Source organism: Phyllostomus discolor, chromosome 8 (assembly GCF_004126475.2).
Source record: "Phyllostomus discolor isolate MPI-MPIP mPhyDis1 chromosome 8, mPhyDis1.pri.v3, whole genome shotgun sequence".
Classification (NCBI taxonomy): domain Eukaryota; kingdom Metazoa; phylum Chordata; class Mammalia; order Chiroptera; family Phyllostomidae; genus Phyllostomus; species Phyllostomus discolor.
In genome coordinates, this window is record NC_040910.2 from 96,052,969 (window position 1) to 96,194,285 (window position 141,317).

Sequence of the window (141,317 nt, forward strand, 5' to 3'; positions counted from 1 at the left end):
TGGCCTTCTTCCTTGGCTGTAAAATAAGGATGATAGTTCCAACCTAGTAAAGTTTTTGAGGATCTAATTCATCTAAAGTGCTTAGCACAGAGCCTAGTACACAAAAAGGAGCCACAGATGCAATGTACCCCACCTCCACCTGGTCCTCCTATTTCCTATATGGTTAAGGACAGAGTCATTTGGCCTGGAGGCACCAACCCCATTCTCTTAAAGAGCTGCAAAGGAACTGAATGCCTTCCTGCATGGCTTCCCCACCTCAGACTGAGATTTTGAAGATGGGTATCCTGCATGGGAACCAGAACCTTATCCCAGGAATGAGAGTTAGATGGAAGACATCTCAAAAGCAGCTGGCCAGAGATGTGGCAGGAAGGGTTCGGATTAGATCCAGGGAAGAATCGCCAGGCTGGGAGACCTGGAAAAGGTGTCCTGATAATGCGCCTATCTGGGAATGGTGCACCCTGCTTCAGGCAAGTCGTTCCAACCAGCTTCATTCCCCTGCCATGCGCTATATCCAGAGAAGGCGCCTGCACTGCTTCACTCTGCAATCACACCATCCTGTCCGAAAGCTTGTTCTTAGAGCTAGCTGCAAGAATGGCACAGGCCTCACCTCCTGCCTTTCCAAGAACACAGGGAGTGCCACCACCTACCCAGGTCGAATGGGGAGGAGAAGCCTGACATCTTTCTCAGACCTGCTTGCTCTGCAGTCAGCTCTCATCAGCTCCACCTGCTCTCCCTACAGCGCCGTGGACTCCAGCGCCTGAGAGAGGGGCCCGGCAGAGCGCTCGGCAAAAGTGGGTTGTGCTAGGGCTGGATCGGTCAACATCTTGTGGTACCCTAGCATCACTACTACCAACCCTAGCATCCGAGGCCCTCCGCGCTTTAGCCTAATCTATTGTACTTTGCAGGCCTCCTCTCTGCAATTTTCCCCAGGAAAGTCTAGAGTCGGAGTTGGGCTGGCGGGGAGAGCAAGCACACCAACAACATCGGGCGGGTCGGCCCCGCCCCGCTAGAGCATTGCCGAGCCGTGATTGGTTGATATCTCCTGAGTTCTGATTGGTCGGGTAGCATTCTGCTGAAGTTTCCACCTCCAGTGTGGCTTCCCTTTCTAGTCTCTGAACAATATTTTTACGCATTCTATGTAAATAGAGAAAATTCAGTTCTGTGGTTTCCACAGCTGACGTGCCCCCGAATACAGTGTTGCCTTTCTAAAGGAAGGGGGCGAATCTGTCCGCTTATTGTGTCCTATATACAAATCACCAATGTGTGAGTGAATGGGGAGAGGCTTGTGGGAAGCTGTTGGGGGCCGTGATTTGCATCCCCGGGGGAGGCCACAGTTTATCCTCGGTTGCCTTTTAGAAGACCCACTTTTGCTAGAACCAGTCCTTTCTATCATCTACACTTATATTTCACATTTCCTGTCTTTGGTTGTACTCTTCCACATGCTAGGAATGCTTTATTTTATTTTGTTTTTTTCAATGTGGTTAAATACTCCTGCTCTGGACATTCTCTGAAGAAAAAGCTGACTGCAAGGTCTGAGCAGGAAAAAACACGAAGTGAGCCCGGAATATTTTTGGAAAACTTTTTATTTGGAAATAATTGTAAGCTCACAAAAAGTTGCAAAAATGAAAATCATACAAGAAACACCTATATACTCTTTACCCAAATTCATCTATTGTGTTCTTAAATCACAGGCCAGTTTTTAACTTTATGCATTTACATTTGTATGATATTAATACTTTTATTTAATCTACCATGCATATTCCAATCTTGTGAATTAATCTAATTATGTCCTTGATAGCATTTTCTCCCCTCTAGCACATGGTCTAGTATTGCATTTAGTTGATGAGTCTCTTTAATCTCCTGAAACATTCACATAGCTGGCTTTTTAAAAATTAAAATTACAGACCCCTGTCTTTAAAAAAAATAAAACATTTCTCATTTTGTGTTTGATGTTGCTCCATGATTAAATTGAGATTATGCATTCTCAGCTGGCAAACTGCTGAGGCATGTGTTTGTGGAGTATCACAGTTGGAGGCACACGATCTCCCCTTACCCCTCATAAATGCTAATTTAGATCACCCAGTCTAGGTGTCGCCCAGTTTCCCTACTGTATAATTATTCCACCCCCATTCCCCTTGCAACTAATAAGAAGTCTGTGGGGAAACACTTTAAGACTATTTGAATATCCTACTCCTCATCAAAATTTCCCTGTAGATTTAGCATCCATTGGTGGTCTGATGCAATCTTTACTGTGATGGTGAAAAGGTCTCTTTGTACAAGAAATTAAGGGTGGGGATGTATCAAAGAAGATGAGAGTGTATCAAAAGAACACAGGAGCTAGCAAGTGGCCAAATCTGGAACAATCTAAGCATCAAAAGAAATCACGGTAATGAGAAATTATAAGCTATCGAAGGAATGTAATAATCCATAAATACATAAATAAATGAATTACTGTGTTTTCCTGCTCCGTTAAATCTCAGTTCAGCCTTCCAGTGAACCAGCCCTGCAGTGGTAGCCAGCCCCTCTGTGTTATGATACTGGCTGTGCTGCAACTCCGACCAGCCACTGTCACGTGACACTTCCCTGACTAGGGAGCGGGCTAAACTGAGAGCCTTGACCACACCTCCACCTAGCCCCAAATGCAGGCTCAAGTGTGAGACCTGGGGCTGAAGGTCTGGACCCTGGGAACCTAGTCTTGTCATAGCCTCAGCATCCTCTTGTCCTTCTTGTCTCCCAGTCCTGCCTCAGGGATAGGTTTCTGTTTCCTCTATTATAAAGACACACCCAGAATGTGAAATCTCCCTCAGAGACATCACTCAATCCTCTAGGGTCCTCTGCCCACCACTCCCACCCTGGAACTGGCTATGGTGCAATCCCAGGGATGTTCTTCTGCCAAAGAATAAGACATTTTTGCCATTTCCAATAGTGCCCTGAGCCCTGCTCAGGGGCTAGACCAGTGAGGTCCTGCCAGCTTCCTCTCCTTCCTTCCCTCCAAGCAGGAAGGAACCCACCCAGTACCCCCAAGCCCACAGGCTCCTCTACCTGGGCCCTTGCTCCCCAAGTCCCACTCAGGAATATCCACCCTGCCCCATCCCCAACCCCCTCTATGGATCTTCATTCCTGAGAAGAAACAGATCTGAACATCTGGACTATATTAATTGCAGGTAGGCCTCCTTGGAATTATACAAATGACAATAAGTAAAAGAGGCATTGTTTATTGAGTGTATTAGAGTGAGGAGGAGCAGGCAATGCTGCCAAACCCCCTGAGTTCCTATCCCGGCTCTGTGAAGAAACTTGGGCAAGTTACTTAATCTCTCTGCGCCTCAGTTTCCTAATCTGTAGGCAGGGCCTGTGGTGATACCTACTACAGGGCCGGTGAGGAGTAAAGGAGTTTACTATGTAAATGTTAACTGGCATATGGTAAGCACTGTGTATGTGATTTTGTAACTACTTAATTGTGATCTCCAGGGGCGTAGTGAAGTGGTGGGCTCTAATATCACGCACTGGGTTGGCATCTTGTTTCTGCCACTTACTGTGGGAACTTGGGCAAGATTTTTTACCTGTGTCTCAGTTTCCACATCTGCAAAACAGAAATGGTAATAATGCTTGCCCCTTAAGGCTTTTCTGAAAATGACATGAAATAACATGTGCAAAAGTACTTAAAACAGGGAGAGATACATTGTAAGTGTTGAAGAAACTATCACTTACTATTAGTTTTTTATCTAATTAGGAGAAAGGTAATATTCTTATCATCATTTTAGAGATGAGGAAATGGAAACTCAGAGAGGTTCAGTAACACACCCAAAGTCACCCAGCTTGAAACTGGGTATAGCAGGGATTTAGCTGTCCCCTGGTCTGACCGGCACTTAGTCACTACACTACACTATACTTAGGCTGAGAGGGTGTTTAGGAGGAACTAAACTCTGCTGATCCAAGCTGGGATTTGAATCTTTAAGCCTCTGTGAATTATTTGTAGCAAATGCTTAACTCCATCCAGCCTGGCTTTTCCCAGGAGCTGGTCAGGTGCAGGAGTGGAAGACCTTACTGCCTCAACTCTTGGTGTTGTCAGGAAAGTCAAAGTCAATGTTAATATTCTGTTTGGAAATTCAGGCCGGAGCCTGTAACACACTCCTTCTATATAGATTCCTTAGTTTGGTGTTGCAGGCCATTCATTCACTGTCACAGCCCCCTCAACTCTCCAGCCTCATCTCCCTATCTGACACCTCCCACCCTCACTGTTGCCATCCCCCCCCCATACCCTGGCCACCGTGGACGTTCACCCACATCCCAATATGCCTTAGCTGATGCCATGGCCCAGAAGAATGCCCTTAACCCCAGTTAGAAGGGTTCAACTCTCAAGGCCCAGCTCAAAAGCCAGCTGTTCAAAGATGCCCTCTCTGGCCCCTTCCCCATGAGAATTAACCACACCTTCCTGGGCGGCTCCGGAGCCCTCTGCTCACACCTTCATTTCAGCGAGTGTCACACTCTGCCTTGTGTTACTTGCTGGCAGCTCTGCATCTCCCTTCCCCTTAGACTTGGGGGACGGAGAGGGGTACATATTGTTCATCTTGGGGGATGGTCACAGAACTGGATTAAAATAGCCTAAGTTATGCATCATTATGGAGGAAAGTTAGTTATGTTTAACTTTCTTCCTTCCAATCATACTGATCTTGAAGGCTAAATATAGGTGCTCATGCGCGTGTGCACACACACACACACACATATACATATAAAGGAATGTATGTTCAATGGAAGAAATTTGGGAAATCTGGAGAAAATATTAATAACAAAGTAAAGGTTACCTATAAAACTCTCATCTAACAATTGTTAACATGTTGGCATATTTTCTTCTGTGTTTATAACTAAATAAAAATAAATTGGCTCATACTGCCTATACTGGTTTGTAGCCTCCCTTTCCTGTAATATGTCATAACCATTTTATAGGCATTAAATATTCTTTAAAAGCAATTTTTATGGTTACATGGAATTCCATTTATTTATGCTTCCTTTCCACCTCACCGCCTTGCACAGGACGAGCTGGCAGCCTCTGCACCGCAGGCAGGGCCCCTGGAGCCTCCCTAACTATTACCAGGGAAGGGAAGACACGTGGTTTTGGGGAGGGCAAACCAGGCAGATCTTGCCCACCTGTCAGAAGTCAGCCCTTTGGCAAATATTTACTCACTCCCGGGCCTGCCAGACCTCTGGCTGGGACGTTCAGCCACTGAGACAGAAGGCAGCCCCTACCCTCCTGGAACGCACGCAGCGCCCAGCTACAATACCACGTGCTGTAGTTAGGCTGGCAGAATGGACAAAGGGACTGGGAGGGAGCAGTTCGTTATGCAAGAGAAGAAAGGTCCAAAGAGAGTGCCACAGGCATGACATTGGTGCTGGCATGCTGGAGGAGGCGGAGGGCCTCAGAAAGCCCTCTCTAAGCTGGGGTTGAGATTGGCAGTCCCACAGGCATCCCTCTGCTTGTTCTCCCAGAAGGGGGTTGTTTGCTCACTTCTGGGGGCATCACTGCCTCCACCTTTCACCCATGTTTTCATTTAAAACCCCCAAGGGATAGCACCAGTTCTTTCAAACTTTCCTTTGAGTTTCTTAGTCAAATGGTGAAGATGGAGGAAGGATTACCCAAAATATCTGGATGTTTCCACCACTTTCTTTTCCGCCTTGGGTCTTGTTGCTGCCTATTGTGATTGTAGGAGGGGAGAGGGTCCCCCAGAGGCTGGGACAATGTGGTTTGTTCCTAAGCTGCTGGTGCATGCTCTTGTGCACTGCGTGTACCCCTGCTTTCGTCTTGGACTGGGGAAGTCCCAGAAAGGAAATGTCCTCTTTTCCCTGTGAGCCAGCTGGGACCCGCTCTTTCCAAGCCTGAGTCCCTCAGCTCCCTATCAGCCTCATTTTCACGGTGAGGGGAGACATGGGGGGAGACATGGCAGACGCGCTTCCAGCTATCTGTGCTTAATGTGCCCAGAGACTTAGCAAGAAGCTTTCCTCGGCTTCCCATGTATTGAGTGGGAACAACAAGTGGCCTTAGCTGTTCTAGTCTGGGGGTGGTCAGGTGGGGCCAGCACAGGAAAGGAGAGGGGCTGGGGCGTAGGTTAAGGGCGGGCTGAGAAGAGCCTCTCCAAACTGTTTAAATTTCATTCTCCAAGCAGTGGAGAGTCATCCATCTTTTCAACAGGAGGGTGACATGCATCTCCAGTCTACGCTTTAGAAAAAGCTGCTGGCGTTGAGGAGGATGGATTGAAAGGCAGGGGCCTGGTGGCCTGAACCAGGAATGAATGGAGATGGGGCGGTGGAGTCCAGAGAAATTCAGGCGGTAGAAAGCCCTGAGTTTACTTAGGGGTTTGAATGTGGGAAAGAAGGGTGGCGACATGTGAAATTGGTAGCATGGGTGAGTGGGAGGTGGACTTCTCCCGGACAGAGATTTCTGGCAAAGGAGGATGTGGAGATGATGGATTCCAGGCTTGTCATGCTGACGGTGAGGTGACTGTAGGACAGCCTGTCCAATGGCAGCCACATATTCCAGTCTGGAGCCAGGGAAGGGAACACGTGCAGGAATCTGCCCTCAAAACAATCCACCTGACAGCAGAGGCGGTAATGGTATCAGTAGCAATACTAGCGCTTACTGAACATGTGCCAGGCACTGTTCTGGGCACTTTATGTGTGTAGGTTTGTTTAGTTCTCACTACAGTCTTTTTGGGTGGGCACTGTTGTGAGCCCCAAATACAGGAGAGGAAAGTGAGGCACAGAAAGAGTTAGGTAACCGGCCCAAAGTTATGCTGCAGGCAAGTGGAGCACGCAGGGGTTGGTACCTGCTCCCCTCTCTCCCCTCTGTGAGAACATCCTGAGAATTGTGAGATTTGTGAAAAAGGTAAGAGGATTGCTGTTGGAGGCCGTCCAACAACTGACCCTTGACATAGTCGGGATGGATGAGACGCATCTGCACAGCAGAAGTGGCTGTGGCCAGGTCTCCTGTCTATCTCTTCCCGTATGCTTGTCCCTATTAGCATCAGGTGGTGAGATTTTTGGACACCTGTGCTTTATAACAAAAAACTCTGCACGATGCCTCTGATTCTGCGTGAAATGACTTGTTGATCATAGAATAGAGACCCCTAGCAACCCTAATGTTGCCTGTTTCCCTCATCTGGGAAGTTAAGGACAAAATTAAACTATGGGCAGACCAACTGCCAGAAGGCTGAAGGAGGCCGTTGCTAGGAATGTTTCAGGAGTCACCATTCAAAAGCTCAAGATTTATTAGAACCACTGCCTTTCCCATGCCCTGGGCAGGAGCAGTTATTGATGGGACCAGGTAAATAGAGAAGGAAGGAGTTTTAATTTAAATATAATAATCTTAGTACATGGAAACATAATATGCCCCCCCAGATATGTAGTTAATAGATATAGGTAAAAAATCATTTATCTAATTTAGACAATCTAATTTCTGTAAACAATAATTAATTTTTAAGTCACTCCTTGTACCCCTTTGATTTAGACCAATGTATAGAAATTTAGTAGATATTTAATTATAATCAGCATTTGAAAATTTGTGCTCATATAGCTTCGTTGGCTATCTGATTAATGACCCTCTTGGTCAAAGTAACCTTTGTTTAATATGGTTGATCTGTGGGACTTCCTGTACTTTTCGGTTATTTCTTTGTTTAACATGATTGATCTGTAAAATCTTCTGTACTTTTCGAAGGTATTTCTATGGTAACCGTTTCTGTTTTAATAATCATATTATGCATTGAATGTTGTATAACCCACCCTATAAAAATAAAGATTGATTTTTCTCGGTGAGTCAGTCAGGTCTAGAGAGCCTGGCTGTCCTCCCGCACCTCACCTGGTGTCTTGTTTCGCCTGAGCTGTTCCTCCTTCGGGGACCTGGAGACCCGCCGAGGCTGGGCCCTGGCAGATTGCACCCTGGAGAAGCCCCTTGGGCAGGCAGAGCTGAAGCAATGGAGTTGGGAACCAAGAGGGTTGGAAATCAAGCTGTGGGGGTGGGAGTCATTTCAAGGAGGTGTTACCTTCATCCAGGGCTGCAAGGGTTCCGAGGAGTAGAGGAGGGAGGGGGCCCACAGGTTGAAAAGATTGAGTGCCACTGGAATGACAGGGAAGAAAGCCAGATTGTAGAAGATTGAGGAGTAAGTGGAAACTGAAGAAGCAGAGAGAGTATGTGTGGTTTCTTAGAGGAAGTAGATGAATGGGCAGGAGAGAACTAGGGCAGCGGCCTGAGGGCGGGGCAGAGTTGGGGTAGAGTTTCTTAGAAGGGGGCATCCTGTGGTGTTTGTAGGTTATAAGCAGAGAAGGGTGGCGGAAGAACTGACAGTCTCCAGAAGCAGTCAGGAGGGTTGGGCTTGAAAGCAAAGGGGACATTTCATTCTCGGAGGTGAGCAGAGACACTTCGGGGTGGGGGTGGGGTGCTGAACCAGGGCAGAAGCTGGAGGAATAAGGGAGTGAAGGGAAGGAGGAACAAATAGAACCTGATAACCAACAGAATTTGGGGGAAGGCACATGAAGACTGATTTCCAACTGCTAAACCAGAGGATGAGGAGGAAGCTTGTGGAAAAAAGGACTCTGAGTTCGAGTTTGCTTTTAGCCTCTGTGTGGTGAGGTGTCTGAGGGGCCCGCAGGTGGAGAGCCTCTGTGGGCAGCTGTGCATGACGGGCTGGAGTGCAGGAGGGAGGTCGGGCCTGGGACCTGGAGAACTCTCAGCTCAGAGGCAGCGGTGGGTGTTAGGGAGATTCCCTGGGTGTGGGAAAGGCAGGAAAGGGCTCTGAGGAAAGCTTCCGGGAGGACAGCTCTGAAAGGAATTCTTCAAGGAACAGCGTCCATTACAGTGACTAATTTCACTTGATAACTATATTAATAATATATTAAATGCTTTAATGAGCACTCAAAGTGGAGTACAAACAAGGACAGCTCCATGTTCGCAGATGCTTTCTTCTGGCCCCCCAAATCCCAAGGTGACAGGGAAGGTCTTGCAAGTCAGCAGAAAAGTGGTCATTGAACTGCCCTGTGGGCAAGCGTGAGGTAACACACGTGAAAACGTGACCTAGATGACCAGCAAGGAGAATGAAGCCCGAGCTCTCAGTCACAATTTTGGGAGGGGAGCCAGGAGTCACCATGGGTCAGTCTCCAGATTAAGTATATTTACTCTGGGGTCCATGGGATCACCTCCTGGGGGCGTCAATCCCCGCTCCCCACAATCAACTGTGCCAAGTGAAGGAGCAGGAGAGAGGGGATGGGAGAGGGGAGATGTCCCGAGGGGTCTGGGACTCACTCAACATGCTAACCTAATGTGGGGCCTCCCCAAGGAGGGTGTGGTTCTGAGGTTTCTCCCCATCCCAGGTTCCCAGTCTGCTGAAGGAACTTAGTCTTGACATGTCAGTGATGGAAACACATGGTGTCTGGGTGCTTTGGTTTGTGGTTTTCACCATCAGATGTGTCTGTGGCTGAGCACATTGATTTGTCTCAGCAGAGCTAGGGGACTGCGAGTCCTCAGAAGCAGAGGGGAGAGGGGCTCCTCCTTGAGGTCTGGGCCCAGGTGAGCAAGTGGGTCCCTGAGGCAGGCTTATCCAGGAGACCCCTTTGCAAGGGGTCTGGGGGCAGAGCTGGAACTGCATTCTGGCCTTCACCCTCCTCAGATCCCCTATGTAGCTCCTCTTCCAGGTAGGTCCTTGGCAATCGCCCCCTGCCCCATCCTACCCTCCCCCAAAGTGGCGTTTTAAACCAAACCACATGGAAAAAGAATAGTCAAAGTTGATTTTCCATTTATTGAACAAGTTTTGTGGAAAATCTTCTCAGGTCTCAGAAGTCCCTGAAGCGGCCAGGGGTGTTGGGGAGGCGACGGGGAGGTGGCAGGTGGTAGCTGATGGTGCGAACGGGTAATCTTTGACGCCCTGACCTCCTGCCTACCTCTGGCCCTGGCATTTTACTGTTTCCTTTCCTGAGTCCTAACTCCCTGGGGGCTGCCTCTCCCCTACCCTTCAGCTGTCCCAGGCCCCATATGTGGGTCCACATTCCCAACCTTCTCGGGGCAGCCCTGCTTTTCGGTTCCCCTCGGAGTCCAGGCCTTCCTGCTCCGCTCTCTCCCGGGTGCGCCGTCCCAGCGCCGCTCCGCGAGCCTGTAGGGCAGGACGCGAGGCAGCCGGCTCTGCCAGGGATACCGAGGCTTCTCGCTCACGCCCTCCTGCTCGCCGGCCGGGGAGGGACGACGCGGCTGGGATTTTCATACCTTCACCCGGCGACCCCCAGCCCCCGCCACCGCGTTGCTTTCCTGCCCGAAAGGGGTCCCGCGTCCGAGAGGGTCTGGGGGCGCCGCCGCCGGGCCCCCGCCCCGCCCGCAGCCCCGCTCCTCCCCGCGCGGCCCCACTTGTGGCCGCGCCGGCAGGCGCGCGAGGACAGCTGCATTTCCAGCCGCCCGCCGCTAGGAAGCTGGCCTCGCCTCGCTTTCTCCGCCTCCCGCGCCCCAGCCGCGCCGCTGCGCCGGGCCCGCTGCCGCCGCCGCGGGATCGCCGCCCCTCCCCCAGCCCGCCGGCCCCACCGGCCCGCGGGGCGCGGACGCGCGTGGCGGCTGCTCGGTAAGAACTCCCTTTCGTCCCCGGCCGCAGCCAGCCGCCCGGCGCGCCATCCCGGCCCCGGCCCGGCGGCCCCACCTTCTCGGTACCGATCGCCGAGGCACCGCCGGGAGGGCCGGGCCGGCACGAGTTTGATTCCCGGTGCTGCCGCCGCGGCTTCCCGGGAGCCCAGCCGCGTGCGGCGGGTCCCGGGCTCGCTTCCCTCCCGAGACCCCACCTCATTCCCGGCCGTGGGCGCGCGGGACGTGCGGGCTTCTGGGGGCTGGGAGCCGGGCGCGGGATTAAAGGGTGGGCGCGGGCGGGCGGCGCCAGGCAGGGTAGCGAGGCCTCCCCCAGCGGGCGCCGCCCGGAGTCCCTTAAGCAGCCGCTCCCCCTTTTGTGTCGGCGCCCCTCCCCGCTTTGCCCCGGCCTGGGGGCTGTAGCTGGTTGGCAGCGGCTGGGGGGGCGCTTGCTGGGCAGAGCTCCTTTTAGGAGGATGGGAGGTTCGCTTCCTGCCCCCACCGAAGTCACAGGTCTCCTCAACCTGTCCTGTTCCCACCCAGTCCCCTGGGAGCTGCATCTCCTGGCGTCTAGGCTAGGGAAAGTTCAGAAAGCGCTGTCCCCGCCCCTGCTCCCCCGCCCCTCCCGCTGTCTGTGGCCCGGGCTCTAAGCTCTGGGGGGTAGGGGTTTGCGTTAATTCGTTCTTTCCTCCTCATTTTCTCCTTGCATTGTTGCCTTACACCTAGGAATGGCTTGCCCATTTCTTCCCCCCTTATAAGAAGTTTTAGCTCCAAGACATTTATACTAAAATTAAATTCTGGGAGAGGAGTTTATTTTAGGGGGAGAGAGGTTTCTGATTTTTCTTCTTTTCTTTCTTTCTTCTCTCCCCCCACCTCGCCCCCGGAGTGGAGGGTGAGGGGAAGGACTAGGAGTTTCGAAATAAGTTGTACTAGAGGTGATGCAGACTATAGACAGACCACGTCACTCCTCACCTGACCCTTAGGCAGGAGCATCACCAAAGATTGCGGGTAATGGGACATGGGGAACAAGCCTTCCTGTTGGTTATCCTGCCGCACTCTGAACCACCTAGCCCAAGAGAAAGGACTCAGGAAGATTTTCTGGCCTTTCATCACTCTTCTATGGCAAGCATACTCATCTTTACAGCCTGGGCGGAGTCACCTATAGCTGGTGTGGCGGAAGGAGGTCAGGGACGCCAGGAGTTCTCTCCTGGAGGAAGTCATCTCACCCGGAGATTTGGCCCCTGTGGGATTGAGTGTGAAATCCTGCCCGATATGCTGGGGGCGGTGGATGCTGTTGAGACCTCAGTTTGAATGGAGGGTGGCTTCTCTGGAATGGAGAGAGAAACCTGGGTCAGGTCACCCGGAAGCTGGAGGCTGTGTGGGGGAGGGTTGGGTTTGAAAGCCCCTGTCCACTTTCTGCTGCTGGAAGGAGCAGGGGGCAAGGTAACGGTAGTGGTGTCTCAGGCCCCGGTGCATCCTTGAATAGGAGAGAGACCTTGGAGAGCTAGGGAGGTCCTAGAGATCATAAGGTGAATTGGGGGGAACTTGGGGTCAAGGGGTTGGGATCATGCACCCTTTTGAGAATCAGATGAAAACTCTAACTCCTCCCCACTCCCCAAACATGCACACAATGCAGGGACACGTTCTGTATGCAATATCAGAGGGTTACTGTACTCTTTGGAACTGGGACCCTAGAAAGACCCCTGACCTAGAGTCTGTGGTCCAGCCTAAGCCATTCAGAACAGTCCCCTCCTTTGTGTCTGGTCTGTGAGTAACCCCAGAGTGTGAACACTAGACCTCTCAGGAAATCTTTTCTCATGACCTTCTGATGCCACTTTGGGCTTGTGGCCATAGAGACCTATGCGGTCATAGAGACCTCTAGCGGGGCTAGATTCCCTGCTCCTGCAGTTAGCCAGAGGATGGGACAGATGGGGAACACTTCTCCAGGGGCTGTTCTGCTATCTTTGTGGTAGGAAGGCTCAGGTCCAGCACTGGGCTGGAGCCACAGGGCTATTGAATTAGAGGTAAATACGGGATAAGGTCAGGTGTTTCAGCTGAGTATAGGATCCAGGTGCTTGAAGAGCTTCAGCTCATTCTTGGGGAAGAAAGGAGAAGGTACTTCGGTGGAAAGCTTAAATGCAAAAGACGCACCTCCTCTTGAGTAGGTCTTGGGGTAGAGCTGTCCCAGACCAAGGTCTATGTATTGTAGGTTCCTTCAATCCCTCTGGACTTTAAAAGGCCAGAGAAGATGGCTGTCATCATCCCCAGTACATCCGAGGAGGCCTGGCCTGCCTTCTGTTTCTCAGCCAAAGCTCACTGTGCCCTGGCTGCCACTCAGGTGTTTGTGACATCTACCCTTGCTGGGGATCTGGAAGAGCCTTTGGTAGAGTCTGCCATCTGCAACTTCTTTGCCTTGGTAATGAGAAGCCCTTCTTAGGCTCCAGGGCCTCCAGACCGAGGGAGCTCATGGGGATTTTCCTTGTTTAAATAGCAAGCACAGTATTTGATGTATAGGAGCACTCACGTTTTTTCTTTCTTCAGAGCTTCCTATGTTTACTCTTCCTTATTCCCACCATAGCAGTAAACAACACAGGTAGGAGCATTCTGGAGCCGTGGAGGCAGGAAGCTGGGAGTCAGATAGAGATCACCTCTGACTATTCGCATGGCCTGGAGGAAGTGATGCCTCTGTTTTGTTGGCTCTTAACACTTATGGGAAGAAAGAGCCATAAAGGGCCATGGAGATGCTGTGATCCAGCGATCCTTGCCTTGTGGAAGTTGTCTGAGTGGGGTGGCAGGGTCCCGTGGCAGTGACTCACAATTCACATTCCTCAGTGGCCAGGACTTGTCTGTCTGCTGCTGCCCTGGCTGCCACAGGTTGGTGAGGTTAGGATGCTGGTTTGTGTCTGCTTTCTCAGCGCTTCTCTGACCCCCTCTGCTTCCAGCCTCCCAGTAAGTACCCCCGATGTGTCAGAGCAATAGGTGGCCCCTGAGAATGCACCATCACTCTTATCTTTAACACAGGTTGTACTGATAAATTCGGCAACAATGCCTATAAATGTAAACTCCCTCTTCGTAAAATGTGACCCTTCCATTTTCATTATGGTGGCACCGAGAGTCTTTGAGGAATTATCGGTGGGATACAAAAGTTCCAGTTCCATTGATTGAACTCCACCCCCGGAGGCAAACCTGCCACTCTGTGCCCATTGCGACAAAGCTTTGTGGCGTAGAGTATAGGCTCTGAGGTTGCACATCCCCGCTTAGAACCCTGCCTCCCACCTTACTCTGTGACTTCATGCCTCACTTTCTCAGCTCTAGGAAGAGTTGAAGGAGACCTAGTATGTATGCCACACAAAGAGTAAGTATTCCTTTTTTAAAAGTGTATTTATTTTTCAGTTGCAGTTGACATACAATATTACATTAATTTTAGGTACAACATAGTATTAGACATCTGTGTTACTCGCAGAGCGATCCCCCCGATAAATCCTGCACCCACCTGGCACCATACAACCTGGCACCATACATAGTCATCAGAATATTACTGACTGTATTCCCTTTGCTGCACTTCACATCCCTGCGACTAGTTTATAACTGCCAATCTGTACTTTTTAATAGTCCTTTCACCTTTTCCACCCAGCCCCCCCCTCCAAGTCCCCTCCTATCTGGCAACCACCAGTAAACACTTTTGGAGCAGACACCGTTATTTTTCTTTCTGCACATGGTGCGAAGGTTCTGAGGCTCCTTGTTGTTAAGGAAAACCTTTGGTAAAAACTGTAGAGGCTGAGCCTGGCCTTTGGAGGGGTGGGTAGGGGTGGGTTGGGCTGGGGTGAGGTGGCTGGGGTGAGGCTTGCTCTTAAGTTATGAGCAGAGGGGACCGCGCAGTGGGAAGCTGGGGAGCCTGAAACGTCAAGGGTGATGGATAGAGAGGCACAGTGGGGGCAGAATGACTCAGCGTTTATGGCCCTGCTGTGGAACCAGCTCTTCTCCCTTCTCTATGGAGAATGTGCCTTATAAGCTGGTAGAGGTGGGCTGGGGAGAAGATGAGGAAGGGTGAATGGCTTTTTATGTTGCTGCTGCCATTGGTGCTGGAGGAACAGGGCAAAGGGTCCTGGAGGTGGGGGAGGGGTGTGGCACTATGTGGACAAGAGTGGAAGCTGCGGGTGGTGGGTGGTGAGTTCCGTAAAGTAATAGGCCTGGGAAATAATAACTCCAGCTCTCACTGAGCACATGCTATGGGTCAGACCCCGTTCCAAATGCTCCTTGTGGGTCAGCTCATTTAATCCTCATGAGACCCTAAGAGATATTACCTCTGTTTTTCAGTGAAGAAACAGAGACATAAAGAGGTGAAATAACTTGCCCGAGATCACATGGCTAGAAAGTGGCAGAGCCAGGATTTGAACCTAAGAGGCCCAGGCTGCAGAGTGTACATTCTCAGAGAAATTCTCTGAGAGACCCCTACTGAGAGCTGGGGGATGGAGGGTAGGGGGTAGTTTGGTGCTCTGCTTGAAGGGCTGTCAGTGTTCAGGCATCATGGGAACTTGTCTGGAGGGATCAGGCTAGCACAGTCTGCTGGGAATCCCTGGCGGAGTGCCAGACACTCTACCAGAACCTGTCCCTGAGAGCAGAGGTCACGAGGACATGGCCCCTGCCTACATGATGCTTGTGGTGTAGTAGTTGCTGTGGCAAGTGCTGCAGTGAGGCAAGTACTGAGGAGAGAATGCTTTGCCATCCAGAAGAGGAGTTGGAGCAGGGAAGGCTTCCTGGAAGAGGGGTACTTGGGCTGAGTGAGGGTCAAAGTGGCTGCTATTTCCAGGGCTTTTGATCTGCCCAGGGGGCAGTGACATTATTCTCCTACTCTGTGAACTCAGAGTGTAACCTAGGGTCACATTTTCTGGATAAGGCAGGAACTGGGAAGTGTGGTTGGCTTCCTTGATGTCTTGGTGGTTTTTAATAGTCACTGCCTGTAATGCCTGTGAATATGCTGAAGAAATAAAAATCTCGTTCGAGTTACTGCTCAGAACAGTGATTCACTCTTGTCTGCGTACTTAGAAGGATAACCAGAGGCAAATGAATGCAAGCTGCAGAGGAAGGACTCCAGTAAGGTTTGAGGACAAGGTTCCACAGAGGATGTGAGAGCAAGTGACTCATAGGAGTGGAGGGGAATGGCCTCCCACAAAGGTTTTTAGAAATGGGAACCAGTTCCATTTGTCTTTGTGGTTTAAAGGTTTCATCAGGAGACAGGAAGATGAAATAAAGGCCCAGAGAGGTCTGTGTCAGCTCAGTGATACGAGGGTGAAAGGAGCTGGAATTTTTGAGCTAGAAGGTTGCTGATATCTGGCTTAACCCTTCATTTTACCATTGAAGTGATTGGAGATTTCCCAGTACCATTGAGAGGCGCACCCATATATTAGTGAGCCAAGATCCAAACCTTATCTGCCCAAGAAGGGGTGGAGGGTCTGCCTGCACTGATCCTGTCAGAGGGGTGATACTTTCTGGGAGTGCCCAGCACCCTGGGGGATGGAGCCCAACCAAGCCTTGTGAAGAGGGCTGTAGAAAACCTATATTGACCATTTGTCTGGCTGTTGAAACTAGAGACAGCATCAGCTCCTAGTCAGATGTTCCCGAGAATGGCGTGCCCAGTTGGGGCTAGCAGGCCAGCTCATTTACCCTCCTGGCCCAACACCTAGAAGAGCTTCAGGCACCTATATGGGGCTCTCAGGAACCTCTGTTGAATGAAGCATAAAATAGCAGACAATCCAAAAGCTACTACTCTTTTACCCGCCACTTGTAGGGCCAGTATGTTTAGCCGTCCCATTCTGTTTTGCTTCAGCCAAAAGCATTATCATTATGTAACTCACTCTCTGCAACAGAGAAGGGTGCCCAAAGTTGTGCTGCGGGCAAGGGTGATCAACAAAACATGGTTTAGGATCTTTCCCAAAATGTAGAATTCTTTGAAGGATTATCATGGGCTGATGTGAATGTTCATTTATGTTGACTTGCTTTATTTGTTTTAGTTTTTTGTTGTTGTTCCTTGCACAGAAGTAAAGGTGGCATTTTTCAAATTGAGGAAAACGTGGTATAGCAATCTGAGCTGCATTCAGCAAAATGGCTATAGAGATCCCCATGAAGAACGGGACTTGCTCTCAGAACAGAATCTTATTAAGAATGTGCCAAATTGGCCCTGGCCAGTGTAGCTCAGTGGATTGAGCACAGGCCTGCGAACCAAAAGGTCGCTGGTTCGATTCCTAGTCAGGGCACATGTCTGTCTCTCTCCTTTCCTTCTCCTGTGTCTAAAAATAAGTAAGTAAATAAATAAATAAATCTAAAAAAAAAAAGAATGTGCCATATATGAACTGTTGGACAATGAGTTTAACATACCGGAAGGTGAACTGCTGTTCCTAGGGAGAATTTAGATCGGCTTGTGCAAATCAAAGAGAAGCCGCAGCAGAAAACACCATGGCACAAACTCTTGCTTCCTCCCCTGACCCTGTCATCTCTGTTCATTAAGGGAGCCTTAGGTTCTAGGGGGCACCCTGCAGAGCTCGGTTTCTTTGGGTGACCAGCGAGCTGGGTTTGGAGCTCTTTTGAGGAAAAGATTCTCTGTGGTCAAGTTGGATGATCAGGCGTAGGAAATGATTTCATTCCGTTCAGATCTGAGATTCGGTTTGGTTTCAGGCTGTACCAGGAGCTGAGAGAGTGAGCTGCGGAGAGCGAGAGGAGGGTGAGCTGGGGGAATGTTTCACCCTTGGCTGTGTCAACTCCTGGCTTGGTGGGTGGGCAGGGAACTCCGGTGCTGGGCAGGGAGAGGAAGAAGATCAATCAGAGATGGACTCGGGAAGGCTGCCCACTGAGCGTGTGTCTGCAGACTGGGCCGGGTGGAGAGGGAGGGAGCGTATAAGGACATCTGTCAGCAGGTGTGCATGGGACAAAGCCTTGTGCAGTTACAGGGCTAGGAGGACAGGGTGATTACCTGGATGAGGTAGGTTTTCCATGGGTGGGTGTAGACCCGAGAGGCAAGCAAAGAGTTAAGTATGCCACAAGAACTACACTCACCCCTACTGTGCAGTATTTTCTTGCATTTGACTTTCCTTAAAGGGGGAAAAAAAGGTCCAATTCAGGTTTGAGAGCTGATGATAGTTGAGAACTTGCAGACCTTTGCACTTAGGTGCATCCTGTAAGAGCCTCAAGCTGTTGTTTTCCAAGAGTGGCCTGGGGCCAGTCTGGTCGTTTCGCAGGGCATCATTATCCTAGAAAAGCAGCCGCTTCCTCTCCGGACTGGATCCAGGTGGGGCGCACACAGACGTTTCACTCCACTTCAGCAGCGCTAGAGCATCCCTGGGCTTTATTTCTCACAGTTGTAAATTCATTTGATTTCTAAAAGGGAGAGTTGTTAAATCTTAAAGCTGGAGAGGATTTCGAAGATCATCCAGATGGCCCCTAGAGGAATTTGGGGTCCTGGGTTGTTAAGCACCTTGAAAAGACCCACGATATGTGGTTAAGAATACCAGGTAGACCACCCTTCTCTACACCCAGCCTCTGCCAGTCACTGCTGTGCTCTTAGGGCCAGTCACTCAGTCTCTCTGAGTCTGAGTTCCCTGACCCACGAAGTGGGAGGGATAATAGTCCCCAGTGGTTGCTGCTGAGGATTCAATGCTTATAAAGCCCTGAGCACAGGTTTGGTGTGTTGTAAGTCCTCAATAAATGCTAAGTGCTGCTGCAGTTATTATTATTGTTGTTGTTGTTATTATCATTTCAGGTAATCACATGGCTAGTTAGTGGGAGAGCCCGGGCTACAATGCTAGACTCTTTTTATTCCTAGTTCTCTCCAGCATGGCCATGTGGTGATTTCATCACAGCCTTGAAATACATGAAGAGCATTTGCGAAAGGTGCTTGTGTAGAAATCTAATGAAGTTCATAATAGAGCTAGAAGATGAGCTTAATCCATCTGTCAGATGCAATTAAACTTTGGGCATGAGGTCGTGTGTTTACATCATTTATTTCCACAAATATCATTTACAAATGTTTAGGACTTCCAATCTGTTACCTCTGCTGGAAAGGTTGGGGTGATTTGAGATGTTTTTATTGAGGAGTTCTGTTGGAATTGGAAACGTCCACCTCAGTGAGTTGTCGTGGCACTCAGGCTTTTGAATATAATGGAAATATTTCTGTGGCCTGGCTGCTATTTATCAAGGGTGAAGACAGTGCATGTTTTTAAAAAATATGGGCTTGGCAGAAGCCCACATGTCTTAGGCCATGCCTGTATAATGCACTCCCAAATGGTTTGCACTGACCTTTTTTTCAAATCGTTGACAGCCTAGGGAATAGGAGCCTCCCGGGAGAGCCCTTTTAGTCTGAAACATTGTGGAGGCCAGTGTGATTCTCAGCCTGGTGGGGTCTTTTGACACCTTGGGTGGGGTGGCACCCACTCCTGTAAGCAGAGTTGGTATATTTTCTTGGAATCTGAAAACAAATGGAAATTAATTTTGTTTGGCAGATCCTGCAGTATTCTCGAGATACTGCCACTCTCTGGGCATTACAGAATTGAAATCTGTTTTTGATGCCCATCCACCAGACTTCTCGAATTTCCATGCCTGAGGGAGGGAGAGTTCTAAAGTGTGAGATTTGTGTGTGTGCAGTGTGCAGTTCAGGAGCAGAGATCCAAGCCCTGGCTGGGTAGCTCGGTTGGTTAGCGCATCATCCCAATACACCAAAATTGTGGGTTCGATCCCAGGTCAGAGCACATACGAGAATCAGTAAAAGCATAAATAAATGGAACAGCAAGTTTCTGTTTCTCTCTGTCTCCCTTCCTCTCTCTAAAAACCAATCAATAAATTTAAAAACATTTAAAATAAAAGACCAGAGATCCCCCTCAGCTCAGAAATGTCTGGACTGTCATTCTGAACAGATTACTTAACTCCTTTTTATTTTTATTTTTATTTATTTATTTAGAGAGAGGGGAAAGGAGGGAGAAAGAGAGGGAGAGAAACATCAATATGTGGTTGCCTCTCATGTGGCCCCCACTGGGGGCCCGGCCTGCAACACAGGCATGTGCCACGACTAGGAATCGAACCAGCGACCTTCTGGTTTACAGCCCAAGCTCAATCCACAGAGCTACACCAGCGAGGACAACTTCTTAATTTGTACTTTTCTTGAGCTTAATCTATTATTATATGCACAATAAGAAGTGGCTATTGAACATATCAGTAAACAGAGCTGGTAATAATCACCCCCTGCACATAGGATTGTTGTGAACGTTAAATAATAATAACCAGCACTTATTACATGCGTACTGCATGCTAGGAACCTTTCTAAGGATTTTAAGAGTATTAATTACTCAAACCTACAAAGATAGTATCAACACTTTACATATGAGGAGACCAAGATGCAAAGGGTTAAGTCAAGGTGCCCAAGGCCACACAGCCATGAATGGTGGAGCTGTGACTGGAGCTCAGACAGCCAGGCTGCTGAGCCTGGACAGGGTGCTGACGGGAGGTCTTTCCAACTTGCAGATTGTGCTTCTTACTTACTCTGTGACTGCTCCTCCTCTTACTTGAGCTGAGGGAGGAGAAGCTGAGCCTGGAGGTAGATTAAGTGTACAGATCACAGTGTTGGAAAGAATGAGGAGATGGAGCATATGAGAGCTTTTTTTGGAGTTATAGGGAAACAGCTGTTTCTAAGTTTGGGACGACTGAAGAGAGCCAGCGGGGACAGAGAAGGACGTTTTCTTGGGAGGGTTTTTACTATCTGCCGTGAGGGATTGCTCTGTCTGCGGATTTGAGGGCCACGTGTCTCTTTCCTCTCCTATCACATTTTATTTGGCAGCCCGTCTTTAAAGCCCAACGCAACCCTCCGCTGTGACAGCTTTAGAAACTTAGAAAACCGCCAAGTGCAGTGAATTTGTGGGACATGAAAAGAGAGGTGAAGGGTGGGCTTTTTAGTGGAATTTCTGCTGTTGCATTTCTATGAAGCACACATGGGGATGAGCCATGCAAAGGCTTGTGTTCAACAGAGAGAGGACTGGGAACTTGGGTGACTTCCCTTTTTCTCATGAGTTCGACTTAATAAGAGAATGAATCACCCTATTAGCTTTCATGCTGGAAGAGAAAAAAGAAAGGAGACAGTGAGCTAGCGAGATGGCATTTGACCGAAACCAGAAGCCTCCGGTGTCAGCCTCCCGGGGCAGAGTCCAGGCCGACACACAGGCCCTTGGTGATTGGAGCCAAGGGTGAGGTCCCTCCAGGGCCTTTGGGAAGGAGTCCCAGCTTCCTGTCACTGCCACCCTCAGCCTTCTCCATCCTTGTGAGGTTTGGGGCATGAACCTTTAGGGGAAATGGATAGCAGTGTGTCATTTTCTACTAACAAACCCCTGGGGAAATTCACACACAGCAGTGATAATTTTGAAGACACTAATGCAAAAATGTATTACATAAAAATAGACAATTCAAAAGTAGCCTTTGACCTTCGGAGATGTGAATGGCTGGCTACTCATGCTCTGACCAGTGAAGTTGGCAGGGGCCCTCCCTGTGCCTGGTGCTTGACCCCTGGGACATTTTGGGGACGTCTGGCTCTCTTCTGGGACTCCAGAAAGGAGACTTCCAGGAGCAAGGGCTTCCTGCCCACCAAGCCCCACCCACCAGCTACTCTGTTCTCCGAGTTTGCTGGGAAGCTGGGGAGCACATCCTTTTCTTAGCTATTCTTTCTGACCTTTCTGTGGACCTTAATTTGGATTCTGACCTGAGGCTGGGGTCCCCTCGGGAGCATAAAGATGGCCTCAGAGGAAGGGGTGGCGAGAAAACTCCCTCCATCTCACCAGCCCCCTGGAAACCCGACGTAGGCGTGTTAATAGGGTGGTTGTGTTTTCAGATTCCCGCTGGCTTCTTGGCACACATTTCTCAGGGCGTTTGCTTTTCTCAGCAATGCCCCTGTGCCCCTCTTCTGCCTCAATTTCCTTCCTGCCCCGAGTCATCAGCAGCAGCTACTGTCAACAGCTCCCGTTTGTAAGAGGATGTACTCTGTGTCAAGCATTTCACTTAATTTAATTGAGTCTTTATACCAATACTGTGAGCCTAGAATTATGGTCATTTGAGATATGGGAGGTGAGGCCGAGAGCTAAGGGGTAAAGTATAGTCAGTCTTAGCATAATGTACTGTAACATCATCCACAGGTTCTTGGAACTGTGGCAGAATAACAGATAACTAGACCAATTGATATAAACAAGAGGTAAGTTTCTCCAGCATCTCATCAACCTTGTAACGAAATGATCTTGAACAAAATGACCATGTTATTGGAGAATCACCTATAACTTGTCCAAATGACACAGCCACTTCCTGGGTGAGATACTTTTTTCGTTTTTTAGTTTTAACCTTTTGTTGTGAAATTTTCAACTATACACAAAAGTAGAGAGACTAGCATAGTCAATTCCCATTCACCCACCCCCGAACTTCACTCCTTATGGAAGAGCCCCAGCTCCAGTGCTTGTATGGCTATGGCATATAGCCCACAGCTTTTGTGTGCTAGAAAGAAGGGACCTCTTCCCCTGGTACATAGCTGGGTAAGCAGAGCACGGGCCGGATTCCAGCCCCACTGACCCCTTCGAGCAGGCATCTAGTGCAGGGAACAGCCCACACCACTGTATATGGATGGCAACCCTGCCTGCTTAACTGGCATCCAGCTTTTGGGGTAAAAGAGAGTGGAGTGAGACAGCAGTTCCTGACAGAGTGGTTTTCTCTGATTGGTCCTTAACTATGTGGGGCAAGGGGAGAAAAGCTCAGTTGTTGGGGTCTTGGGGGCTAAAATAAATTAAGCAGGGGGATGAGTCCCAGAGGAGAGACTTCTGTTGTAGAGAAGGGTGAGGTCAGCTGAGCTGTGCCTTTCACTACTTCTGTTTTCTACCTGCCACCTGCTGTCTTGATGACTCCTGCTTGACGCCCTGTCTCCTCTGTTCTGTGCCCTGGGTGAGGGCAACACTGTGTGTGGCCATGAGGCTGGCAGGAGGTGAGCTGGTAGAGCCCAGGGTGTGAAAGCCTGGTATGAATTCACTCTTGGCTGCCACCCTCCTAGAGTCGCTGGGACAAGCTGTCTTTGTCTCCTGGCAGCTTACCTTTTCTCCAGGCTCAATTTAGCTAGGGGCAGGGTGGGAGGTCCTGCTTTCACGCCTATACAACTGTTCCTTTTAGTCCCAAAGTGGGGCCTGGGTGTCGTCAGATAGGGATCTTACAGGGAAGGATTAGGTCTTTTTTACTCTGTGCTCTTGGGGGTACCCATTACACCATCTGGCATTGGTGCTCTAGAAATATTTGTCCAACGAGTGGATGTTAAACAAACAAATGTAGCATCCTGCAGACCAGAGCAGTGTGCTGAAGGGCCCAGGGTGAGTAATTGGTCCGCTTCAGCCAGGAGAGGCTAGACTGTGCTGTGTTAATAATCAGGCCTGGCCATCCCAGTGGCTTGACACAGTCTAGATTAACTCTGTGCTCATGGGAAGTCTGATGTGGGTTAGGGCCGTCCTCCTCCCCCTGGCACTGCACCTTGAGAAATATGGGGCCTTCAAGGTTACACCACAGGAGGGGACAAGGGAGACCAAGGCAGCCCCTGGCTTTGGACTGCATTGGCAAGGAACTGACACCTCTCTCTTCCATCTCTGTTTCATCGGCCAGACCTAGCCACACCACTCCAACCTAGCTGCCAGGGACACTGGGAAATGTAGAGGGGCAAGGGGCTTGATGGTTTCAAGGAGAGGATTTTGTATTTCTCGTCCCTGGCTTGCATCCTTGGAGTGCCTCTGGCTAATCACTCATCCTCAGTTAGCATGTTTTCACACTTACCGGAAGGGAACACCTGTCACTTCCTGTAATCCGGGGAAGCAGGCATGGGATGGCATTGGAAGAAAGTCACATAGCAGGCAGAGACTGAAGCTCTCCTGTATGACATGTTGGTCAGGTGACACTCATGTAGTCCCTTCACCTCCATGAGCCTCTTTCCTCATCTATAAAAGGAGGATAATAAATCCAGCCCATCTTTTAGTTCCGACTCTACTGACTGCAAGTAACATAAACCAGCCTAAGCCACAGGGGAATGGAAGAACCAAGGCAGGAACTATGACTGACCTTCGAAGGGCCTGGAGCTGCAGGGCACCACCGCTTCTGCAGCTGTGCGCCAGACGTCATGGCGGTCACCCACCGCATCCTGGACAAAACAAAATCTCAGAACCTTGATGCAAATTCCCCGGGAAAGAATTTGATTGGCCCATTTGTGTCAGCTGTCTTTCGTTGGTCCAATCTGCTGCAGCCTGGAGGGTATGGCCTATAGTACCACCAGGGCTTGCGGGGGGCCTTCCCCTGTGAATGGGACCAGAGGCAGTCCTCAAAAAAGTACCCAAGCTCACCTCATATTCATTAGATAATATCTGTAAGAAAACTACATAAATGTGAGCTGGCATGGTGGTGTGGGGTTTCTCCTTAGGAATCTTGGAAGTTGTACTCTCCTATAGGGAGGTGGGACAGGTTATAATGCTCTGTGAGAGAATTGAAAAGTCCAGGTGGAGGCAGGGCAGCTGTTTGTTGGAGGGTGGTGGAGCAAGGGCCTGGGGAGTGGCACTAGCACGGAGCACGGCCAGTGGTCCAGCTAGGTTTACAGGCCGTTAGACCGTTACACGGTAAAAAAGGGAGCACCGGAGTCTGCTCTCACTTGGATAAATATGGAAGCTTCTGTAGTTGAAACTGTGATGTGGAAAGATGTTTGCCCTGATTATGGCACTTGTCCAACCAACTGCCCCAGCTGACTGTGTGACTACGGGCAAGTTACTTCACCTCTCTGGGCTTAGTTCTGCTCTTTGCAGATTCTGTGTGTGCACATCTGCATGTGTCTGTGTAATGTGGGGAGGAAGGCATGGGGTCTGGAATTTGACAGCTGGGCCTGAATTCTTGTTCTTCATCAGCTAGCGGAATGACCTAGGGGGATTTCTTAACTTCCTTGTGTCTCAGTTTACGCACTTGTGAAATGAGGATATTTGTAGTCCTACCTCATATGGTTATTGTGGGGATTATATGACATCTGTGTTCAATTAATAGCAGCTAATTAATAATCAGATTATTAATAAAAGGCCAAGCCGGCCAATTCTGGGGCCCGGCAGCTGTGTGGTAATACTGTGCCCCGGCCCTGTGGGACTTAGAGCAAACCTGAGGGCTGGATAGGGGTTGGGGCGGGGAGGGGGTTGCAGGAGGAAGCCTGAGAGAGGCTAGGAAGCTGGAGGTCAGGGAGACTGCTGACAGGGAGGCCAGCCTAGCAGGCTGCCGCACTGCGAGGTGCAGTGGCCGTGCAGACACAGCCCCGGGTGCCTGCGGCCCCTCTTCCCACCGCCCCATCTGCTTCCCAGCCACCGTGGCTGGGGCCCAGCAATTTGTTGAATTCCAGATGACTGGAGAAACTTAGAAGTTGAGTGTCTCCTTCACCTCAGTCTGGCTCGAAAGCCAGGTCCAGGTTTGGGATTCAAGTGCTTCCTGCTGTGAAACTGCAGAGCCTGGAGAGTTAAAAAATAAATGAAGGAACCCTCCTGACCACAGAGCAATTTGAGGGCTGAATTATTTAGAGGCTCGGCTCCCTCTGGCTCCTCCTGGGGGAAAGGACAAGGGAGGAATGTGGGGCCAGCGAGGGCTGAATTCCCGGGCCCTCAAGACACAGGCCTGGCCCTCTGCCTTGCCCTGCCTCTGCTGCTCAGGTCTCGCTGGGCCTTGCTTGGCTCCTGGGCACAGCGATAATGAATTACATAAATAAGTCATCGCCATTAGCAGCCGCACGGGTTGGGGCAAGGAGGCAGGGCCAAGGGGGAGGCTGGTGTCGCTGGCCAGTCACCTCTCTCAGCCCGGCCCCCAGGTCTCTGCCCTTAGCAGGCAGCAGGCAGGTCAGGTCGCCTGGCCTTTCTCTGGGGAGCCGTGAGGACGGCTCTGGGAGGAGCTTTAATCCTCTTTCATTCCCTTCAGGATTATGTTTTCAGCGGAGCACTTGATGAACATCAGTGTTTCCAACAAGACAGTGTACAGATGAGATGATGTATTATAGAATGGTACACCTGAAACCTTTATCATTTCATTAATGTCAGCCCAGTACATTCCATAAATAAATTTAAAAAATAAAATAAATGAAATGAAATAGGAAAGAAAAAAATCAGCATTTCCAGCAGTTGCAGGGGCTCAGGAGAGGGGTTTGGGGGTACAGTAGCGTCCCCTAGAAGGAGGTCAGGGCTAGTTCCTGGCCTGAGGCCGGCTCCCGGCTTCCAAGGTGGCTGGTGGCCATGGCAACCCTAGCCCTGGGCTGGGGTAAACACAGCTCTCAAAAGGGGCCTTGTTCCTTGTGAGAGCCCTTCAGTGCCAGCCTGCTGGGGCTTTCAACCCTGGGGAGAAAAGGGAGGGCAGCAGGGGGAGGGGGTGGGGGCCTGTTGTGAGGAAATGTCACTCTGGGTTCTCCTCCTCTCCCCTGCTTCGGGCATGTTTCCTGGAGGCCCGTTTCCAAAGCGCCAGGTTCTAGAGAATGAAAAGAAGCGTAAGCATCAGGAATGTGTTCTGTCTCTAGGCAACGGTGTGTGCGTGCTCGGGTAACTGAGGGAGGGAAGGAAGCTTGAAAAAAGTCGCTGTCCCGCTGGGCACCTAGACTGATTCAACAAGCTGGCCAGCCAGGGCCACCTGGAGCAGATCATGAAGGCTGGTTTGTCCTGTTGTCAATGAAGATCAAATGAGTATAATCTCAGAAGAAACTCTACATCATTCATTAAATGTAGTGCAACCAGATTGTCAGTGTGCATTCTTACGTATTAGCCAGAGAATTGTGGTGAGAAAGCTGACGTGAGAGCTTGAACAGCCTTTGCTGTCTTCAAGGGAGCCTGGTCCCCGGACTCCCCTCCCATTGGTTTGTCTTTGCACTGACTCAGGTAGAAACATCAGGGAGGGTGCATGTCTGCTCTCTAAGCACTCAGGTCACTTACAAGGTATTCTCTCCATGTTTGTTACCGAATGAGTGAGTGCTGAATGCATTTCCAGTTCTTAGGGAAGGTAGGGGTTAGTAACCCCATCTTTTCTCTTGACACTGCATTCCTCTTTGTCTTTGAAGAGGTGGCACGTGGGGGCAGCCTCAGGTGTGGGGAGGAGGGGAGGCAGGACATAGACCTGACTCCATCTGTTCACGCTGGCCAGGCCCCTCTCGGTCAACTCTCTAGATCCTTCTGGGCATTCTTAAGGGGGGTGTGGGAAAAGATCCTGGACTTTGGGCTCAGGAAGGAGCGGATTCCGGGTCTGCGTGAAAGTATTCTCACATCACTGTCAACCCGAGGAAACCAGCAGTGTCCAGCTTGGCGGACTAGAGTTTCATCCACAGTTGCTGACCTCCAGCCTCATGCCTTCCCTTCTGGTCAGGAGGTGTGGGGCTCAATGAGCGTGAGTGTACGCAGCTGGCACCCTGGCCACTCGGCAGTTGCCTTGCACCCAAGGGAGATCCTGAAGGGGGCCCTGTTCAGAGGTTGGACACCAGAACCAAAATCATTCTCTTCTGTCACCACCCCCTTGCCCTTTGAAATTTGGAAGTTTGTAAATTCTTCCTTGTCATATGCTGTTGAATTCGGGCTACTTAAAGTGGCTTCTTCATCTGAAGTAGGGGTGAGGGAGGCTCAATAACTTTCTGAAGTTTTCTGATTAGCATAAAATGGGAGGAACCTTGTGGACCACTGCCTAGAACTTTGTGGAGAGAGGACAGAAAGAAGATCTAGTTCCTGCTTCTGGAGAGATTCTGGATGGCCTAGCCAACACCATACAAGAACGTTAAGAACTTCTAAAGTGACAGACATTCCTGTTTACTTGTGGAGTTGGGACCAGAACCAGAATGTGTGTGGGGTGAGGCGCAGGCATTGGGTGAGTTTCATAAGCTTCCCAGGTGTTTCTCAGGTGCAGCTGGGAGATGATTTTGTCCCCCCTGGAGACATCGGTAGTATCTGGAGATCTTTCTGGTTGTCACAGCTGGGGGTGGTGGTGCTACTGGCATTTGTGGATACAGGCCAGGGTTGATGATGCTAAACATTTTCCAGTGGACATGACAACCCCCAGAGAATTACCTGGCACCAAATGTCATTAGTGCCCAAGGTTGAGAAACCCTGCTTTAGTGCCTGGAGATCTGTTTTAATTCTGAGAGAGGGAAGGGCGTGTTTGGGTGGAGAGGAGCAGGATGGGGTCGTTAGGTAGGGAAGTAGCCCATGGCAGAGTTGGGAGCTAGGAGACTGTGATTTGGTTTTTGCAAAGGAGAAAGCTTTGCAGTTTCATGGAAGCCATCTGAGATCTAGAGGAGGTTTTCAGCCTGATGCCCTCTGGAGTTGGGCTGTCATCCTGTGCAGGCATTTCTGATTGGGACATCAAGCCCCTCTGACTAGTTGCTGTGTATGTCAGTGACCCTTGGGCCTTTCTTCCCCTTGTGTAAGTCAAGTGCAAGAGCCCCGTCTAGTGCCACCAACTTCAAATGCCCCGTCCCACCCGCAGGCCGACTTTCCCTGAGCCGGTGGGTATGTGAGTTCACTTTCCTTTTGGCTCCAGGAACAGGTGGTGCCCTTTGCCTTAGTTAAAGCGCTGTGGCCCCTTCTGTCATGGATTCCCCGATTCTTAGGGAAGTGAAGAAGAGGGCCCTGGGCTTCTGAATCCATGCTATATGCCCACTTTCTGATGGTGCCTGGAGTGTGGCAGTTGCTCCATACATGAATGGATGAGGGAACCCCCTGAATGAAAAGGAGATCTGGGGCTTTTACTGATATTTGCCTCTTTAATGAGTCCATAGTCCTTCAGTCCTTGTATTGAGAAGTTGCATTAGGAGAAACTGAGATTGGTAATAAGGAGGAAGGTCTCTACTGCCAAGAATTTCCAGGAAACAGGACAGGTAATCTGAAGGTTATCTGGGGGAAGTAGGGACTGTCCCCTTTTGGAGGTAATCTGTTTGTGGCCCGTTCTGGCTGCAGGAGTGGCAAGCAGGGGCCATTTCTGCCCTCTTGGAGTGACCCACATTGTGCCCCTTCCTCAGAGGTTTCTAGCTCTCAGGTTTCTTGGCACTCACTTCTTTTTTAAGAAGAGTGCTATCCCAACACGTGTGTGTAGTGATCTTCCCGGGGCATCGCTGTCCAAGACCCCGCTGTGGTCTGGCATAGCAGGGTCAAGGTGGAACGGTTTTCGGAGCACCTCTCCTCAGGTACAGTTACAGGTGGATCCCTCTGGATGTTTGCAGATGCTCCTGAGCTACTTTTCTCTGCCTTCTGTCAAGCCCTTAGGACAGACAGTGCTTCTGTTTCTTCAACTCAGGCAGAAAGGGCCCTTGGGCATCCCGCTCTCAGGCCGCAGTGGGAAAAGGTGTGTGGGAAGGGCTGTCTGTGCGCTGAGCCCAGTGGAGTTTCCCACACCGGCCTCACCTGCCCCAGTGCATCTGTCTAATCAGAGCCTTGCTGCTCAAAGTCTGGTCCCAGACCTGTCATACCGGCCTCACCAGACTAGAAATGGAGGTGTCAGGCCCAAGGCAGTCTGCATTCTAACAAGATCCCCAGGTGGTTTGTGTGCACATTCAGGTCCAAGAAGCGCTGTGCCAGAGACCTTTGCACGCCGGGGCCTCGGGTGAGTGCGCTGCATGCCCCTGCCTTTGCAGCATTCTTCGGAACAACGCTTTTCAAACTACCTGAAGTGGAAGACAGGTTGTTGTCTTCATTCATTTGGGCATGCATTCTCGTATGTGGTCCCAATGAGCACAATCTGCACAAGGGTGACAGCGACCGAACTGGTCTACGTGTATAATCTGTCCAAAGAGGAAGTCTATGGTCACGTGCTCAGAGGCTGTAGCAATGTCCAGTTGCTAGAAATGTCTTTAAATCCTTGCTCCCCCCATACTTAAAGGACCCATAACTGGTAGTGTGCGGATGGTCTGTGGTTTCACTCTTAGTGGCCCTGGTCTAGAGCCCCATCTCTTAGGGTCAGGTTGACCTGGGCTTAAATCCTGGCTCTGTCGCTTACTTGCTATGTGTTCTTGGGCAGCTGTTTAACTTCTCTGGGCCTTAATTTTGTCCTCTGGACGTCAGAGATAATAATGGCTGTGCCTCCTAGAGCTGAGGTGAGGATTAAATGAGATAAATGTGGGGAAAGCATGGAGCCTGTGCACAGAATGTGCCTTCAATGATGCTGGCTGTCACGAGTGGGCAGCAGCAGCATTGCTATTGTTTGCTGTCTCGGAGCATCTGAAAATGAGGGCAGTGGTCTCAGTTAAGGGATACTTTTGTTTCGAGACAGACAATAGCCTTAAAACTGTGCAAATTAGTTGGGAATAGAAAATCCCCCCCCCCCACACACTACTTTCTGATGGTTTGGGGCTTCTGGTAATGAATTTTCCTTTATGTAGATCCAAGAAAAATCCAGGATCCAAATTGGGACAATGATGGAAATTGTTTGTAAATTGATGGAAAGAAGTAATAAACACCTTGTAGGAAATCCCTTTTATCCTGCAGGGCCCAGCTGTCACCCTTTCCCTCCCTTCCCCCACAGTGTGTCTCCCGGTGCCCTCTCCCAAGCAGGCTGGGTGAGTTTTTAGTGCCAAGTTGCCAGATTCTGAACTGCCTTTCCTCCCTTTCTGGAGACGTTCGGGCTGCCCTCTTGGCTGTTCTTCAAAGCAAAGAGGCAAAGTGAAACAGTAGAGGACTCAAATCAGAAGTTCTGTGTTCTAGAGTCAACTTGGCAAACCCTGTTGGCCACGGTTCTTAACCTCTTTTTGGATCCCAGACCCCTTGGAAAACCTAAAGAGAACTTTGACATGCCTCTTCCAGCCTGAAAAGTGCATGCGCACACAAACACCTTCAATTGTGCATTTGATCTCAGGGGAGGGAGTGGTCCAGGGGTCTCATCAAAACCTGAAGGACCTTTGGCTAAGAACGTTCTATCAGGTTGTAAGCTCCCTAAGGCTTGCTTCTAGTCTACTAGAATATCTGAGTGACCCTCAGCATGGTAGGGGTTAAATGCACAGGCTTTGGAGTCAGGGTGCCAGGCGACAGAATCAGTCCTCTGCTACTTGCTAGCTTGCTGACCTTGGGTACGCACTTGTCAGATGTAAGCCTCAGTCTCCCTGACTGTAAAGTGGGATAAGAATAGTAAAGTACCTCAAAGGGTAGTTGTGAGATTAAATAACGTAACATTGGTCAGATGCTTATGTTGCATTATTGTGGTTTAGCCTGCTGAATGTCCCATTGCCCTCTGGGAACAGGAGGCTTTTCTTTGGATGGGAGGGGAGTGGACCCCTTGACCATACCTCTGGGAGATTTACAGGGTTGGAGAGCTGCGGGGCAAGGCTCCTAGGAGCCCTCTAATTGCAGCTGCTCCTGCTCAATAATTTCCATGTGCTGCTGTTGGTTTTGGCTCCCGGCATGGAGATCCCTGCCTCCGGAGCCTCCCTGAAACTAGACGCCGACCCAGAGCGTGTGGGGAGGAGGGAAATGAAAAACCGAGAAGCAGACTTTTTTTCTCTCCTTAATTAACTCTGACTCTTTTGCTCCTCCGGCTTTCAGATTCTCTGCAACCCCAGCAATTAGTGGGCGTGTTAACTGGGGTCAGGGCAGTGGCAGGGCTTCAGGGAACTCCTGGGGACAGTGCTGAGGAGGAGGAAGTGCCTCACAAGCCCTGAATGAGGGCTTCGCCTCCTGCTGCCCTGGCTCGCCTGCCCGTGATGCCCCCTTTTAGCTGAGCTGCTCAGAAACCCAGAGTCGCCCGCAGTTACCCCCGCACGCTCTGGCTCAGCTGTTGTGTGAGAAGGAGGAGGAGTTAAAGGATTCCAAACATTGGCCCCCACCGGGCCCTTAATTACATTAGGACACAAAGCAGCAGTGCAGGCCGGCTGCTCGGGTGCAGGGCCCGGTCTGTCCTGGGGAACAATCGCCCTTCTGTTCTCGCAGCCTATTTCCCCCAGCTGCGCCTCCCTTTCATCTGGGCCTCTTTCTCAGGGATGAAGCTCATTCCCAGGAGGGAGGAATCTCGGTTCTGACCTTTTTACTTCTTCCCCGGTTTCATTGGCTTTGTTTACTCCTTTTTTCCCCCTTTCTCCCTGAGCCGTTCCGCTCCCCCTGGTTCCCGGCCCCGTGTGGCCCGTAGCAGCCTCTGAGCCCAGTTTCCTGTGTTCCTGAGGCTGCCCTCTCCGATCCTGTTTTAGAGCAGATCAGTGAATGGTCTGAAAAAAATTAATGTGCTCATTTGATTTCGCTTCTCATTTGCATGTTGTCATGAAAGGGAAGCAAAGTGCTCCCACTTTATAATGACACCCCACTAATCATAATGACACCCCACTAATCATAATGACACCTTCCATTTGTTTAGAGTTGGATAGTTTTTAGAAGGACTATCCCATACATTTTCTCTGCAAACGTCTTTCATGCAGTAGGTAGGATGGATATCACTTGCCCCTCATTCAGGGGAGTGAGGGACTTGCCTGCAACCCCCCAGCTAGGAAACTGCAAACCAGGCACAAGATCCCCCATGACTCCCTGCCTCCTTGGCTTCTTGGTTGTGGGCCTTTTCAGTCCTCCCCAGGGTCTCAGCAGAGATGCCGGCAGCAGGAGAACATCCAAGAGGGGCCCCGTCAGTGATGGTGAACTTGAGCCCCTTGCTGTGAGCCCTGAGTGAGGGACCCCTGAGAACTTTCATTTTTAATGCCTCTTATTTGACTCTGCCCCCTCCCCAGCTTCAAGGGGTGAGGACATCACTCCCCGCTTTTCAATGTTGAACTATTCCAGATGCTTTGGTCTTTAGAATTTCCAGACAAGGAAAATTCTAGTCCAGTGTCCCAGTCTGGCACAGGGCACAGGCCTCATGACCTTATGCTGCAGACTTCTAGGGAGGCTGCTTTGTGGACCTGGGCTTCCCTGTCCAGCCGGGGGCAGCGGCAGGCCTTTAGCCCCAAACGGATTCCCGTGCCAGCCTCTGGGCCAGCCACAGACAGCCACGCACAGGCAGCCAGGTGGCTGCTGGGCCCCCGGGAGCATCTTTGCCTCAGTACCAGGTCTTGTTCAGGCAGAGCAGCCCCTGCAATTAGTTTCCTTTTCGAGACAGCTGGTGCAGTTCCTACTCTTTAAACCCCCGCCCTTACTCATATTTGCACATGGCTTAGGGACCTGCCATTCTCCCTCCCACTGACATTCCCAAGAGGCCCCTGAGCCCCATATGGTGAAGTTTGTCTATTTTATATCCTTGTGCTGGGGTGGAGGGAGGTGTAGTGAGCAGAAATCCTCATCTGCTTGGGGTCTCGGAGGGACATCGGCCCCCATAGTGGCAGCTGTCTTCTGCCTCTCTGCCTGGGGCAGAGCACCTGCCCCAGGCAGAGAGTTGCACTTTGGCATCTTTCCCCCAAATCCTTAAGAGCATTTTAAGGGCCAGTGGGCTTTTTGTTATGTTCCCTGGAGAATTTCAGCCCCTTGGAAAGGGCACCCCATTGGCTTACTTGTCCTAAGGCCTCTGGATCATAGCTGTGTCTGTTCCGTATCATGGCTGTGGGCTGCCTGGTGTGGGTCAGGGTGTGCGCCGTCACAGCAGGTCCTCACCCCACCTGCCCCCCACACAGAGTCTCATCTCCGTGTTCCTCTTGCCCCTGTGTAGTTTACATGTTCATTGCAGAAACAGGAAGATGCTTAACTTCCAACACAAAGTGATTGTTCTGATCATTTAAAAATTGCCACAGGTAACATTTGGTTGTATTTCCTTCTGTCCTTTTTTTATGTGCATAGAGTAAAAAAAAAAATAGCTGTGCGCTTACTGATTATGTCCTTTTTTATATAGCGTTTTCATGTAATGCTACCTAATGAGCATTTTTAATGAAATGGTATGGTTTTAAACCACTTTAAATGGCTGTCTGCTCTTTTGTCCAGTGAGGTATTGGCTCCACCATTGCTTACCTTACCTGGCTGGGCTATAGGTCCAGGGCTCTTGGTGTGGTGTCTTCATTCCTCAGGTACCTAGTCCTGAAAGTGTGGCACTCATTTGGAGTGGCCTTTGATTGCTTCAAGAAACTTCTTGTGGCTTCTGCAGGGGTGAGCCATTGGGATGCTGGTTCAGGTTCGCTCTCAGGGCTCATTGATGCATTGGTTGAATCTCAGTTTCAGCCTTGGGCCTGGCATGCTGACCCAGGTGCCAGGAACGTGCTGCTATGACCCAGTTTGGTCTCCTTCCTTGAGTGTTGGGTTTTTGGAGTTATTCTCTCCCACAGACAGTCTTCCCCCAAAGGCTCCTGGGTAGTCACCCTGGAGTCAGCAGGTGCTATTCACCCTCTCTCAGAAGGACTGGGGACCGCAGCGACCTGGACTGCTAGAAACTGCCTGGGGCCAGCACCTTGTGGAGCCACCCTAAACATCAGGAGCAACACCAAGCTCTTCTCCCAGTGTCTCTTTATTACACTTCTAATGATGATAATGATTAATAATTAGTATAATGATAATAAGCATTTTCCTTTCTTCTTGGAGACCCAAAGCCTTTTTCAGTTCTGTTGATTTCTGTCCTTTTTCCTTTCTTCCCTGTCCTGGTGAGAGGGGAAGTGGAGGGCTGAGAGATGTGAGAGTTTCGAGCAGCATGTAAGGAAGTGGAAAGGATTGGCCGGGTTTGGGTTCCAGTCCTGCCTCTGTTCTCTGTGAGTTCTGTTGTCACTCGAGCGCTGAGCCTCAGTTTTCTCCTCTATCCAATGAAAGCATTGCTGCCTGGGTTACAAAGTTGATGTGAGGATCCCATGAAAGTATTTCTGTAAAATTTCCTGGTACACAGTAGGCACCCAGTCAGTGCTGTTTTGTGATGTTGTGCAGGGTCACAGAATGCACCAATCTCAAAGCCAGAAGGGACTTGCCCGCCAGCCCCTTCCCTGCTCATGTTTCCTGGAGTCCCTTCAACTGTGCGCTTACCCAGCCAGCTCCAGGCAGGAAGCTTTCGTGCTTGGCTGATCACAGGAGTCTGGCTGATGAGAGTTGCTATTGTTTGCAGCTCCTTCTGGCTGGGACATCCTGCCAAGTCAGGCCATGTTCTCCTGCACCCCGCTCATCCAAGTGAAAGTAACTAGGGCCCTTTCCTTCTGGCTTTTCCCTTGGATGGCGTTGAGAAGGCAACTCCATGTGAATGCAGGGTGTGGTGTCATGATTAATTTGCTAGTGAGTCTTTGTAGCTGCACTTGTCTGCAGGCTCTTGCTAGAACGCAAAAAGCCAACAGGAAGCCAAAGAGAGAGTCATCTGAGGACAGGCGTTGGTTCTGGGTCCTTGTGCCCCAGTCTGAGGTCATACCATTGGCTGTCCACTTCCAGGAGGCAGTGGACTCTAGCCTGGCCAGACAGAGCTGGCCTTTGAGACTACCTTTATAAGAATCTTATAAACTTTCCAGCCATCTGCCCTGAGACCTTGAGACCTTTGGGTGCCATTCCTCCTGAGGCCATGGACCAGCTGCATTGGCCTCCTCCCCTGGGGACTAGTTGGAAATGCAGAATCTCGGACCTCACACCAAACCTACTGAGTCAGAACTTGGATTCAGGATCCTTAGGAGACTTGTATGCATGCATGCTAAAGGTCAAGAAGCACTGATTTAAAGATTTTATTTATGTAGTTTTAGAGAGAAGGGAAAAGAGGGAGAAGGAGAGGGAGAGAAACATTGATGTGAGAGAGAAACATTGATTGGTTGCCTCTTCCTCATGCCCCAACTGGGGACTGAACCCACAACCTGGGTATGTGCCCTGACCAGGAATCGAACTGGCAACCTTTTGCTTTGTGGGATGACACCCAGCCAACTAAGCCGCACCTGTCAAGATGGGAAGCATTGATTTAGAACACAGTTCTCAGCCAGAGGCCCCCATTAGAATCACCTAGAGAGCTATTAAAAATATACTTGAAACCACAGCCAAGCAGGGACAGTGTGCAGAAAGCAAAGTGCAGAGCAGAATGCAGCTGCAGGAGCAGGGTCTTTGCTCCATCCCTGACCGTCCCGAGTGCCTGAGCACTGCCCGACACCCAGTGGGCACCTTACCTGTTTGTTTGTGAAGGTAGATGCAGTCTGAAATAAAGTATTTGAAAAACTCAAATCCAGCTGTGTATACAATAGACCTCCATACCCAAACCGTTGTTTATCCAGTAGTATAAAAATTTGTCAACAGGATTTCCTATCTCTATAGGTTAAAAGAACCATAAGCATGTCAATAGAATTAGAAAGATAAAACACTGATATCATGATAAAAATATTATACACTAAGAATTGGTAGGATTTTAAAAGATAAACCACAGCAAGATGGGTGATAGCTAATAGACCGTCCTCCCTCCCTCCCTCCCTCCCTTCCTTCCTTCCTTCCTTCCTTCCTTCCCTTTCATGAAAATATTCTAAAATTGATTGTGGCGATGGTGGCACATATATGTGAATGTACTAAAAACCATTGAGTTATATACTTTAAATGACTGAATTATATGGTATGTGAATTTCATCTCAGTAAAACAGTATCTTAAAAGAAAAAAAGTACTGATCTCCTAGGACTCACCCCAAACCACTGAATCAGAATCCCTGAGGATAAATCTGGGCGTCAGTATCAGACAAAGGAAACACTTTCCTAGGCGATTCTAACGTGCTTGCCCCTAGATTTGGACTCCTGTCTTCGGGAGGATGATCAAGATGGTAACAGTTGCTGTTTGAGCTCCTACTCTGCATGAAGGGCTTTGTTCTTATCTGGAATCTTCTTTCCAAGCCTGACAGGTGGTAGGGCTCTCCCTATTTAACATGTAAGCAATGGGGCTGGACCTGTCTGCCCTGGGGCGTCTTTTGTCATTATTTTGCTGTAACTGAAGCTCATAATGTTTAGAAGGACCTGGCTCTCTTTGCAAAATCTGGCAGGGGACTCCTTTTTTTTTTTTTCAATTTTTTTCAGGGGATTCTTTTCTGGTTCAGTTTCAAGGTTACTTTTAGATTGTGTGGTTTTAGGATCATTCAGCATGATGAAAATCACAGTGGCTTTTAGTCCTTGGGTTCCTCTGTGACCTAGAATGAAGAGACAGAAGGCAAGGTCAGTGACAGACAAGTTGCAAATGAATGACAGAGGAATCTTAAGGAAAGGCCGTATTTCCAAAGGTCATAGAGACCTGATCCAGCCCTATTTATTTTGAAGTAACTATGTGAGTTTGAGCACATCACTTTATATCTCTCCGTACCCACACTCCACATTCCCCAGAGGAGCGAGGGGTAACTCTGGCTGCTCTTTCCAGTTCTGCAAATCTGAGCTGTACGATAAAATCAGGGAAACCTAAGGCATTGGTGAGAAGTGAACCAAATGGTGAACCCCAAGTCTTTTGCACTAAGAGCCGCTGGGAGGCCACGCTGGGGATGGTTGCCTGTGAGTCATAGAAAGCGCAGGAGAGTGTGGCCGCTGTGCCCAAACAGGAAGTCCACAGGACCCCGCAGCAGAACCTCCAGGGAGCTGGGAGCCTGCAGAGAAAGCCAGTGACAAGCGCAGAGAAAATGGGCCAGACAGAGAAATAGCCCTTTCTTCTCCTGTTTTGAACCACGTCCAAACTTAACTTTTAAGTTCGAATAAGGATTTGAAAATCAGACTGAGGCTTGCAGAATCTAAATCCAGGTTGCTCTGTGTATCTTCCTTATAAAGTCATGGACTGTCTGTGTTTAGGGAATGGAATGAGCGAGTGAATGTTTCACTGCTTTTTTTCATCGCTTTTCTCTTTAAGAAAACACTTGGCCCTTGCGTTGCACAGCACCTTGCAGTTCATAAGGGCCTTTACTACATTTCAGTCTGGTCAGGCCCTGTACCAAATCTATGGGGCAGGAAGGGGGTCATACAGTGAAATGCATGGTGACCCCCATTTTACAGCGGAGGAGACACAGGCCCACACATGCTAAGGGAGAACCTTGAGGTCCCGCAGAGCCTGGACTTCAACCTGGGTCTCTGACTCCAGGCACAGTGCTCTTTGTGTTCCATCAGCGCTTCCCCACTGACTTCCTCTCCTGGCCTGGCCTGGCCTCGCAGGGCCCAAAGCAGGGACTCTTCACTGGCCTTGGACAGATGTAGCTCATATCGTACAGTCAATTTCCAGTGACCTGTACTTGTATTTTAAAACATGCTTTCTTTTTTAATTCCACAACCAACAAACAACTACTTTATTTCTATTAAACATTTCAAATAATACAAATAGAAAGCCTCTTTGACTACCTTCTCTCCCAGTCCCATCCCACTTCTCAGAGGGAACCTCTAATGACAGTTTGATGTGGATCTTCCTAGCCCTTTTAACACAATGCTTTTTGTGTGTGTTAGTGATGGATTATCATAATCCCCAACCATCTTGCTAGCTTTAATTGCCAGCTGTGTGTTTGCGAGGAGAAAGCAAACATTCTAATGTTACCTTCGGCAAGATGACACCAGGATGGTAACTCGGCCAGACTGGTGGGTTGGAGTAGTGACTCTCCAGCTTGGAGGTGCACAGAAATCACCCATAAATGAAAATGCAGATTCTGACTCAATAGGTTTGGAATGGATCTTAGGACCCTGTATTTCCTTTAAAAAATTTTTTTAAAAAGATTTTATTTATTTATTTTTAGAGAGGGAAGGGAAAGAGAGACAGACAGACAGACAGACATCAATGTGTGGTTGCTGGGGGTCATGGCCTGCCACCCAGGCATGTGCCCTGACTGGGAATCAAACCTGCGATGCCCGGTTCGCAGCCTGCGCTCAATCCACTGAGCTACGCCAGCCAGGGCCTTTTCAAAAAAATACTAAACAGGAAGAGAGAGATAGCAACTTGTCATTCCACTTATTTATGCATTCATTGGCTGATTCTTGTATGTGCCCTAACCGAGGATCGAACCTGTGACCTTGGTGTATGGGGACAATACTCTAACCAACCAAGCTACCCGGGCAGGTCCATGACCCTGCATTTCTAATAAGGTCCCAGGTGGTGCAGATGCTGCTGGTGGCAGTCCACACTTCAAGTAGGAAGGGATTAGAGCACAGGCTCTGGAATCAAACAGACCCCTGGGCTTTTCGTTGCTAGCTGACTGAGCTGGGCAAGCATGTAAGTTTTCTGTCCTTATAAATTGGGGATAAGAATGACACCATAACCATAGGATTGTTATGAGAACAAATGAGTGGGGGCCTGTGAAGCACTTAGACCTGTGCCTGGCACATAGTGAATGCTCAGTAAATATCAGGTATCAGCATCATCTAGAAAAAAATACCCTGAAGTTGTCCAAACCCAACAGAAGATGCTTGCTGGTTAGCTACTCTTTGGGGCTGTTTATACTGATGTACTTCTTCATTATTCATTATCATCATCATCATCATTAGGATTAAAAAAAATACTTTATTTATTTATTTTTAGAGAGAAGGGAAGGGAGGGAGAAAGAGAGGGAAAGAAACATCAGTGTGTGGTTGCTTCTCATGTGTCCCCAACTGGGGACCTGGCCTGCAACCCAGGCATGTGCCCTGACTGGGAATTGAACTGGTGACCCTTTGCTTCATATGCCCATGCTCAACCCACTGAGCTACACCAGCCAGGGCCATCATCAGGATTTTTAATATGCCTTCTATGGTATTATTCCCATTTACTTGTGGGAAAACTGAGGTTCACAGAGTTTGGTGACAACCAGACCCACACAGCTGAGAAGCAGCAGAAACATACTTACACCCAGGTTCCAGGTCTACTGCTGGTCACGGACACTGTGGCTGCCTTCTCCTGAGAACCTCCTGCGTGCGTGGCCCAGTGGGTCTGTTGGTGGCATGGAAGTTACTGCTTTTGAACATGGCCTCAGGGAAGTGACTTAACAGACTTCAAACTTTTTTTGCTTCCATACCTGTTAAAAGGATTTTGAAAGAAATTTATCCCCTGACACATTTAAAAATTTACGTATAAAATTTTTGATCATAACTTTAAGTAGAGTGCATGGCCAGGCTTATTGCATGTCATATACTTGCTTAGAATATATTTTTGTCATAGCCTTAGCATGGCAAACTCAGCCCACGCAGTTATGGGAGTTGCCCACCATCACCCTCAATCAGCCAAGCTGGACCTCATTGTTAGAGCTGTCAGCCAAATCATGTTTTTGGTCAGAAAAAGTGGAACTCCTTTTTTTGATTCCAGTAAATGTGTTAAACAGGTTTCCCTGTGGCAGCTTCCTTACTTTCTAATTTAATCCTAAAATAAACAGATGGGTAGATAAGATAGGTAAGGCTCTACCCTCCTCCCAGGAGTGCTGCATTCTCCAGCTGTCTCTTTGGTGGCTTTTACACCCCAGGGAAGATCACAAGGGTACATTTGGGATGGCTAGGGGTGGTCCTTTCCTTTGGGAAGGATTTAGGAGAGCCATTATGGAAGAACTGGTAGGCCAGATGGTTCCCATCACCTCAATTTGAAGAAGGATTCCACATGGAAGTGGAGATTTTAGACAGAGTTCCTGAAAGCCAGCTGTGTCAGACACCCCCCAGGAAGTCCCCAGGTTGCCCAAGAGTACCCTGGTGGGAAGACCATTGAACCCGATGCCTCCAGGAAATGACACTCACTTTTGCCATGGCCCACTCCAGAGCTATGGAGCTTTGGGAATCTTTTTCTAGAACTAGGACTGAGCCTATTTCTCCTGTGGGCTCCCTGGTGACACCTTGGACACCTGCCTTATGTTTCTCCCCATCTCCTCTTCTTTCAGTGGGATGATGGGGGCTCGCACTGTAATAATGCCTCCTTGTTACAGAAAAACGGGTTCAGAACAGGAGTGCGACTTCGTGGCCACAGAGTAGTTCACATTCCCACCAAGAAAGCCAGCTGGCCTTCCTAGGGGAGGCATCGCAAGGCAAAAACGCGTTGGGGGGTCAGGAGAGCAGGTCTTCAGAGTCAGGCCCCAGCTTCAGTGCAAGTTGCTTGCATTCTGTCGTCCTCCACATCTCTCCCTGTTAAGTGGGCCCATGTGGCAGGCATGGAGCCTGGTGTCCACAGGCTTTGAAGTTGGGCTGCTGTGTTTGTGTACCAGCTGCCGGACTTTGGGAAAATGACTTACCTCTCCGTGCCTGTCTCCCCCGTCGGTAAGTGGCAATGAGAATCATCTCTCTCTCACGGGGTGGTTGAGAGGATACATGAGACAATGGCCGTTTAGTGTTGGACCCACATGACATGTGCAGTACATAGTGTTGTCCCGCTTGTTTTTTGTCCTCTGTAGGAATTACAGTCAGAAAAAGACCAAATGGAGTGCAGGCCTGGGTAGACTCCCCAAGGGCAGGGCCGTGCGGGTGTGTGGCATCGTTCCCAGGATGACAACATGTGCGAAGAGGCGCTTAATACGTGTCCCCTGTTGAATGGCGAGAACAAGCCGGGAGGCTCCTGTTACAGCTCTTGAGCCCCAGCCGTCTGCTGAGCCTGCTGTTGGCATTTTCCTCAGGCCTTCATCCAGGAGCACTTCCAGCCTCTGGCCTTCTTGATGCCATGGAGGGGTGAGGGCTGCCCCCTGCTGCTCCCCACGCTTGCTCTCACCTAATGGCTTTGAGAGTGCCGTGCTTTGGGGGGCCTGTTGGAAACCTGGGGCTACCCAGCCTCCTCGGCATAGTCTAGGCCCCAGTGCCCTTGGTGTGACTGGACACAGGCACTCAGCTCGGGCCCCCTTCTGTTTTAAAGCCGCCCTGTCTCCGTTTCTTGTGGGCCGCTCCCAACCCATGTCTTATAAACAGATGTCTTGTCCCCACCTCTCCTCCCTCCCCCTTAGGAATTTTGTCATCTTTTCTTACAAACTTCTAACTGGAAGTTACTCGCCTGTCCTCCTCAGTTTCTGAGGAGCAAATAGTGAAACAAAACAAGCATTCCAAGGCACCGAGAAGTTTCGGTGTTTCAAGGAATCCCTTTGACAAGCAAAGAATCCTTTTGTAAGGTGAATAAATCACTCACTTTGGATTTCTCTTTGGGATTTTTTGTTGTTGTTGTTCAGGATCTTTCTCAAGAGTGGGGGCCACCCCGTCTACTAACTGAAAGGACTCCTGGTAAGGCTTCTAGATCTTCTGATTACCTTTAATCTTCCCGCTGTCTTCCTGTCAGGCCTCTGGCCTGCCAACATCCATCACTCTGGCCCGGAAGGTGGTGACAGGCTTGTGTTTCTCCCTCTGTTCCTCTGCTTAGCCAATCACGTCTCCATGGAAACAGGTGCGGCCTTTGTGTTGCCTTTGCTTTGGGCAAATCGATGCCCAGTGAAGGTTATTCTTTACTCTCCAGCCCCCCTCCTCTTTTGGGGATCAAAGGAGGAGGTGCGGGCAGTGCAGGGATTGACGGGAGGCCTTGGAGTGTCCTGGAACACCCTGGGTGGGGAGCTATGGTCAGTCCCAGCCAGGGACCCTGTGGTGTGGCGCCTGGCCTGGCCTGCCCTGTGTGGTCACACCTGGTGTGCCTCATGAGGCCATCGGACAGAGCGAAGTGTGCGGTGGTTTACAGACGCTCTTCGTCCCCCTGGGTTCTCCTCATTAGGGTGACTGCTGGCCACCTGTAGTGGGACGCTGGGTGAGGGAGCTGGGCACCAGCTCTGATTTTTTGGTGGGACCTTGAGGGTGAGGCCTTTAACCTTTCTGGGCCTTGGTTTCTCCTGCGGGGGTTGAGAGGCTTTGAACCTCAGTGATAACGCAACTCCTTTTACCTTAAGGAAACCCCACATCTGGGTAAACTCTGTGAAGCTGTCGGCGTGTGACTGTTTTACGATGCATAATCAGTCCTGTGTCTGATTCAAACCAGCGAAGCCTGGTTTGAAATGAAACATTCAGAACCAGGAACTTCTCTTCTGACTGAGCATCTTGCTCATAATCGAGCCCCCACAGGCTCCCCCACCTTCTGCCTGGGGTGTTCTACATTCCACACCAACCACAACCTATTTGGGGAGCCCTCTGTTCCAGGCCAAAGCACAGTGTTGGCCTGAGCAGCCGGGGGGCAGCCCAGATCTGCTCTGCATCCTCACGGGCCCCCCAGTGTTTCAGTGGCGAGTGGGCGAGGGCACCCCATGCAGGACGGGGTTTCCGGAGCCCAGACCGCAGCTTTCTGCCTGAGCTGTTTGCCTGCCACACTTCCCATAGCTATCTCTGTCCCTGCTGGCTCGAAAACTGCGTCATCCGACAGGGAAACAGTAGACTTTTAGCAACACCGCACTCGGACTAACTTCAACGCAGTCATGTTAACCTCGCAGATTAAATCCACGAACTCCACACTTCATTTTAATATCTGAACTCTTCATTTTAATATCTGAACTCTGTAGGCCCATCTGCTTGTTAAATTTAGCAAAGGATGTGTTTAGCCTCAGAGTTTGCATTGTTTAAAAGCCTCCCTCGAGACTGGAGCCAGAGCCGAAGCTGGGCTGCCCCAGGAGACCTCAGTGTGTGTTAGGTGACGCTCTCGTGGTGGTAAAGGTCAAGGTGTCCGGTCTTCTGCCTGCAGAACAGGCAGGAGATGGAGCTGCCCCTTCCAGGGAATCTATCCCGGGAAGTGAACTCTGTGACGCCTCTTCACAGTCAAGAAGTTTGTTCTGGAATCTAACCTAAATCCCATTTTATTTGGTCTGTCTTTAAGAAAGAGGACAAAGAGCAATTATCTTTAGGGCTTGACTCAGAAACCCTTAACTCTCTCCTCAGCCTTGGCCAAACACTTCCAGTCTTTGAGGTTGCCTCCTCCCTTTCCCTGCTTCCAGCAGAACAGAGCCCAACTTTCCTGTTAGCAAGACGAGGAGAAAAGTAGCTGCCTCACTGGCTGGTGTGAAAATTAAATAAAGACTATGGGGATGTACCTTGCCAAGTGCCTGGCATATGGTTCATTTTCAATTACTCTAGTTGACTCAGAATACATTTTATTTCCCGCCTACTTTTGTGCCACTCGGGGTTCCTACTTTCCTTCACAGCCTCTGCTGGGTAAAGCCCCCTGGGGGAGAGGGACATCCTCCTCACTGGCCTGCTCCTGGGCGCAGAGAGGTCAGGTGGGGGCGGTGCCAGCCACACCCCTCTGCTGCTCCCTAACCAGAGGACCAGGAGACTTGGGCACAGGAGTGAAAGGCCTTTTCAGCCAAGGCCCTGGAGGGCATTACTCTTGTCCCCATTTTTAGATTGGTCTCCGAGAATTCCTGCCCGGGACCACGGATTCCCTGGCTCTCCCAGACGGATGCAGCAATGTCTTTGGTACCTCAGTGAGGGGAGCCTGTGGCAGAGACAACCTGCTCTTGCTCCTGTGGACAGCCCCTTGGGTTGGTGCTTTGTCCCAAGGGTGAAGTATGGAGCCGCTGTGACTCCAAAGCCACAGAGAGCAAGAACTTCAGAGGTAGCTCTTTTTTTTTCCAGACTAAAAAAAAAATCTTTCCCTCTTTGAACCACAGATACCAGAGCGGAGTGGTCGAGCACAAGGGCTGTGGAGCCAAAGTGCCTGGCTCTTGCCTGTCCCTGCCACTGTGGGCACACTTGCCTCCCCGTGTCTCACTCTTCCTGTGGCACTTAGGGCGTGCTTTAAAAAGTGCTTGCTGTGATTTCCCCAGAGTTCTGAAGAAGTGGCCTGGTGGAGCTGTTTGATTTAAAATTTCCTCCTCTCCCTTTTTCCCGATCAGTGTAAATTTACATAGTGCTGACCTGCTCTGTGCTTGCTCTGTGCTGGGCTCCAAGCTAGGTGTTGGGGACAGAGAGCTCAATGGATGAAAAATACAATAAAATAAAAGCCCTGCCCTCCGGGTGGGTTTGGTCTGTTGGGGCCACCAACTGGCACCCTAGTGATTGTGATATCATGTGCTTAGGGCTGCCATGTTGATTGTACAGGAGGAGTAAGAATGTGACAGACTGAGGCTGTATGCCGGTGAGCCAAGGAGTGAATCTGGCAAGACTTCCTGGAGGAGGAGGTCTGAAGACTGAATCCTGAAAGAAAGAGCCTCTGTTGGTCAGAGAGCGGCTGCTGGGGCCAAGGCATTAGGGTGCAGGCCCCAGGGAAACGTGCTGGGGTGGGGGCCACAGAGAGGAGCACTCCAGGATGAAACCGTCCATGCGGACGTCCTTCCCCTCCCCACCTGGTCTCTGGGCACCAGTGGCACTTTACAGCCCCTGTGTCCACTGCCTCGCCCTCCTCCCCTCTCAGATGGTGATTCGCCACCCACAGCCGGGGTAGTGTCTCTTAAATGGGAGTGACCCAGAATACTCATCCCACTTGCTTGGGCCTGGAGGATGGGGATTGTGTGCACCAGGGGATGCTGATTCAGGAGGGGCCCGGGCCTTTGTCTTTCCAAAGCTCCCCAGAGACCCTGCTGTGCCCTCCAGCTGAGGTCCCTGCTCCTGGGAGCCTGTGCACCTCTTGGGCTTCCCCAGCAGGAGTTGACGGGTCTTCCCTACCCGGCTCTTTGCAATTCCTTTCTTTTACTTTTGCAGAGTGGCATTATTGCTCTTAGTTTTTATAATTATTGGCACGAGTGTTCTTTCTTCTCACCTTGCATTCTGTCAAAAGGGATCTCTGTCGTCTTGTTCTTCAGCTTAGACAGTGGAACTGGGACACACAGAAGTAAAAGTTGCCCCGGGTCCCCGAGAAACTGGCTGCAAATGTCCTTCAGAGGCCTAAGTGCTGAGCCCCATGGGTTTGAGGGATAGGGCAGGGGGTCTGCTCCTCACACTCACCGCCTTGTCATGAGGAGGCGGTGTCTTTTGTCTCCCTCCGGGGGGTCCAGGCCTGCACAGCCACAACCACTGTTCCTGCTGCTCTGATTTCTTGCCTGGACATCTGTTCTTCTGACAATATCTGCCCGTAAATCCTGTCCCCGAGTACAGGGTGGCTTCCCTGGGAACAATGAAGTCTGCGACTGGCAGCCAAGCCTTCACCATGGCTACACCAGGGTGTGACCACAACTGAATGTGCTTGCTGGCGGGCACTGGCCCCTGAGCCTCAGCCAAGCTGTGTGTGTGCACACACGCAAGGTGGCAGTCTCTGGGGCTGAAGGAGGGGCCCACCCAGAGCCCCTTCTGCGTGCTTCCGTTGTAATTCACTCTTAGTCTCCGTGAAGAAAAGAGATTTTGATCATGTGCACTCTGGCATACAGTACGTGCTCACTAAGTGGTTTTGACTGACAGTGAGTGAATGAGTGGGTGTCACTGGGATGCCTGTGAAAGAAGCAGATTCGGTTTACCTGGGACATGCAGAATACCGCCTGGGTAACGTGGGGCCCCTGAAATGTGCCTTTGCCTTTAAGGCCTGGTATGATGGAGGGAGACAGAAAGTGATGAAGTGCCACACTGGCCCTCATGAAGGCCACTGTGAGTGCCCTGTCCCCTCTTTCAGACCACCAGGACACTTTAAGTGCTAGAGGTGGTCTGGAAGAGCAGAGAGAGATCAATACTGGCTGAGGTTTCCAGAGACTCCCTCGTGGAAAGGAAGAACTTGAGCCAGGTCTTGCAAGCTGGACAGGGCTTGCCCAGGAGGACAAGAGCGGTACGAATCAGTGTTCTGGTGTGGCCCCTAAACGAGTGGCATCGGCATCACCCGGGAACCTGCTGGATGTGCAAAATTTGGGGCCCCACCCCAGACCTAGGGAACCATTGGGGGCAGAGCCCTGCAATGTGTGTCTGACAAGCCCTGCAGGTCACCCCAATGCTCCTGGAGTGTGGTGACTGCTGATGCAGGAAAACAAAGGGGTCTGACCCTCCTGTGAGAGACGGGGGAGCTGCAAGTGCCCTGGCTTGTTTTAAGTTTCCCTTGGCGGCTCGGATGGAAGACTGGAGGGAGACGGGAAGACAAGCTAGGAGGCATCAAAGGAAGCAGGCCTGGGGTGCTGAGGGGGTCAGCTGGATGGGCGGCGGCGTGGGGACAGGGAGCAAGGCCAGGTGGTCCTGTGAAGGGAGAGTGGACAAGCTTGGTGGCACATTTGACCTCGTGCCACACTTTTAAGAGCACTGTTTAATATGTTTAAAAATGGCCTGTCCCCTATCACACCGTTATATGCCAATTATGGAAAAATTTAAGAAAGAAAAAAGGGGAGCACACAGAATTCCACCGTCAGTACAGCTATTAATAGGTTAGCCTGTCTCCTTCTGGTCCTTTTTCCTCTGCATTTTTTCTTTATGAGGTTGAAAGCACATCATACACATGTGTTTGCATCCTGCATTCTTTGCTTAACAAAATACTTGTTTCCTGATGAGCTTCTAGGCTGTCTCTATTATTGTCACAGGAGCCCCATAAACTGGGCAGGACAGCACTGGTCGCTGGTCGAGAGGAAGTAACTGAGGGTCAGAGAGAAAACGAATCTGGTTCTATGAACTTCAGACAGCTGGGAAGTCAGTAGTCAAATGGCCTGGGTTCTTTAACTCATAAATTATAAGGAAGGAAAAAGGATAAAGGGAGAATCTGTAGATAAAGATCAACTGTTGTGTCCAGGGACATACATTTAAGTGACAAGAAAATGCAAGGGAGTGACGACCAGAAAAATCAGCTGGTGGCACGTGGAGAGGGCTTCGGAGTGGCAGGCAAAGTTTCGTTTCTGGACGTGAGTGGCTACAAAGTTGTTTGCCTTGCTCATCAAATTCATTCATTAAACTGACATTTGTTTTGTGCAGTTTTCTGTATCTGTTTTATTTTTTTTAGTATTATCTCTAAAAAGGTTAAAAGGAAAAAGGAACTGGCTCCCTGTGGCAGAGCAGGACCAGAGCCCAGGTTCCCCGTTTCTCCCCTCCGGTTTCATTTCCCACCGTTCCCACACGTTGTGGGCAGGTGGCTCACTCCCCGCCCCGCCTGCAGCCCTGAATCTGGGGTTTGCCGGAAACACTGCAGATTTATAGCTCATGTTGGGTGACCTTCAGGGCTAAGCTGAGACAACCAAGGGAGGGGAATGGTGATGCCCCTTTGACTCAAATGGGGAAATTCTTTAGGAAATTTGTTAAGAGTGAAGGTGTCTCAGCCATTTCATATCATCATATTGGTGGGTGTTACAGGGGTGCTTGATCAATTTTTCTCTCTCTGGTTGGTTCAGAGATTCTGGTGCAAATACCCAGCCATCATTTGCATTCTCAGAACCCTTTCCACTCATTTCCTTAGACTGACCCGTCAGGTTCCTTGAAATGATGTTTTTTTCTTTAATAAGCACTGCCCACCTGACACCCCTCCCCCACCCCGCCACCTACACACACCCCTGCCTCAGCTGCCCTTTTCCTCTGACGCCTTCCCATCGCTCTGGAGAAGCCCAAGGAGGCAGTGCCAGGGCCACCATGGGGCACACCCTGGAGTGGGGACAGTGGATGATGACCCCTGACAATGCTCAGCACCCCCTTCCTCCTGGCAAAGCACATGGGAGGGCCTCGAGTCCTGCGCAGGTTGCAACCAAACTTGGGCTCCTAACAGGACTTCTGCTTCTTCTGCCTGGGGTGGGGGGGGGTCAAGTTCCATAGGAACCAGGCCAAAGCTTCGGCCTTGGATGAGGAGGACCTAGTGCTCACCCGAGCTCTGCCTGCCCTGGAGAAGGGGTCTTTGTGCTTACCCCCCCTTCCCAGAAGGGTGTAAAAGGGCTCCTCTGTTGGGGATCAGAGTCCACAGCCCTGGGTGTCCTCCAGATGATTGTAGTAAAGCCCTCCAACTGTCATACTGTTAACAGGAGGACTCCCCTTTGGGTTCTGGTTCTGGAACAGCACTGATAGTTTCCTGCGATGTGGGAAAGGGACTGTCGGAGGGGTGGCCGTGAGCCTGGGTGGCTACTGAGCGCTTGAAATGTGGTGATGCAACTGAGGATTGGAGTTATATTTTGATTTACTTTTCATCTGCTAAAATGTCAACATATATCACCACGTGTGACTAGTGGCTGCCTTAGTGGACGGTGCAGTTCCCTGAGTGGGTCCGTGTGAAAGGCCCTAAGTGGATGTCGAGTGGAGACGTTTCCGAGCCACCTGCCTCCTCTGCCAGTGCGCGCGCACACACACACATCCCATGTTCCAGGAAGGCCCTGGATGCGGTGCCCTTTCACAACGAAGTCCTCTGTTTACATAGTCTTATCTCCAGTGAGGCAGAGTTGCTACTGACCACAGATGTGCCCCCCAACCCCCAGCTCCTCTGTCCTTGCGCAACTGGAGATAAGCAGGGTAAGAACTCAGGAAACCACGGATCCGAGAAGTCTGCTTTGGCAGTCCCAGCCTCCAAACCTGGTGTCCCAGCCTGGCATGCCCACGCCCTTCTCTTTGCTTTTCTCCTTTGGGAAGAAAGAATCTGGTGTATCCGTAGATGCCTGGTAACTGGTGGACAGGCCACGCCTGTGTGAATAAGGCCTAGTTACCAGGGAGGCCAGCCCACACTGGCAGTTTTTATCATATTTCCTATTCTGGATGGAAATGCTTGGCCTTAAATAAGAGGGGTTTTCACTTTCTGCGAGAAGGTGGAGGCGGGCACAGCTTTTGGTTTCTCTTTATATGTGTATTTCTTTTTGAGCAAGGTGGGTGGTGGGACTGAAAGTACACTCAGGTATTTATAAGATGAGTGGGTCCTCCTGTTCCTCCCCACCCCCACTTCCCCACTGCCTGGCACCTGGAGTGCCCTGTGATGTTTGTTGAGTGACTGATGAATGAGTGAGATTTCTGCCTGCCAGGGCACCGTCTAGGACGGACCTCTGCTTATTTTCTCTCACTCTCTCCTGACCTTCCCGTCCTGTCCCCCCGAAGTATGAGCAGACCGTCTGTCCCCTCCTGTCCAAGGCTCTCCAGTGCGGGCTTCAGGTTCTAGCACTAACCTTTTCTAATGTATCATAGCCCAGCAATTCTGAATGTCTCGGAAAGAATCCCTGCACCGCCACCTCCTGCCAGCCTTGTGGCCCGTGTGACTCTGCAGACCGTGTGAACAGTCCTCATCAACAGGGGTGCCACTGTCCCCTGGCCCACTCCGTGCAGATGGGGACAGAGCTGCTCTGTGTGGGCAGGATTTCCTGTGTGCCCCTTCTGCCCAGGGACTCACAGTCTCTCCTGCAGCCCAGGGCCTCGTCCTGCCCGACACCTCTGCATTGATTTTTATTGTGATAAAATAGGTATAATGCAAAATTGACCGTTTGAACCATTTTTAAGTGGCAGGTCAGTGGCGCTGTTATACTTAGTGTCGTACAGTCGTCACCACTGTTTATTTCTAGAACTCGTCCGTCTTCCCAAACCGACAGCCTGTGCCCATTATACAAAGCTCTCCGTGCCTCCAGCCCCTCAGCCCCCGCCTACCTCTCTTCCAGTGTCTGCCTCTGTGAATTGGCCTATTGTGGGGGCTTCATAAAAGTGGAATCATACAGTATCTGTCCTTTTGTGTCTGGCTCATATCAGTTAGCACGTTTTCAAGGTTCTTCCATGTCGTAGTGTACACCAGAATTGCAGTCCCTTTTTATGGCTGAATAATATCCTATCACAGGTATACACCGCCCTTTGTTTATCCGCCCACCTGTCGACTGACGCTTGGGCTGTGTTGAGTAATGCTGCTACGAACGTGCGTGCACAGATGTCTGTTTGAAGCTGGTGTTCAGTTCTTCTGAGTACAGATCTGGGAGTGGAATTGCTGGATCATGGGGTAATTCTAGGCTTAACGTTTTGAGGAACCACCCAACTTTTCCACAGCAGCTGTACCATATTACATCCCCACGAGCAGTGTAACTTTTTTTTTAATTCTTAATTTTAAGGTACAGAAACATAATGCATGTTTGTTGTAAAAAACTTCAAAGGATGCAACAGGCAGTAAACAGCACGCAACCCTACTCCTTAGATAACTGCCACTTCGTGTTTGGGGTGTCTCCACTCAAATGTCCTCACTTCCTGTGCGTATCCAAATGCACAAGGACACTTGAACAAAATTGTGTGCATGTGACCGTGCAACTTGGTTTTGCATGTCATTCCAGGTTGGCACTGCACGCCAAGGTCTTAGCTGCATGCCATTCTTTCCATTTCGTGGACGTGCACTGTGTTATTTATTGGTTACTGGCTATTGAGGGACAAGAAGGAATGTTCCTATTTTTTTTTTTTTGCTGCCACAAAGCAATGTACATTCACGACTTTGCACGTGTGGGCCACCGTTTCCCCAGCTTGCAGCCGCTTTGGGGAATGTGAGCCGAGCTTGGCACTGGGGAGGCCGGGCCGCTCAGCAGCACCTTCCCTACCAGTCTCAACTTTTCCCAGGTTGCTCTCCACTCCCAGGGCAGCTAAACTGAGCTGAGCTGTGAGCTTCTTTGTCAAGGTGGGCCACCCACCTGGCCTGAGCTAGCTGGCAGCTTGGCCAGGCACACCCTCCCCTCTGGGGGTCTCCTCGGAAGTAAGGAAGTAATTCAGAGCTGAGTAGAGAGGTGAGCAGGGGCTGGAGAGAGAGAGTTGTAGGTACTAGCAGGCTGGGGTCTGGTTACGGGGGTTCCTCTTTTTCTCTTTGAGGCTCTGAGAAGGTATGTAAGCATGGAGCCATGGAGACCTGCAGGCCCCTCCCATATGCTGGGAGAGACCCAGCTTGGCCCTGTCAAAAGACCACGTTTCAAGCCAAAGACCAGCCTGTCTTCCGCCAGCACCTTTTTCCCCGGAGTCCCAGGCAGCTGGTGGGAGAGTATACAGAGGCCTGGAAAATCCACAAACTGCATAATCAGCCCCTGCATCTTGGCCACCTGACTCTGTTTATTGCTTCCTGTCCCTGAAAGCCCTTTACAGAGAGGCTTTGAGGGGGGTGCGTGGGACCTGGTGGGTGGCCTGCCCCTGCCAGGCAGAGGTCCCACAACACGGACAGAAAGGGCAGCAGCTTCCCTAAACAGGCTGCCTCCCACAGGGGAGCCTAGGGGAGGTGGGAAGGAGGGGTCTGAGACTGTGAGAAGACCCCCCTCCCCAAAGAGGGCAGTCCCCCAGAGAGCTGTTTACTTTGTAATTGACAAACGACAAGAGTCCCATTTCTCCCAATTTCCTCAAGGGCCCGGAGGTTAAGCTCTAATGAGGAGCAGGAGGGAGCAGAGTGAAACCTTAGCCTGGGACTGACCCCTGCGAGGCTGGGAGGGGAGCAGGGACCATTCCCCGGGATGCTTCCCAGGGCCTGTGGGGCGTGTTAAAAGCCTGTTTGATTCTTGCTGTTTGTAGTACATTTTTAAAAACAGATTTTTCCCTTGATGACCGACTTGTCTCCCTCAAATGCATTGCCCTGGACAGTGTTTCTGGGCCGCAGGGGGTGCCCGTGAGTGCTGTTTGCTGTTCTTGCCCGCACCTGGGAGACACCGGGGACCCATGGCACCTATGCGATTGGAAGAGGGACGCTGTGTTTCGAGAAGGGGCCCGTGCAGAAAGGCAGTCTTCACAGATCTGGGGTTGCCCCTCCCAGCCAGATGTCACTCATCTCTGGGACCTGGGGCTCCCACCATGGGTGTGGTGCGGGGCCTGAGCTGCCCCCACTCCTCCTCTGGTGCCTTTCTGCTTCCTTCCCTCGCCTGGTTTCCCTGCCCTGGCTGGAAGGCCTCTCTGACTTGAGAAGCAGTGGAGCGAGCTTGGCCGGCATTCTCTCTGCGTGGACCCCGGGGCGTGAGGGCCGAGGCTTTGCGGATGTTTTCCCTCAGGGGCCCTTTAAGCTGATTTCCATGATTTCCAAGTGGGACCTGCGTGTGTCTGAGCCTGTGCCTTTGGTTGTGCAATTCTGAACCGCCCCACCCTCCCAGCCCCTTCCTGAAAGTGAAATACTCCAGTCCTTGCTCAAGAACAAAGGCCCAAACTCAGCCGGGCATGTTAATGATTTTCAAGTGTGGCCACTTCCTCCTGCCAGACCTTGACTCACTCAGGCTGCTGCCGGTGTGGTTGGGATGGAAACACAACTTGACCAGAGCCCAGACTGGGACAGGGGGGCCCTGCTGGGGTGAGGTTGGGGGAGCCCAGAGCGGTCCCCTCCCTGCCTGGGACGGCTGTGGTGCTGAGGAGGCTTGTGGTGGGACTGGCCTGCCCAGCTTTCAGCTGGGTGCACCCGAATTTTTTCCATCTCCCTGCTGCTGGGCCTACTCCACACAGCTGCTTCTCTCCTGCTCTAGGCTGCCTGGAGGTGGGACCGTTGCCAGGCTGCCCCTGTGTTCCCTGCCCCTCTGGAGCCTCAGTTTCTCTCTCAGCTCCATGCAGAGCTGCAGAGGCTTACTGCTGTAAACAGGGTGACAGTGCGGTGAGTGGCTGGGAGTGTGGGCTTTGGGGTGGAATCCCGGCTCCACCACTTCCTGGCTGAGACTTTGGGCAAGTTATTTAATTCCTCTGTGCCTCAATTTCCTCATTGCGAAAGAACACTTCCTTCCTCGCAGTTCTGTTGTGAGGGTTCCGCGTAGTGATGATCCTCACACGGCGCCAGAGTGAGTGCCCTGCTGAATGGGGCGTGTGCCAGGCTGGAGCCCGGCTGAATGAATGGAAAGGGCTCATGGACAGTTCCCCAGCATTGTAAACTGTGAAGTGCTATATACACGTAAGACACAGGTACTTGGGGCAGTCGGCATGCTCAGGGTGAGAGGATGATCTATTGCGGGATTCTTAAATAACTGGGATCAGCAGACCCTGGGTACAACTCACAGGTGTTTCCCAATGTCTGACCTCCCCTTTGGTTGTTTTGTGCATGGGCTCAAGCACGCACAGGCTGACCACACACAAAGGTAGCACAGATCAGAATTCACCCCATGTCCATGGACTATGGGTTATCAGACCCAAGGATTTGTAGAGCTTAAAGGACGAACGGGTCATATATTTGCCTCTATCAAGCAATGCTTGAGCCCTAGCTAAACACGTGTTTTGAAATTTATTTATTCATTAGAGAGAGGGCAGGGGAAGGGAAGGAGAAAGAGAGGAAGAGAAACATCAATGAGTGAGAGATATATCAATTATTTGCCTCTCATGTGCCCTCACTGGGAACCTGGCCTGCAACCCAGGCATGTGCCCTGACTGGGAACTGAACTGCCAACCTTTTGGTTCACAGGTCTGCATTCAATCCACTGAGCCACACCAGCTGGGGCTGAACACGTGTTTTACTGGTGCTATTAAGGAGCCAAGGAAATGAAGGGTGTCTAGCTGCTTTTGGAAGGTCGTGTTTACTGCTGGATACTTCCCATGCCGTCACCTCATACCCCAAAAGTCTGGATAACCTTGTAACCCATTTGTAGGCTGGAGCCGTTTTGGCTACACCCTCTTTCTGACCTGCCCCTTACTCCCATTCTGTGGCAGGTGGAAGGGACAGGGTCCATTTGTCCTAGGCTGTTGCTTCCCCGGGGCAGAGCTGGATGAGTTTGGGCTTGTAGGGTGACTTGGCAGTGCCTTTGTTTGATGGCTGTTGACTAAGCTCAGGTGTGGGACCCAATGTTTACAGAATTCGGCTGGCGCAGTCTGGAATGGAGAAAATAGATATTCGTGGGGGCAGGGAGTTGTCATGGGTAATCCAAAAGGCATTTGTTTAGGGCTTGAAGCCAGAGGCAGGTATTTTTGCAGATCTTCCTAAATCAAACAGTTAGGAACTCTTTTTCTTTTCTTTTTCTTTTTTTTTTAAAAGATTTATTTATTTATTTATTTTAGAGAGGGAAGGGAGGGAGAAAGGGAGAGAGAGAGAAACATGAATGTGCGGTTGCTGGGGGCTGTGGCCTGCAACCCTGGCATGTGCCCTGGCTGGGAATCGAACCTGGGATACTTTGGTTCACAGCCCGTGCTCAATCCACTGAGCTACGCCAGCCAGGGCCAAGAACTCTTTTTCAATGTGTGCCTACAGTGTGCATTGGCTGCGACTGGGACTGAGCAGTCCATGAATCTCAGTTCATACACCTACGGACCATCTGAAGACTCCGGCCAGACCCAGAGGATGCCAGGGGTGAATGGGGTCTTGGAGATTGTACCGTGCTCCCTGCCCATTTTTCAGATGGGCACCTGAAGGTCCAGCAGGAAAAAGGAGTTGCCTAAGGCCACTTGGCTGGTTTGTGATAGAGCTAAAACCAGAACCCAGGGCTCTGAACTGCACCACCCTGTAAGGTAATGGTCCTCACACTTGACTGGGTGTCAGACAAACCTTGGGAGCTTGGTAACATGCAGATTCCCAGGCCACACCCCCAGAGATTCTGACTTAACAGTGGGCTGGAGAATATGTGTTCTTAGCAAACACTCCAGGGGAGTCTGATGAAGTCTCACCGCCCTCCAAGATGCAACATTGCAGCGCAAAGAGCAGTTGCTTCTGAGACTGCTAGTGAAGTACACTTCCGTCTCCTGAAGAGCAGTGTGGTAGCAGTGGGGAGACGAGAGCATCCAGGGCTAAACCCAGGCTTTACCACACTTGCAAGTACCTGCTGCGTCAGGAGACTTGACAGGTGCCCTGCTCTCTGCCCTGCACAGCCATGCACTTTGGATGTAGCACAATCCTGGACAGCCTCCAGGTCACACAAAACTCAGTGTCCCTACCTGTGAAATGGCTCTGATAAAGACAGAAGACAGTGATTGACAGCACTGGGTTATCATGAGCATTAGCTGACGTCATGCACCGGGAACACTGACTGGCACTTAGTAAACGGCAGGCTCTCTGATTACACATAATTGCTGGAGGAAGGGGGTGAGGGCAGGCTTCTGCCGAGGGTTTCATTTCAGGAAAGGGGTCTGGTTCTGTAGCTAAACAAAGGGCACGGGGCCTTCTGGCTGTGGGGGACTGGGATGCAGCTACCTCCTTCTGCAGAGGCATCATCATGGTTTGTACCTAGTGCAGTGGTGCCTTTCTCTGACCCTAATCCGTCCTCCCACCCCCACCCATGTCCCTGCATCCCTGGGAGAGAGGTTTCAGTGATGGGAAAGGTCAGACTGAGTAGGGACTGTATCTCTCCATTTTCTAGAGGTGGAGACTGAGGCCCCCTGGAGACAAAGAAGGCAGGTTATGGGACCCCCAAGAGCTCCTGCCTCCTCCCCCAGACTGTCAGACTGGAGGGCTAGGCCCACCAGCCCCAGTCCTGCTGGCCGGAGGTCCTTCCCTGCGCTCCCTTCCAGGAGTGTGCCACTCTCCAGTTCTGGCCAGTTTTGCTGCAAGTCAGGTCAGCTCAACCTCACTGTGGCTGTACCAGATGCTGTGAAAACCATTCTGGGCAAAGGTGGGGAATAGACAGGGATCCGGGGCCACATGTGGCCCTGCTGTCCGCAGAGAGAAGGGAGTGGCTTGCAGGGTGGGCTGTGGGAAGGATGAGGGTGCTTTTGGGCACAATAATGTGGGTTTCAGAGACTGGCTGTAATTTTAAAAACACAGCTTCAGAGTTGGGTGGAGAGAGAAGTGAAGTGAGTGCCTGGGCTGGTTGGGAGAATTCAGGAAAAATCTCAAGCAGGTGCCTGTGTCCTGTGGCTGAGGGCCTGAGACCAGCATGTGGCACTGTGTATGTGCAAATGGGTTTGAGTGAGCTGGTTTGGAGCGTGCAGGTGTGTGAGTCCACGCGGGGAGAGAGCACTGGCCCAGGAGTCTCTAGAACGGGGTTCAAATCCCAGCTCTGTGTCTAGTGAGTTCTGTGACCTCTGGCAACACACACCACCTGGAAGTGAGAACATGCGGTTTCTTCCTGCCTCCCTAACCACGGCCTCTCCAGAGGGCATGTGTGGGCGCGTGGGTAAGCAGAGGCGAGGCCATGTGGATGGGGAGGGCTTCAGGTGGGTAGAGGAGGCCTGGCAGCTGGCCTCCAGGCACTTCGTGGCAGCTGCAGAAGGGGAGCTTTGCTGCTACACAGGTGGAGAAGGGGCAGAACGGGCAGAGGCGAGCAGGAGGGAGCAGTCTGTGGTTGGAGGAAGAAGCCGGCCTGGTAAGCGGCTCTAAACAACCTCATCAGCTGTCTGGGCTGGGCCCTCTGGGCCCTTCCTTCTCCCTGGGGTGGAATTTCTGATGGTGTCCTGGCCACCTGTGTCGGGGGTGATGGCCCTCCCAGCCACAGCTGGCTCTTGCTCTTTTTTCTTTTTAATTTTTTTAAGTTTGTTTAAAGACTTTATTTATTTTTAGAGAGGGGGGAAGGGAAGGAGGGAAACGTTAACTGGTTTCCTCTCCTATGACTGGGACCGGGAACTGAACCTGCAACCTTTCGCTCTGCAGGATGATGCCCAACCAACTGCGCCACACTGGTCCGGCCACCTCCTGCTCTTTTGAAGTTCAGGGCCGGCCACCCCCTCCCCAAGCCCCTGCTCCCAGCCGTGGCCTTGCATTCCTCAGCTGCCCCAGGCAGCACTTCTGAGAAGGTCACTCTGCCTGTGTGCCTTGTACCTGTACCCCTGCTGCCCAGGGCACGGGGAGCCTGTCCCCAAGTGGTCACGCCCTGTCAGACCACCCTCTATCCTCCAGCCCCAGCAGGAGTGGGAGGCCTGGGCAACCCAGGGCCTGTGGAATATTCCAGTCACTTCACTTCTCTTTCCCTGGGACGCTTCTCTAGGGGCAGAGTGGAGGCAGGAATGGGGCTGTTGGCTCAGATCCCTGCTGCACTCTGGAGCCCCAGAGCTCCACAGCCTGCGGTCCTGGAGGCCCCTGAGGGGAGGCCTTTGTGCTGCACAGGCCCCCTTTAGGGCTGGAGTCAGGCTGTAACCCCAGGCCTGACTCCTGGGCCCTGTAGACTCAGCCTCAGAGACTGATGTGGCCTTAGGCCTCGCATCCAGGTGTGGAGCCTATGTGTGCCCATCACTTGAGCTCCCCACAGGAGCCCTCTGAGGAGTGCGGATCCCATTCTACAGGTGACAACTCACTTGCAGAAGGTCTCTCACCCTGCCAGCCCCCCGAGGAGTGGGCATCAGGATGTAAGCTGAGCTTGGCCCCACCTTCACCACTGCGCTCTGTGGCCTCTTACCCGACTCAGCCCCATAAAAACCAACTCGTGGTTCCTCCTCCAAGAGGCGCTTCCTGGCCAGACCCGACCCTGCTCCACACCGTGGGCCCTCTGTGCTGTAGTCTGACCTGAAAGAGTTGCAGCCCTGGCCATCATCTTGCCCACTGGGCCTCATTCTCCCAGGCAGCCACCGCAGGAAGTGGACAGGTCTGTGACCGGGAGGGATGCGGGATGCGGTGGCCCAGGGGCGGAGCCGAGCCTGGGTCCCGCTGAGGCAGGACTGGAGGAGGCCTTCTGCGATAGGCAGGCAGGGAGGATGGCGTTGAGGTTCTCAGGATCATACAAGTTTTAAAGCCCTGGAGGCTGTCTGGTTCACTTTTTCCTAAAGATATTTTTCCGTAGTCATTCAGTTTTTGTTTGTTTGGGTTTTATTTCATTTTATTTTTTAATTAGAGAGACAATATAAGGTGGAGGTTAGGAAGAGCATGGACTATGGATGCGGGGGGAGACTGTCGGGGTTCAAATTTTGTCTGTCCCTGACTGTGTGACCCTACATGAGTTACCAACCTCTCTGAGCCTCAGTTTCCCATTCTGTGAAGTGGGTATAGCACTTCACTTCCTGTGGGGCTGTCGTGAGATTAACCTGCCAAGTGCTTGGAAAGCACATGCCACATAGCACGTGCTCGCAGACATTTGCTACAATTATTGTTAAAAAGTAATTCATGTCCATTGCAGATAATGCAAAAAGAGCATTAAAAAAAAACCCACTCACAAGGCTGTCACTTTGATATTCTTTATAGGTTATTTGCTAGTTTTATTTTAAAATTAATAAATAAACATGAAGCAAATTTAAAAGACATACAAGGGTTTACAGAGAAAAGTTTCCCTGATCTGTCTCTCATGACCTAATGCTCCCCAGCAGCAGCCTGCATTACTGGTTTCTTACAGCTGTTTCCAGAATGCTCGCCCCCCGCCCCCAGCACCCACAGACACACACATACCGCATGCTGGTAACAGTGCACGGGCAGAGCTTGTTTCATTGCGCGTCACTTTATCACCCTTCACGGATGTTGCATTGTTTGCAAATGGAAGGCAAGACCCTCCACCAGCGAAAAGATCACCACTCTCTCAATCACGATAGTCACTTTATTACTGCCGTCTGGAGCCGAAGCCCCAGCAGCTCTGAGGTGTGCCTGCAGGACTATACTCGGGTTTGTGCCTTTCATTGTTCCCCTTGGCAATGAGTCTGGGACTTAGAGACATTCTGAGATGCCTCATTTTTGTTTACTGTTGTACAGTGTTCCGTTACACACGTTACCTGAATTCCATGGAAACGGAATTAGGATCGGTGGGTAGGAGCAAAGAAGTATGAGTTAGTGGGCGGGGGGAGCAGGAGTTGGGGCTTCTGTTCCCAGGACATTCCCCTGCTCACCCTGAGTACCTATCCCTGATCTCGGTTCCTTGGCCTGGGTTCCCTGGGCATGCTCAGATGCTAAATTACAATAAATACTAAATGTGAGATCGTCGACTGACCGACCACCTGTCCCAGGGGCCCAGAGACATCTCCTGGGGCTGTCCAGAATCGGGGCTCAGCCCCAGACCATACAGGCCTCCCCTGTGTGGGGGGCATGCACCCTAACTGCCTAAAGGAGAGGACCGGGAAGGGGCAGCTGGCTCCTCTTCCCCAAGGGGCTGGACCTGGGCAAGCATGAGCTCCTGCCCGGATCCAGCCCAGCCTCACTGCCATGCACCTGAGCTGCCAGTGGTCCCCTTCTCCCAGGATAGGGCAGGTACGCACAATCCGGGCCAGCCCAGAGGGCCTGCTCAGACCTAGGGCTTCCAGGTGAGGCGGTGAGGTTTGATCTCCTCCCAGGCATCTGGGTTGAGTGTCTTGGCAGCGCTGGTGGTGTTTGTGGATGGAGAGAGGGATTGTTGTGGAAATAGTCCCAACCGTCTCAGGCAGATGTGGAAAACAGTCCTAGCAACTCGATATCCTTGGTGGGGTGGGAAACAGATTTGTAAGGAAATGACCAGGGTTCTTACTTCCCGAGGCTTTGTGTGAAGACTCCCCTAGCCTCTCCAGGGGCAGCTGTGCCCAGTTAGAGACTCATTTCAGCTCACAGTTGCTGAGTGTTTGCCGTGTGCCCAGTTCCACGCTCCGCTCCAGGGACCCCAGAGAGATGGTCAAACCCGTAGATTTAGAGTGCTGACGCTGGAGTCAGACTTCCTGGGCTCAAGTGTAGCTGACAGTTACAAGTGCCAAGTTTGACACTTAACTGTGTGACCTTAAGCAAGTTACTCGACTCTTCTGTGCCTCATTTTTCTATCTATAAAGAGGAGATAGCAGTGGTAATAAGTACCTCACAGGGCCGGAGGGAGGATGCAAGGAGGTAACATGCAGAATGCACTTGGAATAGCTGTTGGCACTTCAAGAAGCAGGAAGTAGGTTATGTTGTTGTTGTTGTTGTTGTTATCATTAGCTACCAAGATGAGCCAGACAAACTACATTGTCCTCGGGCCTGAGGAGCTTCATCTGGGATCTTTTCAACTGGAAGGCAGGGTTAGGCTTCTTGGTTGTGCCTTGTATGCAGCCAAGCCCGATATTTGGGCCTCGGGAGCAGACGTGAGTGATGGTGTCCTTAGGACTGAGGCTGTGGGGCCAGTCCTTTCACATTTGAAGGATTTTGTTACCTTCCTTTGCCACCTCTTGCTTTAGACCACCTCCGTGGGCTACAGACCTGGCCACAGAAGTTGGGGCAAGGGAGAAAAAAAATTAGGAGGGAAAATGTCCTTTTTTCCTTTTTCTGTTTTTTTTTTAACCCTTACCCAAGCATATGTTTATTGATTTTAGAGAGAGAGGCTGTGGGGGAGAGAGAGAAACATTGATATAAGAGGTTCCCTGGCTGGTGTGGCTCAGTGGACTGAGCACAGGCTGTGAACCAAAGGGTCACCAGTTCGATTCCCAGTCAGGGCACATCCCTGGGTTGCGGGCCAGGTCCCTGGTAGGGGCATGTGAGAGGCAACCACACACTGATGTTTCTCTCCCTCTCTTTCTCTTTCCCTTCCCCCTCTCTAAAAAATAAATAAATAAAATCTTTAAAAATAAAGAGAGAGAAACATTGATTGGTTGTCTCCCGTATGTGCCCTGACCTGGGATTGAACCTGCAACCTTTTAGTGCATGGGGTTACGCTCCAACCAACTGAGCCACCTGGCCAGGGCCTTCCTCCTTTTTTCTTCTATAGAATTTTAAAGGGTTGTTTTTTGTTTTTTTTTTTTTTCAGGAGAGGAAGATTTTTCTCCCCCACCCCTTAGTTTAGACTAAATGATGGGGGGTAGCTCAGAGAGGTCAATGGCTAACCCAGCATCACACAGCAGGGTCTGGTAGAGCTGAGTCTGTCCCTCTCCTCCTCCTCTCAGGTCCACCCAGGCCTCCTTTCCCCAACTGCTGTGCCCAAGGGTCCTCTGCCCTCCCTGACTCACAGCCCCACCCTGGAGGTGGGCACAGGTGTGGCTGCCCAGGCACTCCAGGCACCTAGGGACTGAGGATGGCTTTGTGGTGGCCTCAGCGGCTGTGGCCGTCAGAGTTCCCATTAAGCTGTTTCCGAGCCTTGGGCAGGAGGAGGCGGCTCCGCGTGTAAAGGTCACCCGGCTTTTGAAGCTGCAGTGACATTAATAGCTTGGGAAGAAAACAAGCCTGTACAGGGGCAGGCGGACAAGATGCCTCTGTCAGGGCCATCCCCTCCTCCTCCCCGCTGGAAGCTCACACACACACACACACACCCCGAGAGCCTCTCTCTGTCTCTGTCCCCCTGTCCCTTCATTTCTCCCCCTTTTGGGGCCTCTCCAGCACAGAAGCCAAGGAGCTCAGCAGACTTCCCTGCACCCCACTCCCACCACGCCTGAGGTGACACACCGGCAAGGGTGCAGCTGCCTGGGCCCAGCAGCCTCTCCGTTAATGATGCCATCACCCACTTGAGGTTTCCCCAGAACTTAACCATGGTTACGCAAGCGTCCCCGGGGTCATATGACCTCATTCTGGCCCTGCTGGCGTTTGCAGCCTGGATTTCTGATGAGACAGAGTTAGTGGGGGGCCTGCTCTTCACGTACGGGAAACGAAGGGGCTGGCAAGCAGGATGAGTCTCTCCTGCCAGTTCTAACCACTGGGTAGTGGCTTGCCCAGAGCCCTTTGTTAAAAAACAGCTCTGAGGACATTAATACCTGGATGGATTAGTGATGTCTGCCAAGGGTGCGGGATGGAAATCAATGGCACATGTGCCTTGCATGTCCTACCTTGGGAATAGATTATTTTGAAACTCTGGACTCTTGGGTTCTAAGACCCCTGGGGGGGGTTTGGGTGGCTCCTTTCCCTTTTAGTCAGGCCAAGGGAGGGGGTGGGGCAGGCTCTTGGGTTCCGAGAGAGAAGAGGCTCTGTTGGCCCTTTCCTTAGCAGCAGCCGTGGCCTGCGCCCTGGGACACCACCTGGTGGCCTGGCCTCGGGGCACTGGCCCTGGCCCAGGTCTGAGAGGAGAGACAGCGAGTCCCTTTGCAGGCTGCAATGAAAGCAGTGTCAGGGGATCACTAGATCCTATCTGTCCTGTGTTCCTGTCCCTCTGGGGATTTTCAGAGAAGGAAGCCCAGGGTGTATAGGGACACAGATGGCCTGGGGCACTCCCATCCATTTTCAGATGCTTGAGGTGGGGGTGGGGCAGGGAAGCGCTGGCCCTTGGGTGTGGGGCGGGTGTGAGAGAATGTGAGCATTCAGAAATGACTCCCGAGTGTTTGGCCTGCACTACGTGCAGTTGCCATGAACAGAGGTGGAGAAGGCCAGGAGGAGCAGGCTGGGGTGGAAGACGTCACAATGGCAGGTGGCCTGCTCTGCTGGAGCTGCTACTGAACACCCAGGTGGAGGCAGCAGGTCGGATGGCTAAGTGCAGAGTTGAATGCTGTGCTCCCAGACACCTCAAGGCCAGAGCATCTGGGGGCCGGCACTCAGGGTGGAGATGGTATTTAAAGCCAGATAACATTGCTCAGGGTGTGAGTGTGGTCCAGGGCAACGGCTAAGGCCTGAGGCTGAGGTCACGCCAGCCTATCTCATTGGGTGCTGACTATGCTCAGGCACCCTATAATTTTATCACAACAACTGCTGCCAGGTAGGTCTTATCTGTATTTTTGCAAACGAAGAAGCTGAGGTTCAGAGAAGGGAAATAATTTCTCCAAGTCACATAATCTTATCAGGCTCAGTCAGAGTAGAACCCACGACTCTGGCTCCAGGGCTCTCACATCCCCCTTGGTGGGCCCTACTGGCCCTGCAGGAGACTGGCTGGATGACTTTGGACAAGGTCAAGAGAACAACACTGGGGCAGCTCGCCCTCCGCTCCTGGCCAGGAGGGAGTGACTCAGGCCTTGGCTGCCTGCTCAGGCTTGGAGTGAAGCTTGGCCATTTGCCACGACCTGCCAGGCCTGGATTCCTTTACTGGGAAGTGAAAGGCCTGGCTCTCTGGGGCCTGGGGGAGGACAGGTGTGGGATTTCTGCTTTCCAGCCCCCGAGCCACCGACAACTGTGAGTTCAGGAGAACCTTTGAGTCAGCCTTCAAGCTGTCTAATGGGCTCCGTGGTTTCAGTTCACTTCCTTTTTCGGGAGCCAGTCAGGGTTATCCGCTTCCCTGCCAGTGCCCAGCACCTGAGGTTCAGAGAGGTGAAGTGGTTTCCCCAAGGTCACAGAGCCAGCTTTGGGGCACAGCCAAGAGACACCCATTGCCCCTCCCTTCCTCAGTGCTGTCTGGGTCACATTTCCTCTGCTAGAATGTCAGCCGGGCTGGGCCCCGCTCTTGAGCCTGGGGCACACATGGCTGCCTTTCTGAGGCTCCTTGGCTCTCAGCCCCGCAAGCCTGACTAGGCACTTTCAGTAGTAGGTTCCTAACTCTGGCCTCTCTATGCTCCAGCTGTGCGACTTTGCCCCAGTTACCTAACTTCTCTGAACTGGGTCCCACAGCGATGAAATGGAGAGGTCTATCTCTGGAGTTGTAAAAAAGATTAAATGTGAAAGCACCCGGCACAGCTCATCAGCCTAAATCTCCTGCCTTAATTCTTTCCTGTGTTTAAATGACTTTTCATTTGAGCAGTGCTGGCTGCAAAGGGCAGTCTGGACAGAGATGACCCTGACCCTGAGTACAGTCCTTTTCTCTGTCCCCGTCACGATACCACACCTCAGCCCTGGCCTCAGACTGCACTTGAGTTTCTTGAGAGGGGCAGGGGGATGGCTCTCTGAGAAGCGGGGGGCCTTCCAGCCCCACCTGGAGCTAATTTCAGGCAGCCTGGCTATGAGTCTCGGGAGGCCTTGCAGAGCCCTTTGGAAATGGCATTTCTGCACATCAAATCCTTTCCCCTTGCGTTTCCCATTACTGTGTCTGAGCTACTTTCTCCTCACACACAGAACCACCCTTTGATGGAAAAGTCTGGGCTTTGCCACATTGGCTGTGTCCTTGGGCAACTCCCTCCTAGTCTCGCGTCTCATCCCTTCATCCATACTGTGGAGCAGGGGATGGGGCTGGCTTGGAGTTGTCAGCCGTTTACCTGTCATGGCACACACCAAATACCTTTGCAAGGCTGTGCACCTGCGGTAAATGGGTGAGGCATCTTGACCTGTCATGTCTGCAGCTGTCCACACCAGCCAGGCTCCCCGGGGGCTCTGAGGACCGGCAGCTCCTTCTGGAGGGAATTCTAGAGGTTGACATCCTGATGGTGGGGGAGGGGCCCTTAAAATGCCCCCTATTCTACTTTAGGTGGCAGTGTGGCCAGTGCACTGGCTGCTCCTGGCTCTTCAAGAGCCTTCTGAGGCAGTGGCAACAGCGATCGCAGAGCTAATCATGTTCCAGGCATGGGCTGAGGATTATCTTGTTCAGCTCCCATTGAAGGCCCGTACATATGGGTGAGGGCATTGGGCACAGAGAGGAGAGGAGACTTGTGCAAGGTCCCACAGCCAGGGAGTGGCAGCAGGCACTGCAGCCTGGGTCCGAACCTGTGCACTGACCGCTAATGGTGGGCCTGCGAGAATGTCTCTCCGGGGCTGCCTGACACTCAGCGAGGCCCAGGAGGATGGGTCCAGAGGACTCTTAATGGGGAAAATGGGGGCCCCACCACTTTCCTTTTCACTCCACCAGGGGTGGGTGAGGTCCTGGCTTCTTTCTCTAAGGCAGGGGTGTGAAACTCATTTTCACCAGGGGCCACATCAGCCTCGTGGTTGCCTTCAAAGGGCTGAAATAATTTTAGGACTGTATAAATGTAACGACTCCTTGAATGGTAAGGAGTTAACATTACATTTGGCCCTTTGAAGGCAACCACGAGGCTGATGTGGCCCCTGGTGAAAATGAGTTTGACATCCCTGCCCTAAGGAATTTTGCCTCTTGCAAAAACGAGAGCTGTGTTTCTCCATGTCTCTTACTGAATCACTCAGGGAGATGGTGGTGCCAGAGGGCATTAGCACTCGGCACTGACCTCCGTGTGCGATGACACCAGGACAGCAGGTGGCAGCCCAGGGCACTGGTTTCTGGGGTCTCCCAGCCCTGTTGTCCTTGTTAGAGGCCCCGGAAAAGGCTTCAGAGCCCAGAACAGAGGCGGCCACCAGGGTGGAGCCCCATTCATGGAGGGCATTCTTTTGGCAGTCAGAGCGCATCCTCCAGCGTTCCGTGTGCTGGGGTGGAGCGAGGGGTGGGGGTGGGGCCGAGTGGTGTCTGAAGCCAGCGGCAGGAAGCCAGGTCATCCTTGGCCACCTTCCTGTGTTCATTCTCGTAACAAAACTCTGGGACCGATCATCTGAGGTCCTCCCTCTGTGTCTCCTTGGGAAATGGCTGGGTGTCTCTGGGCTGCGACTTGCTCATCTGGGAAGTGATGGGAAGGAGGAGGTTGAACAACACGTAAATCATCCCTCGCCCAGGCAACAGAATTCTACTCAGGCATTAAAAGTGATGAAGTAGATAGACATGCTCTGACATGGGCAGGTGACTATACTAAATTATTAAGTGGAAAATACAAGTAGCAAAGTAGAATTTACGGTTCGATCACATTTCAATAAAGTAAATTTATACATGTGGTAGTAGTATATGCATAGACAAGGTATCATCTTAAAAAAAAAAACAGAATATTAACTGGTTTCCTCTAGAAGTGGGAGGGGATTATAGTTCTGGTGTCACAGAACTATATATAGTCCAGGGAATGGGAGCTGTGTAGGGCCTCTGTGCTTCTAGTTTTCCATTCCTGAATCCAGCCCACCTCCCTGGGACTAGGCAGACACCCACTCAGCAAGCCCCAGAGCATGAGCCTCAGCAAGCCCCAGAGCATGAGCCCTGGACAATCCCCAGGTCCTTCCAAGGAGGCGGAGGTTAGAACATCAGCATGGTGGCTCTGGGAGGCATGGAGCCCTATCTTACCTGTGAGGTGACTCACCTGTTGGGACAAAGAACATCAGTGGTAGTGATGGGCGTGCTGACCCCGGGGTGAGGGAGCGACACAGAACCCTCAGCCCTCTGGTCTTGTCTTCCTTGCATCACTGAGTCTTGAGACGGTGGTAAGGGAGGGTGTCACACTGACTTGCTCACACGGACATTTCTGTATCAGCTGTTCAGAGTATGACCCGAGTCCTAAAAAAGGGAGAACAGGTTTACACCTGTTTCATCAAACTTAAGAATATCCTTGGATAGAACAGTCCCTTAAAATAAAGCTGCCACTTTTCTCTAATTAGCAAAATTACTGTAAAAACATGGGATAAGTGTGAGGAAGTCAGAGCGTGATGGTTTCAGGCACATTCGACTCTCGACGGACCGCACCGGCAGAACGGGGACCTGCGCGGTGACTTATGTGCCCGGATCTGAGTGGGCTGGATGGGTCTCTGTCGCAGGTGTGGAGGAGCTCTGTCTGCGCAGGTTGGACGCTGTGATGTGCGACCAGGACAGTGGGGCCCTGCTGTGGGGAGACAAGGAAAGCAGGGCTGGATGAGGGTGGAGAGCGGGGAGGCCTCACATCGCCTGCACAGAGCCCCCCTTGCCCCAGTCAGATCCTCAGGGGTCTCTGGCGGTGTGTATAGTGGTTGAGACCAGGGGCTGAGAGGCCACACTCCACTTTCTTAGTGTCCATGCCTCAGTCTTCCCATCTCAGAAATGGGGACGCTAACGCCTGCCTCAGCGTGGTGGCTTGAGTTAGCCGACACAGAGCATGGGGCCGGGCCCAGAGTAAGCCCTTCCTTGCCACCTGGCATAGCCCTCCTGTGTTACTGAACTACTGGGGCTGCCATTATTGCAGCTGGAGAAAGCAGAAGGAAGCAGTCTCCCCTGGGTGTGGCAGGGGTCTCCCTAATCCCCTCAGCCATCACCCTGAGCTACAGTTTGTTGCATTCTGCTCTTGACTCTGTTCCCCTCCGTTTCAGGTGCGACCATCTTTGGAGCCTGCCCCAGGATGCCCCGGGGGTGTGGATGACCAGCCGTCCAGTGGCCCCCGCGGTCCAGGTCCGGATGTCGCTGCCTGAGGGCCGCCGGTGGCCCCGTGCCCTAGTTTCCTGACGCAGGGACCCTGCCCGTTTGGTCCCCACCTGGCTGCTCTGGGGCCAGGGAAGGCGCGGGAGTAGTTTCCCCCGCCAAGCACGCGCGCCACGGCGCAGGGCCCGGGAGGAAGGGACTTGGCCCCGGAGGGCAGCACCTTCGCTCATCGGCTCGGCAAAATGACCAGCCTGTTCCGCCGGAGCAGCAGTGGCGGCGGCGGCGGCGGCGGCGGGGGCGGGGGCGGCTCCGCAGGGGCGCGCGGGGCCGGGGGCAGTGCCACGGCCTCCTCGCAGGAGCTCAACAACAGCCGGCCCCCGCGGCAGGTGCGCCGCCTCGAGTTCAACCAGGCCATGGACGACTTCAAGACCATGTTCCCCAACATGGATTATGATATCATCGAGTGCGTGCTGCGCGCCAACAGCGGGGCTGTGGACGCCACCATCGACCAGCTGCTGCAGATGAACCTGGAGGGGGGTGGTGGCAGCGTCTACGAAGACAGCTCCGACTCGGAGGACAGCATCCCCCCGGAGGTAGGGACTTGGCCCTGGTAACGCAGGGGAGCTCCAGCACTGTTCGAACCTGAGAGGACTTGGGTTATACTCCTGCCTGTGTTCTCACTAGCAAGCAGCCTCATTTCTCATAGGGAAATGGCACCCGAGTCAGTCAGTGTCCTTGTTTTAAGGGCAGAAATCATGCAGTCATTCAACAAGCACTGAGCACCTACTCAGTGGTATGACAGGCATGGGACTAGACCTTGGGTCAGGGGTGCTCAGAATCAAGGAGCTGGGTAAAAATGCAGAAACATGGACCTGTCCAGCCCAGTGAATATCAGTCCAGCGTGGAGCCCTCTGGTCTGTATTTTTCAAGAAATGGTACTCCTGAACCTCTGGGTATCCACGTTGGTCAAGTCAGAGAAAGTTTCTGCTCACAGAGTTCGAGGTGCAGCGGAGAATAGGGACCAGAGTCAGGCAATGACTGCCCCCAGTGGTAAGTGCTCTGTCCGGAGAAAGGGAAGCAGGAGAGGAGGGCGTGGCCTCCCAGAGGTGGGGATGGCTGAGCTGAGACCCAAAAGAAGAGTGAGGGCAAAGGTGTTCAGACGGAGGGAACAGCTTATGCGAAAGCTCAGAGGCTAAATGGAGTATGAGTTGCCGGGGAACTGAGAGCAGGACCATCTGTCAGGATCCCAGAATGAGCGGGGACCAGGAGGTTGAGGAGGAGAGTGGGGCTGTGTCCCGAGAACACAGGGAGCCACGGAAGGGGAGTGACATCAGACCTCCTCTGACTGAGGCATGATGGAGGTAGTAGTGAGTGATGCCCGAGCCCTTCTCTCCTCGCCCCAGGGAGGGGGATGGGGGAGATGCGACCACCCCATTGCATCAGGGCCCCCCTGTGGGGTGTGGCCAATCCTCCCTGGCCCCATCCAAGAGCTCAGTATACGTTTGGCCCCCCAGTCTCTACAGGACCTGCAGCGCTAGGTGCAGACGGGCACATGGTCTTTCAGTGAGAAGGTCACTGTCTGCAGGGGCACGTGGGACATGCAGCCATGGACGGGAGGACGCAGGGGTGGGATTTAACCCTGTTCTTCATTGAGCCCCAGCCTGCACCAGGCACCACCCTCCTGCTTTAGATGTATCGTCTCTCCTAGTCTTTCCCAACTTTGTGAGGTGGCATTATTATCACCCTCGTTTACCATGAGAAAACTTAGACCCAGATATGGTCTCGGGGTCCTACTCAGCACAGGCCTGTGGGTAGCCACTGCCCATCAGTCAGAGTCACGCTGCAGGGTGGGGCCCAGCTGCCCTTCGCCCTTCGTGAATCCCAGCCGCCTGGGATTTCTCTCTCCAGGCAGGAGAGGAGCTGTGGGCGATGACATCTGGCTCATCCCTGTGTCACCCACAGCACCTGGGACGGTCCTGGCACATAGCAGGCACTCAGGGAGGATTGTTAGAGGGAGAAATGTTGCTACTGTCTTTGCACAGTTTTCTTTAGGCTCTTTCCCCTGGAGACCATTCCTTTGACCTGCCTGGGTTAGCAAGTGGAGGGAGTGTTGGAAAACCAAGATTTTCTTTGTGAAAAAGAGGGGTGAATGCGTGTGGGAGCGTGTGTCTGCAGATACACCCTTTAAGTGTGAGCTGGAAGGAAGGTTCTCTGCACACTCTGACCCTTCTGCGGTTTCATTTGTTCTGGCAGTCTGGCAGGGAAGATGCTGTTTCCTCCCGAGTCTACCGCACCCGCGGCCCAGCGAGTCGGCATCCCCTGGGCAGGCCTGCACTGTGTGTGCTTCTGTTTTCCTAAGAATCTTGCTCTCCAGATTGAGTCCCCTCTCAGCACCCCTCCTGGGCTGTTTCCCCAGTCCCCCGCGTTTGGAGCCCTGCCTAGGCCCATCGGCGGACGGTTCCTGAGCCAGCGGAAAGGGCTTCGGAAAATTTATGAGCAGCAGCTGGAATGACAATAACGGCTGACTGGAAAAAGCCCCCTCTCTGGGGGGTGATGGATGGTGGGCTGGCCCGAGGGGTACCCTTGCCACAGAGAAACATCTTCTGTCAGATAAATGGCCAGACCCTGACCCTCGGCGCACCTGGCAGGCATCCATCACCCACACTGAATTAAGCCAGGAGGCCGTAGAGCTGAAAACTTCAACACCTTTTAGAGCCAGAAGAACAGCCTCATTGTGGCTGGCGGGGTTGCAGGGAGAGAGGCTGGGGAGGCTCAAAACGTGGCTGCGGTGACTCTCCCCGGAGACTGGGGTCCGCTTTTCTGGAGTGTGCCTGGCCCAGTGCCTGCCCCTTTGGCGGTCCCTCATTCTGCTCCAAGAGCTTCTCTGACAAACGTGTGGTTCTCGCAGCCCCAGGAGGCCACCCTGAGGTGCAGGAGCAGCCAGGCAACGAGGGGATCATCCTGGTGCAGTTGTGGGGGCCTGATCTCCCTCAGTTCGGGGGGGACCGGCTGCCAGGCCAGCCTTGGGAAACCCCAGGCAGCTTCTTTCCGGGAATAATCCCCACTGATTTCTCCCTGCCTCACCCATCTCACGCAGACCAGCCTCTGTGGAGACAGACCAGGCCAGCGGCTGAGGGAGGAGAGGCTCAGCCTCTACAAGTTGGCCTCCAGGCCCCTGCCCGGTGGGTGCCCTGTCCTTCCAAGCAGCGGGGTCTGGGCACGAGGAATGTGGGCCGGGGCAGCAGCAGCACGGGCTCTGGGCGTGCCAGGTCGTTGCCGAGCTGCTGTCCTGTGCCAGGCGCCAGACGTTTGCCTGCGACAGGAATGGAGCTCGGTGGTCTCTCTCTTTCTCTGTTTTACTTCTTGTGGAAATTTGAGACTGGCAGAGCAGTGGCCTGCAAAGCGGTAACATTCTTCTTTTTCTGCAAAAGCATCTGTTTAAATACTTTCCGCCTCAGAGGAAAGAACGTCAGTGCATTCCAGGGCGGGGGCCTCCTTGGGTCAGGCTGGCTGTGCGTGTGTGTGTGCACTCAGTGCTCACTCGCCACCTGCCCATCTACCTGCCTGGTGTCCCCGTGAGACTCCCAGTGCCTGGGTGCTGCTGGGCTCAGGGCAGGGATGGGCCGGTGCAGCCCAGCCCAGCCCGGGCTTACCGAGGCAGAGCAGAGTCGGTTTAGCAGTGACTTCTGCAAGTTTACCTGAGGTTAAAATGTGCAGCCTGGGGACTCTGGGGCTGACTGATGGCCTCGGAGCCCTTCCCATGTTCTTCGGTCTCCAAGGAGATGAGAACAGAGCTGGGAGGAAAGGAGAGGGCAGCAGGAGGCTAAGGTACAGGCCATTTGGGGTTGCGTGACCTGGGATCTCCTGGCTGTGCTGTCTTCTGCCTCAGACTCCAGGGAAGACCTTCCAGGAATGGTCCAGGTTAGGCCATGTAGCAGGAACCCCGGCCTTTGTCCAGCCCTTGGCCTTGCCCTGTCCCTCTTTCTGGCCCCTGGATGACGTAAGGAGTCTGGGAGGGAGAGGGACTCCAGGCACCCCCTTGCCCCGTCCACCCTGAGAACCCACACCAGAAATGCAGGCATCGTGGCTGAAGGAGAGACCCTTGCTATAGAGACCATGTCCAAGACCATTGGGATTCAGTTCTAAAAACACTGTGTGGCCTTTGACATGTCACTTAGCCTGGGCCTCAGTTTTCTCATCCGTAAAATGGGGTAGCAATCCATATCCGACCTTGCTAAGTTGTTTGAGGTTAAGGAGAGATAATCCACGTGGAAGTACTTGGAGAGAGGCTGTGAATGATGTTGAAATTAATTATCAACAGTAACACGTGTATGGAAGAGCCCACGAACCGTAAGTGAGCAGCAGCTCAGCGATGTTCTCAAGCACCCAGATAAGAAACATAAATGGGACCTGGAAGCCCCCTCGTCCCCCTCCCTGGCCTCCCCACCCTCACGCATTCACACCGCTCTGACTTCTCTCACGGTGATGTGTTTGGCTTGCTTCTGAACCTTACGGGGGTGAATAATGCTGCTCTGAACCTTGTGTCGGGGACACGCGCTTTCCTGTCTGTTGAGCGTGTTGGAGTTGTAGGGTCAGGGGTAGCCATGCGTTTAGCTTCAGTATATAAGGCCAGACTGTTTTTGCAACGTGCTGGTTGTAACAATTTATACCAGCAACGGCAACAGAGTTTCCTGGCTGCACACATCTTCACCCACGCTGGATTTTGCAGAAATGTTATTCAAATTCAAGGAAGAGGAAGGGTTGTTAATGTTTCTTTCTTTGTCCTCCCTGCTATAGATCTTGGAAAGGACTTTGGAACCCGATAGCTCCGATGAAGAGCCCCCGCCTGTGTACTCCCCGCCAGCCTACCACATGCACATGTTCGACAGGCCTTACCCGCTGGCTCCCCCCACTCCGCCTCCCCGGTGAGAATCCAGCTCCCCCCAGAGCACCGGCACTGGGGAAGGGGTCAGAGGTTGGGGCTGAGCACCAACCCAGAGGGAATCTTGGTTAGACCCCTCAGGAAGACCAGGCTTCTACTGTAGCGAGAACATTTCAGTCAGATACCAAGGAGAACATTCAAGAGCAAACGTTCACTAAACCCCTACTCTAGGCCAGGCGCTGTCTGTGCTGAACACCACACGGGACACCAGTCGAGCTCAGCCTCTGCTCTCTGGGAGCCAGCAGTCAAGGGAGGTGCAGAGCAGGAATGACAAACATGTGGACTGGGAAGTGACATCTCCTCTCCCGAGCCCATGGCAAACGTTACTGATGGATCACGGTGCTCTGTCCTGCTCTGTGGGGACAGAACCTCAGGATCTTCCTGAGCACAGCACTCCCAGACAGTCATCAGGAATTGATGGGACGGATTTGTGTTTGCCCTGCCCGGTCTAAGAATGTGTAGGGAATTTGTAAAGTAATGGGATCAAGTAAGTCTCTTTTCCTGGGATTGTTTAATAACTGGAGGCAGGGGAATAGACTGCTAGGTCCTTGGAGACTTCTCCCAGGTCAGGGACTCTGTAATTTGGAGATTTAACACTAAACGGGTTGCCAGCTGGGTCCCCTGGGTCTCTGAAGTGCTTGTTTTCCCGGGCCTCGGGCCTCTTGTGGGAAGGCTTGCTGGAGTCCAGGTGTCTCTTTGTCCTGAAGCTGCTGTTCCTTAGGATGCCTCAGGCCTGGAGGGGTGAGGGGTGGGGGAAGGGATGGGGCAGGAGACTCGTTCTACTGGATCTTGGGAGCCTCAGAGATAGTGGAGGCTCTGTCACCATACAGGTATAGACAAACAGCTGCCATTTATGAAGCACTGGAAACCAGGCAAATTTTCTAGCAACTTCTGAGGCAGGCACTGTTGTCACCCCTATTTTACAGATGAGGGGACTGAGCCTAGGAGAGGTTTCATAACTGCCCCAAGGCTATACAGAGCTGGGATTTGAACGCAGATCATTTTAACTCCCAAACCACTGCTCTCTATTGCTGTGTCCTGTCGCCTCCCAAATGAGGAAAGACCACCTCTGTGGTTGATGCTCAGGGAGCGGACAGGGGCCTAGAAGAGGATGGGGTGGGGGTGGGGTCGGCAGGGGAGCAGTGTTTTGAGGCACAGATGGAGGGGAGCAAACTGGGCTCTTTGCATCACAGAGGTCCGAGGAGGCTGCACTGAGGTGGGAGGCAGGGCATGTAGGAGGGGCTGGGTGAGACCTTGGCATGACTTTCAGCCTGAAATGGGGATACATGGTTTCTCTTTTACTTAAAAAAATTTTTTATCCCAACATATTTTTGCAAATGGTTCAGCTTCTGTCAGGCAGAGTGGTTCTGCCCATTTTTCAGAAGGGAAAACTGAGGCCGTGAGAGACGGGGTCCCACTGTAAACCTGGTGTGGGTATCCTGGTTGTGTCCTCCCGCCCCTACGCTGGCTGGGTGTTCAGCTACAGTGGGCGGGGTGGGGGCAGGGGCAGGGCTGCCCAGTGATGGGAGCCCCTGTTGGGGGCAAGTGGACCTGAGCACTAGACCAAGACTCAGGAGTTCTCGTTCTGACCCTGTGACTTTGGACAAGTCTCTGACCCAGAAATCGAGGCTTGACTGGGCTGGGCGTGGATGCAGGGACGAGAACCTGAGCTGTGGCATCAGCCAGAAGCCGAGTGCTCTCTCTGCTCGCTTCCTTCAGCTGCCTGGCTTCTGATGCTTCAGGTGCCTTTGCTGTGTGGCCTTTGGCTCACTAGTTAACGGGTAAGAGCTCTGTGTGCCTCGTCTGTGAAACGGGAATGGTAATCCTGCCTCGGCACGGACACCGAGACCAGTGGCGGGGCTTCCTTCAGAGGCCAGTGTTCAGAAAAGGCAGGGCCAGCCTCTGAGCCTGTGTCCCTTTGCGCCAGGATGGCCCTGCTGGGCCCAGACCCAGGCCTAGGCCATTTCCAGTGTCTCTGTGCAGGACATTCATTTTTATGTTTTTAAAGATTATTTATCAGCCCTGGCTGGCATAGCTCAGTGGATTGAGCGCGGGCTGCAAACCAAAGTGTTGCAGGTTCGATTCCCAGTCAGGGCACATCCTGGGTTGTAGGCCATGGCCCCCAGCAACTGCACATTGATGTTTCTCTCTCTCTCTTTCTCCCTCCCTTCCCTCTCTAAAAATAAATAAATAAAATCTTTTAAAAAACCAAGTAAATTTAATTATTAAAAAAGATTATTTATTTTTCTTTAGAGAGAGAGGAAGGGAGGGAGGAAGAGAGAAACATCGGTGCGTGGTTATGCTCCCTACTGGGGACCTGGCCCACAACCCAGGCATGTGCCCTGACTGGGAATCTAACTGGCAACCCTTTAGTTCTCAGGCTGGTGCTCAGTCCACTGAGCCACACCAGCCAGGGCCATTTCCAGCATTTATTGAATCACCTGCAGAATGTAGGTGCTGAACCAGGTGTGTGATGCAGCAAAGAATACAGCACTGTTTCAACTCCCTCCGCTCTGCCCCCCCTCACCCCCGCCGCCCCCACAAGCAGACCAGAGTAAGGGAGAGGAATAGACCTGGGGGCAGGGGTGCAGCAAAGGTTGCCTAGAGGAGCTGATGTCCAAGCTGTGACCTGGCAAAGCAGAGGAGAGGAGGGCATTCCAGGCAAAGGAAACAGCACGTGCAGAGGCCTGGAGGCAGGAAGGAGGGAACTGTTGGGGGAACTCTAGGGAGTATGGGATGGCTGGTTGAGGCTTGAGAGGCAGCAGGTCTTGGGGTGCTAGTAGGTCCTTTGAGGAGCTGTACCTTGTCCTGTAGCCAGAGGGTTGAAGCTGAGATTGCCATGCTCAAGTGAGTGTGTTAGACTCTCCCTCTAGCTGCTGGTGGAGGTCAGACTTGAGTAGGAGGTTGGGGGAGGAATGGCCCCGCACGTGTCTGTCACCTACAGTCACTGAGTCACTGTGAGACGGTGCATGGGGCCGGGCTTGGGAGCTTGTCCTGCTGGGGTAGGGAGGCTGGGGGAGGCCAGGGGAGGCCAGGGGTGTGCCCAGAATACCAGGACCCGGCCCAACTCTGCCTGAGTGGTGTGGGTGCCATGGGGTTGGGGCAGCGGGGGTGGGGGTAAGGGAGTGCTGACCCATCTGAGCCTCAGTGTTGAGGCCTCATCAAAAACCACTCCCGGAAGGTTTGACTCTGAATCCTTCTGGGGTCTGCTGTTCTTTGGGGAAATCCAGAGGTCTGACTATGTACAAGTGCCGTTCTAATTTTGGGGTCCAAGGGCAGGCTCAGGGCCAGGGGAGCCTCCCCAGCCTTCTCTCTCTTTCCCCTCCCCCAGCCTGTCCTTTCCTCTATCTTGCGAATAAAAGCCGGGCTCTGAAACCCAGAGGCACCCCTCAGCACAGGCCACCTGCTGTTTTCCCCTTGAAATGGCAGCCTTGGAAGTTTTTTATTTGCCTCTGGGCTCATTTCTGACATTCCTTTCTGACCACAATGGAGTTGCCTGGGCTGCCTGGGCTGTCTGGGCTCTGGGCCCCTCTGTCTCTCACAGCTAAGGCTGATCTCATCTCCGCCGGTGCCAGGGCAAGGGGCCCGGTGGGGGCTGGGTCTGCCCTTCCTCCAGGCCCGCGGGCCCAGCAGCAAGGAAACTTAGCTGAGGACAGGGCTACCGCTCCTCATCCCCCTCTGATCTTGGCTTCTCGGTAAAATGTCTAGAGGAGCCCAAATGTGACCCCAGAGCTCCCCCTCGGCAGCTTTCCTGGGTGACTCTAGGTGTGGCCGAGTTGGGATGGGCACCTGTGTCCCAGCTAAAGACAGCGACCCCCAAGGAAAGGTGGTGAACCTCTGTGCTGGGAATGATCAAAGGTGGTCTTCGAGTCCCTGAGCGATGGGACATCCTCTCCCCTGCCTCTCAGGGGAAAATTGAAGCTTCCAACAGTGACAGAAGGCGGCAGAGTGATGCAGAGAGGAAGCTGCCTAGGAACCGGTCCAGGGTTGTGAGGCAGACTCTTCTGCAGACCATCCCCGCATCTGTGCAGCGAGGGGGTGGACGAGGCGTGCTGGGGTTCCCCCTTGGCTCCAGTCTGCCTGTGCTGCTCCCACCCCGCACTTAGCAGCTTGTTATCCTGTCTGCTGCCGCCCCCGCCCCTCCCTCAGTCCCCCGCCCGGCCACCCGCCCAAAATAGAAAAAGAAAGGAAGTGATTTCCACAGGCAGCGGCAGCCCAGCCGGAAAAGCTCCCCTCCAGGGAGGGGGCCGAGGGATTCCTGGAGCTGGAGACCAAATCAAAGCCAGGCCCCAGAGCCAGAGTGGCCCCCTCCGCCCCCAGCCCGAGCTGCCTTCTGTGTGTGTCACTTCCCTGATCCAGCAGAACACGTGTCCTGCGGTTGCCACGCTGCTGGCCGCCGAGGAGCTGTGGGGAGCGCCTGGCGGGGCCCCAGGCCGCCCTCAGGGCCCAGGGCGGCGGGGCGGGAGCCTGGGGCTCCAGGAGGGCACAGGCTGCTGCCTTTCTTCCTCTCCTTCCCACCTGGCAGCTGGCCTCTGCCAGGCCCTTGCTCATGAAGAGCGCCCCCGAGCGGTCCCCGGAACAAGAACCCTTCTGCTCCAGTGTCTCAATGTGCCTTTTCAGAACGTTGTTCCAGACAGTCTGGTGAGGGGCTCCTGCCTGCTCTGGCAGGGAGGCAGCTGTTTTTAGAAGAGGAAAGTGAGTCCCAGAGGGGAGCAGGTCTTGCCCTCCACCACACTGCTGACTTGTGGCAGTGCCAGGACTGGCCGGGGTGTGCTCTACTCCCTAGCGACCCTGGGGTCTTCATGTCCCCCAAGCCCTGCATACCAACATTCAGGTGGCTGGGCTCCTGGTGGCTTTATCTGTCTGTTCATTTGGAGCACACCTGTTGCTCAGCAGCCATCAGCTCGCACTGTGCCAGGCGCTAGTGGTAGAAGCATAAAAGGCCAGGATCCCTGCTGTCTTTGGAGGATGTTCACAAACACCTCCGTCTAAACCCGCAAGGGCCAGCCCAAGCACCGGGAACAGAGAGCTCTACAGGCTGAGACCGTGAAGGCACTGTGGTTGGAGAGCAGTGAACCTTCGGAGCAGCAGGGACCCAGGCCTGGGCCAAGGTCAGGGGTCAGCCAAGGCCTGGTTGAGAAGAGGAGCTAGAGCGCTGGGCCTTTGTGAAGGAAGCCGCAGAGGCCATGGGGAGCAGGTGTGCCATTTTGCACAGGGTCCTGGTGTGATGGGCCAGGACACCCGTGTCTGGGCCTGACCTTTCCTCATTGTCACCCCTCGCCCTCCAGCATCGATGTGCTGGGCCCCGCGCCCCTCTCCAGCCAGAGGCACTATCGGAACTGGAACCCGCCACTGCTGGGCAACCTCCCGGATGACTTTCTCCGCATCCTGCCCCAGCAGCTGGACAGCGTACAGGTACAGGGGGAGCCCCCACCGGCCTGCGCGGCATCTCTGCTCGCCCACACCGTCAGGCCAGCCGGTTTCACTTTCTGATGTCTGAGCCCCGGCTGAGCTATTTATGTTGCCCCGGGTTGACAGGGAAAGAATGAAAGCCTCATTTCCTGTCTGGGTCTGGAGGTTTCCTGTTCCACCCAGGGAAGGTGACAGCCCCGAGCAGACTCTGGCTACAGCCGCCACTCCAGGCGTGAGGGAGGTGGGCATGGGGACAGCCAATGGCAGGGCCCAGGGCACCCGCCTTCCCTCTCTTGGGAAAGGGCCGGAGGCCGCCTCTCCCTAGAGGTTGGCATGTCCCAAGGGGCTCCGGTAGAGTGGGTGTCACCTCGACACAGCTGATGTGGGGAGAGTCTGGGAATCACACGTAGGCTACTGAGCAGTTTGCAGATCACTTTTCTGGGCCGTTCAGGTTGTAGATAGAGATGAGGTGGTCCAAGGGGGAGGCAAAGTCCTTTTCCGGCCCTTGCTGCTTCCTTGGCAGAGGGGACCCTGGTCCGTGCAGTGGAGTCGGGCCTGTGACTAGACCCTGAAAGGACGTGCAGGCCCCAGGCTGCGGCTGGAAGATCCTGGGAAAGGACACGTGTGTACACCCAGATGTGCACGGATGTCTGTGCAACACGCGCCCTTGTGAATAGGCATTCAACATGCTCTCTCCCCTCCTCAGGGCAACCCCGGGGGCTCCAAGCCCATGAGCAGAGAGGGAGGCCTGCCCCCTACGGCCGGGCCTGGGACGCGCGACCAGGAGAGCCTCTGGAAGCAGTACCTGGAGGACGAGAGGATCGCGCTCTTCCTGCAGAACGAGGAATTCATGAAGGAGCTGCAGCGCAACAGGGACTTCCTCCTGGCGCTGGAGAGAGGTGGTGCCCCGGGCGGGGCCACTGCGGCGCTTCTCTGTGGCTGACGTTGATGGCAGCCTTGAGGTTCAGGAGAGGCAGGGAGCTGGAGGCCAGGGGTGGCCTCTGAAAGGTTGAGACGTGGTCGCCACCTCGTGACCCCTGTGGGAGCCCCAGAATCCTTGCCAAATGAGGAGCTGTCACCAGCTACCCCATCTCCCTCCTCCGTAGTCAGCAGAGGAGAGGCGTGCCCTCTCAGGCCCTCTTCTCCCGCCCACACGTCTGCATGGTGCCAGGCACTGGCCTTGGCACGATGTGTCTGGAGCTCCGGGAACGGAGGCCGGTCCATGGGTGCCAGAGTGGGAGCCTCCTCGAGGGAGGATGTTAGAGCGGGGTTCTCAAGTTTTGGGGGCATTTGCATTATCTTTGGCTCGGGGACCATGCTCTCCAGCCTGGCTGCCTTCCCCTTCAGGGTGAGAGTGTGTTTGGGGGGGAGTGCAGAGGGAGGGGTGTGAGAGGTCTGTCCTGTGGGGGTCGCAGTGGCAGAGCGTGTGTGACTGAGCACGTCGTAGGGGAGGAACAAGGGGTGCGGGGAGAAGGGTAGGCTGAGACAGAGGCCCAAGGCCGGCTCTGTTGCTCTGTTGCTACAGAGCTGGGGGTCTGTGAGCATTTCCTTTTAACTGAAGGGGTTGGACTGCACGATCTCTGAGGGTCCTCTTGATTCTGAGGTTCTGCCGCCCCAGCTCGCAGCAGGGCAGCAGTTTCTAGGATACCGCCGGGTCTTCGACTACCAGCAGACGTTGTGTGTGCCTGTATTTTGTGTGTGCTTGTGAGTAAGTCTGGGGGATTGGCCTCCAACCATCCAGGTGCTAAGTTCCCTATTGGAATGTGGTCCTTTCCTAGATCGACTGAAATACGAGTCCCAGAAATCCAAGTCCAGCAGCGTGGCTGTGGGGAATGACTTCGGCTTTCCCTCTCCTGCCCCAGGTAACCTCGCCTTCCCGGGAGAGAGGTGTGGAGGGCACACCCCAGCTGCACTTTGCATATTTGGAGTTGTGGGGAGGAAGTGGGCTGGTGGAGAGGGTTCTGTGCACTCACTGTGGAGTGAGATGTCCCCTCCACTTAGCAGCCTGAGTTCTCACAGTCCAGGGGCTGCTGGAGCCCACCACTGGGGTTGGTGAGCAGGCTGGCTGAACCCCAAAGGGGTGTCTGGAACATGGGCAAGAACAGGACATGCCACACCACATAATGTCCTGGGTGGGGAGGAGGGGCAAGAAGGACTCAGAGACTCACAAGCCTTGGTCTTTGCCCTGGGGGAGGGGAGCTTACGGAGATACATCCGAGAAATGGGTAGAGCAAACCAGCAAAGCTGAGGACACGCTGCTGATTATAGCAAATGCATTGGGAGGCGACAGGTAGGATCAGTTTGGGAAGGGGTCACTCATTCGTTCATTCAGTAGTTGGGGACAATCTGCTGTGGGTCAGGCCCTGCTCTCATACTGGGAGGAGAGAATTTTGAGTTTCACGTATGACATAAGGTGGCGAGAAGCAAGAATTGCCTCGAGAGGGCCAGCTCCCCCCAGGAGCCCTAAGCGGCTGGAGGAGGGAGGGCCAGGGGTGGACAGCAGCCTGTTGGGATGCTCAGATGAAGGTCAAGATGGGAACCTGGGGCCAAGAGGCCCAGAGAACCCTGTTCCACACTCAGCACCTGGACTTTGCCTGTATATGTGCGTGGTGAACCCTCGTCAGCCAGAGCCCTCTGCTCACACACAGGCTGCCTTCCTCAGAGACAGAATCTGCAGACCTTACATGGTGCAGTGGGGTGGGGGCAGGGAGCCGAGGGACGGGGAGCTCAGCTGGTCCTGGCTCCAAGGAGAAAATCCTGTGGAACCGACTCATAAGCAACAGGCTGGGAGCTCAGGCCCCACCAGATGTGCATCCGAGGGTTTTAACGGCCGCCTCTGTCCCTGATCCTGAATTAACCATAGACACCAGGGCTGCTGAGATGGATCAGAATGGCTCACGGGGGACTTAGCAAACAAGGTGACTTGGATTAGCCGAGTTGCAGGGTAGAGAGCAGCGGCTTTAAAAGGGCAGTAAGAGACCCAACTGGGTGCGGAGGGAGGGGCTCTGACATTGGGACTGGCCCCATTCTCATTCCCACGCATCATTGTCTCCCCAGCCGGAGACTCCATGTCTGGGGGCAGGGGTGATGGTGTGGGCTGACCCTGGAGGGAAGGAGACAAGAACCCCTGTGGGTGAACACGGGGGTACCTTCCTTCCGTTACCTCATTAGCGCTTACACCCTGTGGGGTGCAGGCAGGCCAGCAACGTGCTGGTGAGTGTGTAATCACCCATCAGGGTGCAGGGGAAGGCCGAGTGGGCAGTGTATGGTGACCCGCACGGTGTAAAAAACTCCTGCCGTGGCTGATTTCAGGCTGCCAGCGTGACTTCAGGGACACGGGGTTGGTCAGAGAGGCAGGTGTTTGGGAGTCCGAGGGAGCCGTTTCTCTGCACACACAGCGGACCGTGGCACTGTCCCTCTTCTTATAGAGGAGGGAGCAACGCTCGGGTGGGGAGAGAGGTGCTCCTCAAAGCCCAAGCGCCCATCCTGCTCTTTGCTTCCTTCCTCAAATAGCAGAGTTGGGCTGAGCCCCTGTCCTTCGGGGAAGCCCTGACCCACGTCCCCGGGGCCCTGGGCAGCCACTGTCCCTCTCCACCTGGCCCTCAGAAGTGTCTCCCCCTTCCAGGAACCAGTGACGCCAACCCTGCTGTGTCTGAAGATGCCTTATTCAGGGACAAGTTGAAACACATGGGCAAATGTGAGTCCGGCCCATGCCCCCCTCCCAGATCTTCTCAGACAGGCCCTGTGGCCTCATGGGAGGGAGGGAGCCACCCGGAATTTTTAATGCAGCTGACTCTTAGTGAACCGAAGTGACATTTTAATCGCAGGCTGGCTCCCTCAGCCTTCTTGCCTCATTTCCCTTTGCTGCTGAGTCTGGATACAAATTAAGTTTTAAATCCTCTTGAGCCAGCTGTCTGCAGAAAAATAATGTGCTGCATCCCCCCCTCCCCCAGAAAGTTTTAGTATTCACATTCCCTGTGGCTTGAGGGGGCTTTGCTGGGCCCGAGTGGGGAGAGGTCCTCACTAAACCCACTTTCTACAGGTGGGAGGCCTTTGGGACCCGTGACCTCTTCCCACAAAGCCCTGCCAGCCAGTACTCCCCTCCCCGCCCCACAGACACACAACCATGTGTGAATGAGGCTGCCATCCTTTCAGGCTCCATTTCAGGGAAAATCTGGGATTAGTTACGGAAATCCCAGACCAACTCTGGAGGTGGCGAGGGGCGGGGGTTGGCGGCGGGAGAGAAAGCCAAGATGCATCGCTGTTTGTCAAGCTGAGGAGGAATACCAGATCTCGGGCCGCCGGCTCTCCCTGGGCCAGCTCCTGGTAGCCTCTGCTGCCCCTGCAGGCCATCCCAGGAATCCCAGGATGGCAGCTGCATGCCCCGGGGGCATCGCTTCCCCAGCTCCCTGGGCTCCTGGGCCGCCCCGCCCATCTGCCCCCGGCCCTGGAGGGCAGTTACTGGGTAATCTGGCCGCTGGCTCACAGGTCTCTCTGCCCCCAGCCACTCAGAGGAAGCTGTTTGAACTGGCTAGGGCCTTCTCGGAGAAGACCAAGATGAGGAAGTCAAAGAGGAAACACTTGTTGAAGCATCAGTCGTATCCTTTTGGGCCTGGCACTGGGTGGGGCGGGTGGGTGCTGAGGGCACCGGGACCCTGGGCTGGGCTCCTGAGGCTGTGCGAGGCCCCACCCTCTCTGTAAGCCCCGCTGCCAGCCTGCTGCCCCGTCCCTCTGTGCCAACCTCAGCTACCGCGACCAGGCTTGGGGAGAGGGCCAGCCCCTCCCATCCCCCACCTTCCTTCTGGAGGATCGGAAGTTGTCCTGCAGCTTTTTTACCTTTTGTCTGGAGCAAACCCCATCTTGGGAGAGAACTGGGTTCTTCCCCTGAGATCACAGCCCTTTCCTGATTTCTCTAGTTGCCTGATCCTCAGATCTCTCCGCCTCATTGCAAGCATGGCGGCCCTGCCCTCTCACTTTCAATTCCTCAAGTAAAGATGAGATTTTCCACGTTTCCACCCAGGCTCCTATCCATGCTTGTCAAACAAGGCCCAGGATGTGAGAAGCCGAACAGCCAAAAGGGAACAGGGAGAAAGCCGCTTCTCCATTCCCGGGATGGGAGCCGGGTGACTCAGGGTTGGCTGCTCAACTGACTCCAAGGAGCGTTGGGGAGACACTGAGGAGGTTTGGGGGATAAGGCTGGTGTGGTGGAGGCCTCCTGAGCTGAGAGTGGGTGGGGGGGACTCAAAACAGAGAGCTGGAGTACCGTGGCAGTGCCCGCCCATCCCTGGGACCGTTTTCCTGAATGGCCGGGCAGGCTGGGGGCTGCTGCGTCAACAGCCAATCTCCTGGATGACGTGGAGGGCCACACCTATGGTAAGGCATGGTGGCGGGGTGGGGGTGGGCATGGGGGGGCAGGAGGCGGGTCGGGGGAAGCTTGAATTCTCAGTTGCCTGTGATTAGTGGCCCACGACCCAACCTGGGTGACATATCAAGGACTGGTGGGCAGGTGCCCCAAAGAAATGGGTTCTCCCACTAGGACTATATTTCCTCCTCCTTCCTCCCACCCCTGAATGGGAGCCCCAGCCACACCTCCACTCAGACCTCTGCCTGGAGCACAAAGCGCCAGGTGCTGTTGCTAGGGAATATTCTCTGGGGTGTGAGGGACAGACAGGCTCAGACTTGAGAACCGAGCTCTGCGCAGGCCCAGCCTCCGGGCCCTGAGGTCTTTCAGCCTTCGAACTGCCCTACCCAAAGGCCGCATGGACAGCAGACGCTGCCTCAGACCCTACCAGGCCCACAGCCAAGCGCCGATCTCTGTGCCTCAGAGAGAGGGGCTGTCGGTGGTCAGGAGACATCCAGAAACAAGGGTGTGAAGCGCCTCAGAGGCCATCTGGATAGTCCAACTTCCCTGTCCCACTTTATAGGTGAGGAAACTGAGGGACGATCTTGTCCAAGGCCCTGGAGCTCAGTGGGGGAGCCAGGTGAGCAGACAGGCATCCAAATCCGCTTCGCGCCCTGCCGCCTTCTCACCAGGCCCACACACTTCCCCCAGGACTCAGCATGTGCCCCAGAATGCAGGCGGAGCGCTCTTGCTCAGCCTGGGGACAAGCCTGAGCAGGCACCTGCCGGGTGGAGGATAAGGCAGCTTCCCTCTGCCTTTCAGATGAAGACTTCCGGGGAAGGCGACAGGAGGTGCCCAAGGTGGAGGAAGCCCTAAGGGAAGGACAGTAAGAGGTAAGGCCTGGAGCCACCGCTGCCCAGGGACTGCCCGAGGCCAGGGCCGCCGCAGCCCACATCTTAAGTGTCCTCCCAGGAGTCCAGAGGCCTCAGACTCAGGAAAGCAGATAGTGGGGGATCTACACTTCTTCGCTCGTCATCGTGGCGGGGGACGTGGGCTTCTGCCCAAAAGCTAGACTTTCGCATTTCTTCTACTATTTCTTCTACTCCGGTGACAGATGCTGGGAACAGGAAAAAATAGCTTTGATTTCGACACTAGTTGGTCTCAACTAGTTTACAGCCTAGTTGAGAGAGCGGTCCCCCGACACACAGCACACCAAGAGGACAGTGTAAGAAACCCAGGGGTGGCCTCACACAGAACTTGCCCACTGGCTGCTTGGGGTGGGTGCCTGGCATCTGACACAGCCAGGTGAGGAGACAACCCCTCTTAGGGCAGCCCTGTTTCTGGCTGGAACCCTGGCCCCCAGGCCGCTTACCCCTCTCTCCCTGTGCACCCCTCGGGGAGAAAACCCAATGTCAACACCTCCTCCAGGACTCAGTAGCATCTGTCACTCTTCCAGCCCCTTCCCCCACCAGGAAGCTGCCTGCCTGCCCTCCCCCCCGCTGCTGTCTTGGTCCCAGGGGCCAGCAGCTACAAGACTTTTCTCAAGCTGAAGGTGTGGCAGTTATGTCCCCGTTTCAGACTGTGCAGAAGTATTGCCCCCTCGGGATGGTTGTCGTGGAGGTGAGATTGTCAGCGTGCAGAGGACACAGCCAGGAACACTGACCGGGGGGCCCTCTCCCTGCAGCCTGGGCAGCCTTCACGTCACCTCCCGTTCACCCCCCACCCAGTCCTCCGCCGCGCACTTTCAGACCTGCTTGTTCTCTCAGGCTTTTCTCACTCACGGAGCCGCACCCATACTTCTCACTTCCCCAGAAGGTACACGTAAGGCCACAGGAAAGGCCAACCACTTGGCATTGTTGCTGTCTCCTTCCCATGGGTCCCCAGGAAAAATGTGTCTAGTTCAAAGCCACTCCCGCATCAGGACCTTGCCCATCATTTCTTTCTCTCCTGACTCTTCCAGCTTTTCCCTTTCCAGCTCCTTCCTCAAGTCTACATCCTCTTCTTCCCCATCATAAAAATCACCCAACTTGCGCCCCGACTGGTGTGGCTGAGTGGACTGAGTGCTGGGCTGCAAACGGAAAGGTTGCAGGTTCAATTTCCCACCAGGGCACTTGCCTGGGGTGGGCGAGGGGCAACCACACACTGATATTTCTCTCCCTCTCTTTCTCCCTTTCCCTCCGTTTGAAAATAAAAAAAAATCACCCAGCTTGCAAAACAAGTGGCATCGTCCTCTACTCATTGCAGCCCGGCAGCCCCTCCCACCACCCCCAGATGGACACCTGCCAGTTTCAGCGCCTTGTCCTGTGCCGCGTCCTCTGGTGCTCTCTCAGGCACGCTGTGCCCGTCGTCTTTCTTGAAACTGCTCTCCCTTGGCCCCTGTGGTCCCAGAATCCTGGGCCTTCTTTCTCTCAACTCTATTCTCAGGGTCCTTTTTGGTCTCCTATCTCTCCTCCTACTTCCTCAGCCCCAGGTCTCCTGCTAGCTCTGCCCTTGAAACCTGGCTCCCGCAGCGTGGCCCGGTCACCGCCCTCTTTTACAGTGTCAGCAGTACTGGCTCTGTCTGTCTGCCCCATCTGCTTCGTAACCCCAGCTGTGCCCACAATTGTCTTTCTAGCTCTAGAGAACTCCCTGAAGGCCACGCTCTCCCCCTGACTTCCCCATTTCATTTCTCTTCCTTCCTTTTTTCCTTCTCATCACCCAGTTAGCAGCCACTGGTCTCTTCACTGCCCCGACTCTGTTCACCGCATCGCCGGAATGCTCCAGTTCCATTCATCCTCGTTCCCTGAGTGGGTGCTCCCACTCAGGGAACTGAAGGCTTCTTAGTTCCTCAGTGGGTCCTCAGCACTAAAGGCTTATGAACTCCTCCAGCTGGGGCGTGGGGCCCAGCAAATTCTGACCCCAGTTTACTTTGCTGCTGCCACAGGTGCCCTTATTCTGGCTCATCGGAGCTGCTGCTGCATGACAGAATGGGCTGGGCATGTCACGTCCCCCATGCAGTGCCTTCGACCAGAATTCCAGTCCCCTGCTCCATCTCCAGTTGCCAGAGGCCCTGGTGTTCTGCAAGTTGGACCGTTTCTAGGAGCTTGGAGTGTGTGTGTGTGTGTGTGTGTGTGTGATGCGAGGAAGAGTTCCAAGGCTGACATAGAGTCCCTGGAGGAAGGAGAGGGTTCTTGTCCTTGGTAGCTTCTGCCCAAAATCATCTCTCCAAGAACCAGTGATGCTTCATTGAAAAAGACTGGGCTTCATTGAAAAGCACTCTCACCTCCCTTTCCCTTACTAGATGACAGCAGTTCCTCCTCGCTGGAGATGATCTGACCCAGTGGAGGCGGCCAGAGAGCGGCACCGGCCCCCCGTCGAAGAGCCTAGCTGCGGCTGGACAGATGGTGCTGACTGCCGAGGCCCAGCGATTCTCTGGCCGCCGTCCAGCCCAGACACTGCCACTTTCTGTGGGACTTGGAACTTTGGAGTTGCATGCTGTGATTGGAGAAAGGATCTGGGGGAGGGGGGTGCGCAGGCCAACCAGGGCTCCTTTGTAGCCTGGCTGTTCTATGGGCAATGATGGAAATGCAGGATCCAAACCCCTTCTTTAAAAAAAAAATATCCAGAAACAGGCAAAGGTTGGAGGCTCTTTGGCCTGAAGGTGGAGCCCCTACCTCTCACGCTTCCCAACCTTCTGGACCACGGACAATGCCTGACCCCCTGTCCCATCCCCTGCTCCCTCCTGGGCACTTTGAGCCCTTTATTCCCACTGTCTTCTGCATCTCAGCCTTTTCCAGGGGCTGCTCACACTGGGCACAGCCCCTGTGCAGAGCTCCAGGTGGGAGAGCCCCGGGCAGCCACTCGGCCCCTGGAGGAGTGATGGGCCACGGAAGAGGGTTATCTGCTGACTGCCCTGCCTGGGCCCCGCTGGCGCCTCTTTTAGGAGCTGGCATGGCCCCCAGCAGGGATGGGGAGGGTGGCCACCCCGGAGCTGGAGGACTCTGGCTAGGCAGTAGTCTGCAGCAAGGGAAAGGGGTTGCCAGTCTGGGTGGGAGCACCTGGGGCAAAAGGGTTTGCTGGGTGCCCCTTGCCAAGAGCGAGAAGGTGAATGATCTGAGGATGAAAACTCTGGTTCTACCAACCTTACCTGGCATCAACCACTGCCAACGGGAGGGAGATTGCCCGATCTCCCTGGCGCCACCATCAGGATGGGAAGGCGCTGACCTCTTGGGAGACCCGGGAATCCTGGGCCGCCCGAGGTTTCAGCCACCCCACCCACCGAGTGTGGAAGCAGCCCAACCCCCGCAGGGCTGGCAGTGAGAACCAAGCCTTTGCGGGGCCCCAGGTGGCCTCAGGTCACCCTGAGAAAATGAGGGCATGGCGGGCGCTCAGGACCGCAGGCGGAGGCGACACCGCCAGCGCACCTCATTCCTCCCGCGCCGCTTGACCAAGTTTGGAAGCGCGCGGGCTGGCCCTGCCTAGGAGGGGCCGCCTGCCCTCTACTGCGTCTGGGCCGGGATATAGCCCTCGGCCCGAGCTACAGCCGGGCCTGACCCCGAGGGGCTGAGGGGTGCCTCGGGCTGTGGCCCGGCTCCTCTCTGCTCTAGAGCCCGGCGCACCGCGGGGAAGCCCCAGCCCCAAGTGTGTGTATTGCTGTAAGTGTTTTTTTTTCTTCCCTTTTTCCCCCCTTCTATGTGTGGGTTTTCTCTTGGGGCTGTTTCACAGGAATTCCTGTAATAAAGACTTGGTGTTCTCTTGGTGCTCTGATGTGGCCAGCAGCGTGGGCTGAACCCTCTCCTCTCTCTCCCGCCTTGCCCCAGCACCGTTTGACCCCGGGAGCCCCGCATCACCGCCGCGTGGGCCACCTGCCTCGCTTCCCACCCCCGCCCCCCACTAAGCTGTAGCGTCTGTCAGGCCCAGAGGGCTCAGACTTCTGTGCAATGCACTTATGAGGTGACACCTGCTGCCGCTTTGCGGACCTGCTGGCTTTGCTCTCTGAGGTCGCCTTCCTGTTTACCCTGGGAAAGCAAATCGCTTACTGATAGGAAAACCAGCTTCTGGCAAAAGCTCCAGCTTGTCACCTTCCTAAATAAACAGAAAGCTCTGGAGAAAAGGCAGACTGGAGGCTGGAAGGATGTTCGATCTCAGACTTCAAAGGGCCTGCAGACATCTCTAGCTTTCCCCTACAGCCTTCCAGCTTTCCAGCTCAGCTGGGCTACCTTCCACTCACTGCCAAAAGGACGCAGGTGCCCTTTCCAGACGGGGCAGTTCGCAAAGTTAAAAAATTCTTCCTCTGTTGAGCCCAAAGGCCTCCTTGTGACTTCCACCCACACATGTCCTTTCTGGGTCCCAGGTCCCTCAGGCCAAAGCCACCACTCTTCCCCCAGTGCCATGTTTGAGCTCAGTGGTCCTACCCTCTCCTTGAGGACAAACTGTGCAGGCTCCTGCCCTCCCTACAAAGAGGTTCTCTTCCCACCCCTGTTAGATGGAGGCAGGCGTGTCCATGGGCAAAACCGGGACAGCTGGCGATGCTCCAGACTTGCTGTTCGGACCTGGGACAGCCAAGGTATCCTCTAACCCCAGCTCTGCACATTCTCTACTGGAGGCTGTGGACCAGTGTCATCCCAGGAACCTGGAGCCTTGTTGGAAATGACACTTCTCAGCCCCACCCAGGCCCTACTGAATCAGCAACTCCGGGAGTGCAGCCCAGCAACCTGTGATTCCGATATTCACTCACATTTGGGGGCCATGCTGTCAGGCCACTGCCTAGTTCTGGCTACACAGTAGGGTTACCTGAGTAGCTTTAAAAAAAAACTCCTGATGCTCAGTACCCCAGACCAATTAAATTAACATCCATGGCTTGTTTTCTTTTAAAACTCTTCTGGTAATTCAAGTTTGCAGTGAAATTTGAGAACCCGTGCACTAAGCAGTCAGTTAGGTGTTTCATGCTAGCCCAATTAATCTTGCCCAATAAATGGACACTTTACAGGCAAGGTCATGATAGTTCAGCAAGATTAAATAACTTACCCAACATCACAGGGCTAGCGAGTTGCAAAGCCAGGAAACAGGGCCAGGGCGCCCTGAGTCCTAAACCTGTGTTCCTTCCTCGGCACTGCTGCCGCTCTGAGGGTGCTCTGCGGGCCGGCAGCCCCGACGTGGCCTGAGAGCCTGTTAGAATGCATGTGCTCGGGCCCCCCTCCAGATCTCCTGGCCCTGAACGGGGGCTGTGTTTTCACAGGCCCTCCAGAGGGGTCTGAATACAAGCTCCCGCCTGAAGACCATAGTTCTACAACCTTGCTGCTCCAGGTTTGGTCTTCAGACCAGCGGTATCAGCATCATCCGGGGCTCGGACTCTACCTGAGCCCTACTGAACCAAAATGCGTTTTCACAAAAAAATCATCAGGTGACTCATATGGATGTTAAAACTTGAGAAACTCTATTCTACAACACTGGTTCTCTGATGCTTGGATCCCACCCCCAGAGGTTCTAGTTCAGTTGGTTTGGGAGTTAGCCTGGGGACCAGATGGTAAAAGTACCTCACGTGATTTGAATACACAACAAAGTTTGAGAACCATGCACCATTTTGCCTATTAGTGTAGATGGGATGGACGGGGATTGGAACCAGAGAGGAAGCATGGGGAGAGAAGGCAAAGGAAGCTTACTGCGTCCAACAGGAGTGCAGAAGAGTGCAAATGGGCAGTGTCTGTAGATCCCAGGGAGGAGTCAGGCCAGGCTGGACGACCACCCCAGCCATCTGCCCTCACACACCATGCTCATCTGCAAATCCCGGGCTCTTGGTACGCACAAGGCGATATGGATCTATCTCCTGCAAAAAGGCCGAGTTTCCCTCTCCACTTGGATGCTTTGCTGTCCCCAGGGCTCAACCCCAACCTGAGAGGAAGTCATGGAGTCAGGAGAACACTGTGCCCAGAAGAACTGGTCTGCTTGTCACCAGGCTGGGGTCTCAAACCTCCCTCTGTTCTTTGAGGCACCTGATAGGGGCGTGAGGTTGGAGGAAGGACAGGAGAAGAACTTGGCTTGCAGAAGGCAGGCAAGGCGTGGGGATAGTGAGGATTCTAGATGGTTAAGAGTGCTGACTGAATGCTGGTCACTTTTCAGAGGTGCTTTACATCTTATTTTACCGAATCCCCACAATGATGACATCAAATCAGTATTGTTACTCCCACTTGACAGATCAGAAAACTGAGCCAGAGAGATGTTAAGGCCCTTACTGAACATCACCCTTAGTAAGTGGTGGTACCTGGGTTTGAACCCTGGGCAGCTGAACTCTAGAACTGGTGCTTGAACACTAAACTATATTGGGAGGAACAGGTGGTAAGACCTAGAACTCCTGCATAGATGTAATTTGTGGAGCATAGAAAGGTCCACCTGCTTAAAGAGATCTCCATAGTGGTCCACGATCCAACAGTATGCCTGGAACTCGTCTATTAGCACTCTATATCTGGTTTAAAAAACAATGTTAATATTTCCATTAAATGGCAAATATGCTTCTGAGAGAGAAGCACATAAAATCCTTTTGCCCATATCACAGCATAGGTTAGTTTGTTGGCCAGCTTGACGAAGATTTGGAAATTTCTGATGAATGGGGCAGGAGAGGGGGGGTTGGCGGGTACTGTGCAAATCTACTGCCACCTGGTGGTTATCTCAGGTTATCTCAGGAGTGGCAGTCAAACACCATTTTCCCAGAAGGAAGAGCTGACTACCTGTTTGGCCTAAGGCCAAACAAAGGGACTTTACTCTGGTCACATGTCTCGCAGTTTGTGAAATTTTCAAAACAAAGACATTTTTGTAATTTTTTTCTTAAAAGAGCCACTACAATTATACAAGCGTCAGGCCCCACTCAACCGGCATTTCCCCTCCTTGTCATTTTAGAAAATAAAAGGTCATCCTTTCTCATCAGGTCAAAAGGATTATTCCAGGGACTCTGATGTAAGGAGCTGTGGAGCCCAGTACAAGCTCAGCACAGGCCTGCCTCGCTGTGACCTTGCTGTTTATAGTGTGGTCTGTGGATGTGGTCGCCATTGACACCAACCGGGAAGCTGGTCAGAAAGGCAGAGTTTCAGGCCTTACTCCAGCGCTCCTGGGTCAGAATCTGCATTTCCCAAGAATCCCAGGAGGTTCAGGTGCACATTAAAGACTGAGTTGCTGTGCCTTCCACAAGAAAAGAAGGGCCCATACCAGCCCAGAAATGTCTGCCTTCAAGGGTCTCATCCCTGCTGGGAAAACTTCAATAGATTGATTCCAGTAATAACAGGCCAGAGTGTTGCTCCAGGCCCAGCTGGCTCCTGTTTCCTTGGCTACAAAAGGAGCCACAACAATTCAGACCTCCCAGGGCGGGTGTAAGCATCCAGTGCTTCTCTCTCCTCTGCCTGAACTCTCATTTTCCTCGGGGGCAGAGTTGCTGTTTGCTGAAGAAATGAACGGGCAGCTGTGTGAAAACGCCTTGCGAATTGCTAGGTGTCATTTAATTGTAGGTATAATTTTAAAAAGTGTGCTTTATTGCTCTTAAGCATAGAATGTTCAGAAATGTTATTACCACTCCTATTAATTGAGCAGTTACTACCCAGCAGGCACTATTCTAAACACTCGGCAGGTTATCCACCCACTGAGGCCTCACAACAAGGCCATGTGGTGGGTGCTATGGTTATGCCCATCTTACAGATGACAAAACTGAGGCCTAGCGATTTGTAAAGGGACCTATGTGTCAGTGGGGCACAGAGGACAGCTGGAACTGGAAATAATCAGGTACATGGTGGGGTGGAGGGTTATTGCCATTCAGCCACAGCTTCCTCCCTGTGAATGTATCTGGGGAAAGCAGGCAGCAAGGGGGAGCTGAGATGGCTGTACCCTCATTTGTCCTAGCTTTGCTTTATTCATCCGTGCTGTTCACTAGAAAACTCTTTTTAACAGCCAGCTCTGGGCCATGCACCAGGATGGGTGTGACGGGCAGAGATAAGAGCCCTGGTTCCTGCCCTCAGAAAGGCCCAGTGAGACAGACTCAGACAAGTAAACAGAGTTACAACACCAAATTGTGAGAGCAATAAGCTGAGGGAGGGGGGAGCAGGTCCCTTGGGGACACGTTCACCCTGTCGGAGTGTGCGCACAGAAACAGCCTGGAGGTGAGGTACCGTGCCTCCTCCCTGAACCCCTCTCTCCTTGCTCTCCGTCCTCCTGCTCCTTGTACTATTGCTTTTCTCCTTTTAAAGCAACTGCTGATTTCCCCTGCTCCTGGCTTCCTGCCAAAGGTGAGTAGCAATATTAATGACTTCATCAATATACTGGGATTTCCACTTACCAAAGCTGTTGTGCTGTTGGGGATGCCCTTCCACTTTTCGTCTGATCAACTCCCGGGCGCTATTTACAAAGATGTGGGCAGAGGGGAGGGAAGCCACAAGGGATGGCCTACCCCCCACAGCTAGTACCGGAGGGGTACAGTTTGCTGTGTCTAAGTCTGACGGGATGAAGGAAGAACAGTGACTGGAACCTGGTGAAAGTTGTGGGAAGAGGCCTCGTGGTGGGAGCTGGGACTTTACGCTCCTGGGCTGTGCAGGGAGGCAGCCAGGGGAACGGAGACTTGCTTCACTCTCCTCCTTTCCAGTGCCCTGCCAATGCCTCGCATCAGAGTACCGACTGGGTGGGGGGCAGGCAGTGTAGTCTGTACAAGTCAGCCTCCTGGGGCACAGAGTACATGCGTATCTAGATGGGCCAATAAACACTATTCAGCACAAATACTTCTCAATGTTATGGGCTGAATGGTGTCCCTCCAGGATTTGTATGTTGAAGTCCCAGCCCCCAGTACCTCAGGATGTGAATGTATTTGGAGACAGAGTCTTTAGAGACAGGCAGCAGAAAAAAACTGACCTGCCCAAGCCTTGGTCTGGGCTTCCAGCCTCCAGCATTGTGAGGAAATAAACTTCTATCGTTTAAGCCACCCACCCGGCTGGTAATGTTTTGTTTTGGCAGCCTCAGCGAACTTGACAACCAACAAGCTCTGTGGTATGTAAGTTATCGGTTATGAATTTGCCCCTCTGTCTCACCCACTGGAGAGCCAGCTTCTCTAGGACTCAGCCTGGGGTCAGGGAGATGCTTAAATGTTTGTGGGGTGAGTGGAACACTTAACAAGAAAATAAAACAATAAGGCAACCTACAACATATCATCGAAATGATGCAGTCCCAGGCGGAAATCTGTGGTTCACGGGACACCACAGCCGTGGTGACGCTGACAGCAATCGGGTTTGTTAATCATGAGGACTCGCTATGCACGCTGCGATGAGCGTTTTGTGAGAATGACCGCTTCTACTCTTGCTCAAGCCACGCAGACAAGATAGTTGACGCTGCCATCCACATTTTAACACATGGGGAAACAGGCTTGAAAAGTTATGGAAATTACCCACGGTGACCCCATTGGTGAGCACATCCACAGTGTGATGCGGTGGGACTAAATTGGGGCTGAGCGGATGGGGAAAGGAACATGCCTTTTGGAGAGTTTATCACCTCTCTTTCCTCATCTGTAAGATTGCCAGAAGATTACCTACGGCATCTGGTGGTTGAACGATGGAATGCAATACTCCGGGTTCCTGGTGCGGTGCATGGCAGGCGTGCGTCAGTCCCTTGAAGCCTTGACAGGCTGTGGGGAGAAGAAAGCAAGCCCGACAGCTTCCTCCTATATTATGAATGAACACGCCCTGGGGTGCACACTTCCTGTTGCAGGTTCAGAGGGTTCCCAGTCCAGCCTGCCACCTTATCTCCATGGTCCCCTTATTCTACCTGCCAGCATTCTGCTCATTGGTCACTGAAAGATTAGATAAGATGCTGGAAGGGAAAGTTGAAAGGTTCAGAAGAGGAAGGGACTTCTCCATGAAGATCTAGAGAGAAAATTCTTGTCTTGCCATTCCTGCCCTATTGAGGGGTTGAATGTTTGTGTTCTCTCCCTGAACTTGGAATAAACCCTTCTACGTCCTTAGCAGCGGTAACTGCAGTGGCCTATGGGGGCAGGCCTGAGTGGGAGAAAGGAAGTGTGTTTGTGGTCTGGGCTGACAACTAGCTCTGACTTGGACAGAATTAGAAACTTGTTATGAGGCCTGCGGAGACTATATTTAGCTGGGAGTGTGTTTGTTCTCCCTCCAGCAAAGTCTTCTTGACCTTCCTAGGGCTGGGAGAGCCTCCACACTTAGGTTAGCCCAGCAGCCAGAGCTCTGCTCTCTTTTCTGCTCCAAAGGGCTCTGCGGCAGCAGTGACACCCACCTCTCAGTTTAGCCCTGGCCTCAAATCACCCTGTCCTCTGCTCCTGGGGTGAGTGTTGTCTGACCTCCTCCATTCTCCAGTCTCCAGCTTGAAGCATAGCTAAGGAGTCACTACCGAGAACTGGAAAGGGCCCAGGCTGGGCAGGAAGCCTGGCTGTGTCAGTTACCTATCAGACAAGTTACTTAACGCCCTGAGGCCTCACTTTCTAATCTATAAGAAGATAATAATAGCCACCTGTGGGTAGGTGTGTGGATAGTGAGATAACACAAACAAGCAGTAACTGCTCATCACACATTCCTTTCCTCCTCCTCCTCTCCAGCCTCCCCCGGAGCAAGAGGGCTCTGGGATAACCAGATGCTCTTTCTTGCTGACAAAGATAATGGGCTCCCGGGAGACATTGTGTGTGTACATGATTCAAAAGGTTCCACTGGATTAAAAAGTTCAAATATACATACAAACTCTTTACAGCTCAAACTCTGAGGGATAAATAAAGAAAAAATTCCCCCTCACCCTTCAGCAATTTTACTGGAGAGAGCTAATGTTCACAGCCTGTGTGTCTTTCCACAAGTTTCTATCCTCACACACACATACTGTAATGTGTTTTCTTTTTTCCTTTAACATGTTAGGGTCCCGCTAAAGGCGTTTCTCCGAAACTCCCTTTTTCATTTAACTATGTCATGGGTATTCATCTAGGTAAATACATAAGGAGCTAACTCATTTACTTAAATAGCTGCATAGGATTCCATATAATATATATATACCATAATTTCCTGGCCATTTCCCATTAGCCATATTATTGTTTTGCCACCACAAACAATGCTGCAATGATGACCCCCGCACAAATATTCCCTTGAAATTGTGCTTTAATTGCTATGGAGGTACTTTACCCGAAGTATGATTATTAGGCCAAAAGGTAACCCTGAGAGGTTACTTTCCCCAGATTTTTTAGTTTTTTTTCCTCGGAATTTGTTTGTTCCAGACACTCCTAACTTTCCAAGTTCCAAGGAGGAGTTAGGCAGCTAGGCCTCCTGGGGAGAAAACACTAATTGTCCACAACATCCCTATTAGAACGATGCAGGTGGTGCTCCAAGGCTCAAGGGTTTAATGGGGGGTAAGGAGAGGCTAAAGAGCAGGAGGCAGAGGACCGCAGCTAGAGCTCCAGTGTGACTCTGGGCAGGTAACTTGCCCCTCCCCGGCCTCAGTTTCCTTCTGCGTAGTCCATGACTCCAACCGAGATAAAGCGCAGTTGGGGCCTAGTGCTGGTGACCTTCTAGTTGGCTCTCCCAGGACGTGGGCTGTGCCTTCACCTCCCTCCTCGTCATCGTCCCACCGCGTGGCCCACCAGCGCGCAAGAGTTAGCTCAGTGAGGCCAGAAGTGGTATAGCAACCATTAAAATTAATCTCTCCCCGCGAACGATCGTACTTTGCATTTGCCCGGCTTTGGCTCGCTCCCCGCCTTTCGGCTCGGCTATCGAGTGCTCCTGTCTGAAGCTGGCAAGTAGCCTAGAAGTGCGCTAGTTCGGTCTATCCTTTGCTTCTGCCTGGCTCCGGTCACCCTTCGGGGCTGTGGTGTAAACCCGAAGTTCCTCCGCTCGGCTAGCCACTCACGCCTCCTTCGCCTGCCGCTGGCGCTTCCGCTTCCGGTAGCTACTAACCGAGCCGGGTGAGAGGCTCGGCCATGGCGGGGAGCCGGCTGGAAACCGTGGGCAGCATTTTCTCGCGGTGCGTGCTCCGAGCCGTGGCTGGCCGAGGGTGACTCCCCCGGGCGGGGGCTCTCAGCCTGAGTGGGTGCGAGCAGCGGGAGGTCTTCTCCAGGGTGCGGTGTCCGAGCCGGGGGGAGCCCCACCTGTGCTCTGTCCTGCTCCGGAGTGGTGCTGGACGACGTCGCTCCTAGAGTTTCTAGTCTTTCACGCCCAAGATTGCACCGTTACCTGCCCCGCTTGGAGGTCTAGAGAGAGGAAGGGAGGAGGAGGCTGACGGGCCTGGCTGGACCTTTGCATTTGGCGTGGCGGGAACGGGGCGAGGGGGTGGGACGCACGCACAGAGATAGAAGGACTTAACCCCTGGAGCTTGGGTAGCTTGGTTTGGAATGTGGAACCATCTCACCTGTGTGTGTGGGGGGGGCGGGGGTGAGCACCCCTGCAATGCCCTCCTTCCAGTTCTGTGCTGAGGTCTCCGTGATCCCGCTGATGCCCCAGACCGTGGTTAGACTGATTCAGGGCTTAGACAGGCAGTTGTGACCGACTGACCTTCCTTCTTTTCCTTCCTTAAGGACTCGGGACCTCATGCGGGCTGGGGTATTGAAGGAGAAGCCCCTCTGGTTTGACATATATAAGGCCTTTCCCCCGCTGAGGGAGCCGGTCTTCCGAAGGCCCCGCTTGCGATACGGCAAAGCCAAGGCTTCCATCCAGGACATCTTCTACCACGAGGATGTGATTCGAGCGTGAGTGCGATAGGACACGGTGGAACCGTGGAAGGGAGGGTTTAGCTAGCAGTCTGATACTTAAATAGGAATTGAGTCAGGGCTTGCCCTATGGAGAAGGGCTTGTAATCTTAGCAAAATTAGGGAATCAGTGCCCTCCCCCATGTGAGAGAAAGAAAATTCTGAGAAGTAGAACATAGAGCCCAGCAATTACAGCTACCTGTTTCTGCACGTGTTTTGCAGCAGGCACGACGCTAAGCACTCAAGCAACATCATCTCATTTAGGGCTTACTCTCACCTTGTAAGGTAGGTACCCTTCTCTCCCTGTTAGCCATGTGGTCTCTGAGGCTTAAGGAAGTCAACAAACTGAAAGTTCACTGACAAAGCCCTCTCCCCGGAATACTTGTCAGTTAGTTTTAGTACCTGGAATTTGTATAGTTTCTTTTGTCTTAAATGTTAAACTCAGAGACTGTGCCTAATTGAAGTTAACACATATCCATTATCCTTACCCTTATTCCTGGGCTAAGAAAACAGAATCTATAAAGTTACTGTGTTCTCTGTTGAGGTCCAGGCACCTTTCACTTGAGGATAGCACCCACCCCTTAACACTCCTTTGAGGTAGGAAAACAAATAGGTTTCTGCTCTACTTGGACATTTTCAGGTAGGACACAGGAACTTTGGGGTATTAAGTACTTTTTTAAAGACTTGCTCAGGTCCATTGGATACACGTAGTCAGCATGCTTTCCAGGCTCGTGTATATATTAAAATCATTTGTACTTCTGTGCGGATGGCAGTTGGAACTGGGTTATAGTGCACTGGACAGCATGGAATATTGTATAGCTCTCTCTTTTATTGCTGGCAACATCAGAATAACAACACCTTTTATTTAAACAGCTTTTTGAATATTTATCTTTGTGGCTGCTTTTGGGGGGTTGTGTTTTATATTTTTGAGAGCTTATAACAAAATACATTGTAGATGTATCAACACTTAAGTATAAAAAAGCAAAATCATAAAAGTACTGGAAAAAAACATGGGAGAGCTTTAAGTATAGCCTTAGTGATAGGGCCTTTTTAAGAGTGACATAAAATCCAGAACTAGAAAGGAAAATACTAAAATTCTCTGTACAAAAAAAGTACCATAAGCAAAATAAAAACTCAGCCAACATGCTGGGGAAAAAAATTGCAGCACATGTGACAAAGGGCCAATATCCTTTTTTTACTGCTATCAAGTTTGCTCATAAGTCAATGAGAAGAAGACCATCAAGTGGAAAAAATCAGCAAATGGACAGGTCACAGAAAAGGAAATTCAGTTTGCTTTTAAACATGATAAGGTACTCAGTCTGCCTCTTGAGAAAAACCAAGACTGCCATGAGTTATAATTTTTCAGCTATCCAGTTGACAAAGACCCTGAAGTTGGCAGATGTAATTTGGTCAGGGTGTGGGCAGACAGGCACTGTCATACATTGCTGGTGAGCGGAAATTGGCACAACTGCTTTGGAAAGCACTTTGGCAGCCGGGCAGGCCAAGTTACAAGTACACATTCCTTGACCCAGTAATACCATTTTTATGAATTCATTCCACAGACTTATTTGCACAGTGCACTGAGAAATAGAGATAAAGGTAATCACTGTAGTACTGCTTAGAGCAGCAAAGGACTGCAAACAGTCTGCATGCGCTGATTTGAAATGATCTCTAAGAAATGTCAAGTGAAAAAAGGCAAGATGTAGAATCGTGCTTACTGTCCTTGAGGTTAGACAGTGCGGCTGCAGACGGAGTGATAGATGCCTAGTCCTGGGTGGATGTACGAGAAACTGGTTAGTGTTACCTCCTGGGAAGGCAGCTGGGGAATTGGGGTGTAGAGGTGAGGAGGAGTGTTACTTTTCACTGGATACCTTTGTGTAACATTTGGCGGATTTACCCTGTGCATGCATTACTCGTTTAAAGACAAAAACCCAAAACTGTCAGGCTCAGGCTGCGTAGGTCATGTGCTACCTAACTCCTCAGGGCCTAGCGGTTACCTCTTGGTCTGTTCTTGGCCATGATCTATAACTGGATATTTATTTTGTGTTGTTTGTATTTCCCAGGAAATTTTATTCAGCCTATGGATCTGGTCAGAAAGCCTTCGATCTGTTCAATCCAAACTTCAAGTCCACCTGTCAACGGTAAGTTATTTTATAAACTCTGGGTGACTTTATTTTTTCATTTTGAAGAATTTAGCCCTCAGTCCGAGGAGGTGTGTTGCACGGCGCTAGAGGAAACCATGTTGCTGTGGGAAGGTCTGTGGGGACCGCGTCACGCCGTGTAACTGCGGGTCTTGACAACTCTCAGCACACTGACCTAAGACTCGACTGCTTGTTGGCATTCCAGGTTCGTGGAGAAGTACATGGAGCTGCAGAAACTTGGAGAGACAGACGAAGAGAAATTATTTATGGAAACAGGGAAGGCTTTACTGGCAGAAGGAGTCATTTTAAGACGTGTAGGAGAAGCAAGGGCTGTGAGTATTTTTATTCTCAAAATTGTTGTTAGGATTAGTTATCTATTTGTCAGAGGTTATAAGTGGTCTTTTTCAGGGGCTGGGAAGCGGTATTTGTCAGGAGGCTTGGTTTTCTTTCCCCAGCCTTGGCTCGCGTTCCTTAGGGAAACCCCAAGGCAAGTCCTCTGAGACGGGACACACTGCAGCTCTGTGGCTGTGACTGAGACTTGGAGCCAGTGAGCTGGTTCTGGGTTTTTGAAATTGTGCCTCTGTGGAGATTTTTCATCATGTTGGTTGTTAACAGTGGAATTTGATCGAAAGTGTTAATGTTAAATTTTTGACTCAGTGATAGAAGGTGCCTGAGTCACGTAGCTTTAGCCAGCTACTCAAGTGCAAGTGTGACATCTGTGTGACACACTTATGTCTGGTCTTCTCAGCAACAGGATGAGAGTCACGGCTCCTGGAAATCTGAACCCGTGGGTGTCAAACCCCAAACTGAGTTGGAAAAAAAACAGCCCCTGAAAGAAGGTGCACGGGAGCAGCATTCGGAGGCACCTGAAGAGCCGTCGAAAGGCCTCTCAGCTCCCTGAAGGACTCAAACACCATGCACACAGACGTCTGGACGGTGCTCACTAGAGGGTGTTGAACAGCCTGGAACAGCCGAGCTCTGTACATGTTTCCGGATCTCCCAGGCATTGTGCTCGCCTTCTTCTAGTTCCTGTTTCCAGGTTGTCACACGGCTCCGGGTTACAGTTTGAAAGAAGCAGTTGTGTGAACTTTCACGTTAGGGCAGTGTCAAATAAAGAATTCCCTAGCTGCTTGTAAAGTACATTTGCTTTTACACTGTAAATAGCACGAGGAAACCTTTACAAGTATTGATTGAATGGGACTCACCTTGAGTAGGTCTGCTTGGATTTTGGTGTTCACGTGTGGGCTGGCTACGTTGGATTCTCGGGCGTGTTTCTCTTCTCAGGATCCATCAGACTTTCACTTATACCTGTCAGATAATCTGATACGTGCAGATAATCTATGTCCTCTTTGTTGTAGAAATGCTGCCCTCCAACTCGAGAGGCCAAGCTGCCTTGTGCTTGGCGGTAAGAGCGAGGACCTGTCACTGAACACAGCCAAAGGCCAGACTATCCCTTTAACTTCATGCACTGGCTGTGCCAGAGACAGCATGGGCCTGCACGCACAGGCTTTGCTGAGCGAATGAATGATTGCATCCATCTAAACCCTGAATCCAGGAGACAGCTCTTGGGTTGCCAGTAGGGGGCAGCCCGTTTAGATGATGTTCTCCACCAGCACCCACCTGCCCCCGGTGCGAGGTGTGCTCACAGGTCCTCACCGACTGTCCTGCTTTTATTGAATAAATGAAATACCCCTCTGAGATTGTCACCTTTGTGTTTGTGGTCAAGCCAGTGGTTTTCCTCTACTAGTGATAAGCTGCTTCAAAAATTCCTTAGTTTAACACCCGTGTAGCTTTTCTACCCAGTGTTTCTCATGCACAGTTGTTCAGTCTCCGGTGGACTCGGTGGGGCGCCCACCTCACAGCCTGTGCTCGTCCTTGCACATGTGTCCTCAGGTGATGAAGGTGAAGGAGTACATGAGGCAAAAGCAGTTCTCAGCTGTGGTACCTCTCCACGCCCCCCCCCTGCGCCCCACACACCTTTATCTGCATTTCCTCTTGTTTGGGGGTGCTTTACTTTCAGAGGGGGAGCACGTTTCACCCATCCAACGGCATCAGGCAACCACTGGATTCCGAGTGCAGGCCAGGCCTGGGAGGCGGCCAGGTGGAGGGACGGTTGTGTCCTCAGAGGAACAGTCACAGTCCCTTGTTACTTCTCTGAACTTTGTTTCTGGGGTTTAAAGGGCAGTTTCCCTTAGTGATGAAGAGATTTTTTTTTAAAGCTATTTGTTGCATAAATGTTAAGGAAATTATACGCGCACGTGGTTCAGAATTTAAAGATGAGAAGCCAGCCTCCTGTCCACCCCATCCCCCAGCCCCCATTTTTCTTACACTAAGGCCACTTCTACCACCATTTCCTTTCCAGAACTCTCTTGGGCGTGTCCAGGGGGGCACTGCATACTGTTCTGTACCTTGTTTCTCCACCTGCTGTGTCTCAGAGATCCTTAGTGGGGGTGCACAGTGACTGTCAGTGCCCCATCGACAAAAGTGTTGTTTCTGTGTTTCTTGTGCGGCAAATAGGCCAGTATAGCTATGGGGTGTGTTCTCAGCAGTGCTTTGCTGGGCCAAGGAACAGCTCATCCTCAGTTACTGTCCTCCGTGAAAACTGCTAACTCACCCGCCCACCAGCAGTGTATGAGTGCCTGTTCCCCCACACCCTCACCAGTACATTCCCGTCTTGTTAAACCAGACAGGGACTCTCATGAGGAAGGCCTAAGCCTGGTAGAAGCAGGGAGACTCCCTTACAGCAAACTTGAGGGAGAATCTCAGTGATCAGAGCCTAGTGAAAAGTGTGACGCTTCCTTGGGGAAATCAGAACTCTTTCCACTGGCGGTGTAGGCAGAAGCCACCAGGTCTTGGACCCTGTTTGGAAAGAATGGAAGTGGGACCTCATCCTTGCCAAAGGAGCTTAAAATCCAACGGGGAAGACCAGAGCGACTTTCAAAATAATAAGCTGAGCCCTGGCTGGTGTGGCTCAGTGGATTGAGCACCGGCCTGAGAACCAGGGGGTCGCTGGTTTGATTCCCAGTCAGGGCACATGCCTGGGTTGCAGGCCAGGTCCCCAGTAGGGGGTGTGCAAGAGGCAACCACACATTGATGTTTCTCTCCCTCCCTCCCTTCCCCTCTTCTCTAAAAGTAAGTAAATAAAATACTGAAAAAAAAAAAAAAAGCAGAGGGTCAGGGAGAGAGAGCAGCTGTGGACTAGTGCAGGAACGCTTCGCGGAGAGCCTTGAAGGGTGGGTGGTGGGACTTGGGGTCTGAAGTGCACGTGCTGCTGCTTCTGCCAGGAGGACCCCCCAACCCCTCCCACCACTGCCACCAGAAACCTTACCTCCGCTGTCCTTTTCAAATGGTACCTCTGCTCAGGACTTTTACCTAATGTTCACATCAAATCTCAAGCCCCTTAATCGAGCCCTTTCTGGCTGCACACCCTTCACTGCTGTCAGCACAGCAGGCCCACTGGTTGTGCTCCTGCCTGATTTTCCCTGGTCTCCCGTTCCAGGGGGTGACTGTTCCCCCCACTTCACAGTGTGAACGAGGTGGGGATTCTCGTTTGTACCCACGGAAGCACTGAACGCAGCCTTTCAGGAGAGCCGCGGGTTTGAACAGGAGGCGAGGGAGGACTTGCTCACGGGGCCTCCGTAATTACACAGAGGAGTTCAGCTGGGTATCAGGAATGTCGTGAGAAGCAGTGTCAGGCCAAAGGGAGATTTGCCCGGGTGTGAAATAAAGAACGTGGTTGGGGGAGTGGGCAGTGAGGGAGTGAGTGGGAGACGTGTCAGAGAAACTTTGTTCTCCGAGTAGCCGTTCCAAATGGAGACCACGTCCGAGGTTACAAGCCTGAGTGAGCAGAGCAATGGCATCACTGGCAAACAGGAAGAGGTGATGGTGCCACGTTCAAGTGGCAGACAGGTACCGGTCTGGTGTCTGGGAGAAGGGGAGGACGCACTGGAGCCAGGGAAAACATGAGCTGTCCGAGGGCAGTGGGGAGGGACAGATGCTGGGGCGGAGCGGGGTGAATGCTCTCAGTTACAGGACTGGAGGAACTAGAACGCCAGCAAAGGAACCAGTGTGCCCCCGCCCCCCTCACCAGCAGCGTGGCTCTGTTGGATTCCTGGTCAGGGCACATGCCTGGGTCGCAGGTTTGGCCTCCGTTGGGGCACATACTAGGGGCAGCCGATTGATGTCTCTCACATGGGTGTTTTCCCTCTCTTCCTTCACCTCTCTCTAAAAATACATAAAATCTTAAAAAAAAAGAAATCAGGTTCCACATTTTCCATCACCTAAACAGCAAGACCTATTTAAGTGGTCCCAGGTTCACCAGGTTTTATAGAGTTCTTTTTTTCTTTTGCTAATCCATGATTTGTGTGCCCTTAAAAAGGCAAGCCCAATTCTTTTTGTAATTTTGTGTAATACTTAGTGTCATGTTCTCAGATAATGAAAATGTTATTACAGAAAAATCTGTGCCTCTGAGGGCTTCCTAATTTTGTTAAAATGATACCTTTCTCTAAATAAATAATGACTCGCCACTTAAAAACGTTCAGTGGATTTTTTTTTTAAATACAAAGCCATTCCAGTGGGACGATAAGATTTTCTCTGAGGCTGGCACTGGTGCCTACCTCTGCTCTTGGGGATCCAGATGAGGCTCCTGAGAGTGTGGGGCCTCATCCGTCCTTCTCGGCTCTCATCTCTGACCAAGCCTGACTCAGAATTGGCCTGGTAGTTTTCCCGACTAAGAGGAGTTAGGGGTATGCGACACAATATGGCTCTGATAGTTAAAGCAGGCTAGCTGCAGAGCTAGGAACAAGAAAAGGCAAGTTCTGTAAGGGGGTGGGAGGTGAGGTTATCATTGTACATTGTTCCTGGTCTCTGTGCTCCTGAGTTCCATTCCAGAACAGCCAAAAGGTGGAGGAGTGACTGGCTGGTTAGGAAAGTATTTGAGCCTTTGGGGGTGCTGAGTGAGGGGACACTCGAGCAGGTGGAGTGAGCAACTTGGTCGAGGTCACCTTGGCTGGTGGAGGGAGGGCGCCTGCTCTCCTGTGGAAAAGACAGGAAATGGCTTGCCTGTCACTCCTAGGGTAGCGCTCATTGTGGCAGGCAGGTCTCTGATTGGATGAGCCCAGCACTGGAGATGCTGAGCCAGACAAGTGGTTATTGCTGCAGCTCGGAAATGAAGAGGTTGCTAGGGGAAGGCAAAGGAGGCGGGAAGTTAAATGTTATGTCCCCTACAAAAACGTAGCTGCCACCGGCCCCTCCATCTGTGCGGATTACAGAGAGGGGATTTTTGTTGACTGCTGGCTGACAATGAAATTACCTTTCGGGTCTGGTTTTACCCTCTATGGATGCATTTCCTGGACTGGAACTTAAATGTCAGTCACCTGACCTTCCAGTGGCTCAGTTCTTTTAATTAAAAGATGGTTCTAAGCAACATCCAGTAGTGGCCGCTTTATTATTTATCAAGAATTTTCCTTCCAGCTGTTAGTGAAAGGTCAGTGGCTTCAACGGATGCTTTGTTTTTTTGGTGAGCAGCTCGGATGAAAAAGATACACAATCAGTCCCTGCTCCCTCCTGTTTGCTCGTGGGCAGGACACTGTTTAATAGTCATGGTGGCATTTAGGATCGCAGCCATCTGAAACATGCAGAAAAGTGCACGTGCATCCCTTGCTACTGAACATTTCTCCAAAAGTAAACACCAGGTTGTGATTATGGTTAATAATGAGTTATTGATTGTTCGAAAATGTCAGGGCCTGGACCCTTGCTCCACAGTACCACTAGGTGGCGCCACACTCTCATGCTGTTCAACTACGCTAATTTTATTTCTTTGCCTCAGGGTACCTTGCCTTTCAAGGTTGGTGAGTGTCCTTGTAAAAGAACATTCTGGCTGAGATTTAGGAAGCTGAGGTCCTGAAGTGTGTGCGATAGGGTAGAGATGGGAGCGGTTAGGCCGTGGGACAAATGACAAAGGCCTGGGGGTGGAGGAGGGCGGGAAGCAGCGCTGTTTGCACCATAATAGGAGCCGGAGAGGAAGGAGCTAACTGTGCTGAGCCCCTGGAGGCTCTGCCCAGAGCAGTGTTTTCTTACCTTCTCCAGTCCCTGACACATCTGAGTTTGCTGTGCCGGACGGAGGGAGAGAGAGGGCAGGCGGCGGGCTGGGAGGCAGCGCGGAGGAGTGGAAAAAACCCAGGCTTTGGAGAATCAGACCTGGGTTTGAAACCCTGATCGATCACTTTGTCTTGTGACGTTAGGTGAGTTAGTGAATAGCTTGAGCCTCAGTCTCCTTATCTGTAAAACCGGAACACTAACGTCTACTTCATCAAGTTGTTCTATGGATTTAATGAGAATAAGAACAAAAAAATTCTTGGCACGGAGTCAGGCTTTGCTCTCAGTGCTTGGAAGGCGCTCAGAAACTGTTGATTCCCAGGGGGTGGAGACGAAAGTGCATTAGATTATAATGAACAAGAAACGAAAAAATGGCGTTGTGTACCTTTCACCAGTCCCTTGTGTAACCACTTATCTTCTCTCAACGCCTCTCTCCAAGCAGTTTCCACTTATTGCAATGACAAAAATAAATAAATTTTGGACAGCTCTCACAGTGAAAGCACAAGAAAAACCAGCACTTTATATGCAAAACATGAGGAAAAAGTTGTAAAATCTTTTTGAAGTCACAGGAAGTGTTTACATAGCTCCTTGGGCCCTGGCTGGGTAGCTGAGTTGGTTGTCAGAGTGTCATCCTGATCTGCCAAGGCTGTGGGTTTGATCTCTGGTCAGAGTAGATACAAGAAGCAGCCAATGAATTAATAGATAAGTGGAACAATGAATCAACTGATGTTTTTCTCTCTCCCTTTCTCTCCTCTCTCTCAAATCAATCAATAAATTAAAAACAAGGAAAGAAAACACTTAAAAAAAAAAGAACTTTGTAAAGTCTCGACCGACCCTTCTAAGCTCCACAAAATAAAGATGCAGCGACGAAGAAAGTGCGTGGAGCTGCTGGTGCTGAGCTTCCCCCGGAAGGACAGCAGAGCCAGGGATTACGGACTCGGGAGAGTGGTCAGCGAGGATGACCGGTCTGGTCCCTGTCTGCTATAGAATTCTGCAGGAAATGCTGGCTTGTTCTTCAAACCACTTCCTGGGGTGCTAAGTTTAAACCCTAAGCATGCTCAGGATTACCTTTTGAATATTCAACATGGAGAGAGGATGATCCTGAACTTGACCACTAGCTCCCACTGGCACTGCCCCCCCCCTTCCCGCCAAGAGAAGTGAAAGGGCCCTGCTCCATCTCAGCAGCGGCTCACGGCCTCCCCACCCTTCTGGAGCTCTTTGCTCCGGGAACTATTGCCCTGCCCTGGTTTGGAAGTCACTTTGGTTCTTCAAGGCTTCTAGCCCCCAAGGCTATAATTCTAGGGATAATGGCACTGTTACCACTGCTGCAGGGTTCTTACAACACTGGCACTGTCCGGTCCCCCTTTTCGGACTGGGGAAAGGGAGGGCTGGGTATCCAGGTGTCTGCTGAGGGAGTGTGCCTGAGCCCTGTCTCCTGGTTTCCCTGTCCAGCCCTCATACCCTGCCTCTTGTTAGAACAGGGAGCAGCCGGCTTAGTCCCAGAAAATTCCAATTTAAATCCTAACGCAGAGTTTATCTTTGGCAGTCCCACCAAAACCCTAACCTTCCCACTTTGGGAGGTGAGAGAAGAGAGGGGGCCCTGGAAGACAGTCCAGATGGGGGGAGTGGCCGGTTAACCTGAGCTACAGGCCGCTAAAGGGCACCAGAATGTTCACAGTCCTGCAGCATTCCAGCCATGTCTCGTCGGGCCTTCTGGGCAACCAGTTAGCCTCCAGCGCAGGCTGTTCTTAAGACTGCAACTGTTCGTTCCTTCCCTTCTGATGACTGAAGTGCCTGAACAGGCTTCTCAAAAGAACTGCTCTGAATACCTGTAAAGTCAAGAAGTTCAAGTTTAGGGAACATCTCATCTGCAGGACTTAGTTCCCCTGAGCTGTTGGCCACTTACAATGAATATTAGTGAAACGTAGATGACAGATGCTTATTGCTCAGCTCACACATACATTGCTAAACCCCAAAGTGGTTAATTTAAGATCTAAAGGGCTCAGATGTACTTTACTCTTGCGTTGAAGAGAATAAAACTTTCAGGGTCTAATCAAGATATTTTATACATGAGAACTCAGTGACCCATAGGCAATGCCTGCTTTTAAAGGAAAAAGAAGAACTGAGTGTACCACCATTGCTTACTGACATTTAAAAATAGCTCCTTTGGGCCTGGCCAGTGTGGCTCAGTTAGTTGGGTGTCATCCCACAAACAAAAGGTCACCAAGTTCAATTCCTGGTCAGGATACATGTCTGGGTTGCAGACTCGGTCCCAGTCGAGGGTCGAGGTGTATATGAAAGGCAACCAATGATGCTCCTCTCCCACGTCAATGTTTCTCTCTCTCTCTTTCTCCTTCCCTTCCCCTCTTTCTAAATCCTCTCTCCCTTCCTCTCTCTTTAAAAGCAATGAAAAAACATGTCCTCAGGTGAGGCTAAAAATAGCTCTTTTAGTCCCAAACTGAGGCAGGCGATGGCATGGGGCAGTAGGTGGAGCGCTGGATGAGGTTCCTGGAGACCCTGGCCCGCCCCAGCTTATCCACTGAGTGGCTGTGTGACTTGGAATGTCATTAGACCTTTCTAGCCATTTGTTACATAGGGTAGTTGAACTACAAGACCTCAGAAGTCCTATTCTTTTTTAAAGTGTATTTTATTGATTATGCTATTACAGTTGTCCCATTTTTTTCTCCCCTTTATCTCCCCTCCACCCTATACTCCCAACCCTCCAGCATTCCCCACCCCCCTTAATTCATGTCCATGGGTGGTGTATATAAGTTCTCTGGCTTCTCCATTTCCTGTACTATCCTTACCCTCCCCCTGTCTATTTTATGCCTACCAGTTATGCTTCTTATTCCCTGTACATTCTCCCCATTCTCCCCCTCTGCACTGATAACCCTCCATGTGATCTCCATTTCTGTGATTCTGTTCCTGTTCTAGTTGTTTGCTTAGTTTTTGTTTTTGTTTTCTAGGTTCAGTTATTGATAGTTAAGAGTTTGTTGTCATTTTATTGTTCATAGTTTTTGACCTTCTATTTCTTAGATAAGTCCCTTTAACATTTCATGTAATAAGGGCTTGGTGATGATGAACTCCTTTAACTTGACCCTATCTTGGGAGCAATTTCTCTGCCCTTCCATTCTAAGTGATAGCTTCGCTGGATAGAGTAATCTTGGAGTATAGGTCCTTGCCTTTCATGATTTCAAATACTTTCCAGCTCCTTCTTGCCTGTAAGGTTTCTTTTGAGAAATCAGCTGATAGTCTTATGGGCACTCCTTTGTAGGTAACTGTCTCCTTTTTTCTTGCTGCTTTTAAGATTCTCTCCTTATCTTTAATCTTGGGTAATTTAATTATGATATGCCTTGATATGTTCTTCCTTGGGTCCAATTTTTTGGGACCCTCTGGGCTTCCTGGACTTCCTGGAAGTCTATTTCCTTTGACAGATTGGGAAGTTTTCCTTCATTATTTGTTCAAATGAATTTTCAATTTCTTGCTCTTCCTCTTCTCCTTCTGGCAGCTCTATGAGTTGGATGTTGGAGTGCTTAAAGTTGTCCCAGAGATTCCTAAGCTTCTCTTCATTTCTCTGAATTCTTGTTTCCTCATTCTGTTCCAGTTGGGTGTTTATTTCTTCCTTTTGTTACAAATTATTGATTTGAGTCCTGGTTTCCTTCTCTTAACTGTTGGTTCCCTGTATATTTTCCTTTATTTCACTTTATATAGCCTTCATTTTCTTTTGTGACTGAGCTCAGTCAATTCTGTGGGCATCCTGATTACCAGTGTTTTGAACTCTGCATCAGATAGGTTGTCCTACTCCTTGTTGCTTAGCTCTTTTTCTAGAGTTTTGATCTGCTCTTTCATTTGGGCCATATTTCTTTGTCTTGGCACACTGGTCTGAGTGAATGATTCTTTAACTTCTTGCTTGTCAGAGTTCCATGCAGTTTGCTATTTTGGCAGTTCTGGTTGTTTATTGTTTTTAAGGTGGTTGTTATCCTTCTTTTGGTTGTGTGAGGAAGTGAAGCATTACTACCTATGCCTCCATCTTGGAACTCCTCAGAAGTCCTATTCTTTAAGTCTGTGGGTTCAGGAACAGTGAAAAGCTGTGGAGAGCATGCACATTTCGACTTACTACATACTTATTTAAAATCCTTTTGCTTTTGAATTTTGATTGTGGAAACACTCCTGAAAGTAGAATAGAATGCTCCTCCAGATGTCCATCATGGACATGGTTAAGTAGACTTAACCATTCTTATGATTTTGCCATATTTACTCCTCTGTATTTTTTTCTGAAGGGTTTCAAAGCAAGTCCAGACATGACTTCTCACCCAAGGCTTCAGCCTGCTTTCCTTACATCAACACAATACCATTAGAAAGCCTAACAAAGGGGTAATTAACAGTGATTATTTCCAAATTTCCCCACAGTCCCCTAACCAGGCTCTCCACCCTCTTCTCCTGCAGGCTTGTCCCTGGGGCTGGGCACTGTTCACTGTTTGTGTTTTTCATGCTTCTGGTGGTGACCTGCACACAGGTGATCGCCACTTACACCACCACTACTTGTTCCCCAGCTGCAGTCCTTGTCTCCTGGCCTTCTGCTTTGGGAGATGAGAATTTAGTGAACATAGATTCTGCCTTCCTTTAGCTTTAGTTCCTCTGCATCGTAATACTCACTAAGGTTCTGTTTTGGGTTCAGTTGTGTCCCCCTCAAAAGATAATGTTGAAGTTCTAATTGCTAGTGCCTGTGATTGTGACCTTATGAGGCAACAGGGTCTTTGCTGATATAATCAAGTTAAAATGAGGTCATACTAGATTATCCTGGGCCCAGAATTCAGTGACTGGAGGCCTTAGGAAGAGAGAGAGGGTTGGGAACAGACACACACAGAGACGGAAGACAGCCATGTGAAGGCAGAGGCGAGACTGGAGCGATGTGGCCACAGCGGTCCCCCCTTATCCAAGGGACACAGTCCAAGATCCCCGGTGGATGCCAGAAACCACGGTTAGCATCCAGCCCTATATGTGCCGCGTTTTTCCTTACATATCCAGGCCTCTGGCAAAGTTGAACTCGTGAATTAGGCACACTAGGAGATTAACAACAGCTGCTCATAATGGAAGAGAACAACTGTGCTATAATAAAAGTTATGTGAGTGCAGCATTATTAAGTGAAATAAGGGTGACCTGAACACAATCACTGTGATCCCCGGCAGGGGGTCTGATCCCGTGGACTCCAGACTTCTGGCCTCCAGTGCTGGGAAAGAGCAAACTACTCTTGTTTTAAGCTGCTCAGTTTGTGGCAGTTGGTCATGGCAGCCCCAGGTTGCTAACCCACCTGGTTCCTCTGCCTTTGCAGCATTGCTACAATGGAAACACTCAGTTTTCTGCCTCCTTATGTAGGAAAAATCCAGGTCTTCCTCCTGTGTGTTTCTTACCTGCGAGTCTCCTTCACGACTCACATAAAACACTTTCCTTCCAGTCACCAAGTGGGCGGGGGTCTTCCCTCCCCCACAATGAGCAGTTCTCTGCGGCACCAGCGGGGTGTCCTGTAATTGACTTCACTCCTGACACCATTGACCCAGAGACCCCGCAGGCCCAGGGCTCAGTCCCACAAGACAGCCTCCCCCTAGACACACACAGACACACTTTGGATGCCAGTTGCAAGCCCAGGGTATCCCTGGCGCTCCTGACTGACTGGCTGCAGATCGGAGGCTTCGGCGACTTCCTGTTTGGGTTCAGCTGATTTGCCAAGATCCCCAGAGCGGCTCACAGAACTCAGGGCAACACTTACTTGCATTTACCAGTTCATGGAAGGATACTGTAAAGATCTGCATGAACACCCAGATGGAAGAGATGCGTAAGGCAAATTTGGTATCTTCATTTCCCTTTCAGCTTTGGCTGTGAGGAAACTCACAGTTACATTTACAGTCATGTGCAGCTCTGATAGAGGAAATTATGATGGCATTGGCTTTGATTATTATGAACTACTTCAGGCACACAAAAATTACAGACAGTATATAACCAACATCTACCTGCTCACCACCCAGCTTCAGAGGCAAAATTTAATACGAATGAAGCTCTCTGGGTTCCCATTCTCCCTCTCCCTGCTGTCATGGTAAACGCCTGCCCGGACATGGTGTTTCTCCTTCCCTTTTAAAAAAACAACAGGTTTTCTCCAAATGTATGCATCTGTAACAGACACACAGTATTGTCTTGCATGTTTCAAAACATTATGTAAATGGTTTCATACTATATGTATCCCTCTGTAATTTGTTCTTTTGACTCAAGAATTTCACTTTGAAATGTACCTGTGTTGATACATGTAGTTCTAGCCAATCTGTTTTCACTGCTTGTAGAGTATTCTCCTGTAAGACTAGACAAAAAATTAGGTAGTATTTAAGAGCACGGCCCTGGGTGCAGACTGCTGGGGTTCAAACTCTAGCTCTGCCACTTACTACTAGTTCTGTGACACTGGGCAAATGACTTAACCTCTGTCTGCCTCAGTTTCCTCATCTCCAAAATGGGGCTAATGATAGCACCTACCTTACAGAGTTGATGGGAAGATTAAATAGTTTAATAGCCATGAAGCATTTAAAATATGCCCGGTGCATTGTGCATGCTATTTAAGAGCTGGCTGTCATTGCTGTATATTTCCTCTGTTGGTGAGCGTCTGTTTCCGTTTTGTTGCTGTCCCCAGGATATTGCGTGCAGGGAACATTATTCTACCTGTTTCTCTATGCAGGTGTGTAAGACAGAGTTCCTGAGTCAGGGCACACACTGAGGAGTGGAATTGCGTGGCTGTCAGGGTGCCCACCCTTAGGTTTCTGGGCGATGCCAAGATGCTGTCTAGAATGGTTATGCACAAATGCGCCCATTGTTCCCACCCGGGTCCATTGTTGGTGTGTTTTTTTTAAAAAAATTGTATTGATTGGTTTTAGACAGAGAGAGAGGAAGGGAGAGGGAGAGAGAGAGAGCGAGAGCAAGAGAGAGAGAAATATCCATCTGTTGTTCTACTTATTTATGCATTCATTGGTTGATTCTTGTGCGTGCCCTGACTGGGGATTGAACCCCCAACATTGGTGTATTGGGTTGACACTCTCACCAGCTAAGCTACCTGGCCAGGGCTCTTGGTGTCTTTGTGCACCACTTTGCCTAATCTTTCTCTCCTTTTGCCCCAATGTCCCCTGCTACTTATTAAAAAATTTTATCTATTCATTTTTAGAGAGAGGGAAAGAGAAGGAGAGAGGGGTAGAAACATCAGTGTGTGGTTGCCTCTCACGCGGTACCCACTGGGGACCTGGCCCGCTACCCAGGCATGTGCCCTGTCTGGGAATTGAATTGATGACTCTTCAGTGCACAGGCCGGCGCTCAATCCACTGAGCCACACCAACCAGGGCCCCTGTTACTTCCTTTTTTATCCCAATATAGATCTGTCCAGAAGGTATCCAGCCATGTAATATGAAAAATAGAGACATTTATTGAAGAAGATACAGGATACAAGAAACATTGTACATCTGGACATTGACTCCTCAGTCCCCTTTAAATAGGCATCTTGGGACCTCACACAGTTCTTCCAGTCACCATCAGCTACCCTGCCATATTTTCCTGAATCCCACCAATGGTCTGAAATCTCTGCCTTTTCAAAGGTGATTTTAATTTTGGGGAAAGCCAGAAGTTACAGGGTATCAAAATCTGGGCTGTAGAAGGGCTGAGACAACTGGGTGATTTGATGTTTCAGCAAAACAGTCTGCACAAGATGCGATGTGTGAGCAAGTGCATTGTGGTGATGAAGCTGCCAATCACCAGTTGCCCATAGCTGTGGCCTTCTGAATCATCTGAATAGTTTTTTTTTTTTAATATTTTATTTATTTACTTCCAGAGAGGAGGAAGCAAGGGAGAAAGAGAGGGAGAGAAACATCAATGTGTGGTTGCCTCTCATGTGCCCCCTACAACCCAGGCATGTGCCCCAACTGGGAATCGAACTTGTGTCCCTTTGGTTCACAGGCACTCAATCCAATGAGCCATACCAGCCAGGGTGCATCTGAATAGTTTTGCAGAAGAATGTCCAAGCTTAACTAAAAATCTGATGCAGATTTATTGCTTTACTCGCTCAGTCACTTTGAATGTGATGACCACACAGTCCACAAGCTCACTCAACAGTGTCTACTGCCCCCACTGACTAGTACAGTGAAGTCATCATTGTTCACACACGCGCATTCCAGTCCACTCTCCTTGGCTGCCGGGTTACATTAATGTTGTGCAAACTGTTCTCGTTATATTAGCAACGACTGGCCTTTTTCCAGACAGACCTCATCGTATATGTCTGTTAACATTCTTTTGTCCATTCGCCCTCCTTTTTCTTTTGAATGAAGCAGGATATAAATACAAAAAATGAGGCAGGGCCCCGCAGAGTGAAGAGCACAGCACACGGGGCTGCCTGCTCCCAGCCCTGGACCTGCAGGTATCCTGGCTCCCAGGATTTGCTATGGTCGCTATCAGCCATGCCTAATGTTTGCCGAGTGCTTCCTGTGTGGCAGGAGCTCTACATGCATTACCTCGTGCAGCCTGACAGCAAGCCCATGAAACAGGGTTGCTCCCCGAACCTTGATTCAAACGAAGCAGAATGTTGCTGGGGATTATGCTCTTAACCGGGGCCTCTTTCAGTGTTGCCGTGTGAGGGGGCTCAGGCTTCGCATTGCACAACTATAGGGGGCACCATTTGCACAGACTACAAAGCGATGGCGTCCCTTGGAGTTGTGCAGTGCGGTGTCCCTGGCCTTCTGCTCAGTGAGAGCTTACAGAAGATGCTTTCTATCTATTTGACAGGCTTAGAGGGGCAGACTCCGCTACCCACGGAGACCCTTTTCGGCTCTGGATTTATAGGCCTTTCTTAAGGTCATGGTTCTTCATATTTTAAGAGCCTATTGGCACGAGAGCCCTCCCACCTACATAAACATTTGTTTAGGGAGGGAGAGCCCAGCATGGGCCGCACGGGCTGACACTAGCCATGTAAGGGCACTGACTCGGCCGCTGCTCATGGCTTTCCTCCTTGGCCACCGCAGACTTATTGAGCAATATATTATGTGTGCCTCACTCTGATGATGTGTTATGGATAAATCATTAAGGAGGCAGCTCACCGCGGTGATGTATTGGTGTAATAGATCATCAGAGTAAAGTCTTCTGCCGACATACGGGCTGGCTCAAAGGGTGGTGTCATTCAGGGAAGAATTAGCCCAGCAGCAGATCTGGCTTAATTACAGGATAAAAGGTTTGTGAATGATAGGCTGAAGGCTGTGGCACCAGCATTTTGATTCTTGATGTAAAAATATAATTGGGCTTCCTGAGAGAGTTTTTGATTATTTTCAAACAGCCTCCTCCATTATCCCAACACCGCAACTTGCCACATTGCCGCGGGGGCGCCTTGTATCAAATCAGGTAGGTCTCCAGGCCCCGTGCACATCTGAATGTTGTTGTCCTTTCAATGGACAGGTCACAGAATGAGCTAAGGGAGATGGAATCCAGGAGGCCTGCCTTTGAGGTCTTCGGAATGATGTCCTTAGCAACCAGACTGCTGGAATTGAGTGATTTATTCAAATCATCACCAGGGCCGTGGTTCTCCACCGTGTGCAGGTGAGGGAAGAGGGGCCATCTCGTGAGTGTGTATCTGAGGACATCAGCCTCTTAGGGACCATAATAATCATCATGGTTATCAGACACTTAACATTGTGCTAAAGGCTCTGCATGTATTGTTTAATCTCGTTTCATCCCTATGACCATGCTGTGAGACGGGCATTATTATTATTATGGTCATTTTCCAGCTGAGGACACCAGCCAAGCGCTGGCATTGTTGGCCGACGTTGTGTAGCTGCTCAGTGACATGGCCAGGGAGCCTGATGCTGGGGTGACTCTTTCCTTCCCACCCCCAGTCACCCCCTTCCTGTGGGGACCCTAAACCAGCTCTTCTCTGAGCTGCAGGCCTCAGTGAGCACAGTTAAAAGTATGTTTGTTGAGAAATGGTCCATTTTGTTTTAAGACACATAAATCAAACTTCAAGTATTAGCAGGCTCTCAAATTTGGTCTGAGTCCATTATTCCTTTTCTTTCTTTTTTTTATCCTCACCAAGGATATGTTTATTGATTTTTTTTAGACAGAGAAGAAGGGGGGGAGAGAGAGAAACATTGATCAGTTGCTTCTCTCATGCACCCTGGCGGGAGATCGAACCTGCAGCCCAGGTATGTGCAAACATTCAGTGTGTGGGACGATGTTTCAACCACCTGAGCACCGGGCCAGCTGGGTGGATTGTTTCTTGAGAAACCTGTAGGATGAGACTTCTTAGCCATGGTAGGCCAAACTCTTTGGACCGACTCTCCCACTGGCGACCAGTGTAAATGCTGCCCAAAATATTTTTTGAAATCTTCGTAAATAGGTTTAAATTGATGACAAGGCAGTGAGAAATGACCAGGTCAACACGGGCAAAAGAATAGGAACCAGAGAGGGGAGTGAACACAGAGGCTGCTTTTCAGAGGCCGCTTTTGCCCTGAGGGCTGCTGAGCCTGCTGGTCTTGCAGCCCACTGGGAAGAAGAGGCAGAATGGAGGCCAGGGGCTGGCCCAAGGACAGGCGGCCCTCTCCACAGTGAGCTGGGATCCCCAGGGCTACGTCATCGGACGAGGGTGACCTGGAAGTAGAGCAGCCATCACGCAGAATTACAGCCCAGGTTCTGATTACCCAGATGGGCCAGGTGCAGGAAACTACAGGCCTTGGAATTCAGGTGGGCCCAGACCGGCATGGCTCCAAACACATGAGGGAAGCAGAACACATTAGGTCTCATATTATTCATATATAATTAAAAAAATACTGGACCATGCCAATGATTACACAAAGGCACAAAGGAAACCCCACTCCTTGAGTGAGAACCAGCAAAACAGCAGGCAATAGAACCAGATCTGTAGAGACTTGAGATACTAAAACCATCAGACTACAAACAACAAATGACTTTTCTTCCTTCCTATGTTTAAGTGAAAGATGAGCCTGAAGATATGTCCAGAGAACAGAAAAACAATAAAAAAGAAGCCGTTAGAGGACGAACCTGCAGCGATCCAGCCACTGTCCTCCCTCCCACTCCGCCCTCCGGTGCCCAGAAGGAGAAGCTCAGGGCAGCAGGACTCCGTGTGCACATCCCACTTGACTTGGGGTTAGGCAAACTCCAAAGACATTATCCTATCTGTGATGTGTTTACCCGCCCCCCCCCCATATGTTTATTTTCAACAAAGCATGGTACATAAAGAACTTCCTTTTGGCTTTTATTTGTGACTTAAAAATATAATTTGAATTTTATTATTAATATAGAAGAGATACTTTTAGGCAAATTAACTGGAGGATCTTCAAAACAGACAACAAACAATACACCACACCCCTACCCCACGAAAATGGGGTGTATACAACTTCATCTTTTCAAACTGTCACAGAAAATATATTAAATTTGATATGTAAGTCTTGCAATCTGAAATGTAAGTGGCTATGGCACGATAATGTATAGGTGACATTGCTAAAAATCCTTAGGATATCGAATATAACATCCCAGTTACAGACACAGGCCCGTGCCCTGGCTGGTGTGGCTCAGTGGGTTGAGTGCCGGCCCATCAACCGAAAGGCTGGCGGTCTGACTCCCAGTCAGGGCGCATGCCCGCGCCGTGGGCAGGCCCCCAGGCCATTGGTCAGTGTATCTCTCACACGTCTGATGTTTCACTCCCTCTCTTTCTGCCTTACTTCTCTCTAAAAAGTAAATAACATCTTAAAAAAATAAAAATAATAAAAACACTGGCTCTTCCTGCAGGCAGACTGGGTTGGGGTTTGAGCTCTGACACATTTTGTAATCGTGGGCAAGTGCCATAGTTTCTCAGACCCTCAATTTGCTCATCTGCAAAATGGAGGTAAAAATAGCGCTGCACCTGCTTTACGAGGTTGTCAGAATCAGCAGAGACCTGGAAGGGAAAGAGCTTCACATTTGTCCAACACGTGAAACTCGTTGTTGTGACTTTAGCTTCTTGGAGTAGCATTACAGCATCCAGGGGAAGCCGGCATTTGTGTTTTGCTCGTGTTTAAATACAGGAAGGCTTTATGTGAAGAGGTTGACTCCCTTCGTGTGACTAGTCAGGAAAACTGTCTTCCCACGAAAAGCTGATGAGACTTAGTCCTGGGGACCGAGTCAGGGCTGCTGGGGCTCTGCCATTCACGGTGAGCCTTCAGATGGAGAAGCCACTTATTCCGGCCTCTAAAACCCAGGCCATCTCTTCGTGAAGGGTAGGAATCCAGGTGAGACAAGATTGATAATCCTGCGTGGCAGACTTTATTAAAGACGTCCAGATTAAAAATTGGGTTGTCTGTCAATCAATCAGCCCGCTCGCTACGCTTTTCTCTGTCATTTACTAAAAATATTCCTGCATGACACCGAAGCCCCTGTAGACATCGTAAAGGCTAATCTCCCTCCCTTCCCTTCTGAAGGACACGCTTGGTCATGTTCCCTAGCCCTAGCAGAAGTCCCTGGGTTTGTCCTTCTCTTGTAAAAGGCTTTACTGTTATTTAAAAATGTCCAAAGTCATAGGACTTCAAGTGAGGAAAAGGGCATGTGAGTGGAGGTTATCAATGAAGTGTGGTTGAGGCTGCATTCCTCCTTCGCTGGGTAATGTCCTGGAACCCTGGTGAGGGGACAGGTGGGAAGCGACCCGAGTGAAGATCATCCAAGGGCTAACTAACCGTCGGCAGGTTGCTGTGAGGTTGTTGGGGTTCCTTGGGTCAGGGGATGGAGTCGGCTTCATTTGAGTTTCTCAGTGTTTCTCCCTGAGCTTGGGGGGTGGCGTCAGTGGGCTTCCCTGGAAGTAGACTCCGAGGTGGAGAGCTGCCTGCAAAACTTTAATCGGGAGCGTTCTTGGGAGATACACCCGAAAGGGGGCAAGGGAGGCAGGGCTGGGCAGAGGGAGATGTCCCCTAACGTGGCTGTCATGGAGACCTCAGCGAGTGGGGTGGCCCTTCAGAGCTGCCCCCAGGTATGGGAGCCGGACCTTCGAGCCTCCCCCGTCAGCCAGTCTTCCACCAGGACTGTCCCTGGGAGGGGCTGTCTCTTGGGTAAGGCACTGTCCAGTGAGGGACGAAGCTCTGAGCTGACAGCCCCTGGTGTTCTCAGCAGCTGGGGGATGGGCAGGCGGCCCTGAAGAGGAGGATCTCGGCGGACAGGATCCGTGACAGACCGTCCTCTGAGCGGCTCAGACTCACTTGCTTCTCATGGTGAGGCCGCCCCATCTGTAATGGCTTCTCCAGGGCTGTGGACTGGGTCCTGGGGACGCTGATGAGAGAAGGGACAGACTGCAGCTCCTGATGCTCATTTGATCCTAAGACTCTGACACTCAGTATGTCCCTTCCCCATCACCTGTACTAGATTTTTCTTACCCTTGGCTAGTGCCTCTGCTGGTCTCAGCAGCTTTTAAAAAAGATTTTATTTATTTATGGAGAGAGGAGAAGAAAAGAGAGGGAGAGAAACATCAACTGGTTGCCTCTCACATGCCCCCAACTGGGGACTTGGTCTGTGACCCAGGCATGTGCCCTGACTGGGACTTGAACTGGCGACCTTTCAGTTTGCTGGATGATGGCCGACCCACTGAGCCACACCAGTCAGGGCTGGGCCAAGTGGCTTGTTTGGTGGGATGACCCAGGCCCTCATTCCTGAGGGTTCTGGCCTTTTGGCTACCGTGCACTTTTCAAGCCTTGGCTGCTGTACTTGTGCATGTATCATTAGAACTGGGCACGAAAACACCGAGAAATGCCCCAGTGGATCATCTGGGTACAAATATATCTTCCCTCCCTCCGAGTACCAGCAGCCGTGGCTCACACTGACATGAACTTGGCACAGACTTCCTGCTGCTCTGTCAGCTGGCCACAGGCGACCCCTCATGCAGTCACAGGTGTGAGGAGAGGGCTGCGGTGACACTGGTGTGTGACATGGGCGTCAGGCCCCCCTGTTCCTGCAGCTCACTTGTGCTGATCCTGAATGCACCCCTTAGGTCTTATGACGAATTTCTGCCGGTCCTGCCTGCCCTGTGAGTAGGTGGATCTGATGAAAACCAGCCCTGGCTGCCTGGCCACTTGGTGTCACTTGGTCAGATGATTCATCTGCACTAGGCTCCTGCAGCATCTTAGAACTGCCTTTCAACTGGTGTGCAGTTTTTCCTGCAGATGCCATGGCTGGCTTCAGAACCGCAGTGACTGATACTATCCTTCTCTTCCAGCACTTGCTAGGAACTCTGCGTTGTGTTCCTATCATGGATGCTCCAGTTCCAGCGAGCCTGCCAGGTCCTATGGCACAAGAGGCAGGACCGCCTGAGCCTGATTGGAGCTCCTTTCTGCTCTGGGTCCCACTCAAAGCCGGCAGCCTTTTCTGTTACCTGGTGTATGGGTTAGAGCAGTGTTCCAAAGCGTGAACTGTGGCTCCTCCAGAACCTGATGAGCCCTACCAAGCGTGGTGCTTCTTGCCTGGTGGTAAGGACGAAGGAAGGCTCTGGAGCTGGGATAGCTCTTCTGAGATCTTCCAAGTTGAGACAAGGAGGCTGGGTGTTTACATCCCCACCTCAGTCATTCCTTGGCCAAGGGCTGCCCCCTAGAAGGGGTTTAATTCTGGACAAGGCAGTTCCCTGCAGCCGGAGTAATTCCCACTTAGGCATGCAGTTGTGAGCCACCAGCAGCTGGAATGGGGCAGAAGGGGTCTGGGCGGAGGAGGACCATACTACCTGTCACAAGGGATCAAACTGCAGGACTAGGATGAGGCTGAGGCAAGCGAGGAACCAAAGGCTCAGATTTAAGGGGTCACTCACTCTCAGGGTCATCCAAGTACAGATTGACCTTTTCCTTATTCACCCTAGGCCTGGCCCAGTCAAACACCCATGGGAATCTAATATCAGGAGATGGTAGAAATTTCCAGTTGACCAGGATCACCTTCCCAGTCACCTGGAAGACACCCTTTTTCTGGAACTGGTGGGATCTTGAACACAGTCCTAGAATGTTTCCCTTCCACTTCTCTGCAGGACACAGGGAAGGATGTTATCTGTCACTATTGCTTAAAAAGAAAGAATTCCAAACCCCATGATATTTGTATCATGGAAATGAAGTCACAAAAGGGAGTTAGAGCTAAAAGATCCCTAAGTTTCTTTCTGTTGTTATGGCATTGAAGACACTGTCTAATCCTGACCCTCCTGGTTAGCTTCAGTGGGTGGGACCAGCCTTAGGGGGTGGGAACAGATTACAGACGGGGGTCAGAGAGAAAGGAGACCAGCCACGCCACGCTGGGAGAACAGGACGTGGTTGGTAGGCCAGAGAAACACATAAATCATATGCAAGTAGGAATCACAGTTGGAACCCAATAGGAGGAAAAGGCAGGATTTGAATACAGAGCAGGCTGAGTGGAGGGGGACATGGGGTTGGGAAGGATCATTCTGGAACTGATTCTGAGCCCACTGGATTTCAGCTGTGGCATCCTGGGTCTGTGTGGGAATCTGTATGTGGTTTTTGTTTTTTCTTTTCACCCAGGAGGCTTGGACCGTCCTTCCCAAGTTAACATATGTAGTTAAGGCAATTCTAATGAGGTCCCATTGCAGTTTTTAGTTTTCACTTCATAACTTGATAATAAAGTTCACCTGAGAGGATAAATGCATGAGAGTAGCCAATAAAAATGTTGAAATCTTAGAATGTGATATAACTACTAGGAATCAAATGTGTTATAAAGCAATCATGATTAGAAATCAGGCATAGCAATAGGTGATTAGACCAGAGGAGTACAACAGAGAGTCTAGAAAAGACCACTATATGTAGCAATTAAGTACAGGAGGTCCTTGGGAAGTGTCATTTCAATCAATGCTGTTTCATTATAGCACTGATGAGATACTGTAGGAACTTCACTCTTGTTTATATCGATTAGCTTATGGCAAGATTGGTTTTACTGTATGTCATTTCACTTAAAGTCACAGAACCTATTAAGTGGAGACTTACGGTGTACGACAGAAGTAGCATTTCCCATGAGTGAGTGGAAGATGGCTTATGAAGTAAACTGTGTTTGGAACAGGTTATGAGTTTCAGTGAAAATTTATATCTAGCTTTTTATCTGGTACCATATTCAAGATAAATCCCAAATAGAATTTGAAAACCTCAAAATAAAAATGAAAACTGTGAAAGTACTAGAAGAAAATACAGGGTCTTTTTTGGATATGACATGAAACCCGGGAGACAGCAGGGGAAGCTCTGACGGCATAGAACAAACAATGGCAACAGCTTCTGTGCGGTGAAAACCCCACTCGAAAGTTAAGCAATGCAAGAAAACGCGTTAAACGTACACTCAAGGCAAAAGGTTAACACCTGAGACATACAGAGAGCAGCCTGCCTCCGTGAGGAGGACACACCCCATGCTCAGATGAGCAGGAACCAGCGAAGTGGTGAGTAGCAGAAGAAGCAGTGGCCCGCGGAGCTGAAGAGATGCTCCGCCTCGGCGACCATGGAAACAGCACACGCCCAGACCCAGTGAGATGCTGTCTTCCCTGAGGAAGCTGGCGCAAGTCAACCAGATTGTTCGTGCTCGGCATTTGGGAGGACGCAGATCAAAATGCACGTGCGGGTGCCACGGAAGCTTGCTACCACAGTTTTTGAAGAAGAATTTGGTTATTTCAGATTTACAACACATCGGCCCTTTTGCCTAGACACTGTATTTTTAGGAATTTGTCATACAGAAACCCTCTTTTTAGAGAGAACAGATGCATGCTTAAGTATGCTTGCTTAGTGTTATTTGTTATAGAAAAACACTGCAAATAGCCCATTAGCGTAAGAGAGGCCAGACAAGCTGGACAAGTTGCGGACTGCCTTTGTAACTGGAAACTGCCAGCACAGGGCTGACTATGTTGTGCAGACTTGGAACTACCTCCACAACAAGCTGTTAGTTGAAGAAAGAAGCTACCCTGGCTGGCGTAGCTCAGTGGACTGAGCGCGGGCTGGGAACCAAAGTGTCCCAGGTTCGATTCTCAGCCAGGGTACATTTCTGGGTTGCAGGCCATAACCCCCAGCAACCGCACATTGATGTTGTCTCTCTCTCTCTCTCTCTCTCTCTCTCTCTCTCTCTCCCCCACTCCCCCTCTCTTCCCTCCCTAAAAATAAATAAATAAAATCTTAAAAAAAAGATTTCATTTAAAAATCTTAGCAAGTCATTATACATTCATGACTTAAAAAAAAAAGAAAGAAGCTAACTGAAGAATATTACACAAAGCATGATTCCATTTTTTAAACATTAAAAAACCCCAGTATTTAAAAGTGTAAGCCATTATTGTGTTAGAAAATTTCAAATGCACAGAAAGTAAAGATAGCCTCGTCACCTGGTTGCAACAGTTTTCAACCCTTGGCTATTCTTTTCCCACCCCAATCACTTGCCTTCCCCACCTATGGATTATCTGAAGTAAATCCAAATATTCTATCATGTTATTATTCAGAATATCCAGTTCAGGTCCAATTTTTGATAGTTGAGTAGCTGCCTTTATGTACTGCCTGTACTGTGTGTATATTATAATATAGGGGAGATCTTATTAAGTCAATGTTGCTATGGACTAAGGATTTACGCTGCCCCCTCCCCCCCGCTCGCCCCCACCCCCATTAATCCGATGAAATCCCAGTCCCCAGTGGGGTGGTGCCAAGAGGTGGGGCCTCTGGGGGTGATTAGGTCATGAGCGTGGAACTCTCGAGAATGGGACTAGTGCTCTCACAGGAGAGACCCCAGAGGGCTCCTTGCCCTTCTGCCGTGTGAGGCAGAAGATGGAGAGGATGGCTGCGTGTGAATCAGGAGGTGGCTCCCACCAGCCACGGGATCTACTGGCGTGCTGGTCTTGGACTCCTCGTCCTCCAGAACTGCGGGGAGTCTGTTGTTTCTAAGCCAGCCTGTGGTATTCTGTCACAGCTGCTCAAATGGGCTGAGACAGATGTGCACATTTATGACCTTGCTGTGGAAATGAGGTAGTTTGCCTGCAAAATTCCCAAGGGAGCATCTGATTGGCTTGCGTTGGGTCAGCTGTTCACTCCCAGCCCAATCAATGTGGAGTGGGCAGACCTTTTTCCTCCGCTGAGCCTGCTCCAGGCCTTCCCCCAGGTTCCCTTCCCTCATATTCATTGACATAACTGTGACAGGCAGCCAGCAAGTGTGTGGGGAGGAGGGCCTGGTGGACAGGTGGGGAAAGGGCCTTTGAAGGCAGGCAACCTGAGTTCGAGGTGACTGTGATTTTCAGTGGGTCCCTTACCTCCGAGGCTAGTTCCTTGCTTCGTTAAGGGTTGTGAGGAGAAAACAGCTCTGGGTGAAGAGTGCCAAGTACATGCCCAGCACGAAGCAGGCCTTCTATGCCCCTCGGTCATGAACTGTGGGCTCAGGCTTCTCCTTCCAGATTGTGCCCCTGGGACATTCTGGTGTGGGGACCCTGGAGCTGCCACAGCACGGGCCACGTTATTGCAGAAGCCATTGACAAAGGCCTCCTCCTGCCCCTGCCCCTGCCCAGCTGGGCTGACAGGCCCAGGCACAGCCCATGGAGTGCTGTCCGCACAGCCAGAGCCTCCTCAACCCTTCCTCATGACCTTGGAGTTCAGCCCCCAGGGCATTTCCTGCGAGGCCCAGTCTTCCCACTCAGACCCATCTCTGCTTGCCACAGGCCTCTCCACAAACCCACTTGGATGTGCACTAATGCCATTATCTTCCCGAAATTAAAATCAAGCCTCAACCTATAATGTTTCGCGGAGAGGGAATTGGGGTTATATATTCCTTCATTGAGCCGTATTCTATTTCAGTCATAGCATTTAATTATGATTGGTATGTTAGTGCCCACCGGAGCATAACAAATTGTCATTATGTTATTCTGCTGAGTCTAATTTAATTGGCAAGTTGTCACAAAAGCAATTATCCGTCATTTATTTTGTTGCCATAACCACATCTAGAAGAGCACCTGCTGTCTGCGAGGAGAAACGCGCCCCAGTCTCTCAGCCCTGGCTCCAAGCCACTTAGCTGACACAAAGACATTGCTTCCCCTTCTGATTTAAAAATATGTTCCTCATTTCCCGCTGAGGTCTCATGAATCCTCCTGGGGAGGGGGCATCTCAAAGTGCCAAAGGAAATTCTCGGGCTGGGACATCGTCGCCTGGGACCCCGGTGGGGGGCTGGAGGTCAGCTCTGCTCTGTCGGGGTGTGGGTGGGAGGCAGCGGGAAGCAGGCCCCGGGGAGGAGCCGGCCCTGATTCGGTCAGGCTCTGCTCTGTCAGCTGTTGCAGCTGCTACCTCGGTGGTGGATTTATGAATATTTGTTGCTCTTTTCTCCCGAGGCACGCCGTGTGCTCGCTCCCTGGGAAGCAGGGTTGTTTGGCTATTTCACTCTCTAGAGGGAACCTGGGACCAGGGGACTGAAGGCCCTGAGTCACGAGGGAAGCCTGGGAAGAAGACAGGACTACAGTGAGATCCCCACTGCGTTCCCGGTTCTTTTTTGTTTGTTTTTAAGATTTTATTTATTTATTTTTAGAGAGAGGGGAAGGGAGAGAGGGAGAGAAACATCAGTGTGTGGTTGTCTCTCATGCACCCCCCACTGGGGACCCCGCCTACAACCCAGGCATGTGCCCTGACCAGGAGTCAAACTGGCGACCCTTTAGTTCACAGGCCGGCACTCAATCCACTGAGACACACTAGCCAAGGCTCATTCCCCATTCTTGACACAAGCATATGCAGGCAAAACCAAGGTCCCAGACTGTGCCTCTGGGTGCCATAGGACATTTCTCAGGGCCTTATTTCACGTGGGCACATCTGCCATGGGAGCTGGGTGAGGGAAGAGGGCAGAGGGCAGAAAGGGAGAGAAGAGCCACCAGACCAACTGCCCACATTAGAGAGGCTGAGACATAAATAGCCCAATTTCCCAGCAGCCTCTGATTCCAAAGCCTTCGGGAGACCCTGTGCTGGCCCCTCCTGCCTAGCCACCTCCATGCCTAAACAATATTCTGCACACTCAGGACCAATAAGACAGTTGTGAGTGAGGAAGCAGAGGCAAGCAGCCTTGTCAGGGATTTTTTTTTCCTTCCCTGAAAGGGGAGGATCGTCATTCCTGAGGGAATATGAAGCCTGCAGGTCTGTCTCTGTCCTGAGAGCTGGAAGCAGGTGCAAAAATGACTAATCTTGTTCTTGCTTCCACAGTGCTCTTAGTAGCAGAGGCAACAAAAGACTTGTTAAAAACAAAAATAAAACCCCAAACAACAACCAGCAGGTTGCAAAAAGGAAGAAAGAACCAGACCTTCAAATTAAGCAGCTTTCCCCTCTGGGTCAGTCAGCTCTAATTCCCAGGCTACCTATTTGGGGACACTGGAAAATTACCAGCTTCCGGAACACAGGCAGATCATTTCTTGTAACTCTTAAAAAAAATCTTTCATTGTAATTGCTGGCTAAAAATAAACTAGGGATGTGTCAGGTTCCTTCCTCGGGGAACAGCATTATCCCTAAGGAATGCTCCTCATGGCTGTGGAGAAGTTGTGCTCGCCACCACGGAGGCCACCAGAGCAAAGTGGTCACGATCTCTGCTCACTGTGGGAGGCCCCTTTGTGTCTGAGGGCCCAGAACTTACTGAGTGGATGTGAGAGCGGGATAAAGTTCCATGTGCAGGGAGGAGGCTGTGCAGGGGGGCCCGCTGGGCTCAGTCGTGGTGGAGAGTGGTGCTGGGTTGCAACTGAGCCTGTAAATGAGCTCGAACCCTCCAGAAAGCAAAGTTGGCAAAATGGGTCAAGAGCCGTAAAAAATGTGCATTGCCTCTGACCCAGGAATTCCACTTAGGATAAACAAATCACTCCAAAAACAGAAGGAAGATGTTTGCTCTGGTGTTATTTATCATGACAAGAACAGTAGCTGTGCTGAGAGCAAAAGGACTTAGGGCGCGTGGTGCTAAGCCCATGGATGTTGATGGGGCTGCTTTGTGCTTTCTGGGAGGGGCAAGGGGTCCTGAGGAATTCTCTATGCGATTCCGCTAAGTAAGCATTTACTGAACACCGTACCAGGTGGGGCTAGGTTACGTGTGTGTGTAAATCCAAATGAGAAATAGTGCCTCCTATGCTCACCTCCTACTGCTGCTGTAACAGATTATCTCCAGCTCTGTGGCTTGAACAATACGTATTTATTATCTCACAGTGCTAGGGGTCAGAAGTCTGGAGCAGGTCTCACCGGGCTACTGAAATCAATATATCAGTGTTCCTTTCTGGAAGCTCTAGGGGAGAAACTGTTTCCTTGCCTTTTCCAGTATCCAGAGCCTGCTGGCACTCCTTGGCTTGCTGCCTCGTTTCTCCACCTGCAAAGCTGAATCTGTCTCACACTGCACCTCTCTGACCTTCTTCCACAGTCACAGCTCTCTCTGACTCTCTTCTTTTGTCTCCCTGCTCCACTGGGAAGGATCCATGGGATGACGCTGGGTCCACCTGGATAATAAAGGGTGATCTCCCTGTTTTCAGGCTGATCAGCAACCTTAATTCCCCTTTGCCACTTAATACAACGTATTCACAAGGTCAGGGGGTTGGGACATGCACATCTTTTGGGGATGGTGGGGCATTGTTCTGCGGATCACACTCCAGGCCGGGAGCTTACCATCTAGTGAGACAGGCATGTAAGCACACCTTTAGAGTGCAGGGCAGAGTGCTGCAACCAGCTAGTGAGATCTGAGGAGGCAGCGTGCACATTCATAACATATTACCCAGAGATTCCTTGCTGGGAAGCTGGGTGTTGTTTCATTCTGTTTCCCTCCTCCGTCCATCATCAACTCTCCCCTGTGGTTGGTTTAACCTTCCCGCTGTTTCATAATCGCCATAGGCTCTTTTCTAGTCCCACACCTTTGCTCATTGCTGCCCCACCTAGCTGCCCTTGTTTCTTCTTACTCCCTACCCACATCCCACCCACACTCAAGTCCAGATCAAGTCCCACGTTCTCCATGATTCTTCCCTGCCCCCCTGCCCCGGGATGTCTATTACACTTATATTCTCAATTACAGAGTCTACTAAAATGTACTAAGTAGTTGGTCTCACATGCTATTGTTTCAGTTTTAGTGTGCTCTCATGTCTCAGCTAGTTTTTAATCCCGCTGATATCAGGGATCATGTGTTATAAATCTGTCACCCCATTGCACCTGGCACAGTGGTAAAACAGGGGTTTGCTAACTTGCTGCAGCTATTCTTTGAACAAATGGAGCAATCGCAAAGGGGCTGGGCCCTGGGAATGGACAAAGGGCATTCTGTTGTAGAGGAATGCTCATCCAGACTGGGAGGCTGACTGGCGCTCCGGTGGGCTATGATATGACAAGAGCTAGCAGAGAATTATACACAGGAGGGCTTGCAGGTCAGCTTGTGCGTGGATCAAGGAAGGCTTTAGCGGAGCGGATGTTGGAGCTGAGTTTTGAAGGGTGAGTAGGAGCGAGCTAGATGAATGGGGGTGGGATGTGGGCTCTATTCCAAGAGGAGGAGGAACACTGAAAGAAGAACAAAGAAATAGATTGAATTCTGGAAAAGCTGCTGCTTCTTTCTCTATCAGATGTAAAGTAGTATAGATGCTAAATGCGGTCCAACTTCCTTTTCCTGGCCTCCCAGCACGAGCTTGCTGCTCTGGTCACTTGCATGTCTTCTCTGTTCTAGTCCCTGGGTGCTTTTTCCTAGGCCCACACCTGTGCCCATCCGCTTGGAAAAAGTGGTGAAAGCTGACACTCACCAGTGAAACTGTGGAGGGAGGGATAACAAGGACCCAGCTCCACTAAGTCAAAACACTAATGATAATACCGATGACAGACCGTAAATAACATCTTTAATATATAACTTGATAAGGAAAAGACACAACTGTAAACAAATGGACAAGGGATACAAACAAGCATTGGCATTTTACAGGTGAGAGAATACAAATGGCCGATAAGCGGATGAAAAGTCACTCGACTCTGCTTGTAGTCAGGGAAATGAAAACCCAGACAATTAATGCAACTTTTACCCATCAGATTGGCAAGCGTTACAGGCTGATAACCCCCCATGTTGTCAGGTGCGTGGGTGACAGGGCCCGTTGACCTATACGTTGCTGAACGTAATTCCAGGGTGGCCGTTGGACGTGAAAATGAACACTGCCTTTGATTCCAGTTTCGAGGGTGTATTCTATACATCGGTATAATGCCTATACAGTGTATATAATATGTACATTAAGATAGATATAATAATATCTATATAGAATAAGATATTTGTATATATTCTTACAACATTGGCCCTCTTTATAGTAGCAAAATCTGGATCTAGTCAGAATTGTCCATCAATAGAATGTTGAACAGATTATACTACTAGAGAACATTATAGAACAGGGTATTATATAGAATGTTTTGGAGTTATTAAAGATTTGATCCCCATATGCTGACCTGGAGGAATCCCCATTACACTATGATATGGTGTTAAGTAGCAAGAGCAACGTTAAAACCTGAATGGGGAGAGGGAGGCATCCTGGGGAATGATTTGTACATTTGAGTGATTTAAAAAAGATACAGAAGGCTGTTTACACTTAAGGATGTTAACATTGATTACCTCAACTGAATGGAATTGAAGGGAAGACAGTAACTTAAGAATTTTGTATTGTTTGACTTGTTACGATGGGCACAAATGATTTGTGAATTGCAAGTATTAATAAGGTTTTTTAAAAAGTACCGAAGAAAGCTTTCAGCAGGGTGTGGGTGTTGGGGGGTTGAGGGATAATCCGGGTGGGCAAGTTCCTGAGTTCAGGCCTATCTGCACCTCCCTGGCTTCTCTTGTATTAAAATAAGCTAATTAAACAAACGTGAGGTAGTTTTCATTTCCTTGGTTAAGTGCATTTGGACTCTGGGATATAACAGCATCATTTACATATGTAGTGACCCTCTCTTTATATCAGTGAACTCCAATAATAAATTAATTAGAGCCATTCAGTCCCAACCTGCCTCCCTGGGGATGGCCTTTCTTCGGGTGCACACAGCTGTCTGCACCCAAAGGGCTTGGTGTATTGTTCACACTCCTACTCATGAGTGGCGGGGGGGGGGGTTGGGGGGGAGCCAGGCCAGCTCCCACGCATCATCGGAGCCTGTTTGGGCACTTTCTGCATGTCTCCAAGGCTCAGCTAGTTAAATATCTGCCTGACTGACCAAGAGAAAGGGGCCGTTTGCATCTCAGCTCCCTGCTTCTTAGCCACACTGGCAGAAACCCTTTCTTCTGAGCCTGAGTGACTTCAGAGGTCACCCTCCTATGGTCACCATGGCAACTCCCTTCAGGGTATGACAGGGGGCTGAGGAAAAGGGTCAGAAACTTACCAGGGGGCCCCAGGAGAAAGCCTCTTTCACAGAGAGGGATTTCAAAGTCTTGGGCTGACTATTGGGTTGCTATATGGGGCACTGCTTTATATAGAATATATTATTTCTGGAAAAGTTGCTCCAGGTCGTTTTTTGGGGGGTAAAATTTTGTAATTTTACTTTAAATGCACAGTGGAGTTCCCTATATTGAGAACCCTGTTGTGAATTCTTTGTAAGGTGAATAAAAACGCCTATTATTCTTTTAGTGCCAGCATACATGTTCAGGTGGCAAGCCGTTCAAAGACATACCCGAGTTTTGGGGTTTGGAAGGTGGGAGAAGCCGTGTGGCTGAGAACTGGGGAGGGAATCACACCAGCTCATGCTCTAAGTGGTATTTGGGTGCTGACTGAGGGTTGAGTTTTCCCAAAAGAAAGGCCTGGGCCAAGTATTCATGTGCAAAGTGATTTATAAATATTGGGGAGGTATTTTAGATTTATAGAGGAACGGCATTCCTGAAGGTGGCTCTTCCCCACCTCTCCCCCACACTGCTGTGCCCCACCTTCCAGAAAGCAGACCACGGAGCTCCCTCCCGCCCAGCACGTGCTGTGAAACGTTTATCTACATCTTAGAGGCAGATGGAGCTCAGCTGAGTAAATTTCTAGGTTACCCTAAACTGAGATAAAAGATAACAGAACAAAGGGGAAAAAATGTTGAAAAGGAGATGCCAATGAATGGATATCTGTAAGATTAACATTAAAGGGATAAGTGTAAATGTAGTGTGAAATTAAGTTCATGATGCTTGTCCATATAACAGAATATTATATGGCCACTGAAAATAATGTTGACCAATAATAATGACAGAAAAATGTTTGTGATTATTTGCTTATAAAAGGAGGTTATGATATTCATGGAAAATGTTTTGAAAGATGATCTAGGATGGTGCTGCTGCTTCTCTCTCTAGAGGTGGGGTTATGCTTGGTTTTTATTCTCTGATTTTGCTCATCTATTTATGTAGAAACTGGAATTTATGAAAAAATGAAAAAATGCAGTCACATGTATTTTTGGCTATTGTCTTTTTTTTTTTTTTTTTTTGCTCCAGCTGCATGGAGAAAACATAGCTTAAAAACAGAAGACATTAGCAATTCTAAATCTTAATGCATCTAGTAACAGTTTCAAAATACGTGAACCCCAAACTTATAGAACTGTTAATCACCAATGATCAGTAGTTGATAGAAAAAAATAGACAGAAAATCAGTAAGGTTCTAGAACCTTGAACAATCCTGTCAACCAATTGACAACCTAACTGACGTGTAGAGCGCCACCCTGAAAAAGGATAGATCACCTTTCCAAGGCATGGGGGTCTTCACCAAGACGGGTGGGGTGAAACAAGCATCGGTAACTGTAAAGGAACTGATGCAATAGAGAGTATGTTTTCCGACCATGATGAAATTAGAGTGGATTTTAATAATAAGGAGATATCCAAAATATCTTCCCAGTATTTGATAATGAAACAACGATTAGATAATCCTTGGTCAAAGAAGAAATCACAAATATTTTGAAGTCGGTGATAATGAAAGCAACTTATCAGAACATCTGGGGTGCGGCTAAAATGCAGATGGTACAGAAATAAGAAAAGTTTGAAATGAATGACTTATGCCTTCACTCCGAGGAGAAAAACAAAAGCAAAATAAACTCAGAAAGTAGAAGGGAGAAATTATAAATATGAGTGCAGAAATTAATATACTAGAAAACAAATGGTAGACAAAATTAATAGAAACAAAAGGCATTAAAAATAATGAATAAAAGTGATAAACCTCTAGCCAGAGCGATCGAGAAAAACGCTGAGCAGACACAAGTCACCATACCAACCATGGGGGAGGGAACATCGTTATATAGCCCACATACATTAAAATGATAATAAGGAAATAATATAAACAACTTTATGTTAATAAATTCAGCAACTTAAGAAAGATTTACAAATTTCTAAGACACAGATCACCAAAACTGCCCTGGCTTGGTGGCTCAGCTGGTTGGAGCACCATCCTTGACACCAAAAAAGAGGTTGTGGGTTTGATCCCCAACCAGGACACATACCTAGGTTGCAGGTCTGGTTGTGGGTCTGGTCCCAGTCAGGGCACATAGGGGAGGCAACTAATCACTGTTTTTCTCTCACATCGATATTTCTCTCTTTCTCTCTCTCCCCCTTCCTCCCTCTCTCTTCCTCCCTCCCTCTCTCTCCAGAATCAATGAATATATGCTCAGGTGAGGATTAAAAAAAATGTAAGAGATTACCAAAACTGACTCAAGAAGAAATAGACTATTAACAAAGTTAAATTTATAATTTGAAAAGCCTTCTGTTTTTTTAAAAGATTTTATTTATTTATTTTTAGGGAGGGAAGGGAGAGAGAGAGAGAGAGAGAGAGAGAGACATCAATGTGCGGTTGCTGGGGGCTATGGCCTGCAACCCAGGAATGTACCGTGGCTGGGAATCGAACCTCGGACACTTTGGTTCCCAGCCCGCGCTCAATCCACTGAGCTACGCCAGCCAGGAGAAAAGCCTTCTTATAATGAAAACTCAAGGCCCACACATCCTCGTTGGTGAACTATATCAAACATTCAAGAAGAAATACCAATCATAGTCTTTTCAGAAACAGAGGCGACTTCACAATTCACTTTATGAAGAGAACATACCCGACACCCAAACCAAAGACATCACCAAGGAAAGAAAACCATGGAACCGTATTCCTTGTAAACATATGCAAAAATTCTTGGCAAAACATTAAGAAATCAAATCCAGAAATGTGTGAAAGGGACAATACATCATGACCTAGTAGAGCTTATCCCAGGAATGCACGGTTGGTTTAACATTTGAAAATAAATCAGTGTGATTCACCTTATTAACAGGATAAAGGAGAAAGACTACATGGTCCTCTCAACAGAAAAACAAAGTTGACAAAAGTTCCCCATTCGTGACAGATACTCTCAGAAACCCGTGACTAGAGGGAAACTCCCTGAACTTGATAAAAGGCACCTGAGGAAAACCTACAGGGTTTGTCTGGGCTGTCCTTACTAACTGCTATTCTTGCTAAATGTGAAAATGAAGCACAGTATTTTGCAGACCAGCTGTAAATAGGATGAGTTTGACAGGAACTCAGTGGGTAAGTGCAGCAAACTGCATAGAAAAAAATCAACGTGTCATTGACCAAAAAGTGTACAGAGGCTGTGGCTGACCCTCCCCTGGGGAGACAGGGCTTTGGATGTGAATCCTGTCTCCTTTAATTGCTGTAAGTAAATAAAACTACCTTGTGACCCCCACTCCCCCCCCCAAAAAAAAGAAAGAAAGGAAAAAAAGAATGAGAAAGACAAGAAAAAAGAAAAACCTACAGTTAACATCATACTTTATGGTGAGACATTGAGTACGTTTGCCCTAAGCCTGGGAGAAAGGCAAGGACAGACGCTCTCACCACATCTGCTCGGTGTTCGATTATACTCCAGGTTCTAGCAGGTGCAGTAAGGCAAAGCCAGCAAACAGAAGGAAAGACATGCATGCAGTGGAAACTTAGAAAGAAAGCCACCTTTGTTCACAGATGACGTGATTTTTTATGAGTAAACCCCAAGGATAGTTATAGAACTAATGAGTTTACAAAGGTTTCAGGATGCAAGGGGTAGTATGTACAAAAATAAACTGCATTTCTACAGACTAGTAACAAACAATTGGAAAAAAATCTTTAAGGATGTCATCTACAACAGCATCAAAAATATTAAGTTCATAGGGATATATTTGATGAAAAATGTGCAAGATACCAAAATTTTTTTAAGTGTTGAAAGAAATAAAAAAACAATCTAAATAAATGGAAGATAGATGATATTTGCTATGGACTAAATTATGTCCCCACCAAAAAAATTCATATGTTGAAACCCTAACCCCCAATGTGACTATATTTGTAGATGAAGCCTTCTAGGAGGTCGTTGAAATTAAGTGAGCTCATAAGGGTGGAGCTCCAACCTGACAGGGTTAGTGTCCACATGGGAAGAGACGTTCGAGTTCTCTCTCTCTCTCTCTCTGCCCCCACCCCCCCACTGGAAGAGCTGTGAACAAACAGCCAGAGGGCAGCTGTCTACAATCCAAGAGAAGAGCCTTCAGAATGAAACCTACCTTGCTGGCATCTTGGTCTTGGGTTTCCCAGCCTCCAGGACTGTGAGAAAGACATTTCTGCTGTCGAAGCCATCCAGGCTATGGTATTTCGTTATGGTAGCCCAAAAGGGCTGAGACAATGTCTGTGGATTAGAAGACAGTATTGTTAAGATATCAGTTCAACCCAGATTGATCTACAGGGTCAACACAATCCCAATTAAAATCCCAGGAGACATTTTTGTAGAATTTAACAAGTTATTTCTAAACTTTATATGAAAATTCAAAGGACCTAAAATAGCCAAAAAATTTTGAAAAAAAAAGCAAACCTGGAAAACGTATACTACCTGATTTTAAGACCTTACAGGACATGCCTGGTAACCGAGGCAGCATGGCTCTGACATAAAGACGGCTCTACGGAGCAATGGACTGTAACAGGGAGCCCAGAACCAGACCAGCACATGTGGGGACCAGCTGACTCCCGACCAAGCTGCCAAACCACGTTAAGACTGAGAACTTGTACCCTGACCAGTGTGGCTCAGTTGGTTGGGCATTGTCCAGCAAAGGAAAGGGTCGCCAGTTTGATCCCCTGTCATGGCATGTGCCTGAGTCGCGAGTTTGCTCCCCGCATTGGGGAACTTACAAGAAGCAACCTATCGATATTTCTTTCTCACATTGATGTTTCTTTCCCTCTCTTTCTCCCTCCCTTCCTTTCTCTCTAAAAATGAATAAATACAATCTTAAAAAAAAGATTAAGAACGTTCATTTACCAAATGCCACTATCACAAGAGTAAGCCAGAATCTAGTCAAGGGACAGAATTGATGCCTATAATGTGAACAGGGAAATTTAACATAAAGAAATATAGTAATATTTAAAAAAAGGTGACTCACTATTTAAAAAGGTAAAAAAAAAATGCCAAGATATAATGAAGATAGTAACTGCAGGAGGGAGATACTGCCCCAGGGCTGAGGGAAAAGTGAATAAGGAAGGGGCTTAAAAAGTGAGAAGGGGAGCCCTGCAAGCCTGAGATGCAGATCTCTGAGGAGGGGGCATGGCGGCCACCCTGCCCGCTGCCGCAGCGACAAAGGACACGGCTGAGAGTGCACGCCACTAAGCAGCCACGGCAGCCTACCCCTGTGGCGCAGCCCAGCTCCATTTGCTGCCAAGCAAAGGCAGAACAACAGAAGAAAACAAGCACCTCTTTCACTTCCAGCCTTGTGATGCGTCTCCAGTATCCTCCACTGACAAAGCACATCACCAAGCCAGCTGGCAAAGGAGAAATATTATCTTCAGAGTCACAAAGTTCCAGAATCACAAAGCAAAGCAAAGTGAGGTAGGAAATTTACGACTGAAACAAAGGTGAAAGGAAACCACAGAAAGTGGGAGAGGATATTTGCCACGTCCATAGCTGTCAAAGGGCTCGTCTACAGAAGGTATAAGGAATGCCTACAAATCAATACAGGAAAAATACAGATAACCCAATAGAAAAATGGGCAAAGGACTAGTACAGACACACTGCAAAAAAAAAATGTCTGAATAGTGAATAAGTATCTTAAAATATCTTCCTAGAAATGAACATTACAACTACAGTGTGATACCACTATACACCCACCGGACATGGAAGAAATCATAGAATAATCAAGAAACCTTGTATCCGGTGCCTTTGGTAAATTACTTACTAATTCTAAAGCATCCTCAATATCTTTTTTGATTTTTTATGTGCCCAATTATGTTGACTGTGAGTAATGACATTATGCTTCATGCATTTGGAAGCCTGGTTGTTAGGTGTATAAATATTTATGATTATTATGTCCTTATGATGAATTTACTCCTTTATTATTATGAAATGACTCTTCTCTTATTCCTGGTAGTATTCCTGCTCTGAGATCTACTCTGCCTGGTATTTTAGAGCAGTTCCCCCTTTGTCTGGCTAAGTGTAACCTATTTGTTTTTTATACTCAAAGTGGATTCTTTATTAAAAAAAACATATAGTTGTGTCTTGCTTTCCTGTCCAATCTGACAATCGCTGCCTTTTAATTGGGGATGTCGATGGATGTGGTCAGGCTTAAATACACTATGTTGCTATTTGTTTCCTATAGGTGCCATCTATTCCTTGTTCCTTTATTTTTATTTTAATGCTTTCTTTTGTGCTAAATAAGTATTCCTCTTGTGATTCCATCTATCACCTTTATTGGCTTCTTAGCTAAACCTCCTTGCTTTGTTCTTTCAGCGGGTACTTCAGGATTTGTAATGCATACCTTTAACTCAACACAACCCCTTCCACATGTTACCTGTTACAGCGCTTCCCGTACGGTGTGCGGACCTTGCAGCCCTGTGCTTCCCCCTCTCCCCTCCCGGTCTGTGTGCTATTGTCGTCATACGTTTTACTTCTGCACATTTTAGAAACTCGACAGCTCACGGTTATTATTTTTGCTTTAAACTTGCAATTAGCTTTCAGGAGATTTGAGTAATTATAAAATAAGACTTTTATTATATTTACTCACATATTTACTATTTCTGGGGCTCATCCTTCCTTTGTGTAAATCCAAATTTTCTTTTGGTATAAGTTTTATTCTGCCTGAAGGACCTACTTCAAGATTCATTGTGCTGATGGTTCACTGGTGAAGACTCCTCCCAGCTTTCAGATGTGTGTAAAAGCCTTTATTTAATTTTCATTTTCAAAAGATACTTTCCCCGTGTATAGAAATGGCTAGTAGCTTTTTCCCTAATGCCTTAAAGGTGTCACTCCGCTCTCTTCTCATTTGCATTGTTTATGATGAAGAGTCTGTTGTAACTCTTATCATCATTGTTCTGTATATAATGTGTCTTTTTTTTATCTCTAGCTGCTTCTAAGTCTTTTTCTTTATTACTGGTTTTAAGTAATGTGATTATGATATGGCTTGATGTAGGGTTCCTCAAGTTTCTTGTTCTTGGGCTTCTTGTATCTGTGGGTTTATAGTTTGCATCAAAGTTGGAAAAATTTTGGCCATCTTTTCTTCAGATGATTTTGTCCCTCCCTCTCTCTCCTGTCCCTTTTGGGTTCCAGTTACTGTATGCCTGAGGTGTGTCACCGCTCACTGACACCAGGTTCGATTGTTTTGGTCTTTTTTTCCTCCTGTTCTTTTTTCCCCTCTGTGTTTCACTTTGCATTGTTTTTGTTGCTGTATCTTCAAGTTCACCAATTTTTTTTCTGTAGTACTTCCATGCAGAATGTTTTTGATTCCAGATGTGTTTTTTTAAAAAAATATTTTCCATGTCTTTTCTCATTATGATCACATTTTCCTGTACCTTCTTGAACATATGAAGTCCCTATTTTGTTTTATTTTCTTAAAAGATTTTATTTATTTATTTTTAGAGAGAGGGGAAGGGAGGGAGAAAGAGAGGGAGAGAAACATTGATGTGTGAAAGATACATTAATCAGTTGCCTCTTGCACGCCCCCCACTGGGGGACCTGGCCCATAACCCAGGCATGTGCCCTGACTGGGAATAGAACTGTCAGCCCTTCCGTTCACAGGCCAGCACTCAATCCACTGAGCCACACCAGCCAGGGCATGAAGTATCTATTTTAATGCCCTGTCTACAAATCCTGCCATCTGTGTCATTTCTGGTGTTTGGTTTGGCTGTTCATTTGGGATCATACATTCCTGCTTCTTTCATGCTTGGTAATATTTGAATTCCCCCCTCTACTGTGCCCAAATCTGGTTCCATAATTCTTCAACCTGTGGATCCCCATTCTGTCCTTTACAGTGATGTCAACCCTGTGTTATTGGTGCCTGTAGCACCCTTCTTCGCAGCATTTCTCAACCTTTTAGATGTGTGATCATTCGATCAAGGTCCGCCCTTCTCCCCAGACTCCCTGTGTGGTGCGGGCCCCAGGAGTGATCACAGCTGCCACAACGCCCTGGTGTGGAGCGCTGCCCAGCGGCCCGGACGCGCGTTTGTGAGTCAGTGCACGGATGAGCGCTGGGCTCCAGTGTCCGGTGCTGTGAGGGCTGCCCTTCTGCCACTGCCCTAAGTTTGGAATTTGTGGTTTCAAAGGTCGGAATTTAGCTCTTTGTCTTGAGACATGACAATCAATCAGAATTGTAAGTCTTATTTGCATCCTGATTCTAGTGAATAAGATAATCAGGAAAAGTTAACATTGCCTGAATATTTGATCATATTTAGGAATTACTGCTTTTTAAAATTTGAGCATGGTATAGTGACAATGGTTTTAAAAAGACTTTATCTTGTGTGTGTGTGTGTGTGTGTGTGTGTGTGTAATGAAATTCTTGGGGTTTGTTTCAGAACAGTTGATGGGGAAGGAGGAAATGGCGGGAGAGCACACGGAACGAGGCTGGCCATGGGTTGACGATTATTGAATCTGGGAAAAGGATATACTCGTATAGGGTTTATTATACCCTGAAACGTTTCCTTATAAAAGTTCTTGTTAAAAAAGAAATCCAGACTGCAGGACTTCCGGCAAGATGGAGGAATAGGTGGATGCACCGTACCTCCTCGCACAACCAAGATTAGAAAACCAATAATTTACAACAACAATTTACTATCAGAATAACACCCAGATCCGGCAGAGGATTTATCTGAATGGAAGTCGGGCAGCTAAGAAGTTGAAGTAGACGCGTTCATCCGGACTGGTAGGAAAAGACGAGCCTGGCAGGCGCGGGGCTGGCTCGGGTCGGTGGCGCGCGAAGGTCGGGGGGAAGGTTTGGTACGAAATCGGCGCAAAAGCCATCCGGCGCGCAAGAAGGCAGCGGTGATCCCTGAGTACGCAAGCTGCGGCTGGCAGACCCAGAGGGGTAGCGATTGTGGACCAGGGCAGAGCTCGCGGCCCAGAAGCCCAGACAAGGGTCTGAGCCCAGAGGAACGGAACTACCGCCATTGTTTTCTCCCGCCCCGCCCCGCCCCCACATATAACGTCACAATATAGCGACTGGGGTGCCCAGCCCCGGTGAGCACCTAAGGCTCCGCCCCCCACCGTAACTAGAGCAACCAGACCGGAAAAAAAAAAAGGAGAGACAAGGGGGAAAAAAAACCATGTTTTCAACAGAGCAGATCAGTCCCCCAGGACTCATCCTTTTGAGCAACCAAGAATTAGCCAGTCTATCAGATGCGCAGTTCAAAACACTGGTGATCAGAAAGCTCACGGAACTGGTTGATTTTGGTCGAAATTTAGATGAAAGAATGCAGATTACCATAAAACAGATGCAGGAAGACACGCGGAGGAGAGCCAATAGTGAAAGGAAGGAATATGAGTCTCCAAACAATACAGTGGACCAGAAGGAAGATAGAATCAACCAAGCAGGAAAGCATGATGAAATAAGAATTCAAAAAATTGAGGAAAAGATTAAGAGCATCCAAGACACCTTTAAACGTTCCAATATCAGAATTATAGGGGTACCAGAATTGGAAGGGGAAAAGCAACAGATTGAGCACGTATTTGAACAAATAATAAAGGAGAACTTCCCCAAGCTGGCAAAGGGAACAGTCTTCCAAGAAATCCAAGAAGCTCAAAGAGCCCCAAAGAAGTTGGACCCAAGAAGAAACACACCAAGGCACATCATCATTACATTAGCCAAGGTAAAAACGAAGGAGAGAATCCTAGAAGCAGCAAGAGGTAAGGGGACAGTCACCTACAAAGGAGTTCCCATCAGACTGTCAGCTGATTTCTCCAAAGAGACCTTACAGGCAAGAAGGGGCTGGAAAGAAATATTCCAAGTCATGAAAGACAAGGACCTACATCCCAGATTGCTCTATCCAGCAAAGCTCTCATTTAGAATGGAAGGGCAGATAAAGTGCTTCTCAGATAAGGTCAAGTTAAAGGAGTTCATCATCACCAAGCCCTTATTTTATGAAATGCTAAAGGGACTTATCTAAGAAAAGAAGATAAAGAAAAGACATGTATAGTAAAAGGACAGCAAACTCACAAATATTAACAACCACACCTAAAGCAAAACCAAAAGAAACTAAGTAAACAATTAGAACAGGAACAGAACCACAGAAATGGAGGGCACATGGAGGGTTAGCAGCAGGGGGGTGGGAGGAGGAGAGAGGGGGAAAAGGTATAGAGAATAAGTAGCATAGAATGTAGGTTGAAAATAGATAGGGGGAGGGCAAGAATAGTACGGGAAATGTAGAAACTAAAGAACTCATAAGTATGACACATGGACATGAACTAAAGGGGGAAATGTGGGTGGGAGGGGGGTACAGGGTGGAGGGGAGAGAAGGGGGGAAATGGGACAACTGTAATAGCATAATCAATAAAATATATTAAAAAAAAAAAAAGAAATCCAGCTCTTGGATTTGTTGAACAGAAGCTGTAAGGGCAGAGGTGGGGTGTTCCGGATGGAGGAGGTGTGGGCGAGGAGAAGGAGGGTTCAAAGACCCTGGACCCCCCCAAGCCACCGGGAGGCCGCTAAACCAAGGGCGTCCCTGACAAAGCGAGGAGCTTCCGCTGGCGGTTCCCCTTCAGTCTGTTTCCTTACGTGTTTATCAACCAGTCTCCTTCACCTTCATGACCAGAACGGCCACAATTAAGAGGCGAGTCTTAGGGGCCGTCTCAAGCAGGAGGCCAACAAAATGCCCTTTAAGCAGCAACCCCCCTGCCAAGACCTCACTCTCCCCAGGCTCCCTGGTGACTTGTTGGCTTTGGGTTTTTTTTGACAGAGGGTGTCAGCCCTTTGAGGTAGGAACTCAAAGCAGGGGTGCAGCTGGCACCGCTGGGGCTTCCTGTCTCACAGCCACCTAGCTGCTCCCCGGCAGCGCCTCAGTGTCTTTAGGACTCAAGGTGGCCGTCCCCAGTCCTTTCTGGCTGCTGCTCCTCTCTTTGCAGGGGCTGCCGGGAGGGGACTCCTGAGTGGAGTTAGGGTGTTAAGGTGTCAGGTGTTACACGGGGCCTGGGCCAGGGTCCACCCACTGTTTTCAGGTCTCCGACTGTCCCTGCAGGTGTGAACGGAGTGATTTCTCACACTCAGACCCTTCTCCCTCTCCACTGCTGTGGTCTCCCTCACCTGCGCTCCGCAGGCTGTCCGGGAATGTCGGACGTGGGTACTTCTGTATTTTCTCACTAAGAGAAAGTGCCGTTTTAGGAAAATCAGGTCCTGCAGTGAAAAGATTTTATCTTGACTTCCTCTGGGTCTTCCTGTGTCTACCATAATTGTTTCTGCCCCAATCAATATCCTTCCTGCTTAGAGATGAAAGCTAAGGGAACATAGGCATTTTGAGGGAGCAAAGATGCATTCGTATGCTCGGAGTAGCAGAATTTTAATACCAGTAGGCTAGACAGTGAAAGGAAAAAAATTCTGGAAAAATGACGTTCGTGTCAAACTTTTCAATTAGATGTTAAAGCAAAGGACTCTTGATGGATTTTCCAATTTGAAGACCACCCGTTGTTTTCCACTTCAAAAGTGAAACAACCTATTTAAAAATGATTGGAAAATACAGGGGAAAATAAAGAAGAAGAAGAAGAAAAGAAAAACAACAACAAAAAAGAAAAAAGCCCTAGCTGTGGTCTCAGCACCAAACACAAGCATAAATACGTTTATGTCTGTTTTATCCCACCAATTCCACCGGTGTGTCAATGCACAGCCTCCATCCCCTTGTGCGGATGGGCCTGGGCAACACACATTTCTGTGTGACCGTTTCCAAACTTGCTACAGAGTAACTCCGTGTTATCACACGCTCTTGGTAAGAGGCCTGCTGCCAGATGGTTCGCCCAGAAGAGGGAGCCGATTTCTCTCTCTCCTCCTATAAATGGGTAGGCTGTTTCTATTTCTGCTGTCTTGTTTTTGCTATTATAAATAACACCATAGCAAACATCTTTTTCTGTATCTGGAGCCATTTCCGTAGGATCCAACCCCAGAAATAGGATTTCTGAGTTAAATATGATGGATATTTCTAAGGCTCTTGACTCATTTAGCTAATTGGCTTTTCAAAGAGTTTGCATGAATCCATCCTCCCACGGGAGTCCTGATTTGAGTCTTTAAATGTTGAGTGATGGTGTCCTGTGTACTGTACCTTCTAGAGCAAATATTTTTCTGCTCAGATGTAAACTTCAGAGGTTCTGACACCTGAGGCAGTAGCCCCTGCTGTTTCAAGTGTCCTGGGTCTCCCTGAAATATGTATAAAGCAGTGTCATCTGCAGTACATGCTTGTAGCCGGTCCTTGTTCTCCACCAGTCTTGTGTCAGACCATCAGTGGTTATTCCTTCCCTTTCTTCCTGGGGGGGCAATGTCCTTACGCTGGACCCTGCCTGGCCCCCACTTCAGTCTGTAGCTGCGTTGGCAACTCCCTAGTGTGGGTTCCTCCCAGGCTTCGCAGAGTCTGGTGCAGTGGAAGGATTAGCACCCCGTCGTGGGTTAAGAGTTCACTCTAGTTTCTCGGTCACCTGAGTTACCATCCCTCTGACCCCCGAGGATAGGAAATGAAGTTGTTTTCAGACTT

At 50.7% G+C, this 141,317-nt stretch overlaps 2 protein-coding genes and 1 long non-coding RNA gene across 3 annotated transcripts; 2 read left to right on the forward strand and 1 right to left on the reverse strand.

The window, feature by feature from the left end:
- The first annotated feature begins 10,479 nt into the window (after positions 1 to 10,479).
- Positions 10,480 to 87,228, forward strand: CUEDC1 (CUE domain containing 1). The gene is made up of 11 exons (XM_028520972.2): positions 10,480 to 10,586; positions 66,749 to 67,390; positions 71,595 to 71,722; positions 77,028 to 77,154; positions 77,858 to 78,050; positions 78,930 to 79,013; positions 80,777 to 80,848; positions 81,656 to 81,749; positions 82,466 to 82,524; positions 83,315 to 83,385; positions 85,773 to 87,228. Exons 2-10 carry the CDS (start codon positions 67,040 to 67,042, stop codon positions 83,380 to 83,382), a joined length of 1,176 nt encoding a protein of 391 aa, XP_028376773.1. The 5' UTR covers positions 10,480 to 10,586; positions 66,749 to 67,039; the 3' UTR covers positions 83,383 to 83,385; positions 85,773 to 87,228.
- LOC118502196 lies at positions 36,493 to 38,128 on the reverse strand. The gene is made up of 2 exons (XR_004904891.1): positions 37,979 to 38,128; positions 36,493 to 36,605 (listed from the first exon to the last, which is right to left on the reverse strand). It is a non-coding gene; the product is annotated as an uncharacterized LOC118502196 (long non-coding RNA).
- Positions 87,229 to 95,294: 8,066 nt separating the features above from the next.
- On the forward strand, positions 95,295 to 100,018 carry MRPS23 (mitochondrial ribosomal protein S23). Its single transcript, XM_028520717.2, has 5 exons — positions 95,295 to 95,458; positions 96,009 to 96,179; positions 98,243 to 98,320; positions 98,526 to 98,652; positions 99,069 to 100,018. The coding sequence occupies exons 1-5, from the start codon at positions 95,415 to 95,417 to the stop codon at positions 99,219 to 99,221; spliced, it is 573 nt and encodes a 190-aa protein (XP_028376518.1). The 5' UTR covers positions 95,295 to 95,414; the 3' UTR covers positions 99,222 to 100,018.
- Positions 100,019 to 141,317: the final 41,299 nt, after the last annotated feature.

Bases quoted from the DNA above. Each gene is read 5' to 3' on its own strand.
- CUEDC1 (XM_028520972.2), top strand. From the start codon at position 67,040: ATGACCAGCCTGTTCCGCCGGAGCAGCAGTGGCGGCGGCGGCGGCGGC. The intron at 71,723-77,027 runs GTGAGAATCCAG...CTCGCCCTCCAG, and splicing joins CCCCCCACTCCGCCTCCCCG to CATCGATGTGCTGGGCCCCG. The intron at 82,525-83,314 runs GTAAGGCATGGT...TCTGCCTTTCAG, and splicing joins CGTGGAGGGCCACACCTATG to ATGAAGACTTCCGGGGAAGG.
- MRPS23 (XM_028520717.2), top strand. From the start codon at position 95,415: ATGGCGGGGAGCCGGCTGGAAACCGTGGGCAGCATTTTCTCGCG. The intron at 95,459-96,008 runs GTGCGTGCTCCG...TCCTTCCTTAAG, and splicing joins GTGGGCAGCATTTTCTCGCG to GACTCGGGACCTCATGCGGG. The intron at 96,180-98,242 runs GTGAGTGCGATA...TGTATTTCCCAG, and splicing joins CACGAGGATGTGATTCGAGC to GAAATTTTATTCAGCCTATG.